At 39.9% G+C, this 133,861-nt stretch overlaps 1 protein-coding gene across 5 annotated transcripts; it reads right to left on the bottom strand.

The window, feature by feature from the left end:
* Positions 1-27,324: 27,324 nt before the first annotated feature.
* On the bottom strand, positions 27,325-72,073 carry MYSM1 (Myb like, SWIRM and MPN domains 1). 5 transcript variants are annotated; one of them, XM_054489826.2, is made up of 20 exons: positions 71,938-72,073; positions 67,015-67,093; positions 64,751-64,821; positions 62,815-62,892; positions 62,701-62,724; positions 61,513-61,591; positions 57,669-57,767; positions 54,321-55,084; positions 49,463-49,593; positions 48,018-48,121; positions 46,118-46,195; positions 44,418-44,506; positions 41,551-41,605; positions 41,197-41,247; positions 40,413-40,487; positions 39,603-39,791; positions 38,068-38,200; positions 33,937-34,042; positions 33,701-33,758; positions 27,325-32,692 (listed from the first exon to the last, which is right to left on the bottom strand). In XM_054489826.2, exons 1-20 carry the CDS (start codon positions 72,003-72,005, stop codon positions 32,534-32,536), a joined length of 2,490 nt encoding a protein of 829 aa, XP_054345801.1. In that variant the 5' UTR covers positions 72,006-72,073; the 3' UTR covers positions 27,325-32,533. The 5 variants fall into 5 exon arrangements, 4 of the variants coding, with proteins under 4 accessions (XP_054345801.1, XP_063511168.1, XP_054345817.1 ...); XM_063655098.1 differs by having other exon boundaries at positions 33,701-33,755; positions 71,938-72,050; XR_008502844.2 differs by lacking the exon at positions 27,325-32,692 and adding an exon at positions 36,020-36,092 and having other exon boundaries at positions 33,741-33,758; positions 71,938-72,050.
* Between the last annotated feature and the right edge of the window lie 61,788 nt (positions 72,074-133,861).

The raw sequence follows: 133,861 nt of genomic DNA, 5'->3' as shown, positions 1-133,861 counted from the left end.
ATCTTCTTTTTCTCATATAATCTTGTTGCAGGCCTACATTTTAAACTCCTCTCCTGGGATTCTTCCCCTTGCTCAACCTGTTTTAGTCACATTTGCCTTTGTTTGTTATTCCTAGAATACACCAAGGTTGTCAGGGCCTTGGGGTCTGCTTTTTTCTCTGTTAAAATGGTATTCTGCCTGGTCTTCCCCCTTATTTCATCAATTCATACTAGAATAGTCCCCCTCAAAGGCTTCTTGCCTGACCCCCCTTAAAAAAAAATGGAGCTCTCCTTCCAGGCCACTCTATTCCTTTACCCAACTTCATTTCTCTGAATAGCACTTTCTACTGCCTCAGATTATATTTCCTATGTGTTTGTTAGCCAGTTTTTTAGTCATCTCCCCCAACTACAACATAAGTTTTGTAAAAGCAGGGATGTTGTCTTGTTCACTGCCACATCCCCAGTCACTAGAAATATGCTTGGTGCAGAGGATACTTCATTAAATGAATTTCAGATTGATGAATGAATGAATGCGTGAATATATTAATGAATAAAAGGAGGTAGACCTCTTAGGATCTGAAGAAATAGTCCAGGTGAGAAATAGTGAAAGACTGAACTAGATGTCATGGTTAATTTAATGTGTCAACTTGGCTAGGCCACGGTGCCCAGACATTTGGTTAAACATTATTCTAGATGTTTCTGTAACAGGACTGTTGGATGAGATTTACATTTACATTGGTAGACTTTGAGTAAAGCAGATTCACCTCCATAATTTGGGTGAGCCTCATTTGATCAGTTGAAGGCCTGAGTAGAACCAAAGACTGACCTTCCCTGAGCAAGGGAGAATTCTCCAGCATGTAGCCTTTGGACTTGAACTGATATATTAGCATTTCTCTGTGTCTCCAGCATACTGGCCCACTCTAGATTTGGGCTTGCCAGCCACTGTAATCATAAATCGTTTCCTTAAATAAATCTCTCTGTATATACACATCCTATTGGTTTTGTTTCTCTAGAGAACCCCAACTAGTACACTAGGCCAGGTAGATGGGATGGAGAAGTGAAGTAAGATATGGGAAATTAAGAAGACCTGGGAGGAATCATCAAGTTAAGGTATTTGGCTTGGGAGACTGGGAACCTGTAGAAGCCATGCACCAACACAGAAAAGGCAAAAAACAGGTATCCCCAGCAATAATCTTGCAAGTAGTTGGGTTAATTCATTTGTTTGTATGGAGGAATCATCAAATTAAGGTATCCTAATTATCTTAGTCTCTCCTAGGCCTCAGAGACTAAGAACTTGTGGGTGCCATACACCAAGACAAAAAACAAGTATCCCCAGCAATGGTCTTGCAAGCAATTGTGTTAATTCATTTACTTGTTTATATATTCATCTGGTCCAAGTACCTGCTCCACATGTAAGGTTCCTAAAAGCCAGGGAGATTACAGGATTTTCACAGATTGCACAACAAGTTTCTTTGGTTTGAGAGTTCTTTTTATTATTATTATTATTACATCTCTGATAGGGAGTCCAGTTTTCTTGATTTTGCGATTGCCCATAATAATTGAGAGAGTTTTATAATGATTCAGCATGGGAAAATCAGAGTTAAGAACCTGCCCAGAGGTTCCCTGCAATTCCTGGTTGTGGCCTTTCATTGTTACTGTTCAGAGACTCAATCCTTGTCATCCTGCTGGAAGTGAGGCCACCCCTTCTACCTCAGGGTTTGCTGCTGCCGCCTGAGCTGTTTCCTCCCTAGCAGCCAATGGGCTAGTGAGGCTGTGGGTATGGTATGATGCAGATCTAAGTAATGATGGCCCAGAACTTTAAAAAAGCAAAAAGCTCAGTGAATTATTATTATTAGTCCTTCTTCAGAAGTACAGGGAAAGGGATCCTATCGCATTGGAGAAGTGTGGGCTGCACCAGTTAGATTGTCAGAAATGATAAGGCAAGCCCTATATGGAAGAGATCATTAATGAATAAAAATTCTAACATTTCTTTACTATGAAGTTTATGAAATGTTTTAAGATGTATAGTGCATTGGAGCTTCACAGCTATCCTTTGAAGCAGATATTTTTATTACTCCAAATTTCCAAAAATCGAAACTATCAGAGATATTAAATGACTTTCTAAAATTCCATACTTAGTAATTTACAAAGTAGAATTCAAGCCCATGTCTTTTGGTTTCCAATCTTCGGAATTTTTCTGGAGGTTAGCTGGTTTTAGGCATCAGAGATGGGCTAACTAAATTGGAATGAATCACTTGTGCAGTTTGTTAAAAATGCAGATTTCTGGGCTCCACCCCCAAAAAGTTCTGATTCAATAGGTTTTGAAGCCCCCAGATCTATATATTTATAAAATGCACTATAAAAATCTCCTGTGCAGCCAGGATGTTAACTAAGCTCCTGCTATGCTTAGTAAAATATGCTCAATATAAAAGCTCTAACAAATGACAAAATAATAGTTTTTATTTTATCGTTCAACAAAATTGACATAGTTTCTATCCTTATAGAAATTTTAGTCTCTTAGTTGAGATAAACATATACAATGATCATACAAATAAATAGATATTTTGAAATAGATAAACAGAGAAGGAGTAAGAGGGGATGACTTGAAATTTAAAATATCTGATTTAGATAGGGGCAACAGGGAAACCTAAGCAGAGACCTGAAAGAATGAGATGGGCTAGCTAGACCAAGCGGGAGGCTGGGGTTGCTCAAGGCAGAGAGAAGAGCATGCACCCATGGCCTGAGGTAGGAAGAACTTAGTGTGTTCCAGAAATTGAGGAAGGCCCATGTCACTGAAGGCTGATGAGCAAAGAGGATAAAACAAGGCAATTATGATGGGTGGTGGCCCGGTGATCCGGGGCCTGTGGACCATGGTAAGAGATTTAGATTTTAAGTACAACAGGAATCCTCTTTCATTAAAGAGGAATTCATGAAAAAAAAAAAAAAAAGTCAATGAGATTTGCATTTTTTTAAAGATTTGGATGAAGAACCAGAAAGGGATGAAGAGTAATAGGGGATTCAGGGAGGCTTCTCAGGTGGTTATAGCACAAATCGAGGTGAGAGATGATGGTTTAGACCAGTGTGGTTAAAGTAGAGGTAGAAGGAAGTGCATAAAATTAAGAAGTATTTTGATGGGAGAATGAATGTGGTTTGGGCAAGAAATGAGGAGGAATTCTCAAAAATGGCCCTAAGTTTCTGTCGTAAGTAATTGCAGTGCCTGAGTGAAATAAGAGACATTTGTTGATCTGAGTCAGTGTCGAGAAGGAATTTATTTAGGGACATAAAAAGATTAAGAGTTTATTTGCTGACATACTAACTTTGAGATGTCCATTAGACATTCAAGTAGATGTGTCAGATCTTGGCTGGAGATAAAATTTTTGGGATTTTCAGCATAGCCACAGAAGTGGATGAGATTCCTTGAGGAGAGCATGCATGTTGATAACAGGAGCGCTATGAGAGAGCCCTGAGGAATGGGACTGATGCATGAGGTCAATAAGTGGCTCCTCAGATTGGGGTGCATTACTTCTTGATCTATAAGGAGGTCACTGTAAAGAGAAGAGCACTTGTCACCCTGCAGTTAGGTATCTGCTTATTTGTCTTAATTGCTCAATAGGTTGTAAGTCCTTCAAAGGTGAAGGATAAGAGTGTAGCTCAATTATCCTGAAAACCACAACACCTAACACACTGGGCATCTAAATGAATCATGCACACTGTTAAAAGCTTTACATTTATCACATAATATAGTGCTCCAAAATTATATTATTCTCATTTTACAGAAGAGGAAACCTAAATTCAGAGATGTTAAATTCTTTGACCAAGGTCACATATTTAGTAAATGGCAAGGTTACTTTTAGAATCCAAGTCTATCAGATTGACAAATATGGCTTTCAAATTCCAGTGGATGAGAAATTTTAGACGATATCCTATGATAGATAAGTGTTGCTATGGTTTGAATGTGTTCCCTTGAAAGTTCATCTGTTGGAAACTTAATCCCTAAAGCCATAGTGGTGTGTGCATGTGTGCTGGGATGGCGGGGTGGGGGCACTACTAAAAGGTGATTGAGTCATGAGGGCAGAGCCTTCTTGAGTGGATTAATTTTGTTACTGTGGGAGTGGCTTAGTTATCATGAGCAAGTTGTTATAAAGCAAGTCCTAACCCTTGTGCCTCTCTTTCGGTCTTGTGTTCTCACTTCCACCTTTGTCCTTCTCACCATGTGATGACCCTTGCCAAATGTTGGTGCTATGCTCTTGGACTTCCCAGCCTCGAGAACCATGAGCTAAATAAATTTCTGTTCATTATAAATTACTCTGTCTCAGTTATCCTTTTGTAGCAACACACAATGAATCAAGAGAGGCAATGTGTACCAAGCAGGGGGGTTGTTGCTATAAAAATATCTGAAACTGTGAAAGCAGCTTGGTACTGGGTAATTGGTAGAGGCTGGAAGAATTTGGAAGAGCAGGTTAGTAAAAGCTTGTATTGCTATAAACAGAGCATTAAGGGTGATTCTGGTGAGGGCTCAGAAGAGCTGACTTGGGAAAGTCTGAATCTTCTTAGAGATTACTTAAGTAGTTGTGACCAAAATGTTGATGCAACTATGGACAGTAAAGGCCATTCTGATGAGGTCTCCAATGGAACTGAGGAACAAGGTATTGGAAGATAGATCAAAGGCCATCCTTGTTATACAGTAGCAAAGAACTTGCCTGAACTGTGTCCATGCGCAAGGGCTTTATGGAAGGTGGCATTTAAGAACAATGAATTACATCATTTGGCAGAAGAAATATCTAAACAGCAAAGCACTCAGGCTACTGCCCAGCTACTTTTAACTACTTATAGTAAGATACTACAAGAAAGGAATGGTTTAAAGACAGAATTTATCATTAAAAGGGAAGGAGAGCAGAAAGATTTGGAAAATTTGGAGCCTGGTCATGTAAAGAACAAAAAAAGTGTGCAAGGGTGAAATCAAACAACCTTTTGCTAAACAGATTAGCATGGATAGAAGGAAGACAGCTCTGTTCATCAAGACAACGGTGGAAAGACCCAGGAGGCATTTTAGAAATCTTCAAGGGTTCCTCTCCCATCACAAGCCAAGAGCTCTAGGAAGGCAGAATGGTTCTGGCGGATGGGCCTAGGGTTCCCTTCATGGACTCACCACCCATGGCTGCCTTGGGTCTCTGCTTCCTGCATCTTGCTTGGGCAGTGCTCTTGGCTGCCCCAACTATGGCTCAAACAACTACAGGCGTGGCTTGGCCCACTGTTCTGGAAAGTAGAAGTGGCAAATCTTGGCAATGTCCACATACTGCTAGGTCTGCAGGCACGCAGAATGCAAGAGTGGTGGGGGCATGGCTTCCTACACCAAGATTTTAAAGTATATCACAGAGAACTGGGGGCCCAGGCAGGGACTTGTCACAGTGATGGAGCTACTGTAGAAGAGCCCCCACTAGGACAAGCCGAATGGAGCCCTGGAAGCAAAGCCACTGCAGAGTCACCACTAGGATAATGCTTAGTGAAGCCATGGGTGCAGGACTACCTGAGAACTGTAGAGCTACCAGTGTAAGCCCAGAAATGCCATGGGGCTAGGGTTGCCATAGGTCTTGGGGGTTTAACCCCTACTCTAGTGTGCCTGGGATGCAGGACATGAAATCAAAGGAGAGTATTCTCCATCTTTAAGCCTTAATATTATTTCAGGTTGGGTTTTGGACTTACTTGGGGACTTCTGCTTTTTTGTTCTGGCCTATTTTACCCTTTTAGAATGGGAATATCTGTTCTATGCCTGTCTCATCATTATAGTTTGGAAACAGATAATTTGTTTAATTTCACAGGCAAACAGCTAGAAGGAATTAACCTCAGGGTGAATCGTGCCTTGAGTTTCACCCATATCTGATTTAGATGAGACTTTGGACTTTTGAGTTGATGCTGGAATGAATTAAGGCTTTTGAGATCATGGGGATGGAATAAATGTATTTTTCATTCTGAGAATATAAATTTGTGTTGGGGGGGAGGGGTGGAATGCTATGGTTTGATGTATCCCCTAAAAGTTCATATGTTAGAAAAAATCCATAATGCCACAGTGCTGGGAGGTGGGACCTAATAAGAGGTGATTGGGTCATAAATGGTTTAATGTTGTCATCGTGGGAGCAAGTTAGTTATCATGAGACTGGGTTGTTATAAAGAGAGTCTGGCCCCTGGTGCCTCTTTCTCTGTCCTTTGTGCTCACTTGTACCTTCTGCCCTTCTACCATGGGATGACCCTTGCCAGATGCTGGCACTATGCTCTTGGACTTCCCAGCCTCCCAAACTGTGAGCTAAATAAATTTTTGTTCATTAAAAATTACCCAGTGTCAGGTATTCTGTTACAGTAACAGACAATGGACTAAGACAAGTATCTTTGGTGTCTTGTACCAAATTTTGCATTTGATAGTTTTATTTTATCCATCTTTATGATTTATGCATTATGTCCTATTTTAGTAATCTTTTCCTACTCTAATCTCATAAATATATTGTCTTCAAAAAGTTTTATAGGTAATTTTCTTTACTCTATTTGGAATTTATTTTTACAAATGAGGTAAAGTGGATAATTAATTTTGTTTATTTACTTATATGTGTATGAATAATACACTGTCCTAGGACCATTTATTAATGTTTTTCCCCCACTGATTTATAATACCACATCTGACCTTCATTCATTCAATAACTGTGTATTAAAGAGCCAACTATATGCCAGGCTTGGTTCAAGTCACTGGAGAAAGTATTGACACTCAGAAGGTTAGGAAGATCTAGGCACAGTTGCTGGCCCTGAAAAGATTTTCTTACATGATAAGCATTTTGCAACATATCTTAGATTCATGTTGTAACAAGATAATATATAAATAAATAAGCAGTTTCATTCTTTAGTCCCAACTTAGGCCGTCACAATTCTAGGAAGTCTTCTATGAGCTCCTCAAGCTGAGTTAAGTCCTTTTCTTTGTGCTCTTTCATTATCTTATAAAGTTTTCACTATAATATTGACCACATTATATCATTGCCTGTTTACATATTTTTTTCCCAGCAACAGCAAAAATTTTGAGAACCAGAGACTCTCCCTTATTTATTTCAGAATCTTGTACAGGGCCTTGGTTCCAATCATATTTGATAAATAAATAAATTACTATGTAACACTTTGGTTATAACTGTTTGACTTCAGGAGTGTGAAGTACATTACCAAGAAGAAAGCAATGTTGCTATTGGCCAATTGCAAACATATATGAAATCCAGAGGATAATGCAAACAGAAAACACACACACAATGATATGGTTTGGCTCTGTGTCCCCACCCAAATCTCATCTGGAATTGTACTCCCATAATTCCCATGTGTTGTGTGAGGGACTGGTGGGAGATAATTTGAATCATGGGGGCAGTTTCCCCCATACTGTTCTCCTGGTAGTGAATAATTCTCACAAGATCTGATGGTTTTATCAAGAGTTGCCACTTTTGCATCCTTCTCATTTTCTCTTGCCTTCACCACGTAAGAAGTGTCTTTTGCCTCCCGCCATGATTCTGAGGCCTCCCCAGCCATGTGGAACTGTAAGTCCAATTAAACCTCTTTGTCTTCCCAGTCTCGGGCATGTCTTTATCAGCAGCATGAAAATGGACTAATACAGTAAATTGGTACTGGTAGAGTGGGGCATTGTTGAAAAGATACCCAAAAATGTGGAAGTGACTTTGGAACTGGGTAACAGGCAGAGATTAGAACAGTTTGAAGGGCTCAGAAGAATACAGGAAAGTGTGGGAAAGTTTGGAACTTCCTAGAGACTTGTTAAGTGGCTTTGCCCAAAATGCTGATAGCAATATGAACAAGAAGGTCCAGGCTGAGGTGGTCTCAGATGGAGATGAGGAACCAGTTGGGAAGGTGACTCTTGTTATGTTTTAGCAAAGAGACTGGCGGCATTTTGCCCCTGCCCTAGAGATTTGTGGAACTTCGAACTTGAGAGAGATGATTCAGAGTATCTGGTGGAAGAAATTTCTAAGCATCAAAGCATTCAAGAGGTGACTTGGGTGCTGTTAAAGGCATTTAGTTTTATAAGGGAAGCAGAGCATAAAAGTTTGGTGCAGCCTGACTATGCGATAGAAAAGAAAACCCCATTCTCTGGGGAGAAATACAAGTCAGCTACAGAAACTTGCGTAAGTAGCAAGGAGACTAATGTTAATCCCCAAGACCATGGGGAAAATGTCTCCAGGCCATGTCAGAGACCTTCACAGCAGCCCCTCCCGTCACAGGTCTGTAGGCCCAGGAGGAAAAAGTGGTTTTGTGGGCCGGGCCCAGGATCCCCCTGCTGTGTGCAGTCTAAGGGCTTGGTGCCCTGTGTCCTAGATGCTCCAGCCATGGCTGAAAGGGGCAAATATACAGCTCAGGCTATGACTTCAGAGGGTGCAAGCCACAAACCTTGGCAGCTTCCACATGGTGTTGAGCCTGAGAGTGCACAGAAGTCAAAAATTGAGGTTTGGGAACCTCTGCCTAGATACCAGAAGATGTGTGGAACTGCCTGGATGTCCAGGCAAAAGTTTGCTGCAGGGGTGAGGCCCTCATGGAGAAAATCTGCTAGGGCAGTGCTGAAGGGAAATATGTGGTCAGAGCCCCACACAGAGTCCCTACTGGGGCACTGCCTAGTAGAGTTGTGAGAAGAGGATCACCGTCCTCCAGACCCTAGAAAGGTAGATCCACCGACAGCTTGCACCGTGCACCTGGGAAAGCCACAGACACTCAATGCCAGCCCATGAAAGCAGCCAGAAGGGGGCTATACCCTGCAAAGCCACAGGGGTGGAACTGCCCCAAGACTATGGGAACCTACCTCTTGCATCAGCGTGACCTGGATGTGAGACATGGAATCAAAGGAGATCATTTTGGAGCTTTAAAATTTGACTGCCCCTCTGAATTTCGGACTTGCATGGGCCCTATGACCCCTTTGTTTTGGCCAATTTCTCCCTTTGGAATGGCTGTATTTACCTAATACCTGTACCCCATTGTATCTAGGAAGTAACTAGCTTGCTTTTGATTTTACAGGCTCATAGGCAGAAGGGACTTGCCTTGTCTCAGATGAGGCTTTGGACTGTGGACTTGTGGGTTAAGACTTTGGGGGGCTGTTTGGAAGGTATGATTGGTTTTGAAATGTGAGGACATGAGATTTGGAGGGGCCAGGGGTGGAGTGATATGGTTTGGCTCTCTGTCCCCACCCAAATCTCATCTTAAATTGTACTCCCATAATTCCCATGTGTTGTGGGAGGGACCCAGTGGGAGATAATTTGAATCCTGATGGTGGTTTACTCCATACTATTCTCGTGGTAGTGAATAAGTCTCACGAGATCTGATGGTTTTTATCAGGGGTTTCCACTTTTGCATCCTTCTCATTTTCTCTTGCCACCACCATGTAAGAAGTGCCTGTTGCCTCCTGCCATGATTCTGATGCCTCCCCAGCCATGTGGAACTGTAAGTCCGATTAAACCTCTTTGTCTTCCCAGTCTTGGGGATGTATTTATCAGCAGTATGAAAAAGGACTAACACACACTCCCATCTTCTTTTTAAAGGGTATACTCCAGCAAAACTAGGGAAAGAAAAAGACATGAAATCCAGGCAATAGAGGATGCTACCCAGGAGGGTAATAAAGAGAATTCCCCAAATGGCAGCTGTGCAATAGGCATAGAGAGCAGCCTGCCTAGTCTATGGCAGGCGGACAGAGCTCCTGAGAGATGTCTCCACGTTGAAACAAAAAGAGAAGGTAATGAGACAAATTCAGAGTCTGATATGAGAGTTTTGGAAAACAATAATCGAAGCATAGGTAGATGGCAGATCTGATGAGCAGTCTGAGCAAAAATGAATAACTATATTTACATAGTCATTATAATATAAACCCTAATTTCCAATTAAATTTAACAAATGATATGGGGCAAGTGGGGGATGGGAGATTGTGTAAGAATGCTAAAGGCATGGATCATCACAGAAATATAATAGATGACATCTAATTTTGACAAAATAGGAAATATTAAAAGAAGCACATTTGTTTAGAAATATGAGATAACTAGTGAGATAGCTCAAGGAGTGAACTGAGGTTTCCTTTAGAGTGTGAAACTGGGTTTCATTATAAGTCTCATGACATTTTTTTTAAACTATGTGCATGTATAAATTGATGAAGAAAAATTTTTAACTTTTAAGTTCAGGGGTACTAATGCAGGTTTTGTGTCATGGGGGTTTGTTGTAAAGATTATTTCATCATCCAGGTATTAAGCCTTGTGCCAATTGGTTATTTTTCCTGATCCTTGCCCTTCTCCCACTCCTTGGAAGGCCCCAATGTGTGTTGTTCCCCTGTATGTGTCCATGTGTTCTCATCATTTAGCTTCCACTTATAAGTAAGAACATGTGGTATTTGGTTTTCTGTTCCTGTGTTAATTTGCTATGGATAATGGCCCCCAGTTCCATCCATGTCCCTGCAAAGAACATGATCTCATTCTTTTTTTATGGCTGCATAGTATTCCATCATGTATATATACATTTTCTTTATCCAGTCTATCACTGATGGGCATTTAGGTTGATCTATATCCTTCCTATTGTGAATAGTGCTGCAATGAACATATGTGTGCATGTGTCTAAAATAGAATGATTTATATTCCTTTGGATATATATCCAGTAATGGGATTGCTTGGTCGAATGGTTCTGTCTTTAGGTCTTTGAGTAACTGCCACACTGTCTTCCACCATGGCTGAACAAATTTATACTCTCATCAACAGTGTATTAACTGTTCTTTTTCCCTGCAACCTTGCCAGCATCTGTTATTTTTTGACTTTTTGTAATGAAAAATGTAAAAAAACTAAGTGAACCACTGTTTTACCCGGAGTTCTAGGTGAATCGACTGCTCCTCTATCTATGTGGAAGCATACAGAAATCTTGCTCATTTGGAGAGTTGATTCATCCTGGAGTGTTTATGTTGAGCCAGGGAAGCTGTTCTTCTGACTCCTTGCTCCTTGTTGAGATGGGGAAGAAATGCCAAGTGGCCCCTTAGGGCTAATGACAGTGTCCCCTGTGAACATGTGTCAGAAGCAATCATATCTAATCTTGACAGCAGGTCTTTAAAGTGAGTATTATCATGCCCCATTTAAAAGATAAAGAAACTGAGATTCAGAGACATTGACTTGCCCAAGCTGCTCCACTAAATGGAGCTATTATATATTTAGTGGTGGAGCAGGATTTGAACTCAGGTATGCTGACTCCAGAACACAAGCAAGCCTGGATAGCAAATTATCTCTAAAGTCCTGCCCAAACTTGTTTTCTGTACTGCCATGCACTGCTCACATCAGCTGCAACCCCTTCTATGCCCATCTTCTCCCATCTGACAAGCCTAGCTCCAACCCTACCTCTACTCTAGCTCTGCCTGCCTCTCTCAGCCCCCCAGCTAACTCCTGCACCCATAGTCAACACTGGTTTATGTCTTTCCATTTATCTTTTTATATAGATACAAATAGATCTCTTCTAAAGATAAATGCCATCATAGGATACATTGTGTTGTATTCCTCGTTTTTCTCATATGTCTTGTGTTTCCACATCAGTTCAGGTTGTTCAAGATCATTTTTTTCCATACATGATCTGTACTATTCTGCGGTATATATTTCCTTAATTCATTTATCTCATTTATTTTTCTCTAGGGTCGTTTGTCAACATTTTATCATTGTGACCCTCCTAGCAACCCTTTTGACAGAGGTATTATTATTCTAGCATGTAAAGATGGAGAGTGGAGGCTTAGACAGTTAATTCTTTGGCACAAGCTAACAACTCTACAATAAAGGCTTGACAGGGACTATCCACCATCTAGAAACAACTTTAAAGACTTCAAAACGTGTTCCTTACTGGGCACTGTCTTTGGCCAGAGGAAGCTGTCTCACTCTCCCAACAACGGCGAGGGATCACCACCTGGCTGATGCCTGGATATAAAGTCCCTGCCATTTCTGCCTCAATTTGGACAGCTCTGAAGGATCCTCTCAACTGCCGGGCCCACTGTAGGATGGGCTGAGGGCTCAGTTGCAATTACATTGCAGTTCAGCTTCTCCTTCTGTCCAATCCTGCTCTCTTCACTTCCTTGGCGTTAAATATCCTGAGAGCACCTCCCAATAAATCTGCATGCAATCTCAGGCTCAGAGCGTGTCTCCAAAGAACCTAGTCTGAGATATTTAGTTATATAGCTATATATCTATTCTTTTTTTTTCTTTTTTTTGAGCTGGAGTCTCACTTTGTCACCCAGGCTGGAGTGCAGTGGCGTGATCTCGGCTCACTGCAACCTCCGCCTCCCAGGTTCAAGCAATTCTCCTGCCCCAGCCTCCAGAGTAGCTGGGATTACAGGCATGCACCACCAGGCCCGGCTAATCTTTGTATTTTTGGTAGACACAGGGTTTCACCATGTTGGCCAGGCTGGTCTCGAACTCCTGACATGATCTGCCTGCCTTGACCTCCCAAAATGCTGGGATTACAGGCATGAGCCACTGCACCCGGCCTGTATATCTATTCTTTAAATAGCGCTCTCTGTCATACTCTCTACCTTTGTTCATAGCACTTTCCAGTACCTGATACATGATATATTTATTGGTTTATTCGTTATCTGTTTTCCTGTCTTCAGAATGTATGCTCCGTGCAAACAGGGACTTTATTTTATTCTGTATTGTATCCCCAGCACCTAAAATAGTGCCTGACACTAACAATAAGAAAATTGTTAAATTGATTGAATAAATGAATCTTTTGAAAATTGTGGAGGCAGCATAGACAAGTGGATAAAATCATGCTCCTCGATAGCAGACAGGCCTGAGATAGAGTTCTAGTTCAGCCTCATTCCCAGGGGAGAGCAAGTTTCTTAATCCATTTGAGCCTCAGTATCCTCACCTATAGAATAAGGTAAATAATAGGACCTACCTCATGGGGGTTTTGTGATAACTAAAGGAGATAATGCATACAAAGCCTTCAGAATAGAGCATACCCATTGTAAGCTCTCAAAACTGTTAGATGATGATGATGATAATTCTGAACAGATCCCTTGAAAAAGGTGATTAGAAAAATTACATTTCAAAATTATTTTTCTAAACCATTGGGTTAAAATACTGGGGAAAATACAATTAGATGGTGATTATCTCTTCAACCTGCTGCAGGAATATTTTCTCTAATTGCAATGAAGATTTCATTAGCTGGGTCTGCAACATGCAGTCCAGGACACAAAAAGCCTACTTGACAAATTACCTCCTGTACTCACTGGGCACGGAGCTTTCCATCTGAGCAACTGGGGCTTTAGGGCATGTAGCTATTACCTGTAGCAGCCTGCAATGGCAGGTGTAATTTGGTAAACTAGGGAAGTTGGAGAACTGATTTTAAAGCTAGATGATACAGAATTAAGAATATGGAAAGAAGGCTTGCCTTTGGGTCCTTGTCACTCCATCTGCTGGCCATGGCATCCTAAACAGATCACCCATCAATCCATCCATGTATCCATCCATCCATCCACCCATCCATCCATCCATCCATCCATCCATATATCCATTCATTCATGTATCCATCCATCCATCCATCCATCCATCCATCCATCCATCCATCCATCCAATGTTTACTATGCATTTACTATATGACAGATGCTGTGCTAGACCCTGGAGATAGAGATGAGCCATTTCAGCCCTCAAGGAGCATCCCCTTTTGTGAAAAAGAGAGAAAACAACAATTTCATATTTAAGAAGTAAGCAGTGGTGACAAGTCCAATGTTGCTGGGGCTTAGTCCTGTGTTGGCAAATGAGAAGTCAGGGGAAACTTGTTGGAGAAGGTGATGCTAACTGAGTCAGTCAGGAAGACAGAGAAGGGATAAAATGCCAGGCAGAGCAAACAACACATAAATAGAGATGTAGTCTTGAGTGCCATGCTTTTTGTATTTTTATGATTTCTGTTGATTTTGCTGTTTAAAGTGACCCCCAAACAGAGGCTGAAGTGCTGTCTAGTGTTCCTAAATACAAGAAGGCTGTGATGTGCCTTATGGAAAAAATATGTTTAATATGTTAAATATGTTAAACATATTTAAGTGTTAAATATGTTTTGTGAAAGCATGAGTTATATTGCTGTTGACCATGAGTTTAATATTAATGAATTAACAATATATATTAAATAAGGTGCCTTTAAACAAAAACACACATAAGATTAGGTTATGGATTGATAGACTGAGAAAAATTTTGCTACTAGAGGCTCAAAGGAGCCTAATTCTGTATATCCTGTAGGAGCAAATTTTCGTAATTCCATGTTCATAGTGATTTTATAGAATGGAAGTACTGTGAATAATGAGAATCACCTATATCTGTTATCTTCCACAAGACATAAACCAAGTCTCTTTCCTCAATTTCTTTCCCTAGAGAGAAGCTCTCACATGTGAGGGAGTGTATAAGTGGGTAGTGATGTTTTCCCAGATTCCCTGAAGGTCTAAGTGAACCAAAACACATATGTATTTCTTGCCTTTTAAATCTGGGCCTCATCCTTATTTCTCTAAGCCTCCCTCTGTGTTGCCCCCCTTGTCTACTTCCCACTAGACAAGGTTTATAGTGTTTTGCACAAGTATTGAGACTCTGTGACACCAGGGAGTTTTGCCTCCTAAGATTGCCACCTCCACATCCCTACTCTCCATTCCTGATCTACTTTGCTGCATGCTCCAAGTAAGTTAGAATGAGAGGTTCTCAACATATGTGTGGGAGCACGTGCCTGTCCTCTGCTTCACAAGGCCCATCTACATTAGAGTATGTACTTGAATGTCCTCCTATGGACATTAGGCTCATTTTATAAAGCACCTCCATTCCCTTTGCCCCATTCCCCTTAGGGGATGCCTAGCTGGTTCTTCCTGATGTCTAGCTGCTTCTCTACTGGCTGAGTCTGGTGGCTTTATAGGCACAGGATGGGAGCTGGGCAGTCTGTAGGTAGTTTTGGAAAAGGCAACATTTGATTGGTAAGAGGACATTATTCAGAAAGAACAAATCAGGAGAGAGTGGGCACACAGGGATGGAAGTTCTCACTTTGGGGCTGCAGGTTTCAGGTGAAACTTGTCAAGCTGATTCTAAAATTAACATGATTTATTAGAGGGCCAAGGTTAGCAAAGGCAATTTTGAAAAAAAGAAAAAAGGAGGAGAACTTGCTGCATCACCTATCAGGACTTATCATAAAGCTCTAGAAACTAAAGTGGTAAGAAATTGTCACAGAAATTGACAGACTAAGGGAACAGAATAGTGAACTCCAAACAGCCAGGCATCTATTGGAATTTGATACTTGCTAGAGGTGGCATTAAAAATCAGTGAAAAAAGGATAGGCTATTCAACAAATGAAATGAGACAATTAGTACACACATTGGGGAAAAATAATACATAAAAATAACATTTTGGCCCTAGTATAGGAAATTAGACCTTCCCACCTAAAATCCCATATGTCATAATGTAAATAATAAAAATATTTTCAGCTCATTGAAAATTTAAAATTTATATATGTGAAATGAAGTCTAAGAAAATTAACAGAGAAGCTGCAGACAGGGAGATAATTTTGCAATGCATATGAACAACAAAAGATATCTAACTCAAATATAAAAAACTGCTGCAAATCTATGAGAAAAGCCAAACAACCTAATATAATGAGCAAGAAAAATGAACAAGTAATTTCCAGGAGAGGAATATGCTATCACCCTCCACAAAAATGAAAAGATGCCCAAGCTCCCCAATCACCAAAGAAGTTAGAATTAAAACAATAATCTAATACCATTTCCTTCCCATCAGACTGGCAAGCATTTAAAAGTTCAGCGATACCAAGTGACACTCTGATGCAGGGGTAACAGGAGTGTCTATGGATAATACAATTTCAAAGAGAAATTTGGCAACCTCGGTAAACTTGGAGTTGCAGATACCTTTTGGCTTTGCAATTCCATCTCTAGGTATACCTCTCAGAGAAACTCACACATGCTCATAGAGTGATGCAAAAAGGTATTAACAACAGCACAGTTTGTGACATCACAAATAATCAGAAATGACCTACGTTTTCATCAAAAGGGAAGAATAACTAAACTGTAGTATGTTTATACAATGGGATGCCATTAAGATGAATGAAACAAATTGACACATATCACTATGGAAAAAAACTATAAACCATCAACAGTAGAGTTTCATAGTTCAGGTTCCCAGACAGACTCTGATACTCTGGTGAGATCTGCATGCAAGAGTTTTATTGGGAAGTACTCTTGGCAACAACACTTGCTTGAGGTGAGGGAGGCAGGATTGTTTGGACACAGGAAAAGCTGAACAGATGCCATCGCCAATCCCATGAGCATCTCTGGAGCTGGCATGTCTCTACTGAGTTGTCCTATTGAGGCAAGGACTCCAGGTATTTGTACTCCTATAGTTACCAGTCATTGGATAACTAGTCATTGGATACCAGCTTCTTTCCGTAGAGGTACAACACTCAGCTGTCTTGGCAGCTGGAGAGACTGGCCCCCTCACCCTGAAGGGCAATCTGGCCATGCACCTCAGTATACACCACAGAGAGAAAATCAGGCAATGCATCAAGAAGATACGTTACTAAGAGGGTTAAGATATTAACAGAGGGTTTCCAGGTAGGCTAGAAGGGAAATGCTCTTTTGACAGAAGATAGAGCACGTACAACATACCAGTCTATGGAAAAGCATGTAGGTGACCTGCTGCCATTGAATGTTTCAATCTTGTTGTCTTTAAGGGGCTCTTTATATATTATGGATTTTAATTGTTAATTTTTTTCACCAGGAAGGGAAAAATATTTTTCCCTTGTGGCTTCTGATTTTTGTGCGTTGCTTGAAAAGCGAGTATTATAAGAATATTCTCCAGTATATTCTTAAGTGATATATTTCTACTCACAACATAGGCCCAACTTCATGGTGAAGGGCAAGACAGCTATTAGAGCCCCCTCTCTGTTCTAAGAGACCCTTCCCTTCCTCAGAGAACCTAAATCAGGAACGATTCCTCGTTCAGGTACTCTACTGTCCTCTGTCTATAGAGGGTACACCTTCCACCTAGCAGGACCTTCACATGCAGCTGCCTCCTTTGGACTGTGTGGATCGACTCTCCACCTGTATTCCAGTTCCTTCCTTTAGCTGGAATGGTTAGAAAACTAACCATTTCAAGTCCCAGAATATCAGAGTTCTGCATGCTGATTGAGTTCTGCCATTTAGATGTTCAGGAGATGTAAAAGGGCAGCGAGGGGGACGTTAGCAAGTGGGACCGTGGAGATGTGAGTTTTCTGGAGAACTGCTTTGTAGGGCCCCTTCATTCACTGGTGACAAGGGCTGCTTGCTTGGCTTCCTGATCCCTGGGTGGTCATAGCCACAGCTTCCCGGTGTTCAGAGGCAGCAGAAATAGTAGTGGTCACTGCAGCAGTGGTAAATTCTTAATTCCAGCAGGCCCTAATGGTGCCCTCAGAGGTTCTAGTTCCCTCAGTTGGACAGCAAGAATCATCTGGTGGTCATTTCTGGCAGCCTTCAGTAGAACCCAGAGCTGTACCCCTTTCCAACGGTTTTATAAGCATCCAATTTTCTGTGTTAAATCCCCTCTTGCATAAAATATTTACATGGTTTCTATTTCCCACACTGAAACTTTGCTGATATGATATCCAAATAAGAAGAGTGGCCGGGCGCGGTGGCTCACGCCTGTAATCCCAGCACTTTGGGAGGCCAAGGCAGGCAGATCACTTGAGGTCAGGAGTTCGAGACCAGCCTGGCCAACATGGCAAAACCCTGAATCTACTAAAAATACAAAAATTAGCCAGGCATGGTGGCACGGGCCTGTAATTCCAGCTACTTGGAAGGCTGAGGCATGAGAATTGCTTGAATCCAGGAGGCAGAGGTTGCAGTGAACCGAGATCACGCCACTGCACTCCAGCCTGGGTGACAGAGTAAGACTCTATCTCTAAAAAATAATAAATAAATAAATATATAAATAAGAATATAAACAACACCACTAGTAATAATAATAATAAATGGAACACTAATAGTAGCTAACATTTATTGAGTACTTGCTCCATTCCAGGCACTGTTCTATATATTTCCATGTATGAACTCATTTAATCCTTGCAACAACCTTGCAAGTTAGGTACTATTAGTGACCCCGTATACATGTGAAGTAACTGAGAAACAGAAAGATTTCCCAAGGTCACACACCTAGCAGTCGCAGAGGTGGATTAAACCTGGGCAATCCTGACGTAAATACCATAAGAATAACAATGGCCAGGAAGGTGTCTTTCTTACATGTCTTCTCTGTTTCTCCCACTAGACTCAGGACTCCCTAGACCCTCATCACTTTAACATTATAAAAGTGCTCTATTAATTACTCATACAGAACCAATATAGGTGGGGCATGGTGGCTCACATCTGTAATCCCAGCACTCTGAGAGGCCGAGACAGGAAGATCGCTTCAGCCCAGGAGTTCGAGACCAGCCTGGGCAACATGGCAAAACCCCATCTCTACAGAAAGTGCAAAAATTAGCCAGGCATGGTGGCATATGCCTGTAGTCTCAGCTACTTGGGGGGCTAAGGCAGGAGGATCACTTGAGCCCAGGAGGTTGAGACTGCAGTGAGCCGTGATTGTGCCACTGTACTCCAGCCTGAGTGACAGAGGGAGACCCTGTCTCAAAAAACAAAACAAAACAAATCTGATTAGAGAAAATGCAATCTTATTTATTATAGCTGATATTCAATCTCTTCTCAGAATCTACATTGCAAAACCAGCTCAGCAAGCTCTAGACTATGCCTTCCCTAAATCAGATCCAAATCAGTGACAGAAAACTGTATCTATTGACATAAGGAAGAAATCATCAGGCTTTTACGTGCTCCAGAGAGCTCCAGAAAGACAGGTCAGATCTGGGCTTAACCTTGGGGTTGAAATTCATTTAGGAGTAATTCTGGAACAGTCGTCTCCAGTAAGAAATGTTTCCTTCTCTTACCCCTGTGTCATCAGCTCAGGTCTTCCAGGGTGAAGTGAAGATGATGTTGGCTATTCTAACTGCCTTTATTGATCATGAATCTGCCTGGATAAAGCAGGACTTTGGCTCTGGATGCGCAGGGCTCTGGAGAAACTTGACAAGGACTGTTAGAGAGGATTGGCAACAGGTCACAGGGAAGAGCTTGGGTTCTGGCTTAGATTTCAGGTCCTGGTGGGAGGCCCCAGGGGCAGGAAACAACATGTGGACTTAGAGATGTGTCTGGTAGACAGGTGCTAGAATTGGGGTTTAGGTGGGGCCTTATCCACCAGATGGTTATTAGGATTGGGGTGGGAGTTCTAGAACAGTCCCCAACCTTTTTGGCACTAAGGACTGGTTTCATGGAAGATAATTTTTCCATGGACCGGGGATTAGGGGACGGTTTTGGGTTGAAACTGTTCTACCTTAGATCATCAGGCATTAGATTCGCATTAGATTCTCATAAGGAGCGCACAACCTTGCATGCACACTTCACAATGTGCTCCTGAGAATCTGATGCCACCACTGATGTGAGAGGTGGAACTCAGGCGGTAATGCTCACCGCTGCTCACTTCCTGCTGTGTGGCCCAGCTCCTAACAGGCCACGGACTGGTACCGGTCCACAGCCTGGGGTTTGGGAGAACCCGTTTTAGAGGAGTCTGTGGCTGGGATGACTAGATACTAAAGACTCCAGAGCCCAAGATGTTCTATGTCTCACTCCTTCCCTACTAAAGTCAAAATGGATCCCAGAATATCCAGAAGGGCTGAGTCTGAGTAGGAGGGTGAAAGGTGCCAAGTGGTTCCAGCTTTCAAGGCCAGTGGGCATTTGGTCATTGGGTCAGGCCCTCAGTTATACTGCATGCCCACTTGGACACTCTGGAAAGTTGGTCTTTCCCCACGTGCCCTGTGGTCATGGCTTGAAGACGAATCCCTTCCCCCAAGAGCAGAGAAACTTCCATTCTGGCTGATCACCATCTGGCCTGTTTCTAGAATCTGACTCCACATCTCTGTTAACGGCACCTCGTCTCCCATCTCTCTTAGTCTTGTCAATTCCTGCCTGGCTGTCGCTCCTGCTTGCAGGCAGGATCCAGGGTCTTTCCAATCCACCTCCAAAATTTCCATCTGTCTCCCTCTCATTGCTTTTTCTTTTCTGATTATAAAAATAATGTGGCCAGGCACAGTGGCTGATGCCTATAATCTCAACATTTTGGGAGGCTGAGGCAAGACGATCACTTTAGGAATTCAAGACCAGTCTGGGCCACATAGTGACACCCTGTCCTACAAAAAAATTAAAAGTTAGCCAGGAATGGTGGTGCATGCCTTTAGTCACTGCTACTTGGGAGGCTGAGGTGGGAGGACCGCTTGAGCCCAGGAGTTCAAGCCTGTGGTGAACTATGGTAACACCACTGCACTGCAGCCTGGGCAACAGAGTGAGACCCTGTCTCTTTAAAAATAATAATAATACATGCTAATCAAAGGGAATGTAGAAAATATAGAAAAGCATGCTGGATTTGGGTTAATGGATTGGTCATGCACAATGAAATTCCATGCCCTCCTGAAACATCACTCAAGCACAGCAAGGTAGTAGGGGGGCTTTGTTTTGAGAGACGTGACAATAATGAATCAATGCATGGGGTCTGAATTAGCAGGTCTGGAGAGTGGGAGTAGCAGACCCTCGAGAAGTGACCTGATTTACCTTGTGGAACCCCTAAAGCTCAAGAATTTGTAGCACCAGGGACATCTGGAATTGGGGATGCCAGTGGGGCTAGAATGATGACAGCTGGTAGAAAGTGGGTTGTGGGTTTAAGGCCAGGCATGGTGGCTCACGCCTGTAATCCCAGCACTTTGGGAGGCTGCGGGGGGAGGATCACTTGAGGTCAGGAGTTGGAGACCAGCCTGGCCAACATGGTGAAACCCCATCTCTACTAAAAATACAAAAATTAGCCAGGCGTGGTGGTGAATGCCTGTAATCCCAGCTACTCAGGAGGCTGAGGCAGGAGAATCACTTGAACTTGGGAGGCGGAGGTTGCAGTGAGCCGAAATCACACCACTGCACTCCAGCCTGGGTGGCACACTGAGACTCTGTCTCAAACACACACACATACACACGCACACACACACACACACACACACAGAAAGTGGGTTTAAGATGTAGTTATCCCTTAGTGGCTTCCTGCTTCCTTAACAGGCTACTGACCATCCCACCCCCAAGAGGGTGGTCGCTGCCTGGTCAGTCTCTGGAGAAAGTGAAGCAGAACCTTTCTGGAGTGGGGGAAAATGGGAGGATTAGGTGAAAGTTTACATGCTCAATTTTGAGGTGTCTATATCTTTTCTCCTACTTGGCTCCCCAGGGATCTGGAAGCCAAGCTTAAAACTTGGGTGAGAGATTGGGCAGACATTGGAAATGAACAGGGCCAGCCATAAGGGCCACTGTACTTCCCAGTGCCTCCTCCCTTCAGCCAAATCGGCTCTGCTTGGTTCCTTCCTTCCTTCCCTCTCTTCCTCCGTCTCTCTCTCTCTCTTTCTAGGTGTAATTCATAGATCATCAAGTTCACCATTTTTAAGTGTGGTTTTTAGTATCTGGAGTGGTTTTTGGTATATTCACAAGGTTGTACAACCGTCACCATCACCACTAATTCCAGAACATGTCATCACCCCAAAAAGACATCCTGTATCCATTAGCAGTCACTCCCCAATCCCTTCTTCCCACCTGAGACTCTGGCAACTTCTAATCTACTTTTTCTATCTATGATTTGCTTATTCTGGAAATTTTCTAGAAATGGAGTAATACAATATGTGGTCATTTATGTCTGACTTCTTCACTGAGCATAATGTTTTCAAGGCTCATTAATGTTGTAATATATGTCAGTGCTTTATTTCTCTTTGTGGCTGAATAATAATTCCATTGTATGGATAGACCACATTTAATTTATCCATTTATCAGTTGATATCCAGTTGGGTTTTTTCTATTTTTTGGTTATTACTTGTTTTATATGCTTGGTTTTAATGCAAGATTTGTTTTCAACAGCGATTTCTAGCTAAATAAAAGTCTGAATACTACTGGCTTAGAGAAACCTTTTCATTTTAGGATTTGAAGATGTTGGCTGTTGATTGCCTGAATCTCTTTCCATGAAGAACATGAATGCACCCCTCTTTAAAATAGCATTGGACACCCTGGGGGACCTGACCTCATGTCCACATCCCCTTCTGTGGCCCCCGACTCCTAGCCACACACGATGCACACCAGCCTCATGGAAATCTACACTTCTTGGCACTGTGCCACTGCTTCCGGGGCACCTTCTGCCTAGAGTGCCTTTTCTCTCTTCTCTTCCTGTCCAGATCTGGCTATTTCACCAAGAAAGCTTTTGACCAGAAATCCAGGGCTCCTATTGTACAGCCCTGCCTCTCTGCAAAACTAGAAGGAACTTCATGCCACATGGAGCCCTGTAGGTCCCACAGCTTGTCCCAGTTCCCTGGATCAGGAGGGAAGGCTCTTGAACGTGTAAACCCCAGGGGCATGGCAAAATCCTTTCCTTCTCCTTTTGCAGCAACAAAAGGCCCCCAAGCCCTCCAAATGTCTGCTTTTTAGCGTTGCTATTTTGGTTGTATTGTTGTTCTCCCTTCTAAGGAGGAGAGGGTAACTAACTGCATTCTGGGTCTGCCCAGAGTATGATATATCATCCTCCACTGGGCCCTGGGTAGAGAAGCTGGGCTGCATTGATTTCCTGGGTGAAACGGAAGTGCAATTCACAGGCATCTTTCAAAGTGGAGAAAGGCCCTGGGTGTGGGCTGGAGCTGGACTTGTCTCTCCTGGCTCCCCTCAGCCAGGGCTGTGGATGATGCACGTAGTCCTGTTTGCCTGACAGAAAAATCACTTGCCCAGAAAATGCAGAACCCATCCCACTGCTGGACCTCAAATCCAGCATGACTAAGGCACCTTAGTCATCTTTAAATGGATTCTACCCTTTTGCCTGTTTTGTTTTTCTGTTTTTTGGGGTTTTTTTTTCATTTTGTTTTTCATGTATAAACCCCACAGAAGAGAACACAAGGTGATGGATGAAAATGTTTGAGCAGTTGCTACCCCCCGCCACAACCCAGCTCATAGTGGTAAAAATACTCAGGATATAAAGTGGTAACACTGCTGATGCCTCATAATTACCCAAGTTATGTTGCACTTTTGATTAGAAAATGCAATTATGTTTATAGTGTTATAATCTCACCTGCCTTTGTGTTTTTGAGAAAATTGCAAGAGAATACCTCTCCTGGAGTAGGCTGCCCTTGCTAATCAGTTGATTCATGTCTCTTGAAGTGCTCATTGCACTTAAGCTAATGAAGAGATGCGGCTTCTCCGGGGCTCTCAGCTCCCACCTAGACTCTGGGGCTTGTTTTTCAGAACAAACAGCTTTGTCTCAGTTATTTTCTACTCCTCACAGGAAATCCAGCAACTGATTGTCATAGAACTGATTTTTTTCCCAAGAATCCGCCTTCCATTCTTTCTTTTTGCTTTCTTTCACTTATTCAATTATTTATCCATTTATCAAGCTGCCATCAATTAAGTGCCTTCCTAATCTATGCTAGGTATTATACTAGGCATTGGGGATATGAAGTGTGAGAAGGCAGGGTCCAAGCCCTTCAGAAGCTCCGTCTCATAGAAGTAGTAGGAAAGAAAAGAGACAAGCAGAAGGCAGTGTGACTGGGGCCGAGATAAGAACAGGGTGTGAGAGGGGCCCAGTCAACCCCATCTGGAGTGAATGAAGACTCAAGGCAGGCAGGCTTCCAGGTGGAAGTGATGTTTGAGCTGAATTTTGGAGAAAGTTGAGACCAGGAAGGTGTGTTGTTCAAGCATGGGGTAAGGGGTGAGCCTGCAGGGGTGAAGCTGCCCATTTTGGATTTGTCTAATTCAAGATGGGCAGTTGAAATGGGTTGAGTGGCTAGGGCAAAAAGCACAGGCAGGAGTGTGTGTGTGTGTGTGTGTGTGTGTGTGTGTGTGTATTTGAAGGCAGGAGTGGCAGGAGGTTAGGCTAGAGAGGGGTGTGTGTGTGTGTGTGTGTGTGTGTGTGTATTTGAAGGCAGGAGTGGCAGGAGGTTAGGCTAGAGAGGGGTGCATCGTAAGGGTCTTCTGTGCTTCCGTGTCAGGAGTGGTGCAGAAAGCTCGCCAAGCCGTTAAAAAGCTTTTAGCAGCTGGGCACAGTGGCTCACGCCTGTAATCCCAGCACTTTGGGAGTCCAAGGCGGGTGGATCACGAGGTCAGGGGTTCAAGACCAGCCTGGCCAACATGGTAAAACCCCATCTCTACTCAAAATACAAAAATTAACTGGGCATGGTGGCACACGGCTGTAATCCCCGCTACTCAGGAGGCTGAAGCAGAAGAATGGCTTGAACCTGGGAGGCGGAGGTTGCGGTGAGCCGAGATCACACTACTGCACTCCAGCCTGGGCAATAGAGTAAGACTCCATCTCAAAAAAAAAAAAAAAAAAAAAAAAAGCTTTAAGCACAGAAATGATGTGCTCAGATTTATGCTTCATAAAGAAAAAAAAAATCCCTCTGGCTTCAGTGTAGAGGATGGAGGGGGACCTGTTGGAAGCAGGAAGATTAATTACCTTTGACAATGCAAGAGGCTCTTATGAAATAGAGAATAGAGAACCATGTCAGAGCAAAATTTCTATCCATAAGGTCTATTCCTTCTGTTGTCTGGGTAACAGACAATCCCTTGGTATCATCTACCATGTTTGGGTAAAGCATGACACAGGACCTATGAGCACAGGATTTCTTTTGTTGTTCAGAGAAGGCAAGGATTGCCATGAGGGGTGACCCGAGATCACAGGGTAAGGAATACACACACTTTGACTTCCCAATCTGGCTTTGACTGGGTCTGTGACTCGGACTTGGGTATCAGTTCTCCCATCTCAAAGTGAGGAGACTAAACCAAATTGTTCCTAAGTTTCTTCCAGCTCTGAAATGAATAACGTAATAGCTTAATGAGCTGGCTTTAGAATTATATATGAATCTGAATTCTCTCTGCCACTTCTGGCTGCATGACGTTGGGCAAGTTACTTAAACACTCTCTATGGCTAAGTTTAAAAAGGGGTAGTAAGATTCTTCTTGCAAGGTTGTGAAAACTAAATGTGACACTGTATGTAAAGCATTTTTACACTGTATCTATGTATAATAGATGGCTGTTACTATTATAAACAAAAGTGAAGATAGTTTACCTGGAGATACTATGAAACAAGGAAACTCATCCCTAGATCATACAATGTCAAGGAACTAGAAAAGTGAATGTATTAGTGCTTACAAATTCAGCTACACGCGCAGTCTTTTCTGCCTCTTAGGTTAGCCAACAGTACTGGGCTGAGATGGTAGTGCTGATACACTGTGACAGAGCACCCTCTAGTGGCCGTAAACATTAACATTTTCATTACGATTATTGAAGAACATGGCTTTGTGGACATGCATGCAAACATCGAGGATGTGAGTTTGTTACTCTTAGATAATGCCAATAAAGCGAATAAAGTCTCACAAATTATACCACTTCTAATAGTAATTCCTTAGTCAACTGTTCCACAAAAATCATGTTCTGGGCATCGATAAGATCTTGCAGTTCTAAAAGAGACAATTACATTTTAAATTAACACATATTAACATTTGAATCACACATAAAATACTGAGTAGTTCTTTATGAGACTGAAAAATAATGTAACATCACTCAAAAGGACGGTGCAATAGCACTTGGGTTAGGTGGCAGAGCTGGGGTCTTTCTAGGGGCGATCTTGCTACAAACTTGGCTGTGACTTTCGGCAACTTGCTTCATTTTTGGGAACCTGTTTCCTATTAAAATATAGAACTGTAAGCCTAAACAATCCTTTTTCCAGCTTTAAAATTCTCTGAATTAAGGGGGATAAGTTATCCATTTTAATATAGAGCTCTGGTTTCAAAGAAATTTGATGTCAACTTTTATGAACATGGGGGTCTCAAGTACAGTAGTTTAAAGACCATGCAAAGACAAGTTTACACTATTTTAGAAAATCAATCCAAGCCATCTGTAGCAGAGATAGCTAGTCACTAACAAAGATTCATATTTCTTTTCCATAGCGTAGAAATTTGCAAAAGTACCTGTCCAATCAGGACTCCATTTAGCGGCTCCCTTTGTATTCAGGTGGGACCGTATGTTTAGTTCTTCCCAAAGGAATAGCAAAAACCATGTGTATTTCCAAGTACTTAAGTACCAGGTGCGTGACCCTCCACTCTTCCTCGTTCCCCTTGTCCTCCAATGGATAACACTAATGTGAAAGGAATCTATTGAAGATGAGCCGCCCGGGAGGGCCACCCAATCAGAAATACCTGCATTGGATTTACTATTTATTTCTTGTACTTTGCCACCTAAATTATTATCATTTAGGTGCCTGAGTTCAAACTGGTTCTATAACAAGACAGAATATGCCTGTACTACTCTAAGGAAAATTAGCTTATAGGAATAAAAATTTTTATGCAGATACTAACAAAATTTAAAGGGTGCATAGTTGATCTAGCAACTAAGGTTCTATGACTCTTCCGAGAAGTATTAACTGTGTAAAAGAAAAAAATATATTTTTAACAGAAAAATGGAAACAACCTGAAGTTCAACGGAAAACAGATCAAATAAATTAAGACAAATATATACTGCAGAATACTATGTACTTACTGTAAAGGATGAATAGACTTTAGGCACCAACATGCAAAGATGTCCTCAATGAGAATTATAGAAGTTAAAGATATACAGTATGATTCTGTTGGGTTTTTTAAAAAATTTATAGGTTTTGCATAAAGACTGGAAAGTTGAAGATGAATAAATGAGTGAATATTGCTTTTAAGGTAGATTTTCACTTCCTTTACACCTTCTACAGCCTTTATTTGACAGAATGTGTATTGCTTTCATAATGAATATCTTCATATACTCTACCCTTTAACCAAAACTCTCGCCATTCTACTCCTTACCCCCACAGCTATGCTAAACACTTCTCTCTGGAGCATCCTCCCACAAATGCTATTTAACCAAATCTGATTAGGCAGCTTCTCTTCCCCAGAAATTGATCTCACTGCTCATATTCCAGAGAATTTTCTATTTGTTTAACCATCCATCACCCTGGAAGTCTTTTTGCATCTCAGTGTCTTAGCTATTCATGTTGGGCTTTATCTGTTTTCCCACTTACTAGATAAGGCCTCTTGTGGGTAGAAATCAAGATTTCCTCATCTTTGCTTCCCCACAGTGTTCTATATAATAGATGCTCAACAAATCTTTGATAAATTAAAATGTGGCATTTTTTTTGCAATTCAATGTGTATATTGCTAATAATTTAGAAAGAATCCAAATGATCACTTTATTTTCAAAATTTTATTTTTATGGAATTTTCAGCATGTTTAAACTTAATTTTTAGAACAAAATCCAAAAGCTTAAAATCAGATGTTTTATAATGTGTCACAATTAAGTATGGAGAGTTCTGTCATTTTTGAGGATAATCTTTCATAATTCTTAAAATGCAGATATTTACAATATTTTTAAATACAGACATATACAACATGGCATATTTAAATGTACAAAACAGTTGAAATTATATTTTATTACAGAACATTCCAAAATTCAAACTAATTTTTAAAAGTCCACAAACACTGATAGCATTTGGAAAAAAATAGCAACAAGTTTATCAATAACCATGCAGTATGTTTAGTAACTAACTTACACACAACACATAATTTACATGTCAAATCCACAAATCTAAAGATATATGACTGATCTATTTAACTCACGCTAGAATCTAAATACTATTTTATAATTCATAGGTTTAAACACATGTTTTACAGTAATCTATGAAACAGGAATATAAACTATGAAAACATATTTAACTGACTTAAGAGACGAGGAAACGTCAAAAATAGCAAATCGGGCATTTTTTTCCCTGAAATTAAAGTTCTTATGAATACCTTCATAAACACCAAAGGAAGAAAATAAAAACAACTCAGATACTATAACTTAATTTTACCTTCTCAAACTTCTGTTTAGAGCTCTTGGCATAATCACAGCTCCCCTGGGATATTTTTATTTTTTCCTGATTTAGTGGAGACAACATATTTATTCCCTCCCTTGTTCCAGCAAAAATGTAAGGTGGCTTAAAAGACAGACTAAGAATATACTAGAAAGTATAATTATAGGTTAAATAAAAAAGAAAATAGAGAAAGCAGAACTTGGGGGAATAGCACATGAAGCCATTTAAGAAAAGGTCAGGAAATACATCCTAAAGTATATTACATTATTCTCCCACAGAGATTTTCTGGAAATATTGCAAAATACATTAATTTGTAAGAAAACTAATATTAAAGTACTGGTAAACTACAGATGCTGATCAAATTTGTTAAATTATTTATTTACCCTGACGAAGCAGATGATTATAAAAATGTGTGTGCTTTTCTTTGTGCTTGGATAAAAGAAGTTTTCCTAAATACCATATATTGGTAGTGTATAGGTGGAAAAAAAAAAAAAATTTGGGCACCCTTACTGAATTTCTACTGAGAATTCCATCAACTGCTGTCTGCTGATTTGCAACTGGATAGCTTCAACTCAGGTGCTCATGTGTGACACGGCTGTTTTGTGAGCACAAAACAGAGCAGCATCAATTCCAGGGCATCCTGACTATTGGTTCCTTCAGCTCACCTCATCAGGACCCAGCAAGAGAAATGGGAGGAAGGTAATGCAGAGGAGACCTGCTCAGGTTGGCATGTTGAGGCCACAGTCTCCTCTGTTGGATTGAGAGCTGCAGAGGCTCTGACTGTGCTTACGGTCTGCATGTCACAGACCTCAACCCCACTCCTAGGGGCAGGGAAGGAATGGTATGGACAGAAGACTGGGAGCAGCATTAAATAGCTTCATGGAAACATGCATGGTCTGTCCATCTCTATTCTACAGGCCTAGCTTTCAACAAATAATAGAAAGAAGGGTCTTGTATCTATATGCTGAGAAGTAAGAATGGAGGGAGTGACGATGAAGGAAAGGGTTTGTGGGAAATGGAGAGGAAAGAAAGGTAGTAGGATGTTTCCCTTTCAAGTGTGACACGAGTTTCAAAACTACAGATTAGGGACTGACCAGAACAAAAATATCTGAAGACTAAAACAAACCACTGCCTCCTATCTTTTTTGAGGATGAATGGTCCCAAGTAATCCTCGTGAGTTTTGGTTAGGTTGGGAAGGAAGGAAGTTCAAGTCTATAGATCTATAGTGCTCTTGGATGGAGTGGCAAAGGCTTCCCCCAAGGACTGTAGTGGTGGGAGAAGGGGACAGAATAATGACTGCTATTTTTCCAATGATGCCCTTCAGAATACAGGCAATGCCAACTTATCCATTAGGCACAGTACCTAAGGCCCACAGTTTTTTAGAAGCCCACAAAAATGTTTTAATTTTTTTTAGCCTCATAAGAAAAAACTGAACTTCTAAACAAAATGTTTTAATCTAAAATATTAATACATTCATTTCATACAAATACGATTGTAAAATATCACTTTTAATTTTGTATGGAAGAAGGGGTCTAAGATGGCAAAACTATCTAGGGTCCACAAGAATCATAATGCAGCTCTGAATACAGGGTCAAACAAATTGTAACTGAAGCAATATAACTTGAACTGGAAACTGAAGATAATTTAAAAGGATTAGAGAAGAATGGTCAAGGCTAAAATAACAGAGATGGAGAGTCTCAGCTTACTGATCCTGTTCCACTGTTTTTTCTTTTCTTGAATGTTACTTTGGAATTAGATTAAGTCTAATATTGGGGAAGCACTAGTGTCTATTTCCATTAGCCAAGCCAGAAAAAAAAAAAAAAAAGCTCATTATTTTATAGTCATTGTGCAATAAAAGACAGAATCAGGATGAAGACACCTGCATGTCTTTAAGTCCTTTAGTCCTTTCTCCACTTCTGTAAACATTATTAAAGGCAGGTGTTCCTTTGAGACCCTGCCTCCTGAACTTCCTGTATCATAGGCCCCCTTAGTTCTAGACTTCCTCTGTGCTTCTACAAGGCCCTGGCTCCATTATCCTCGATAGTAGCCCAAGGCTGGTAGTGCCAGCAATGTGGGTACCTGTGGTTGCAAAATTGTTTTAAGAATATGACAAAAGAAAAAGGAAGCAGAGAAAATGATGGAGGAAGAGAGAAAGAAGTAACCAATTTTAACATACTAAAATTATACTGTCAAAAAAATGGGGAAGGATTTATATACTAATTGTGTTTTTTTTTAAATAGTAGCACTGAGATATTTGTACTTCACACTTCTCTGTATTTTAAAATATACTTTACAAGACAAATGTACTCTATAGTCAGAAAATACTAAGTATTATTTTGAAAATTGTGCTCTCAAGGCCCCAAACTCTTGACAAGTATCAACCTTGAGATCCTCACAATATGGCTTAGATTAGCAAATATGGTTAAACATTGGCACACACGGCAGGGAGACTCAGATTTGAGAGCAGAACTTTTAACAATTTCCATTACTTCCCATCACCCAAATTCATCAGTATTATAGGGAAATGTCAATCAAGAAAGCTAGTATAAAACACTTTTTAGTATTTGTTCCCCAATATATCATGAGGAAACAGGTCAAAAGGAAGATGAGTACAAAGGAATCAATCACTGCCTTTCACAGAATCATGCAACTTCGGAGCGTGGAAGAGAATACTAAGCCACAAAATTCAGGCCCTTGATTTACCGGTGAGGAGCATGGGATCCAGGTTATGTGTTTTGATTAAGGTCACACTGCAAAGTTGGTAACAGAGTTAGGGTAAGAGCTCAGGTTTCCTGACTTTTGGTATAGTTCCTCTTACATTCTCAGCCCTCAAATTAATTGTTTTATAAGCTATACTTCATTGTTTATCCTAAGTGCACACAGAGAAATGGAAAAATACTACCCCCTTTTTTTTTAAATGTATGTTAATTTGGAAACTGTATTAACTAAAAATATAAACTTCACATGAGTAGTCCAACGATTAGAATGAACAATAAAATTTTAGTTCTGGAAGGACATTAAACTAGACTTCAGTTACACAAGAATTAAGGCTCAGGGAAAGTAAACTATATCTCCCCAAATGACAAAGTTGAGACAAGAACCAGGTCACCTAAAGCTGGCTCACTGCTTCTTCCAATACTCCCTATTCTTCATTGGCTATTGATTACAAACAAAGCAAAATATAGAATCAATCTCATTTAGATATAAGGAAACATAAGTAAGAATGTTTGGTGAATAGGTATAAATCAATTCTCTGACAACTAAGAAATAAACTAAAATCTACTGAATTTCAATAAATGAGGCAGCATGACTGCTTATTTTATTTTAAAATCGGCTTAAATGCAGATCATAATTCTGAGTTTTGGTGTCATTTGAAGATGATGTAAGGCTTAACAAATGTAAAACAAAATTCTAATGTTTAAAATTCTCTAGATCAGGGGTTGGAGAATAACAGCCAACAGCCTATGTTTTATGAGGCCTGTGAGTTAACAATGGTTTTTATCGTTTTAAAGGGCTGTAAAAAAAAACCACACACACACACAAAGAAGAATGTCTCGTAGACATCATATGTGGCCTGAAAAGCCAAAATTATTTACAAACTGGCCCTTTACATTAAAAAAGTTCACTGACCTCCATTATAGATTCAGAAAGCATATGAAACTGGGCTGAATATGTAATATGTCCTGAAAGGCTTGTTTTAAAAATTAAATCTCTGATTTATTCCAGCTTTATTATCATTTGCCTCTTTCTCCTAATAGTAGGCAGTAGAAAAAAACAGTTTGAGTTATGATTACCTATGTTCCAGTTAAATGAGGTTTTATCACACCTACTAATGTAAGTAGACACACAATTGAAGCTAATTATTTTATGTGTGTAAAATTAGTTAAAAATTTTCAGATAGCTGAGAAAATGGCGTATCTTATGATACTGTTGCTATACAACGAGATGGAAGCAAGTATCTATGATTAGAAACTGGTAATCTAGTTCTCTCCTTTGGGTTTTTCCTGTTTTTAAGATTTTCTTGTCATGCCTCTCCTGGCCTCCTGTTAGATTTATTAATCAGTAGTTCTAAACCATATTAATTATCTCAGTGACCACCCATCCATATCTCATTTATAGCCATAAACAAATCTCACCAGAACATATGTGAAGAATGGAAGTGCTTTTAAATGAAATATGAGATACCACAATGGAACATAAATGACTAGTTCAGGGAAGAAATGACTTAGAGACATAGTCCAAATCCCAAGCTGAACACAACAGTAAAGCCGACAAGGTTGCTAAGTTTCACAGCCTACAGCATTGCTCAGTAAAGGACTACAACACCGTGGTGGACCCTGGTTTGCAGAACACTTTGATAATCACTATATGAAAACAAATTTGTATCTCTTCCTTTTCACATGATTTACGTGGCAAAGTTTGGATTTTGTGAAATAGAGAAAAAATACCAAAGCTGTGCCAATGTTAACTACAATCGCTTCAAGGTTATAACTTTGAAAGTAAGATCTACTGTGTCAAGATTAAAATGTCTTAACTTTAAAATAATCACATTAACAATTCCTTTGTACAGTTCTCTTCGGTTACTCCATTCTCTTGGTTGCTTTTATAATTGGAAAGAAACAAATTTTCTATTTCAGTCAAGAATTCTTCAGCCATAAAGCAATTGGTCACTTTGCTCAGAGTCTTCCTCATACACTCCAAAAGCTAGTTGAAAAGAAAAGTTTTATATTTAAATACAGAAAAGTATGAAGGTTTGCGTTACTATCACTATTTTGTCCCTTTCCAGACCTCACATTTCCTAATGCTCAAATGAGAAACACTCTCCTTAAAAATGGTTGAAGATTAACTTGTGTTTAATAGTCACAGAGCTGGAATGTAGGAAATTGCTGCTGAGGAACACTCAGCTTAGTACTTTTATGATTTTACATAAGGAGACAAACCTGAGATTGTTTATGTGATGCTTTCTACTTTGGACGTATTTGTGACTTTTCTCCATTACACTTACAAAGCAAAATAATCCTGAGCATACACACACACAAAAATCTAGGTACATAAAAACATAGGATTCTGCATTTCAAAATGAGGATGCTAGCTAGAGTCTGTTTCCTTGGAAATGTGCATATACTTTTTCAACAACACACAAAAAAGTGGATATAACAGAAAGGAGTAAAAAATATTAAAAAGAAACTTAATGTTTAAATTTTCTATCCCCAATTGCTATTTAGAAAAAGACAAATGTTGCACACTTACTAGCCTTCAATCATTACAGATGTAAAACCTAGATGTGAACTGACAGAATTCAAAACTCTTATTTTCTACTAGAAAGTTAAATAAAATGACTATTTAAATTTAATCGTTAGATTTATACCATCGTTCTTAAAAATGACCAATTGTTAAGGCTAAAATGGAAACATGGCACTTTCAAATTTAATAAAATGAGAAAAATATTCTCCATTGTGTATAATAATAATCTGCTAAAATCAGCCGACACTGACAAATTTATTCTAAAATAGAATTTTTTCTATGTGCAAGCTTGGGCAACAAAACACGTTACTAATTATCTCCTAGAAATTAATTTTCCAAAGGAAAAAGTAATAAAAGAAATATACAGAAAATTATCCACAAAGTATTAGGCATCATGGGAAAACACATTGAGATGAATAGCTTCAGAATCTATGAACAATGGAACCAATTAAAATGAAGACAGCTTACTTTCTGCAAACAAGTCAGGTCAGAATCCCGGCGAAAGATTTTATCCATGGGGACGCTGCTGTAGGAAGAAATATGAAAACAAACTGGTGAAACGAATACTATAAACTAATCGGTTTCATAATAAACTATCACGGATGTCATACAACACAATTTTATATTTAACTTGGGTTTTCTCTGAAACATAATTTAATGAGCAACACTGCAGATGTGCAACCATCTCAAACCATAATACATACCTATGGGAGAGCCTGTATTTTTCTATTAACCATCTTGTCTTTTCAAATACTAATCCCCACTGAGGTTCTTCTAACATCTGCTGTACTTCAAATTTGTAAGGTAAGCCTAGAAAAGCATAAAGAAGCACATTTTCATCAACTATTTCTTAACTCTCCAATCTCCTTTTAATTATACTTAAAATTCCCTTCAGTGTTTTTACAACCATAGCTTTGCAGATCAGCTGAACAGCACTTTAAACATAGTGGGCATTCATTAAATATTTATGGCCTGATTGTACTTGGTTCACTAAGCATATTAATGCCAAGCTATTAATAATAATAGTAAAAGTGCCATTTACATGACAATTCTACGCATGGCACTATGATAGGATGATCACGTAATTTATCACCTAAACCAAGAGACTTTTTGAATGAAAGAAGGTACTATTAATAATTATGCCTGAACCACAGGTTTAAAGTGGGATTATCCTAGACAAACTAAGACATATTGCCATCCTAGTGATAATTAAAAATCTATATATATACAGGTTATTAAGTTTACAACAATGCCATAAGGTTTTTTTTTTGTTGTTTTTTTTTGTTTTTTTTTTACAGCTGAGAAAACTGAAGCTGAGATACATTAAAAAACATATTTAGGCTAGCAAAGTGGAAGGACATAGATGTTAAAACCCAGCAGGTTTGCCTGACTTCTGAGCCCAAACTCATTCTACCTCCCTAGAAGAGCTAATCTAAGACTAAACAAGAGGATAGGATGAACTCTGGGGAGGCAGCAACTGCTTTGAGTCAAAGTTGTTATACTAAACTCTGGAGGAAAGAAAGAAGCCCAAGGGGTGAACATCATATATTCAGCTAGAAAGGAAAAAATACCAAATGATGAGCTATCTTAGCAATTTTTCACATATCCTTCAAGACCCCCATGCAAACGCATCTATAGCATTCTTTTAAAAGCTCAGCTGATTCACTAGCAAAGGCTGATACCATCATAGTAACACTTATAATGCATACTACGTGCCACCTAAAACTTAACGTGAAATCACTTAAATGAAGTAGCTGCCATTATTCACCCCCCACCTTTTTTTTTTTTTTTTTTTTTGATGAGGACACTACGTCATAGAAAGGTTAACCTGCTCATGATCAGATATAAAAGGCATAGGCAGGATTTGAACCCAGGCAGTCAGGCTCGAGAGTTCTGCTGTTAACTTTTACATAATACTGCCTCTCAATTGGGTTTCTACCATGGTAAGGCTTTTCAAATAAATAAAATGTCAGCAAATCAGAAGGCATGTAAAAAAAAAAAGGGAAAAATACAATTATTTCCTCACAATGAAATAAAGCATAGCTTAACTGTCAATATGCTCTAAAAAGGCATTTTTTCAGGTGTTTGGAAGAAGGAAAGGGGACAGCAGGCCTGATGATGATGACTGATCTTTTTTATTTAATTGCTCAATTTTCCTCTTCTCCAAAAACTTAAGAAGAGTGACACATTATGTAGTACATGGGGTATTAAGCAAACTCCTTTTGGTGATAACAATCATTTACTTGACATGCTTTGATTACTCACTAAACATGGACACCATCTATATAATCATAACCACCCATTGAAAACCTATTATTTGCTAAACACTTTACCTATATTACTGACACACCTTACAACCATATACCTACTGTAAGCAAGGTAGTAATTTTTTCTCATTTTACAGATGTGGCAAAGGAGAATGAGAGAGTAGACTGCCCAAGGTAAAATAAGCAATAAATGTCAGAGCTGGGATCTGAATCCAGTAGAGTGACTCCTACTCTCAATGAAAGTTGAAGATGAAAATAAAGAGAGGTAAATAATGCATTTTCAATCTACGCTGATGCAAAAACATAAAAACATACACACAAATTATATACAGGTCTATTTGGTATTTTTAAGAATAATTTTTAAGTTAAAAAGGTACTTTTAAAGTCAATAAAAGTTTCCTTTTATAGAGAATATTTTTATCCACTAAAATATCAGAAGAAAACTGATCACTAAATATATTTCCTGCCTGTCACAAGTAAAGAAAACATTAAACCATTAGAGATATTGTAAAGATATGACCTGAGTTAAAAGTACTGTAGCACAAGGTATCCCATGGCTTCTAGAAAACCTTAATTCTTGCACCAGAGGATTTCTAAGGGCAAAGCAAAAGACCTAGGATTAAGATCCAATACGTGGTGTTAAGCACGGACAAGTCATTTACAACAGCTCTGTCCAATGGTAGCTCATGGGAGCATCATGGATAGTTCCCTCTAATGCTTTCAAGTGGTTCCTTCCCATCTGGGCTAGTTTATTCACATGCATGTGCTGATCTGTACTTTGCTAAATATTCCGGGGATACTCTTCTACAAATCTCCAGAGTTCACTCTCCATTCTGCTTTCTGTTCTCTTGGGGCTCTGTCTCACAAACTCAGCTGTCTTGGTCTCCTTATCTCCATCACCTTAATTGAGTCTGCCTGGCTCTGGGTGGGTTTCTCCTTCTTATGCCATATCTGAAAACCCTCTTAAGCAGTAAGCTAGGGTAATGTGGGGCTCTTTTGTTTCCCATCTCTTAGCAATCATAATCCTTTCTGCTCAATGTTGTGTTTAAATACCATTATTTTATATATTTTGTCCAGTTTTTTGGTAGTTTCAGACAAGTTCTTGTTACTTCATTTTGGCCAGAGTAGCATTCCATGAACTAAATTTTAAATTTCACGTAATTCTAATCAACTTACATTTAAAGTCACATGTACTGCTATTGTACTGGATAGCACCAGAATTGAGGTTCATTACCAAAACCTAGCAGTCTGTGAGATTATAAAATCAAGTCAGATGACGATTTAAAGATGGTTTAAAAATGATTTAAAGAGAGAACAAGTTAATTGCGATTCTTTTTATAAAACTGTACTGAGCTAAAGAATAATGTGTATTATGTGCTATGCTCAAAATGGACATTCCAGACTAAAAGCTAATACCAATATTATTAATTCAATAAAAACCCATAGCGTTGACCACCTCCTAGATGCAAAGCAATTTATTAGCTGCTACTTGAGAAAAAAGACAAATAAGACACAGTCCCTGCTCTTTGGGCATACAATTTATTAGGACTTGCTAAATAGATAAATTGCATTAAAAGACAAAGTGACCATGAAGGCAGGAATGAAGTGTTGCAGATACACAAAGTATAAAGCAACTAATAGTAAATAACATGGGGGCAGTGCTGGTAAATCTATATCAAATATAGGGCATCCAAGTGAAATCATTAAGAATGAAGAGAAATTAATTATTAAACAAATATTCATTTAGTATCTACTTTATGCCAGGCCTCATGCTAGAAACAGGATAGAAAAATGGGTACAATACAGTATTTATTCTCAAAGAGCTCATAATCTAATGCGGAAGAGTACAATATGGGGTAACTGTAGAGGCAGTGTCCAGGGGACCTGACCTACAGCAGTGGTAGTAATGACAGAATAAATATCCTAGAGTTATTTAGCCTATTGTTTCCTTTGATTATTTGCTTTCTAGCCACACTCCCTTCCTTTTCCTAGTCTGCTATACTAATTCCCTATCCACCCAGAAATGTTTGGATTACAGGTGGACATAAACCTCGGAGGCATCAAGTCAGATGATGGTCTATGCCAACCAAATTCTTTCCTGAGACAGAATGGGAACAAAGAGAGATACAAATTGAGTTAGTCATTGTTAACCCTAAACTGGGAGGTGACAGAGAGCTGGTGGTCATTTTTTTTTTTTTTCATTTGCATGCCATCACAGAGAAAGCCAGTCTGCATTTATAAAAAAAATTTTCATGAGAACAGAGACTGTTTTGTTTACTGCAACATCTCCAGTGCCTAGCATACACACTGCCTGGCCATAACTTTTCTCCATATTTCAATCCTTTTGCCCAGTGGCCATGGTAACAAAAGTGGGGACTTGAATATAGCAGGAGATTAAGAAAGGGAGAGAGGGTGGCTGCACTAGGGTGGCACCCAAATAATGATTCCCTAGTTGAGAGCACAAACTCTTGCATTAAATGATTTTGCACAGTTGCAAATCTTTTGATTTGTATGAGTCAAAGAAATAAGAGTAGAAATAGGATAAAGTTATTTTTATTGAAAACTTACGATAAGAGCCATCTGGGCTAATTTCCTCACTTATAACCAGGCAGGTAATCTGAGAATATGGTAAGGGATTATTTCGATTATAGGGACTAACAATCATTCCAATGAACTTTGCACCTCCTCTGGAGAAGTAACTCTACAATTACAAGAAAAATATAATTAGTTTCAACTATATAAATTCAAAAGCCAATATTTATCCATACTAACATTTTAAACATCTAATGGGGAAAAGCAGGAACAAAAAGGTGCATTAAAAAGTTCACATCTGGCCCGGCACAGTGGCCCACGCCTGTTAATCCCAGCACTTTGGGAGATTGAGGCAGGCGGATTGCTTGAGGTCAGGTCAGCCTGGTCAGGCTTGAGACCAGCCTGGCCAACATGGTGAAACCCCGTCTCTACCAAAAATACAAAAATTAGCCGGGTGTGGTGGCATGTGCCTGTAACCCCAGCAACTCAGGAGGCTGAGGCAGCAGAATCCCTTAAACCTGGGAGGCAGAGGTTGCAGTGAGTCGAGATCCCACCACTGCACTCTAGCCTGGGTCAGAGAGTGAGACTGTCTCTAAAAAAAAAAAAAAAAAGTTCACATCCAAACTGCAACTAAATCAAATGCCTTAGATATTCATCTCACACTGTACGTTTTTCAGGCAAAAATGTGTTCACCAAATTCGAAATGACCCTTAAAAATAAAAAATGGCCCACACAATCTGTATTTGCCATGAATATATTTACTAATTATATTCACCACCCTACATCTGTAATTCTTATCAATACAGTAATAATTTACAAATACCCTACAGCAAACCCAGTCACATATTAGTGTAAAATCCCAGAATAAAATAAAACTTTTTCTTCGGCTATAAAAAATACATTGTTTCTTATTATTTCAGTTGTATCTAGTCCCTGTCCTAGTTGTTCCCATCAATTTTTAAAGGCTCTGGGAGTATTTATCAGAGATACATTCATGGCTTGTCTGTACTTAATAAAATAACTGACTTTCTAAATGTTTACATAAACAATTATCAATCTCGCAATCAGAAAAAAAAAATGCATGTTCTTTTAAAACCCCCAGTATATGTATTTTTTTTCTTTTTTTTTTTTTTTGGCTGGGTGTGGTGGCTCACACCTATAATCCCAGCACTTTTGGAGGCCGAGGCGGGCCAATCACCTGAGGTCAGGAGTTTGAGACCAGCCTGGCTAACATGGTGAAACCCTGTTTCTACTAAAACTACAAAAAATTAGCTAGGCGTGGTGGTGCACGCCTGTAATCCCAGCTACTTGGGAGGCTGAGGCAGGAGAATCACTTGAACCTAAGAGGCAGAGGTTGCAGTGAGCCAAGATCGTGCCGTTGCACTCCAGCTTGGGCAACAAGAGCGAAACTGTCTCAAAAAAAAAAACAAAAAATAAAAATAAATAAACAAAACCCCCAGTATAAAGAATATTAGAAATGTAACACGAAAAATGTTTAAAGTTTATCTATTTAAAAGGGAGCATTGAGGGGGTATGCAACCATTTACAGAATATAAATATACATGTAATACCTGGTATTTAGCTTGTGTGTCAATATCTCGTAAGGAAGGATTAGGATCAAAAGCAGGATGAGAATGATACCATCCAATAACACTGAAGCCTCTAACAGCCAAGGTTTCTGAGGCCTGTGTTTGTGATACAGGATCCATCTCACACTGTAGTCCTGTACTCAGACTGTTACATGGTTCTGCTGCACAGACCTATAAACGATTGATCCTCAAATGATTATACTAAAATCCTGTTAATTCTATTACTCTAATGTTATAATTCTTTCAGAGATACGGAAACTTTTCAAGGCCAAGACTTTTATTTGACAATACCACAGGTGTCTTTAACTTGCAAATGACTATACTCCAAAAGTTTGATTATATGCTAGGAACTTAGCATGCATTTTTCTACTCAAACAAGGTCATAATAATGGTTAGTTTTCCAGGTCAGCCCACATAATACCTGTACAAAGGTATTCTTTCAATGACTCCTGTTACTTATAACAATAATTTCAATAGAATGATGCATACAAACTTTCAACTAAAGTGTTAGTACCTATTTCTGGCCTCTTAGAAGTTGTAGCTTTTTACTAATAAAGGTAATGAGGACCCAAGTCCTGGCAATGTTCTCTCTTGGTGGTAAAAAGAAACAGGTGCTAGGCATATGGAATGTTAAGTCACTTCTGGGAATATATAACTTGCTACATTTGCATATTCTCATATATATCATAGGTAAAGTCTGTATTTTAATTATATTCACTGAATTCTATAAAAATATTTGGTATGGTAGTAGGACTAAATAACTAAAACATTTTTTTAAAAGAGAGAACTTACTTCAACTACTTTATCAACTTCTGAGTATCTTCCTCCTAACAGACCAATCACTTCTGCCATAGAAACATGAGCATGCTAAAAGAAATACAAGACAGACTTAGCCCAAATGCACAAACCCACCTGACAAAGTAACAAAACTCACTTATCATAAGAAAGTCATTTGTAAGTATAGTCACCATGCTTTTATAAAATAAAGTAGCATAGGAGAGGAACTAGATGCTAGGATCAGTGCACAGAAACTAAGATTTCAGGTCTATCTTCACTGCTGGCTGAGCAGCTTTCAATCAAACACTTAAAAATTCTCAGACTCTACTTTTGCAATTACAAAATGAAGACACCATTTACTCTCCCTACTCAAGGGAGATGTTATGTAAGGATACAAAGTAAAAATCACTCTAAATCCTTCTACACAAAGACATCACAAACACAAAAACTGTTGGAGGTATTGGTAGTTTAGTAAAAACAAAAAAACCCTCCAAATTACAGGAGTTGTGCTTTGTTTCAGTGATCTAAAAGGTGGCAGACACATATATAGAAAATTAAAATAGGGTTAATGATGGTAAACAGTCTGCAAAAACTCACATTAATTTATTTTCTCTAAAATATGGAAACATGCAATTGTTTGGCTTTTCTCCAAAACAAAAGACTTATTTTTAGATTCCTTGTAAAAGAGGATAGTTAAGATCCAAAATACACGTCTTCCATACTCTGTCTTACGCCTGCAATAAAAATACACAAGAGTAGAAATCAGAATAACTAAGTAAACACAATAGATTATCCTTACCAAATCCATTATTAAAAGTGCTTCTGAAGCCACTTTCACCTGAAATGGCTCCTGAAATATAAAAAACAAAACAAAACGGGGGAGCATAAAAATAGAGATTTTTGTTCTCCCCACCTGGAATGCCCACCCTGTTCTCCTTTGTCCACCCCACCAAGTTCTCAGCACTAACCAAAGCTCAACACAAACTAGACTTTTAAAACATTATGATTTAAAATTCCAGCAGGAAGAAATTCTCTCTCATTTTCAGTCTTTTCATACATATGCCTTGCACATATGGAAAAAGGGTAAGCATTTCCTGTTTGACAGAGGGAAGCAGGGATTGTCTATTGTCATTCATTAATGCATAAACAGTACCTGCTTTTCTTCACTAAAAAAATTACAGGGTATCAGTTGGAAGGGATCAAACGAGCTGAAAAAGAAAAAAATATTTTCAATACAATCTCAACAAGATTAGGAAAATAACATTTATTTGCAAATCTGAAAGTGTATATCAATAATCTAAACCCAAATTCTGTCTAAATGAGAGAGTTTTGTAGGAGATTCCATAAACCCTTTCGAAAGAAGCACTGCTCTTTTAGCTTTAACAAGAACAAAAAAAACCCAGGAACTTTGAGATAAAGTTACTCTGTTGTCTTAATTTCTTTAACACTCAAAGAGGACACTATAAACTATCAGACATATGTCCCACACTAAAAGCAGATTTCAAAAAGTTCAATGAAAATATAATTAACTATCTGTCATGAGACCCAAAACAAGGTTCAAGAAAGATGGAAGTTTATCAAAAACACTTGTCAGTTCAATAATGTGCCCACTATAGAACAGGAACTTAAAACATTTTTTGAACGAATGAATAACAAACAGTTCTGGTAAAGATATTAATGTACTACTCTTATCATAAACTCTTAAAGTGAAAAAGTGGCCAGGTGCAGTGGCTCACATCTGTAATTCTAACACTTCAGGAGGCCGAGGTGGGCAGACCCCTTGAGCCTAGGAATTTGAGACCAGCCTGGATAACATGGTGAAACCCTACCTCTACAAAAAAATTTAAAAATTAGCTGAGCGTGGTGGCGTGTGCCTGTAGTCTCAGCCACTCGGGAGGCTGAGGTGGGAGGATCACTTAAGCCCAGGAGGTGGAGGCTGCAGTGAGCCATGATTTCACCACTCTACTACTCCACTCCAGCCTGGGTGGCAGGGTGAGACCCTGTCTCCAAAAAAAACAAAAAAGTGAAGAAGTAAAAAGAGGTGAAAAGGGAGAACCTAAGCAAGGTCAAAAGCACACATAAATCTAAGAAATGTCAGTAAAGAATTGAGGCTTGAGAACTACATTAAGAACAATAAAAAGGTTTTTTAGGCTATCTTCAGGGAAAGAAAAACACACAGGAATACATTCGCATTAACACAACTGGAAGAGAGCAGGGCAATTCCATTCCCATTCAACCACAGATGGTTAGCTTCAAGAGAACATTTTGTTTTGCTTAATAATGTATCCCAAGTGATCAGAACCGTCCCTGACATATACAGTAGACATTCAAAGATACTTGTTGAATAAAGAAAGACCTTTAAATTAGAAAGTGTTTAATCAACACAAAAAGAAACTGAAGGCCAAGATAGATGAGAAAATAGCACAGAAAGAACATCCTGGAGTACTTAAGAACCACGGATATGGAACCACTGTCAGTGTTTGTTGAGGAACTGCAGAGAATGGGAAAGTTACTGAAGGATTAGAAATAGACAATTATTGAGCTTGTTTCACAATACAAAAAAGCAGACTGCAGAAAAGGAGGAATTAGATGTTGAATAGTAGTAAAATTCTAGAAAAAATTATGAAACAGCTGATTTGTGATCCTTAACCAAGTGAAGAGGTGACTAAGTAAAATAATGAGTTCATGAAAAGTCACGATAAGTAGACCTTATTGTAGACACTATTGATAGGAATGATCTGTTAGAAACTAAACACTTAAATATATTTTATCTGAAATTAAACAAGACATCTGATATGATTATCCTTCTGTATAAGATGAAGATATATGGGTTAATTGTGGTAATCTATATAGCTGATTGAAGAATGAATGTCTTCGTTGTTTAAATATACACAATGAGGTTTACATTTCTCCACTTAAAACATTTCAATCAGTGAGTAATGGCAGGAAAGGCAAGCTTATTGAAATGTTAATGATACAGTGCTACAAAAGCTAAAATGAGAAAAGTGGATCTGGATTCAAAAAGATCCTGAAGACCTTGAACAATGACTTGAAAATCACAATAAATATAAGTCTCACATATACAGTCAGAAAATCAATTATCTGGATACTTGATGAGGAGTCCTAGCTTATGGAGGAGTATTTTTTACATAGTTCATCTAATTTAGTCTCATGACAACTGTGTAAGTTTTATTTTTACTTTAGGGAGGTAATATATAATGTAATGATTAGGGGTATCAATTCTTAAGCTTAACACTTGGGTTTAAAATCAACAGCTCCGCTACTTAAAAGCTTGAGCAAGTTATTAAACCTCTCTATGCCTCTCAGTTTCCTCATCTATAAAATGGGAGTGAGAATATTAACTAATGCACAGGGTTGTCATGAAGACTATATGAGCTAATAAATATAAAGTGCTTAAAATACAGCTAACAATGTTATTTAAATTATTGTTTTATAAATGAGAACCTAAGGTTTACCCAAGGACATTTATCAGGCAAAAATATGATCTCGTGGCATTCCTGGATATCTTCTTTTAAAAGGTACACTGACAAAACTACAGTCTATTCAATGGCACATCTGCAGGAAGAGGGAATAGAAAATCGGAACATTTAACTTATTTGGTGACCCTTAATTTTAAAAGGCTCAAATTTTAGATTACACATGCATTAGAAAACAACAACAAACCATGCAACAACTTGCTAACAATTAGTACCACCCAAAGAAAACCCAGTCATTTCATGAAGGTTCCTGTCCATAGTGTCTAGAGTTGAATGACCAACCTGTCCTAAACAGGGCCCCTTTACAACATATGTTGGATCATATGTTCAATAAATCTGAACAAATTTAAAACGTTTGTTCAAGGTCTTCCAAATTCATAATCAGTGAAACAAATCTAAAAAATTGTAGCAGTATATTTTAAACTTAATGTGAACAATATAATGCAGCTATTGAATATTTTTTCATACATTATCTAGCCATTTGTGATGAATGTTTAAAAACCACATTTATATAACACTACACCTTTTTGTTGGTCTTGGCACTTTTAAAGATTTAACAGGTCTGCCTTTTTCCTCTTCTCTTCTTTTTGCCAACTCCTCAGCAGAGAGATGCTAAAACAAAATGCCAATTGATTAAGGAGTCCATCATCTACTAAGAGGCAGAATAAAAACAGTCCTTTAAAATCAAATTGAAAGGCACGTGAAGACGAGAGACTAAATTGATATAGATGGGCTTCCTTTTTGCTACCAACATGTAGAAAGGCTGGACAGTATTTTTTAAAAATTGTTTCAAAAGATACGGCCATCCCAAACTGAAAATTTACTCCTTCTCTGGATTTGCCCATTTCAATCAATGGTACCAGTCACCCAGGTTCAAAAACCTCAGAATCACCTGAGTCTTTTATTTCCCATTTCTACTTACCATATTCTACTGCGTTGAGTTTTCTTTCACAACTGAGAGACAGTGCAGAGTAATGATTAAGAACAGATTCAGGATCTAGAATGTCTGGCCCAGTTATTTACTAGCTTGGTGACCGTAGGCAAATTCTAAAGCTTTCAATGCTTCAGTTACCTCATCTTTAAAAATGGGAACAATAAAAGTAATAATAAAAAGTAAACAATAATACCACTGTCATGGTATTATTGTGAAGACTGGGTTAATGTTTATAAAATACTGACATTGTCGGACACACAGTAAGCCCTTCATAAGTGTTTATAAAATAAAGTAAATCTCTATTCCATTTCTACGACCAACTTACACCCTAGTCCAAATGAACTATGCACCTTTTCCAGAATATATCTAGTATTTTCTTATGTCTCCAGCTTTGTTCCCTCAGCCTAAAGTGTATTCATCTCCATTTTGAGATTCTTTTGCAGATCCTTCAGATCAGATTATACCCCACATACTCTATGAAACCTGCCCTGATCACATCCTTTGGGAGAAACTTACAATTCTTGGGACCAACCTTATTGAACTTACCATAGGCTTTGTCTTTCCTATTAGAAATACAAGCCCCTTATGGGAAGGATGAATTACTAATTACTGTGCCTAGAATAGTACTCAGGTGAGAAGTTGAGGGCAGGGAATGCAGAGGAGGAAAGACAACTCAAGTTTGAGTACTTTGTGCACACAAGGCTTAATGAATACCTAGTACTAGCATTTTTATATAGTCTATCTCATTTCTTTCTTACAGCAATACTTTGAAGGAGGTATTATTATTATTCACAATTCGTAAGTTAAAAAAGCATGAGATTCTGTGAGATTAAGTAGTTGCTTAAAGTAACAAAGCCAGTACGTACACATTCACACATTCTGTCCATTCTACTGCACTAGCTGTTACAGAAAATATATATATTTAGAACACGTGTGTCTAATGTCTAATGCTTAGAACAATATTTTAATTGGTATATCAGAACCTCTTCCAATAAATGTTTAATGAAACGAATTAGGCATACCAACTTTTTGACACCCTTATCTTGAGTTAGAGACAAGAATACAGAGACAGAGAACCCAAGTTCTGAAATGAGTTAAACTCCTAGTTAACTGCACCACCAATGCCTTCTACTTTGGTGTTTACTGGTGACTTCCAGACAAATTAACATGGGAATGAACACATACATGTTAATGTATGGAACAAGTACAATACATATGACATTAAGATGTACAAATATATATTTAAAAACCAGTTTTCATGGATGAGCCATTTGAAAGGTCAAAGTTACCTCAAACGTTTGTCCTTCTAAGTCCTTTGCATCACACCAGTTTCCCCATGGGTCTCGGACCCTACGTCTCCTTGTACGCTGCAATGAGATTAAAGAAAAGCAAAAGGCAGCAAGATTAATATGGAGAAATCATAGCACATTAATACACAAAATGAAAACAATAATTATCTAAAAGTCAATTAATCTATCAATTTAAATAGTATAATCTCTGGCAATGACTGACTAAATTTTATTAATTTATGTTCAATAGTTAGCACTCTAGTTACAAATATAATAAATCAGTAATGGCGAGGTAAGAGCAAGAGCACCAGTAGCAGGTGGGCAGGGTGTGGGCTGGGTGTTGGCACCAGAGGGCTGTTTAAAAAATAAGATCAGTAATGATTTTCTGTATTTTGCTAGCATTTCTTCTTAGCTTTTATATTTCCTTTCATCATGTAGGAGCTAAAACACTGACAAAATTTTGGGTTTTTTTTGAGACGGAGTCTCACTGTGTCGCCCAGGCTGGAGTGCAGTGGCGCGATCTTGGCTTACTGCAACCTCCACCTCCTGGTTCGAGTGATTCTCCTGCCTCAGACTCCTGAGTAGGAACAAAAATATTTTTAAGATCAAAAAGAACCACCAAGAAAATGGCTTCCTTTTCAACCACTTGTGGTAGAAAATCTGCAAGAACACACAGCAAGAGGTGTAATATTGAAAACTAGAAGCAAAATAATTATTATCTCCAGCTTTAGAAAGGAGGTAGCCTAGTTGATCAGATAATGAAAAATTACAAAGTTGGTTGACTACATTATTAAAATCCAGTTTTGTAAACCTCAATAGTGAGGCCTTTAAAATGGACCAGTTGCCAAAGGATAGTGTATGACTAGCACCATATCCAGGAACTCTAATTGATAACATCTTTTAAGATAGTAAATCTAGATAGAAATGGTTTATAGCCTAAATACTCTGAGAAAAACAGCTATTTTAGCACCTATACTTTCTTTTTCATATCTTATTTATTACTAATTTAATCCATTAGTAAAACTAACAGGATCATATTATGACTCTGCCTTATAAAGAGTGTTGGATCGGCTGCACATGGTGGCTCACGCTGTAATCCTAGCACTTCGGGAGGCTGAGGCGGGCGGATCATGAGGTCAGGAGATCGAGACCATCCTGGCTAACACGGTGAAACCCTGTCTCTACTAAAAATACAAAAAAAATTAGCTTGGTGTGATGGCGGGCGCCTGTAGTCCCAGCTACTCGGGAGGCTGAGGCATGAGAATGGTGTGAACCCGGGAGACGGAGGTTGCAGTGAGCTGAGATGGCGCCACTACACTCTAGCCTGGGCAACACAGTGAGACTCCATCTCAGAAAAAAAAGAAAAAAAAAAAGAGTGTTGGATCACATTTTTATTTGTTTTTTCTCCCCCCAAGATGTTTCTTTTTCTCCTAGTAAGTCACTTTATTTTTAAAGTATGATTTACGAATTTTAAAATATTATAAAACTGACTCCAAGAATTAAAAAAAAAAAAAGTCTAGTTATTCCAAAAAGGTGATTCTTAAGGTTAAGAATTTTAAAAGAAAAATAAATGAGAGAAAAAAAACTGAACTATATACTTTTAAAAGACATATTAGATTTATAAATTAAAACGAAGCATCCCAAGACCACTTTAGGAAAACATTATGCTTCTGCATCAAGTTTGCTAGTACATTTTAAGGGTTTTTAGGTTTGTTTTTGCCTTAGAAAGCAACGTGAAATTGAATGAAACCCAGACAAGCGAACTGCTAAGGTGAAATACAAGAGGAAACATGTTTTCCTACTAAATGGTCATTTATTAAACAGCTCAAGAGAAGTAGGTAAACCGCACTAAACAGAGTAAGCAGCAATGTGGAGAGATCACTGAGAGATGACTGCTTACCATAGACTGCAGACGCTGGGCAAGTTGGTATGCTTCTACTGCATCTTTTCTGTCTCTGATTCGTACTTTGTCAACTGTTTGTGGCCTATTATACACAGCCTGTTCTATTGGAATTCAGGAAAGATAAAACCATCTATTATTTTGTGAAACTCATTTGTTAAACAGCAAGACACATGTACACTGACTATAGTGGAACTTCTATGACTCTTATTTCACGATCATACATTTGATGTGCTACTGAGCACCCCTCATATTAAAAGTAATGCTGTTATTATAAGAAAATCTTAATAAATGGAATATTTAGAAAATGGGTAGTTTGCTAACTTTGGCACTCTAATACAGAAAACATGATTTAATTTTTCTTTTGGTGGCTGAGGAAGCAAAAATCCTTTAGTTTTCCTGAGAAGACAGTCTCAATACTCAAGGCTTTGGGAAAACAAAGACACTGAAATGAAGGACAGATTCCCGGGCAAACTAAACTCAATCTAGCTCAATATAAAAGAAAATCATATCTGACAGAAAATCTTCTTGTTAGTTGTCTCCCTTTCATAGACAAACACAGAATATACTCTTCTTAAACCATGGGTTACAAGGTTTTATGTACCTTATCACTTTGTAGCTATGAATGGTTGTGTCATTTTAATTCAATAAAAGAGTAGAGGTCAGGAGCGGTGGCTCACGCCTGTAATCCCAGCACTTTGGGAGGCTGAGGCGGGCAAATCACGAGGTCAAGAGTTTGAGACCAGCCTGGCCAATATAGTGAAACCCCATCTCTACTAATCATACAAAAATTAGCCAGGTGTGGTGGCACACGCCTGTAGTCCCAGCTACTCTGGAGACCGAAGCAAAAGAATTGCTTGAACCCGGGAGGCGGAAGTTGCAGTGAGCAGAGATCGCACCACTGCACTCCAGCCTGGGCAACAGAGTGAGAAAAAAAAAAAAAAGAGTAGAATATATTTTAAAATATGTATATTCATTAACTTTAAATTTGAAAAAAACTAAGGTACAATTGTCTTCCATGAAAAATATTTTGACGCTTTTATGACATTTAAGTGTAGAGGCTCACAAATTATTTCCTTTATTTAAACATTGCTAGGCAGTATTTCTAGCATGAATACAGTATTTGCAAATTAAATGGGCTATTATTAGACTTTTCATAAAATAATTTTACTTTTATCTGCTAAAGAACTGTATTCTTAAATTATTTCTATTACTTAGATTGAATATTTTACCTTTAAAGTTACACTCTCAATTTTCAGTGTAGGTCAAATGAAAACACAGTTTAACCAACAGTAAAATCCTAATAAAACATGTATTAAATAATGTTACTGCACCTCTGAATTCTATATACCTATAACTACTTGAATTCTAACCATCATAGAAATGAATAAGTGCTTGTAAGAATAAAAAATGTCGAGTAAAAGATGTTGGGTTTTTATTTTTACCACATCCAAAATTGATTGCTCCTATCAATTCGAGGTATGTATGAATCCGTCCAATACAATTAACATCTCCACAGTTCTTCAGGCCAGGACGTACTGAGGTCTTATTTAAGTATTTCGGTTTGCATATCTCCCTAATTAAGAGATAGAAGTACAATTATTCTGGATAAATAAAAACATGAAAAAAGATTTCTGGGGAAAACTTTCAATATGTTAAGTATCTTTAAATTTTAACCCCTTTCAATGTATAAATGTGTAATAAATACAATACTAATACATAATACCCATGTACTTTTTTTCTGAAATAAAATATCCTTAAATGATACAATAACTTATTAGCATAATTTTTTACAAGCAATATTTCTTCTCCAATGTTAAATTCATAGATTCCAGTTATCCCACGACCTTGACGTTAGAAATTTATTTATGTACAGACACAAACTGAATCTTTAAATACAAAGAGCACTTTGATAATATATAGAAAAGATTTATTAGATGTTTCCAATTTGTAATACTTAGATTCATCTACTCTTATTTTGCTTAACAGTGTCTTTCAATTATCAGCTATCTTATAAATGCTTAAACATTTTATATTTGTTTTTAATTATGATGACAACAAATATTAAGTGCTTACTCTCAATGGAAAACAGAAACAGACATTGTAAGGGATTCCAAAGGGGAATCAAGACACTCCCAAGATTATGAAAGAAATAAGAGGTTTATATAATAAAACATGTATTTATTGAATATACTTAATGTACCTTGCTAGATGGTACAACATAAAATTCGAGTAATAAAGAACTTAGTAGAAACTAATTACTGAGTGCTTAAGCCAGATTATTGTGCTGAGTTACACATCCTTAATCTTTACAACTATACAAGGTAGATTTTATTAATATTATTCTCATTTTGGAAATGAGCAAGGGGGTCAGAGTAAAGCACTTACCTAAGGAAGTGACATAATCAGGATTCAAGTATAGATATTATAAATTTAGGTATTCAGATCTCATAAAACATGGGTATTTCTCATTTGATCATTATTTTATTCCATGAATATATTGTTCTAAGCACTAGAGATACACAGATAATGTAAAATTTCTAACCTTACAGATCTTACATTCTAATGGGAGGGACTGTCAATAATCAATGAACAATATATATTACACTTTCAGGTAGCAATAGTGCTAAGAAAGAAGGTCAAGGGGATAGAGTGGGACAAACAGGCATAGACTACTTTAGATAGATAGGGTGCTTAGGGTAGGCCTCACTAAGCAGAATAGAGGGTAAAAATAATTTGTGATGTGGGAGGGTACCACGACTTCGATAGAAACGTTGAGATTTCAGTGTGTCTTGCAAGAAAATGAAACAAAATTGTACAAATGAAGGCAATAAAGCAGGCAAGAGTATGGCTACCAAGAAACCAAAGGAGTCTGAAAAAACTAGACTGAGCTAACTGAAGACTACTCAAAGTACAAGGCTTTAAACAGAACTCAGTAATCTAGCACAGTGCTGAACAAATGGTAAGGACTCTAAAAATATCTGTTCATGGAATAATGATTCATGTTCAATCTTTTCCCCCTAACAAATAAGAGTACCTTCTATATTCTGAGCATTGTTTAAGAACTAGATTCAACAACAAACAAAACATAAAAATCTGCCCTCATGTTGCCTGCATTATCATGGGGGTTGAGGGGAGAAGAGACAGTACACAAATAAAAATGTAATTATTTGTGGTAGTAATAAGTTCTGTAAAGAAAATAAAACACAGGGCAAGAGAATGAAAGGGAGGAGATATGTGAGATATTTTAGATAAGCCTCTAATTTCCCTTGACCAGATTTCAATGAGACAAGAAAGCAACACTTGCCAAAATACGGGGGAAGAACATCCAAAGCAGAGTGAGGTCAGGGTCAAGGCCATGAGTTCAAAGTGTGAAAATAATGAGTCAAGACTGCAGACTCCAATATCTACCCTTTACCTAGTGTGACCTGGAAAAGTTTTTTATCCTCTGTGAACCTCATTTTTCTTATCTATAAAGTGAGAACGAGGTTGTCAAAAGGATTGGAGATGATTTAAATACAGTACATGGTATTCGGGAGGCATTCAGTAATGGTACTGGTTACTATTTTAATAAAAATATTCCCTAACCAGGGAATCAACTGCATCTGCTTTTATGAAAAGGATCTTTATCTATAAACAAATCTGGCAGGCTTCTTTTTATTTCAAAACTTTAACTCTTCTATTTTTTTTTAACACCACCTCCAGTGCCTAACCACTCACTCTCTTCTATTTCTGAACAAATGTGAGTTCCTGTTCAAAACATTTTTTTGCTTTCACAATGTTCTGCTAAATCACCATAAAGAAACAGCAATACCTAACCAGTTTCATGAACCAAGGCAAATGACTTAGGAAACTATTGCCATGTAATTTATAGTACCTATATAAATTAATCTGCCTCATTTGGAATTCAAAATTCAAAGTAACAAATATAGAACTTGATTAAAGTAACAAAAATATAGTGATCATTCATATGGACATTTTTAAGAGACAGGATCTTGCTCTGTTGCCCAGGCTAGCGTACAGTGGCATGATCCCAGCTCACTGCAGCCTCGAACTCCTGGACTCAAGTGATTCTCCTGCTTCAGTCTCCTGAGTAGCTACGACTACAGGCACACAACACCGCACCTAAGTTTAAAAAAATTTTTTTGTAGAGATGGGGTCTTGCTGTGTTGCCCAAACTGTCTCAAACTCCTGGCCTCAAGTAATCCTCTTGTCTCAGCCTCCGAAAGCACGGGGATGAAAGTTGGGAGCCAGCCGGGCGTGGTGGCTCACACCTGTAATCCCAGCACTTTGGGTGGCCAAGGTGAGTGGATTACCTGAGGTCAGGAGTTCTAGACCAGCCTGGCCAATGTGGTGAAACCCAGTCTCTACTAAAAATACAAAAATTAGCTGGGCGTGGTGGCACGCACCTGTAGTCCCAGCTGCATGGGAGGCTAAGGCAGAAGAATCACTTGAACCTGGGAGACAGAGGTTGCAGTGAGCTGAGATCATGCCAAGGCACTCCAGCCTGGGAGAAAGAGTGAGACTCTGTCTAAAAAAAAAAAAAAAAAGGTTGTGAGCCACTACTCCTGACCAATATGGACATTTTTGAGTTAGTTATGATTTCAAGGTCCTTAAATTTTGGGCATTCACCCTCCTATTTCCAAAAACAAAAGTAGATACCAATAGAAATCTAATTTAACTAGTCTTTGTCATTAGTGTGAATTAGGCCATGTAGAATAAAAGAGTGATTCACAGACACATGAAGACTGAAGTCCTTCATGTGTCAGAGACTGGTTGTATAATCAAAGGCAGGTCCCTAAACCTCTCCTGATCTCAGAATCATTCTCTATCAAATAAACATAATACCATCTGCATTATTTTACAGGATTGTTTTAAAAAATCAAGTAAGATGATATAGGAAAGCTCTTTAAAAACTATAAAGCACTATGTAAAGTCAGGAGTTGTTCCTTACGAGTATTCTTTACTATGATGCCACCCTGACCCACGTTATACTTTCAGCACCTCCACCATCTGTTAAGATAACTAAGAGTCAAGAAAAAGAACAAACCTCCTCCTTTTAGAATACAGCCATCTTTAAAAACCAAAGACTTACATTGTGTGGGTAAAATGAAGGTTACCGATTTATCATAGCAAGTTGTTTTCCTTTGGTAACCCTTCTAGGTTATAGCAGAAAGTTACTGCAATAGGACAGGAAGGCTTTTGATACAAGAGAACAAAGGACAAAGCAAACCCCTGCTCAAGGAACTAGGAAGCTCTCTGTAAAGATGGCCCTATACAATTTGATAGCTTCTGAAACAGTATTAGCAATTATGATTTTTTTTTAAATTTTTTATTTTATTATTTTTTTTTTTTTTGAGATGAAGTCTCGCTCTGTCGCCCAGGCTGGAGTGCAGTGGCACGATCTCGGCTCACTGCAACCTCTGCCTCCCAGGTTCAAGAGATTCTCCTGCCTCAGCATCCCAAGTAGCTGGGATTACAGGCACCTGCCACAATGCCAGGCTAATATATATATATAGTTATTTTTAGAAGGGACAGGGTTTCACCATGTGGGCCAGGCTGGTCTCAAACTCCTGACCTCAAATGATCTGCCTGCCTCGGCCTCCCAAAGTGCTGGGATTACAGGCATGAGCCACCGTGCCCAGCCAGCAATTATAAATGTTTAATGATGGTTTAATTAAGCTGTTTTAAAAAATTCAAATTAGGCTAGTAAGGTGGGAAATTTTGGGGTTTGTTCCCTAACCTTCATTAAATAATTCAAATTGTACTGACAATCTAGAGAATAAGCTTCATCTATCAGAAAACTATATCCTGATACAGCTGGATGAAGAAATTAATAGCACATTATTGCCACAAGTTCAAAGTTAAAAGCATTTAAGATCACTATTTAGGAGAAGTGTTTCTGCAATCTGGCCACATTTAATACTATTGCTGTCATCAAATTTTTCTCTTTGTACTCAAAGTATAGGATAAACCAGAAAGAATTATTTCCCTTTTCCCGTGCAGTGGTGTTCTCTCTATATCTTCCTAATGCTGTCCTAGGAGACTGCTTCATAAAGCAATGTCTATCCCTTTTATTCCAGGCCCACAATCTAATGAATAGGCAAAAAGATGGGTTATGAGAGTTACAGGTGATAATGTTTACCAAAGCTTTTTTATCATTACAAGAAATCTTAAATCTTAAATATTCCCTGTAGTGATCTCCAGATTCACTAGCAAAATTCCAAATTCTGTATAGGCCTAATTAAAATACTTCAGAATATCAGGTTTTAAAACAACATCTATAATGTAATTCTTTCTTACCATTGATCCAAAATATAATTTCTAATTTTCAAATAGCGTTCTGGTGTTTTAGCTTGGCGCCCCTCAAAAAACTCAGGAATTGCTTGTTTTTCTTCTTCTTGAATGATATTTCTATCTATTTCTATTTCCTGTTCTGGTGGCTTAAGCTCTTCTTCCTCATGGCTTTCCTCTACCATTTGGCAAGAAGAATGAAAAAGCATTTCGTTATCATTCAAATTTTTCTGAATTTCACAAGGCTCTGGAGAAGGCAACTGCCTGGCATCAACTATTATTCCCCTTCCATCATGCTTGTTGCAGTTTTTAATCAATTCATTAAATTTCTGGTCATTTAATTCAATTGATTTTTTGTCACCGTTGCTGTGTTTCTCAGTCCACAGTGTAATTTCTGAGCTTGAAAGTGTTTCATCTTGCTTTTCATTTTGAAGACAGTCCCTGGAAGACTTAGAAAAGACAGCTTCCTGGCTGTCAGAAGCAATGAATTCTCCTTGATTGGTTTCATGTATTTTACTATTAGGAAAGTCTAACAAGAGATCACTGCTAGAATTCTTTAGGGGTGTTTGAGAAGACAACTCGTCTACCTCATCTGTGATGTCTACTTCTTCATCATCAGATAACTTTTCAATTTTTACAGCATTCAAGTTGGGATCAGCACGTCCCCTTAAACATGATGGTGTCCATGCCTTTGTCCCTTTATCTTCATTTTTAACTTGAAGATTATGGCCAGTCTTCTGATTTGGTGTTTCTTTATCTAGACCGCATTTGACCTTATTAAAAATCAAAATAAAATCCCCAAAATATTAAGACTTAAAAATTTAATCACTGGTACACACAAAAAAGGATAAATACAGTGTTATTAAACTGAGTACATGTAAATGGTACATTATACCTCTAATGCGCTTTTCTTTTTTTTCTTTTTTTTTTGAGACAGAGTCTCGCTCTGTCACCCAGGCTGGAGTGCAGTGGCGCAATCGCAGCTCACTGCAAGCTCCGCCTCCTGGGTTCACGCCATTCTCCTGCCTCAGCCTCCCGAGTAGGTGGGACTACAGGCGCCTGCCACCACGCCCGGCTAATTTTTTGTATTTTTAGTAGAGACGGGGTTTCACCGTGTTAGCCAGGATGGTCTTGATCTCCTGACCTCGTGATCCACCCGCCTCGGCCTCCCAAAGTGCTGGGATTACAGGCAATGCGTTTTTCTTTAAAGGGTTTATAACTGCATTTTAGACAAGATCGGGCACGTTCATGGTGGTAGGACCACAGACTACAACTGCATTTCAAATGTAAAGGATCACCATTTAAGATTTCTATAAATATATAACTAATTCATGGGTCTGGTGATTTTTATTAATCAAATAATCATGACCTATATTTACTACTTATTTTTCAATATTAAGTTGAAAACAGCAGCCTGGCTCAGATCAACTGTATGGAATAAACCAATAACTATCATACTAATGTATTGTACAATATATTGAAATATTTTTAAAGGCTTCTCAGAATATCTGATACCGTAGCTGATTGTTTCTTATAATGCTAAAATAATCCTTAATCTATCTGACATCTTCACTGAGTACATTAAAACTACCTTTCATTTAAATAAGGGATAACAGAAACAAACTGTCTTTTGCAGGCTTATTTAATGAGCTTATATTATAGAGATTATATTTTAATGTGATACTTGAAAAAAAAGAGACATTATATTTTAAGCCATAAAAGTATCTCCCATACCTGCTATTACAGACATAAATATCTGGTAATGTAACAACAAAAAAAAAAGATAATGAAAGTGAATGAGCAAATATAACATGAAATAAAATCCTTACCTACAAGGTTTTTGAAAAGTCTTATAAATGACTAACATACATAAGGGATATGACAGCTCTCAGAAACAGGTTATTTATAGATCCTGTATCGCACAGAATTCCAGGATTAAATATTTGAGGTTAACTGGCTTACTATGTAGAGAATAAAAGGGTAGCAGGAGGGAAAGAGATTTGGACATATTGCCTGAAACAGCTTTTAACATCCCTGCTATTTATTTTAAGTATCCTTTCTATAATTTTAAAAATTCAGAGGAAATTTTGCATTGATTTCATAATATACTAGTCTCTGTTACAATATGAAAAATGTATCCTTCTACCCCAGGTCTTTGAGTAAAACTGGCACTCCAAGATACATAGCATGTATCTTGGAAGCCTAAGAGTAAGAATAACCAAGTTAAGCTTTATTCTGTTCTGAGGTATTAACTAAACCCTGGTGAGCTGCCTTGAAAATGCTTCTGTTTGGTTGAAAGATGGAGCATACAATCGATGTATGATGAATCCATTCCATTAGTTACCACCTATGTCTAGATAACACCTATGTCTAGATTACATACAGGGTAGAACTCATTATCTACATGAAGAGATAATAACAAATTTCACTCAAGACACTTACCAATTTTATATAATTATGTTCCTAGGCTTCAAAGAGGATATATTAAAAAGTTCTAGGCTGGGCAAGGTGGCTCACGCCTGTAATCCCAGCACTTTGGGAGGCCGAGGCGGGTGGATCACGAGATCAGGAGATCCAGACTATCCTGGCTAACACAGTGAAACCCCGTCTCTACTAAAAATACAAAAAATTGGCCAGGTGTGTTGGCGGGCGCCTGTAGTCCCAGCTACTCAGGAGGCTGAGGCAGGAGAATGGCGTGAACCTGGGAGGCGGAGCTTGCAGTGAGCCGAGATCGCACCACTGCACTCTAGCCTGGGCGACAGAGCAAAAAAAGAAAAAAAAAAAAAGAAAAAAAAAATTCTAAATATCAAAACGACATGGTTGCATATAGCACAAATTACTTGAAAGATTAAGGAACCAGATCACAATTAACCCTTTCTTAACACTGCAGTTTATTAAAGTTTCAGACAATTTTTCGTAACAATTGTAAAAATTTCATAGCTATTTTACAGATTTTAGAGTCAGGATAGCATTTACCTCCTGTAAGCGCTAATAATTCTTAAAAGTTTCTACAACACAAATATTTTAAAAGGAAAAGTTATTTTCTAGAGGAAACAATAAGATAAGATCTCTAAGGTTTTCTCTTTGAAATACAATTTGCTTTATAGTATATTTTTAAGCAATTACTATTTTGTCCATTTAACTTTATAAAATTAAATAGAGTAACATGATACCTATTTAATGGCAATACTCAAAACACTGAAGATATGCTCTGAGGTTTTGTATAGTACTATGTGGGTATAAAATACTTCAAAAACTTTTAACAGTAAGACTTTAATGCCTGAATTAAAGAAATACTTCTGCTTAGTTTTTTCTAAATATTATCATTATTAACTAGGATACTGATATTCTGCTTACCTTATTTTTACAATACTGTCTTGCATAACTCTTCACTTGTAAAACAGTGCGGCTTCCAATTAGCTTTGAAATTTTGGTCCATCTTCGGCCAAATTTAGCCTGCATTATTAAAATGGGAAAAAAATTGCTTTTTATGAATGAATAGTCCAAGCAACTACCACATCTAAAAAAAAAAAAATACATCTTTATTTTCTGCAGCACACAATAAAGTCTTCTATATAGACTATGCTCTTAAAATCAAAGCCTACATTCTTCTTTTGGAATCTGAACTACTGAAAACTGATGGAAATGATTTAGAAACTCTTTTTTAAAAAGAATAGCTATCTAAATGAAGATATTGCCTAACTGTATGAATTCATATTGTAAGTTATAATGTTCCAAATCTAAAATAACTTTTTAAAATAAATAAGTGCCTGAAAGGGGTACAGGTTACATTTTCCATTTATACGATCAACTGAACGTGTTCTGTGCTAATTTCAACACTTTTTTTTAACTCAGATTCCCTATTTTGCAATATCCATTAGGTGTCTCGCAGCAGAGACTTTTACTCTATCAGATATCACAGTGAACTGACCTAAAAGATTAAATCGATTAAATCACAAATGAGGAAGTCCTGCAACAAATGTCTTCTTTGTTAAGATGCTATAAACCCCAAGTTCTAACTACCCGTTTCATTACTCATCAGAGTTTCTCTTGCATATGTATACGCTGCACACATCAATAAACTCTGGTTTTCTCCTGTTAATGTCGTTGTCAGTTTTTATTTCATTTTTGAGACAGGGTCTCACTCTGTTGCCCAGGCTGAGTATAGTGGTGTGATCACGGCTCATGCAGCCTCAACCTCCTGGGCTTAAGCAATCCTCCCACCTCAGCCTTCCCAGTAGCTGGGACTACAGGTACGCACCACTTTGCCTGGCTAATTTTTTATTTTTTGTAGAGACGGGGTCTCACTATGTTGCCTACCCTCCAACTAATGCCTTCTGACACCTCCCACATCACAGTGTCAAAGGCTGTGCACCTCATAACACTGAAGCTGTGGAGGGAAAAAAAAAATGAGAACTTGAGGGAACTCCTGTGTGTTCTCAAGTACAGAAAGGAACACATAATTTGACAGCTAAAAGGGATTGTTAGGTATCAAGTCTAACTATAATTTAATACGTAAATCCTCTTTGCAACATCCCCAACATAAGATATTCTCTACTTCCTAAGGTAGCTCAATAATTCTAAATTTTTAGAATTCTTAAAACTATGAAAAACAAAAAACTAGCCACAACTTAGGAAAAGTTGTGGTCAGATTTATAGGCCAGGCAGTCATGCCTTACGGTAGCAAATCATTTTCAAAGATCTCGCCCAAGTGATAAACCTTAATTTAAGTAAATTTCTGATATTCATTAGAAAATATGACATATGGACAATTTCTTAAACTCAAAGTGCTTCTGAAAACTATTAGTAAATATAAATTAATTATTTAAGACTGCTCTTAACACCTAGCTGAGATCAACTTACTGAAAAACTACTTATCTTTACTGTGGGATGAAGACAAATAGATAACATTGGTAGGTAGCATGGAGCATTTGTGGAGATAGGACAGATCTGGATTAAGGTATGATTAGTAGAAGAGTAGGGACTTGGGCGCTAGAAAAATTGGGGAAAGAACACGAACAAGAGGAGCAAAGAAGCCAGGCACAGTGGCACATGTCTGTGGTCCTAGCTACTCAGGAGACTGAGGCAAGGGGATCACCTGAACTCAGGAGTTCAAAGCCTGGACAGCATAACGAGACCTTGTTTCTTAAAAAAAAAAAAGAAGATAAAAAAAAGAGCAAAGAAAATATTCACCAGTTTCAAAATAGAGCAAAGGGAGAGTCCCATGCCCAAAAAAGGGAAGGAAAAAAGCCTTTCTTCATCATTCACTACCACCCAATTCCCTACTCCCAAGCCTGAGAGAATTCAGTCCATAAGCAAACTTTATCAATGGGTAAAAAAAGCTGAAAATACAACTAATAATTCCATGCTTGTTGTGCAGGAAAACATTCCAAGTTTAAAATCTCCCTTAATGTAAATAGACAGAGGTCTACATATCTCTATATAAATAAATACATATTTACTTATATATGGACAAATATCTCTGGAAGAAAACACAAAGATGACACTGGTTACCCCAGGCAAAGCAAACTGAAGGCTAAGATGAGAGTGAGAAGACTTAATACCCTATAACTTTAGGAACCTTTTGAATTTTAAACCATGCAAATGTAGTCCCCACCAACATAAAAAATAACAACCCAAAAATGAACCTTAAATTCAATCTATTTGCATATATATGTATATATGTGTTAGTACAAACTGCACCATGTTATAAGCTCCCTGCTATTTTGCAGACCTTTGTCAAAGTGAAACATTTCACAGGGGTTCAGACCATGAGAAGTATCCTGCCTAACCACCTGACTACAAGACAAACAAAGGCCCAACTAAAGAAATGTCCCTATCCTATCTTGCTTGACAAAGGTCCAAAAAACACCCGAACACCACGACGACATCCCGCCGAAACAACGGCCAGAACTGCCTCATCATGGGAACATCTTAACAATATCCTGCTGGGCAGCAAGCCATACTGCCCAGACCTCTTCTCCCCATACCTATAAATTGCCCCAGGCTATAAGCAGCAGCGGGCTCTGGCATTAGGTTGGTCCCCCACTTCTGTAGGTTTTATGCTGGACATAAAGCCTGCATTTGCTGCTGAGCTGCCCTCCTTCTGTGTGTGTGTCTTTCTTTAACCCTCCCCTTCTTTTTAAGACCTAATATTATGTATCTGGTCTTTGATAAGGGGCAAAACACCAAAGTTGTTAGGAATCTTAAATAAATGATTAATCAAAGTTAGATCATATAAATGATAATCATACAACACACTGAAATATCAATATAAAAAAAAATCACCAGTATAGGAAAAAGTCTTGAAGAGATAAAAACCTCAAGATCATTTATATATTTATATAAGAATATCATACAGTATATAGATGTCATGGTGTTGACTAAAATACAAACACAAACATTTTATTCTCATCATCTGTAGAAATGTTAATGATACTTCAATTAGCATACATAAATTTTATATATACAAATATTCTATACATGTAATGTATACATATACATAATTTCAAAATTACTTAGAACATTACTAGGTATCATGCACCTTAAAGGAAAAGATATGAACTAATCTTGATAGTAAAAAAATTAAAAAAAAAAATCCTAAGTATTTTTTTTTAAAGTTTCTTCATATTAAGGGGTATTTTCAGAATTAGAAATCAGAATACGTATCTTTTCCATTATGCAACTTGTGAACATTTAAATAGATTTCAGTGTAATAGACATTCACGCAAAAAAAAAGTTTCTGGTCTTCATTTACAGTCGCTGAAATATTTAGACAGTGTATACAACGCCAAATTATCTGAATAAAAACTCAGCTGATCACCCCAACAGTTTCAAATATACAAGTTTTTGTTTTGTTTCAAAAAAAAAAAAAAGAGACTACTAAATAATTTTGCCTTTTAATCCAGGTAGTTGGTGTCATGTATACAGATATACCTCAATTTCTTGGATTTTGATAATACCACAAGAATGTGAAAACTACAGATCTAAATCTATTTTAGTATTTTAGTACCTTAGATCTAAGTTAAAAGGAATTCTCTTGCACTACACTATAAACATCATTAACTACAGAAGAACTAAAGGTGTTAAAACTGTAATTAAAAAGAAAATTCAGGTCTCTATAAATTAATTTAACCTTATAACTTTACCAATATTTGCTTCTAGAATTATTTTACTAAAAATTTAAAATTGCTCTATTTACCAGCCCTTGTTCAAACAGCTCTTTTTCTTCTATCGTCCACTTTACTGAGTAACTGGCTGGTTTTGTAGGAGAGTGTACCCTGAGGGGAAAAAAAGGAATTGCAAAAAAAATTTCTGAAATGGAACATTCCATATTTATGTAACTAAAGGTTATAGATAGCCATGGGCTAAATTCAATACTTGAGTCTAGGAATTAAAAATAAACAAACAAACAAAACAAGAAGGCTACAGCCTCTACCTGGGGGCAGAGATTTACCCTGTCACGTGTCTCTAGCTCAGGATGATGGGAGCCCCAAAAGACATAATCCTTGGGTCTGAGTGAGGGTAACACTAAAAGACATCAAAGGAAGTCAATGTGATAACAAACAAATAGGCTCCCTTAGACTGGATACAAAGCAGCAGGTGTTAATACATTCCCAAATCCTGAAAGGCATGTAAGAGTTTAAATTGGTTCCGCAAATACTATCTCTTTAGTTCTCTCATGTAAATCCATGTAAATATTTAGAAAAGAAGTCAAAAACTACAGCATTGTATTTATTGCTTTTAAAATTCATTATCTCAAGGAATTAAAAATAAAACTGATGAAGCTCACTAATTTAAGCAACCCATTAATCCTTTTGTTAACTTCATTTCATTGTTTATTCAGCAAAATACTAAAGCAGAAGGCTGCTCAGTACTCAACCTCTTGGGCAACTGCAAATATGCAAACCACCCTTTAAAGGACCATAAACTTCCAAATTCATAAATGCTAAATAACGTTTTTTCAATTATGGGGAAAGGATATTTTTAAAATAGTTAATTTCTCCAGATAATTTTTGAAAGCCACAAATCCAAATGAAAATTTTGTTGAAAATAAGTGAAAATTAACTGACAGAGTAAAAGAAATCAAGTCAATTCCAATATATTACATAACAGCTTCTCAAAATTTCCCCATAAACCCCTGGACAACCATATTTTTCACAATCTGATAGAATTGCCTACATAGGGCCATGAAAGAAATTCTGGCAAGTAAATAACATCATAAAATTGTACTTGTACCATTCCAACATCTTTATTAAAAAAACTGTTTTTATATCTACTTTAAGGTCAAGAGGGCTTTTCCACAGGCCAACTATAATTAAAAAAAAAATTCTTCCATAATTTTTAACTAATGAAAACAGATTTAGAAATATAAAATGTAAGTACATACATGAGTTTTGCTGTTTTCTGCAGACTGCATCACATGAAAAAAGAAAATAAGGAAGCATGTGAGGTTTCTAAAAATACAATCCAGACTTTTAGAAATACTATAAATTGATTTTACCTCTTCATGTATTTTTTATCATCTTCCGTTTGATCAAGCCAGACTTTTTCCGGTAGTGATTTTTTAGATAAATAATATCTGTGTAATTATTAAGGAAACTTTTTAAACAATATTAGTCATGTAATTTTTACATTACTTATACAAAAGGTGTGCTATATAAATGTTATTAATAGTTCCCTTGTCTTCCCAATTAGAAGTGACTACAAGAAACAGCCTCCATGTTTAAATCAAGCTTGTCCAATCCTCTGCCTGCAGGCTACATGTGGCCCAGGACGGCTTCAAATGTGGCCCAACACAAATTCGTAAACTTTCTTAAAACATTATGAGATTATTTTGTGATTTTTTTTTTTTTTTTTTAGCTCATCAGCTATCGTTAGTGTATTTTATGTGGGGCCCAAGAAAATTCTTCTTCCAGTGTGGCCCAGGGAACCCAAAAGATTGGACACCCTGGTTTAAATACTTTCTTCCAAAACATATGGAGAATGTAATAGGTAAACTTGGTTGGTTGTCCAAGGCAATTTGGGAATAATTTTCCACATTTCTAAAGCCAACAGAGAAGAATCCAAGGATCTTCTCTATCTTGATAAAAATTGCGAACATTTAGATCAAATCTACCAGAGAACTTCCCTCTTAAAGTTATCAGAACTAGCCTGATGAGGCCAGGCGCGATGGCTCACGCCTGTAATCCCAGCACTTTGGGAGGCTGAGGCAGGTGGATCCCGAGGTCAGGAGATCAAGACCAGCCTGGCCAACATGGTGAAACCCCATCTCTACTAAAGATACAAAAAAATTAGCCGGGCGTGGTGGTGTGCGCCCGTAGTCCCAGCTACTCAGGAGGTTGAGTGAGGCAGGAGAATCGCTTGAACCAGGGAGGCAGAGGTTGCAGTGAGCCAAGATCGCGCCATTGCACTCCAGCCTGGGTGACACGGCGAGATTACATCTCAAAAAACAAACAAAACAAAACACAGTGGATTTCAAAGACAGTACAAAAATGTAAAACTATCTCATTAATGTTTTTATCTTGATTAAATGTTAAAATGAGAATATTTTAAATATTTTAGGTTATATAATATACATTGCTAAAATTAATTTCCTTTGTGTTAAATGAGGATATCGGAAAATTTTAAATTATATGTGACTTTCTCTGAATAGCAACAATCTAGGCTACAACTGCAATGTCTGGGGAGAATTAGAGAATAAGAAAGCCTAAATGGGGTTAACCTATGATAATTAAAGGTACAGAGACACTCTAAAATCAACATGGCAATAAGTGGAAATAGTGGGAACAGAGAATTTCTGGCTTAGTGAGGAGAAATCCATAAAATGAAGATGAAAGAGGTTAATAAACCACTACTTATTAGACTATGACTAGCTATCTTTATAAATCATAAAATCAGAAATCATTTTGTTCAATCCTCTCCTTTTATATGTACGAAAACTGAGCTATAAATAAGGACTCACAAATGTAGGGAAAACATCTTCATTCTATAGTATTTGTTTTGTGCTTTTTATTTAGATTCCTCCCACATAACACCTGTAAATTATGAAGTGAGAAGAACTTTTACACGTTCCAATTCTGTGTCCTTGGAAAATTAACATCTCTGGGTTTCAGCTTATATAACTTAAAAATGCAAGCTTGGACTTAAGGTTCAAAATGACTTAAATATTCTATCATTTCTACTCAATATTCAGATATCATAAACAGTTGGCTAGTGACAGAAACTCAAAATATGCAATCAGATCTCAGATGTTACAATAAAACAGAACCTGAGGAATAAAATGCTGCTTTTTGCATACATAGGTAACATGAAATTATATAACAGCAGTCTGGGGCTGTATAAAATCCATCTAGTCAACAGTGGCCTCTTGTAAATTTTGCATTTATAGATTTTTTCACCCTGAAACCTGTACTTTCCTCATAATCATTAAAGGATACTCTTCTTCCAACAACATTTTCTCAATAACAGCTCTGTTCTCTTCACTGATGGTGTTATCCAAGGTCCAAGGCTATTAAAAAAGAATATATTTGCCTTTTTATTTATTGCTTTTTGAAATTATCTTCTGTTTTAGTAAAGAAAAATACATGTTATAATGATTACAAATGACAGTCACCATTTACTGAGCACACAGACATATTTTTGATTACCACAGTAACACTGAGATAGGCATTAATACTTTAAAGCAACCATAGCACTACTAGCATTTTAAGTGGAAGAGCAGAGACTTCACACCTGAGTCTGTTGGATTCCTAGGCTCATGCTCCTGCCCAGGATGAGGTAATAATCGCCATCCAAAAAAGGAATCATTTGTTAGGCATCAGACACTCTGTTAGACACTTAACCTCTTTCCAAAACTCACCACTAACTCTCCTTTTTCCTCACTTACAATCTCCATGATCCTACTCATTTTCAATGCTCCAAGTTAAGTATTTTCAGCTCATATCTCTTCTTCAAGCTCTAGTCCATAATACCCAACAGCCCATCCAAGATTTCTACTTGGATATCTAATTGGCTTCTAGAACTTAACATATCTAAAACAGAACTCACCATCACTTATCTCCACCTGCTTCTCCCTCTGCATTCCCAACTCTACAAAAGGCACTATTACTCACTAAGTTATTCCACGTAGAAATTCAGGAATCATTGTGGAGTCTTTCCTTTTCCTTTGATGCCCACATCCAATCTATCAACCAGTTCTACCTCCAAAATATAATTCAAATCTATCTATTCTATCTCTTCTGCTACTAACTCAGGCCAAGTCCCAATTATCAAATCTTGCTTCAATTACCGTGAATGTTTCCTAACTGGTCCCTTTAACTCCACTCTTACTTCCCTCCAATCTTTACCAAGTACCCAAAATTAATTTTATAAAAATAAATTTGCTAATCTCTATTAAATCTATATGAAATGTTTCAATGATGTCCCAGTTCCTTTAAAACAAAATGTAAACCCTTTAGCATAATCTGACTCATAAGTCCTGCATGACAGAACTCTAGCCTGCCTCTCCAACCTTGCCACATGCTGCCACTCCTCTCCCACCATATTCTAGACACTGGCCTTCAACCAGAGCTTCTGTAGTTGCTGTTCCTTCTGCCTATAATTTTTTTATTTTAACTGTTCACATATCTACCCTTTTTCCCATCATTTTCAACTTAAATCTCACCTCCTCTGAGATTCCCTCACCGACAATTTAATCTAAACTAGGTTTCCCACTCTGGTACTCTCATTCAGCATCTTGCTTATTTCCTTCAAAATCTATTATTAGTTTGTCTACCTGTTTATTATCTAACTCCCTCTTAGAAAATAAACTTCTTGAGAGCAGGAACATGTCTGTCTTCATTATAGTCGTATTCTCCAAGCCTGACCTACTGACTGGCACAGAGTAAGTACTCAATAAGTAACTACTACATGGCCGGGCGCGGTGGCTCACGCCTGTAATCCCACCACTTTGGGAGGCTGAGGCGGGTGGATCATGAGGTCAAGAGATCAAGGCCAGCTTGGCCAACATGGTGAAACCCCGTCTCTATGAAAAATCCAAAAACTAGCTGGGCGTGGTGGCACACGCCTGTAGTCCCAGCTACTAGGGAGGCTAAGGCAGGAGATTCACTTGAATGTGAGAGGCAGAGGTTGCAGTGAGCTGAGATCGTGCCACTGCAGTCCAGCCTGGCGACAAAGAGCCTCCATCTCAAAAAAAAAAAAAAAGTAACTACTACATGAAGAAATAAGCCCTGTGATAATCCCTTTTTTTTTTTCTCTTTGAGACCGGGTCTCATTCTGTTGCCCAGGTTGGAGAGCAGTGGCACTATCAGAGCTCACTGCAATCTCAAACTCCTGGGCTCAAGGAATTCTCCTGCCTTGGCTTCTCAAAGCACTGGGGTTATACGCAGGAGCCACCTTGCCCACCTACCACTTTTTTAGGTGTAAAGAAACTGAAGTTCACAAATTTGAGAAGTGGTAGAGCAAAGATCTGTACCTAAATCTAGCTGGCTCCAAACCTGTTTCTCAACAGGCCATTTTTCAATGTCAAAAGGAAGAAGTTTCTATTTTTAAAGTAAAAAGAATTCGAAATTTCTAAAAAAGAAAAATATTACATCTGTGATAGTTGAGAACTAGCACTAAGTTTAAAAAAAAAAAAGAAGCAGCAGCACTCTAGGCAATAAATAACAGCTTAATGCCCCTGATATTTTTATAAAATACTTACAATAAGGCCATTCTCTGTTCTCCAAGATGAATCAAGATAGTGATCTTTTTGTAAAACTGATGCTGTATTTTCACCACTTCTGTAATAATTAAGAAAATGAGTATATAAGTGAAAATCATACTAGTTAATGAATGTAACTTACACAGCAGAGAAGCCAGTAGGTAGTAAGGGAACTAAGTATCTGCTTAGTTCCCTTCTCCCCTTAACAAAGAGATTTAACATTATGGAAATGCCTGCTCTACCTCTTTGGCCTGTGAAATACATGGTAGTGCTAAGCTACCCCAACTCAATTGTGAAACATCAAGTCTGACTGCTCACTTCTTTTGGTTCTCAAGAATAAACAATCTCATGAGGAAAACAATACCCCAAAGCAGCAATCACAACATGCTCTGTGACTTGAACCAACAATGCAGTTTCAGCTGATTAGTACCAGTACCCATGTGTATACAGGAATTCAACTTTGTGATTAAATCTTTTAGCTGTATCTAAATTATAAAAACCACCATCAATAGCACCACCTATAAAATGAAAGGAAAAAAAAAAAAACTAGATGAGAGAACCAAAACAGAAAATACTCAAAGAAGGACAGTACAGTGAATAGATAAGAAAAATGTGGTTTTAATAAGAACTCATATAATTTAAAAAATTAATTTGATTTGGAGGCTTTTCAATGTCCATGGGAGATCAAACTTTGTAAATTATCTCACTCTTTTCATTAAGCTCATAAGAGCTCTTTAAAGTTACATTGTTTACCCCATATTTGAAAAGGCTGAGTAAGTTTTGGGGAGCTCAATCCATGATATAAATTTAATATTTTGCTTAGTTATTGACTTTTTCTAGACCTTGTCTAGTGATAAGAATTTTCCATCTCTAAGACTGCAAAAACCTTTCAACAGGCTTATAAATCTGAATCTTTAATTAGGCAGTAGTAATAATAAATTGTGGGGCTAATGAACTATTCTCTAAAAGCAATCATTTCTCTCAACTGTTGATGGTAAATAGGTTTAATCTTAAATGTCAACTATGATCTGGAAGAGGCTACCAAGAAGGCTAAAGGATTCTGAGACTTGTATCAGCTCAAAGAAACCTTTGCTCAAATAACTAGGTCTGCCAAGAGTTCAGAAAATAGAACCACTATCATTTCAAGTTCACTGTAGAAATCTTTTTATTCCTCAATAAGAAGAATCAGCAACACTCATACTCTGGTAGCTACTTCCGGATCTCTACCTGAATCTCCACAGGCACCACATATTAGCATGTTTAAAGCTTGAAATCACCTGTCCTCCCAAATATGCTACTCTTCCATTGTTCACCATCTCACTCAGTGGCACCACCATCTCCCTAGTTATCCAAGCCAGAAATCCAAGCCTGCCCATTTTCTTCACAACCCCCATTTAATCTGCCCCAATTCTGTTGTTTCTCCCATTCTCCAAATCCAGTCCTTCCAGTATTTTCATACTACCTCTGTATGGTAGGTCCTGTAGTTTCCAATCTTATATAATTTTCCTGGATAAATGTAAAAGATAAAGCTGACAAACCATTCACCTCCCCTCCTTTATCTTTCTCCACCCATCTCCATCTGACATATATATAGGATTGCTGTCTATGTCATCTAACAAGAATGTTCTATGAGAGCACAGACTTGGTTTTGATACACTGTGATATATCAGTGCATGGCATGTAGAAGGTACTCAATCAAAATTTGTTGGACTAAATGAACAAGGTAGGTGGGGCATGGATCACTCAGATCTCTGGTAGTTAAAGAATGAGGATTTTATCAAAAAACCAACTGGGGAGTGAAGAGAATAACATGATCAGATTTGGATATAAGAAAGATTACTCTGACTTCAGAATAGAACAGAATGGGGCCAAGGAGACAAGGAGCAGTTAAGAGGGAGAGATTTTAAAAATACTAGAGAAAGGCGACAATAACTTATAGCTACGGGACAATGTGAACAGGAAGAAGTGAATACAGTTGAGAAGATATTTAGACAGAATCAACAGCCCTAAATAACTGATAGGGTAGAGGAGTAGAAGGAGGGAGGTAAGGAATGATGAAGTTTAGGTCTGTGCTTTGGGTGACTGGGTGTGTGTAGGTGCCATTTACTAAACTAGGGTATAGTGAAGAGGCAGATCTGGTGGGGAAAATTTATAAGGTGAAACTGAGGTGCTTGTGGGACATCCAAGTACAGATACATTCAGAGAACTGGATAAATGGATCTGTCACTTAAGAGAGAGATCTGGGTTGGTAACAGCTTTGGGAAACATCAGCTGGCAGGTGAAAAATGGTTTAACACTGGTAAAATTTCATATGGTTCAACCTAACAAAGAGAAGTTGAAGTCTTAAGAGGGACAGTGTGGTCAGTGAATAAAAGTCCAGTGAGAAAACTCCTTGCAACACTAGGAGTAAAGAACATAAGAAAAGGAGAATGAGAAAGAATGGTAGAAGTAGAAGAGAAACCAAAATTTTTTTTTTTTTTTTTTGAGATGGAGTTTTGCTCTTGTTGCCCAGGCTGGAGGGCAATGGCGCGATCTCAGCTCACTGCAACCTCCACCTCCCAGGTTCAAGCAATTCTCCTGCCTCAGCCCTCCTAGTAGCTGCGATTACAGGCATGTGCCACCACGCCTGGCTAATTTTGTATTTTTAGTAGAGACGGGGTTTCTCCACGTTGGTCAGGCTGGTCTCGAACTCCCGACCTCAGGTGATCCACCCGCCTTGGCCTCCCAAAGTGCTGGGATTACAGGCATGAGCCACTGGGCCCAGCCAACCCAAAAGTTTCAATGCCATCTTCTAACTTTGACATCTAGCACTTATCAAGTGCTTAAAAGTGTCTATTAAATAATCCTCAAGGGTTTCACAGATGCTATATCATCAACTGTAACTACATACTTCAGAGAGTACCATCACACTAAATTCCATATGGCTGGAGCTCCAACACCACTGGACACTATTTATCAGACTATATATATATATATATATATATATATATATTTTTTTTTTTTTTTTTTTTTTTTTTTTGAGACAGTCGCTCTGTCGCTCAGGCTGGAGTGCGGTGGCACAATCTCCACTCACTGCAAGCTCCGCCTCCCGGGTTCACGCCATTCTCCTGCCTCAGCCTCCTGAGTACCTGGGACTACAGGCACCCACCACCACGCCCAGCTAATTTTTTGTATTTTTAGTAGAGACAGGGTTTCACCGTGTTAGCCAGGATGGTCTCGATCTCCTGACCTCGTGATCTGCCCGCCTCGCTCTCCCAAAGTGCTGGGATTACAGGCGTGAGCCACCACGCCTGGCCCAGAATATAATATTAATGATACTCCTTGGGGTTGTATAAGACAATGATTGTGACCATCATCAGGAACCAATAACCTTTGTAATCCCGCTTGTTACCACAAGTGCCACCAGTAGACCTAGGCCTCAACTAAAACAGGAAGAGAAAAGGGGGAAAAATTAAACACAATCAGAAAAATTAAGATAAATCTATGGAAGAAGCATACAATCAGAAAAATTAAGATAAATCTATGGAAGAAGCACACAGCCAATGCCCTCAAGTGACCAATCTTTAGTGTTTCCAAGGCCAGCTCATTTCTTTCTAGACTGCAGATAAGTATCCCTGCCAACCTATTTCATTAACTTGTTGTGAAAAGTAAATTAAATCAAGCATGCAAAAGCACTTGGTCAAGATTTAAACACTATATGAATGTCAACAAGTATTGTTATTAAGGGCTCCCTACTCATCTGCAAAGCTTTGAGGGACAATGACCATGAGTTTAATTACCCCTCACGTCTTTATAGGGCTTTAGAGTTCATGATAAACTTCTAAACACACTATCTTAGTGCCTCAAGCGCTGGGTTAGTACTTCTCCCCAGTTCACAGAGGCCCTAATATTAGGCTGAACTACATGAAATTGCCACTTTATAGAACAAAAATGGTCTAAATATTGGCAATTTCACATGGTTTAAGCTAATACAGTTCTAAGGAAATTGTACATAAACAACATAGCTGGCTGACTTTAGAACTCAGGCTTTCTGATTCCTGGCTAGTCTAGGACTCTTAATGACTAAGAGAGACTCATTTTTCATTCAGAAAGCAAGGAGTCAAAAGAGGTTCTGTGTCAAATCACACTGGGCTGTTTGTTCTGCTGGAACAGGTATTTTTAAAAATGTGATCCCTCACTGGATTCTCACAGTACTGTCCCCGAGAGTAACAGGATGGTAAAGAATAAATTCAGAGGGCACCTACCGTATGCTAAAGCATATCTCATAATCATTTCATTTGATCCTCACAATTTCATGAAGTACATATCATGACTCTCAGTTTAAATATGAGCAGTCTGAGGCTCAGACAAGTTAAGTGTCTTGCCCAAGGTCACATTGCTATTAACTGGTAGGGTGAGCAAATGCAGAAGGAAAACCCAGAACTGTCCAACTCTAAAACCTGGCCCCTTTAAGTCAAGCTGCCTCTCAGGAAGTTTTACAACTATCCCCATGTGGAAGAAGGGATGAAACGACTCGCCCAAGGTCACACGGCTAGCGAGCCACAGAACAAGAGTCCCTGAGCTCAGGTCTCGTCCGTAGCCGCTCTTGTTCTAGTTACTGTCGAGGAGATCCTGAAAAGGAGGGAACAGAAGAAGGTATCGAAATGTAAATCAAACGCAATGTGGTAGGCGAAATCGGAGCCCTCACAGCACCCGGCAAAAGGTGAAAGCGACACAGGAGTACCTGAGCTCCAGGTAACCGCCCTGCCCGCTGGGCTTGGGACAAGCCGGCGAGCGCGGCGCCTCCTAGGCCAACAGGAGACTCTGGCCCAGGGGACAGTCTTCTGTTCCCTTTTCCCTTGCCGGACCTGCAGCTTTCCCAGGGCCCTCTCCTTCAATCCACTCCCCTCTCCGCCCCAGAGAGACCCGGTCTCTAAGCCTCACCCTGGCTGTGCCCCCGCCGCCGCTACCACGTCCCCTTCGATATCCACATCCGCCTCTTCAGCCGCCATGATGGGACCTGACCCCGTCCGTCCTCCCGAGAGATCCCGCGAGACGAAGATGGCCCGGGGGCAGGGCCTAACGCGTCACGGGGCGGGGTTGAAGCGTCGTCCGGCCCCTCCCGCGCCGGGAGGCGGGGTTTCCAGAGCAAAGGCGCCCCCAGAGGCCTAGGGCTTGGTCCTTTCTAACTTGTTGACATGTAGAGACCTTGGGAAGTGGCCCACGCCTGAGCTTTTTTTTTTTTTTTTTTTTTTTGAGACGGAGTTTCACTCTTGTTGCCCAGGCTTGGGTGCAGTGGCGCGATCTCGGCTCACAGCAACCTCCACCTCCCGGATTCAAGCGATTCTCCTGCCTCAGCCTCCCGAGTAGCTGGGATTACAGGCATGCGCCACCACGCCCGGCTAATTTTTGTATTTTTGGTAGATACGGGGTTTCACCATGTTGCCCAGCTGGTCTGGAACTCCCGACCTCAGGTGATCCGCCCGCCTCGGCCTCCCAAAGCTCTGAAATTACAGGCGTGAGCCACCGCGCCCGGGCCCGCCTGAGCTTTTAAGAGCTTCTGTTCTTGCACAAATTCTTTGGGACCTCACTGTTCTCATTGATAAAATAGAGATAACAGCAATATCTTTCTGGACTGATGAAAAAGTCAAGCTAGACTCGCTTTGTGAACTGAAGGTTGCATACCTGCTGGTTATTTAAGCCTCTCTGTCTTTGTTTTTTAAAGAAAAGGGTCGTGCAGCACTTATGCGAAGTCGTTCAGCATTTCATCTAAGTGCTGAACAACTTTTATTTTAAAATTCAACAAATATTTAAGATTATAACTTATGCTTGTGTGATTTATTTTGTAGACGTCTTTGCAATTTAAAAATCACGCTCATGACCATTAATCCTTACAGTATCCCAGTGAGGTAGGCAGAGCTAATATCACCAGTTATACTTTACAGGTGAGGTAACTGAGTCCTGGAGAGCTGAAATGACTGCCCAAGGACGGGTAGCTTCAAAGACAGAGCCAGGAATAGAATCCAGGCTTTGTTGACTCTACTGAGTGCTCACCATGTAGCAATCACGTTGTTAGAAATTGGAGGATAAACACCACTTCTGTCTAGTTTATAGTTTCTCAAGAAATTAGATACAGCCAGATGCGGCGCCTCATGCCTGTAATCCCAGCACTTTGGGAGGCCAGGGAGGGTGGATCACAAGGTCAGCAGTTCGAGACCAGCCTGACCAACATGGTGAAACCCCGTTTCTACTAAAAATACAAAAATTAGCTGGTCGTAGTGGTGGGCACCTGTAGTCCCAGCTACTCAGGAGGCTGAGGCACAAGAATCACTTGAACCCAGGAGGCAGAGGTTGCAGTGTGCCGAGATCATGCCATTGCATTCCAGCCTGGGTGACAGAGTGGGACTCCGTCTCAAAAAAAAAGAAAAAAAACCCTTCTGCATTCGCCTGCCTTAGCATCTATCACTCACACCTTATAATTTTTCATCCGTCTGCCTTCTGCACTGGACCATGAATTCCTTAAGGACAAAGACCACGTCTGCTAGTCCTTACACTACCAATATTCAGCATAGTGTATGACACATAGCAGGTGCTCAATAAATATTGAACAGAGGAATGAATGAATTAATTAATTAAATGACCTCACTTCTCACACTATTCCCAATTTGTCCCATCTCACCTTTGTTCTCAGGCTGCATTCTGAATATGATGGCAAAAGATGGAGAGAAAGAATTGTAAAGAGGGAGAGCCCAGTTCAGAAACCAAACACTGCTAGGGCCCACTCTCAGGCCACCATGGGAGTGCTGCTTCTGTTGTCAGTGGGCTTATCCAGTAACCAGTCCCACTGGTAACACCATGCCTGGAACAGAGTAGGCACTTGAAGATGTCTGATGAATTTAATTTAGAGCAAGATTAGGGTTTCTTAAAAAGATGTAATGGGCTGGCCGGTCGCATTGGCTCACACCTGTAATCCCAGCACTTTGGGAGGCCAAGGCGGGTGGATGACCAGGTCAGGAGATCGAGACCATCCTGGCTAACACGGTGAAACCCCGTCTGTACTAAAAATACAAAAAATTAGCTGGGCATGTTGGTGGGCGCCTGTAGTTCCAGGTACTCAGGAGGCTGAGGCAGGAGAATGGCGTGAACCGAGGAAGTGGAGCTTGCAGTGAGCGGAGATCGCGCCACCACACTCCAGCCTGGGTGACAGAGCCAGACTCCATCTCAAAAAAAAAAAAAAAAGATGTAATGGGCTAAATCATCAAAACAAATGCAAAATGGTATGCTTTTCACTGATTTTACATAGCAGGCAGGGATGGGGACCCTGGCAGGGCTGTCTGGATATACATGATATCAAATGAGAATGGTGCTTTCTAGAGCGTAATGCAGAATACCATGTGAACAGCATCTCTGGCAATGCAGAAGCAAAAATGTTTCTGGTCCAGTGCCAGATATCAGTAGGCATTAAAATATATGTGGAAGGAAAGGCCTGTACAGAATTCAGATTTGCCCAATTCGTCTCAAAACACCCCTGAACAGAGACAGTAGCATAAAGCTTTCCCGCACACACCCCACACCCTGCACTGGGTCCACTGGCTTTATGTGAAACTGGATTGTAAGGGTCTAGGTCTAACTCCTTCCAACAGGATAGAGCTATGAGCTCACATGCAGATGAACTCCAGAGGCCTAGTCTACTATTTAAAATTCCCTCTAATCCTGCAACCCTAGGATTTGTTGAAAGACTCATTTCTCACCAAGTAGTTTGAAAGCAGAATGAATAATTCAGAATTAGTGTTCATAAAACTTGTAGCATTCCTACTGTGCTTGGTACTGATGCATTGAATGAGATTGACTCAGTGTCTGCCCTCATAAAGTCAATCAAATGTGCAATTTCAGGCCAGGCACTGTGGCTTATTCCTACAATCTCAACACTCTGGAAGGCTGAGGTGGGAGTATTGCTTGAGCCCAGGAGTTTAAGACCAGCCTGAGCAGCATAGTGAGACCCTGTTTCTACAAAAAAATGAAATGAAACAATTAGCCGGGTGCAGTGGTGCATGCTAGTAGTCCCAGCTACTCAGGTTGGGGTGTGGGAAGGCTGAGGTAGGAAGATCACTTGAGCCTGAGAAGTAAAGCTCTCTAGCACAGGCAAGAGTGAGAACCTGTCTTAAAAAAAAAAAAAAAAAAAAGGCAGGGCGCGGTGGCTCACGCCTGTAACCCCAGCACTTTGGGAGGCCGAGGTGGGCAGATCACGAGGTCAAGAGATCGAGACCATCCTGGCCAACACGGTGAAACCCTGTCTCTATTAAAAGTATAAAAATTAGCTGGGCATGGTGGTGGGTGCCTGTAGTCCCAGCTACTCGGGATGCTGAGGCAGGAGAATCGCTTGAACCCGGGAGGCGGAGGTTGCAGTGAGCCAAGATCACGCCATTGCACTCTAGCCTGGGTGACAGAGCGAGACGCCATCTTGAAAAAAAAAAAAAAAAAAGCAATTTCACAACAATGTAACAAGCTCCATGTCCATGTCTGCATGTCTACATGTCCATGTAGCTCCACGTCTGCTACAGATGTGTGCTAAAAGAGTAATAATCATAATAATAAGCTTCATGATGGAGAACCTACAAACTGCTGTGGGATCTCGGAAGAGGGGCACTTAGCCCAGGATGAACTCTCTCCTTTACTGTACTTCTGAGGAAAACGTGGGTCAGTCAAAATTTGAAAGTACTGTCAGGCCTCTGAGCCCAAGCTAAGCTATCATATCCCCTGTGACCTGCACACATACATCCAGATGGCCTGAAGCAACTGAAGAGCCACAAAAGAAGTGAAAATAGCCTTAACTGATGACATTCCACCATTGTGATTTATTTCTACCCCAACTGATCAACATACTTTGTAATCTCCCCCACTGTTAAGAAGGTTCTTTATAATCTCCGCCACCCTTAAGAAGGTTCTTTGTAATTCTCCCCACCCTTGAGAATGTACTTTGTGAGATCCAACCCCTACCCCCAAAACATTGCTCTTAACTCCACCACCTATCCCAAAACCTAAAAGAACTAATGATATTCCCACCACCCTTTGCTGACTCTCTTTTCGGACTCAGCCCGCCTGCACCCAGGTGAAATAAACAGCCTGTTGCTCACACAAAGTCTGTTTGGTGGTCTCTTTACACGGATGCGTGAGACAAGTACCACTTTAGACCGTGGGGAATACAAAATAAAAACCCCTGTTTCTAACTTAAAGAAAGAAGTAATGGAAAAATACTAGAGGGCATAGTGCAACGCTGGGCACTCTCACAGAGCCAGGAATAGTGTCTGCTCCCACTGGCCAGACTGAAAAACCTCATGATTCAGGTAGACAATCTGAAGGATGTGAAAGGAAAATAAACCTCGGGACCCCAAAATCACTAAGCCCAGGAAAAAGTCAAGCTGGGAACTATGTCAGGCAAACCTGCCTCCCACTTTATTCCTAAATAAGATAGCTGCAAAGATTTAAAAAAAAAAAAAGCTACATATCTCCTTCACAATTTGCCCACAAGGAAATTCCTTGTGGACCTCAAGATCTTTACCCAAAACAGTTCTGTTGAATTTCACCCTGGCAATGCAAATTGATAGCTCATCTTCACAGGTGGAACAGAAAGTCACCCTCTGCTCACCTGAGACAAAGGCAAATCTGATTGCTTCCTCTGCCCTATTGTTAATGTAAAAATGCAGATTCACTGAGCCAGTCTATGTAAAAATGCAGATTCACTGAGCCAGTCTAAATTGTGTATTCAGTGAAAGGCTGAGCTCATTTAAAAGTGGGAATTGAGCTCGTTCAAAAGAATGCACCTTTTGTTTCTTATCTACCTAAGACCTGGAAGACCCCTCCCCCACCATGGCTGTCCCAACTTCCAGACACATATTGATTGATGTCTCATGTCTCCCTAAATGTATAAAAGCAAGCTGTACCCCAACCACCTTGGGCACGTGTTGTCAGGACATCCTGAGGCTGTGTCATGGGTGTGTCCTTAAACTCAGCAATACAAATTTTCTAAATTGATTGAGACAGATATGTTGGGTTCACAAAGGTATTGCCCAAGTAGTGGAGAATGCTTAGCTCTGGGTGAAGCACTGTTCTGCCACTGCCTAACAAATCTTAAGGACAAGACCTAAAAGGATCAAATTGTTTCCTGGTAACTTCACTGCATACCCCTTTTCTCCTAAAAGTACAAGGATATTTATAGGGATACAAAAATAGCTAGCACTAAACAAGGTAAAATTCACAATGCCTGGCATCCCATTACCAGGCATGCAAAGAAGTAGAAAATATGACCCATAATGAGGGGAAAAAAAATCCACTGAAACCCACCCAGTAGTGGCACAGATGTTAGAATTACTACACTGGGCCATTAAGACAGTTTTTTTTTTTTTTAGATGGAGTCTCACTCTGTCACCCAGGCTGGAGTGCGGTGGCATGATCTTGGCTCACTGCAACCTCTGATTCCGAGGTTCAAGCGATTCTCCTACCTCAGCCTCCCGAGTAACTGGGATTATAGGTGCCCACCACCATGCCCAGCTAAGTTTTATATTTTTAGTAGAGATGGGGTTTCACTGTGTTGGCCAGGCTGGTCTTGAACTCCTGACCTCAAGTGATCTGCCCACCTCAGACTCCCAAAGTGCTGGGATTACAGGCATAAGCCACCTTGCCCGGCCTAAAATACTTATGGTAACTGTGTTCTATATGTTCAAAAGGTTAAATAGAGACATGGAAAATACAAAAAGAATGAAATTGTTCTTCTAGAGATGAAAACTACAATGCCTGAGTTGAAAATACACTGGATGGGACTAATGGCAGATTAGACGTTGTGGAAGAAAGGATTCGTGAACTTGAACACATAACAAAATTAACAATCCAAAATTAAACACATGGAGAAATAAATAATATTAAAAATAAACAGAGAATCACTGAGCTATAGGATAAATTCAGGCTTCCTAGTATATATGCAATTGGAATCTCTGAAAAGCAGAGGGTGAGGAGGTCAGGAAAAATGTTTAAAGAAATGACTGAAAAAATTTTCAAATTTGAGGAAAACTACAAACTCACAGATCCTGAAAACTCAAGGAACCCCGAGCAGGAAAAAATAAAAATGAAGAAAGAAAACCATACTATGGCCTATCATAATCAAATTCTCAAAACCAGTAACAAAGAGAAAACCTTACCAGAGAAAAAAAGGTAGCCAGGCGCAGTGGCTCACGCCTGTAATCCCAGCACTTTGGGAGGCCGAGGAGGGCGGATCACGAGGTCAAGAGATCGAGACCATCCTGGCCAACATGGTGAAACTCTGTCTCTACTGAAAATACAAAAATTAGCTGGGCGTGGTGGTGCGTGCCTGTAGTCCCAGCTACTCAGGAGGCTGAGGCAGGAGAATGGCGTGAACCTAGGAGGTGGAGGTTGCAGTGAGCCGAGATCGCGCCACTGCACTCCAGCCTGGGCAACAGAGCCAGACTCCATCTCGAAAGAAAAAAAGAAAAAAAGGGCACAATACCTATAGAGGGAAAAAGATAAGAGTGACAGTAAATTTCATGTTGAGAAGAATGGAAGCAAGAAGGGGGTAAAGCAACATCTTTAAAGTACTGAAAGGAAAAAAAAAATCAGCCACTGAGAATTCTATACCTCATTAAAAATATCTTTCAAAAATGAAGACAAAGTAAGGGCTTTTTAAAGATATGCAACATCTGAAAGAATTCGTTCTCAATCTACCTATACTACAAGAAATGTTGAAGGACACCTTTCAGGCAGAAGGAAATGTTATAAGATGGAAATCTAGACTTACATAAAAGAAAGAAGAGAATAGGGAATTAGGTAACCACATGAGTACATATGTAAGATTTTTTTCCTAATATTTAAATCTCTTTAAAAGAGAATTGACTGTTTAAACAAAAATAACATAGTGTGAGATTTATAACATATATATGTTATAAATTATATATGTTATATATATACTTATATGGACTGTTCATACTGATGTGAGCTTTGTGGCAGTTAAGATTCTAAAAGCAAGGAACAATATGACTATATGCATATAGTATATAGCAATTTGACTGTATCCAACAGTAATGTAAGGTCCAGGAAGGAAGAGATTGCAAGGAAGAAATTACAATGCTATATTGTAAAGTTCATATACTATACAAGTAGTGATATAATATCACTTTAATGTGCTATTACTGTGATATGTTAAAAATATGTAGTATAGCCGGATGCGGTGGCTCACCCCTGTAATCTCAGCACTTTGGGAGGCCGAGACGGGTGGATCACAAAGTCAGGAGATCCAGACCATCCTGGCTAACCCGGTGAAACCCTGTCTTTACTAAAAATACAAAAAATTAGCCAAGTGTGGTGGCTGGCGCCTGTAGTCCCAGCTACTTGGGAGGCTGAGGCAGGAGAATAGCGTGAACCTGGGAGGCGGAGCTTGCAGTGAGTGGAGATCGTGCCACTGCACTCCAGCCTGGGCGACAGAGCGAGACTCCATCTCAAAAAAAAAAAAAAAAAAAGTTGTATAAACCCTAATACAATCAGTAAAATAAAACAAAGTTTGAATGTTAAACATAAAAACATATTAATATATTACTTCTATTATTTTTTTTTAAAGCAATAAAAAGGGGTTGCTAACTTGCTAAAGAACATAGAACTAGGAATTAATGGAGCAGGAATTCAAACCAAAGCCATTTTCAAAGCTAATGTTATTTTTTCCCACACCAGACTGTCGTGTGTGTGTGTGTGTGTGTGCGTGTGTGTGTGTATAAACAATTTTTCGGCTCTTAGGTCTGTAGAGAGTTGACCCTCAGAACTTGTGAATACAAAACAACAGATTGTCTTCAGAGTTAAAAGGTGAGATCACCTCATCAGAGCAGAGCTATCCAAGTAAACAAATAAATGGAAAGACATTCAGGCCCAAATGAATTCGCACGTCTAAGTTCACAGTGGTAAATGCTGTCAGTGCACTTCCAAGCAATGTCCAAGGAGTAGGAAGCTGTATTGTTACAAATTTCTGGTTCTAGTGTGGAGGAAGATTCTAATATTTTCCATCCCATTAGCCAGACCACCTATACTACAAGATAAACTCTGTGAAACGATGGACTTTGTTTTGTTTATTTCTTCATTCCTACGGCCCACAGCAGTGCTGGCTGTATAGTGGGCACTCAATAAATATTCGTTGAATAAATGGTTCCAGAAGACCATGACTAATAGCATGAATCCATTACACTGGAAATATACATTATTGTAAACTATAGCTACCTACTCTGATATTGAACATTAGAGTTTATTCCCTCTGTCTAACTGGATGTTTGTACCTATTGACCAACCTCTCTTCATCTCCCTGCCCCACATACCTGTCTATAGGCTTTTTAAGTATGCTCCAGGCAACCTTCCCACTTTACACCTAGTCACATCACTTTTTACTAATTTTGTACACAGAACGAAGGGCAAAATGCCAAATCCAAGTGAGGTATCTCCACAGTTTAACATTATGTTAAAAGGAACGTTTTCAGATGATCATACATTTTTCTCATCAAGATGAACTTTTTATTCCTAGTCCCCTTAAAAAGAGAATTGTATATTTAAAAATACATAACACTTACATAGGAAAGAACATTTTTATGCTTTATGGTACTCTGCTTTCCTGCAAACTGAATTAATGTCAGAATAATTTTAGATTGGAAGAGGAGGAAGAAGAGTTATAAACAGAAAGGGAGGGTCAGGGTTAATATGATCACCTGTCATATCCCAGATATTGTGTAAGGCAGAATCTTCCTTGGACCTCCCAGGAATCCTGCCAAGTAAGTAGTATTGCCCCCATTTTAGAGGTGAGGATAACAAAATTCAGAGAGTTACCACAGCTGGTAACTATCAGAGCTGGGACTCCTACCCAAGTCTTTCTGACACTACATTTATTGTATTATATTGTCATACTACAACGGAAAGAATATGGTATTTTGCAATATTATGTGAGCTGGTATTTTCTCATTTTGTTTAAGAATAAATTATAAGTGGACAATTTTCTGATTTATTCAAGGTGCTTCATTTAGAAATAAGTAGAAAGTATATTTTAAAGGTTGCAACTTCGTCTTCAGTTTTACAAGTTCCTTTTCTGCCACCATCAATACATTCTATTTCCTTTGTTGATCCTAAAACAAAATTAACAGGAGATGTCATACCTGTAAATCCTCATGGATGTTGTTAGAGGAACATTCAGTCAATAAAGGGTCCGTCTCATATTTCTACTACATTATGTTTGAATCCATTGGGAAGGCCGCTTGTTTATTTCTTGTTTTCTCCCATTTTGAGTTAAAAAAAAAAAGATCACTGTATTTTTATTGAAAAAGCAAAGTATAATTGCAATATTAATCCATAAAAAACTGGCATGTTAGCATTCATGCTAATTAGCTCAGATTTGTAACATGCTTTCAAAGCAGGAAGTGTCATACAACTGCTCTTAATGTTATTATTATGATCCAAACTGTCAGCTAAATGATTGCCAGGGATTCAAAAGAGTTTCCATTTTAAAAATACAATAGCTAGTGGGCAGGGAGGAAAACCACTTTATCTATATAGAGGTGAGATAATAGATGGATGCAGACATAAACTTATGGGTTACACTTGGCAGGCATTGGGTATGGCTTGAATTGTTCCAGGAAAGCAAGCTGCATTTTATTTTCTTTTCCCTCCCCAATTCCCTGAAATCACATAAGGTAGCTACTGAAAAAGCTGTTCTCAATATGTTGTAAGGAAAGTCTGCCAATGCACTTCTTACATTTTAATTACAGTAATGCTATATCCATCTGACATTATCTGAAAGGGAAAGAAAGAATGCCAGCATTAATGAGCTCCTACTGTGTGCCAGGCATTTTACATACATTATTTCTTTCCAGCCAGACAACAGCCCTTTGAAGTAGGTATTGTTATTTCCATTTACAGATGTGGTAACTGAGGCTCAGAATAGTTAAGCAATTTACCCAAGGTAATGTAACTTATCATCTTTTCAATTACATCATGCAGTCTTAGGTTAGGTACCAACAGCATCATTCAGACTTACGTCTTTTCTTCTCAGCAACCCCCATGGAAAAATTATACCTCTTTCCCAATAGCTCCAGGTGGATGGGTATGGTTGACCAGGCCTGGATCTCATGCCATTCCTGATGCCAGATGGACTCAGTTCCACGAGGACCACATGAAAAAAGAAGGAATGTAGCTCCCTAAGCAAAATAAGAGGGCTATTTTCAGAGAGGAGAAAAGGATGTCAGGCAGGCAGAATGACAGATGCCCACTATACTGTTCTGTGTTGTATAATTCCCCTGTGTTCCCCCAAGCCTTTAGCACAACCTATTAACCACTGCAGACTCATGTTAGTGTTACATCGGGCAAATTACTCAACCTCTTTAGACTTCTGATGTTTAAATGACCTATAAAATTATCTCTTCCAGGAGTAAAATTCTTTGATCATGTTTTTATTCATTTCACAGACATTTATTGAACATTGGTATACGCAAAACAGAAGAATGGGTGTGTTGGAATGCACATGAGTTTATATACGGTTGGCTGGTTAGTTAAGCATGAACCACCATCAAAATATACCCTCTGCCTGACATCCCTACCACTTCCCCTACTCGCAGCCCATCCCCATTCACGGGGCTTCCTCCCTCCTGCTAAAAGTGCTGGTTCTGACTCAGCTCTGGCCTACTGTTGCCATTCTGGAATTCTGGCTCAGAGTTGCTGGATCTTCTGAGTTTTTTAAGAGAAGTCAGAAATAAAGATTAATTTGTGAAAACCAGTTTAAATTTTTTAAAGACACTGTTGAAGCAAACAAACACTTAAATGGGCTACATCTGACCTGCAGTTTGTGCCGATTGGTCTGTGTCCTTCTCTCGTTCCACAGGTAATGCTTCAGTGTTCTTATTTTCTGATAGATCTGTTGGGCCCATAGTTACCAGCTGCTTCTTTTTTTTTTTTTTTTTTTTTTGAGACAGAGTCTCACTGTGTCACTCAGGCTGGAATGCAGTGGTGTAATCTTGACTCAGTGCAACCTCCACCTCCCATGTTCAAGTGATTCTCCTGTCTCGGCCTCCCAAGTAGGTGGGATTACAGGTGTCTGCCACCAAGCCCAGCTAATTTTTGTATTTTTAGTAGAGACAGAGTTTTGCCATGTTGGTCAGGCTGGTCTCGAACTCCTGACCTCCGGTGATCCACCTGCCTCGGCCTCTCAAAGTGTTGGGATTACAGGCGTGAGCCACCACACCCAGCCATGAGCTTCTTAAGGGCACAGAACACTCCTCTGTTCATTGTATCCACAGCACCTAGCACGACACACAGTAGGCACTTAGTAATTGTTTGTTGAATGAGTGAAGGAATCAACTGGAAAGAATAAGGCCAGGATTTTAAAAATTAAAAACAGAAACCTTACTTTATAAACACACAATCAATGGATACTTCAAATGAGAAAAACTATGGATAGATAAGATTTTAAAAGCAACTGACAGCTTACACCCATTAGAATGGCTACTCTCAAAAAAACAAAAAAATAACAAGTGTTGGATAGACTGTGAAGAGATTACAATTTTTGTGCATTAGTGGCAATATAAAATAATGCAGCTACTATGGAAAATAGTATCGTGGTTCCTCAAAAAAATTAAAAATAGAATTACCATATAATCCAGCAATTCCACTTCTGGGTATATGTCCAAAAAATTGAAAGCAAGAACTTAAAGAGATATTTGTGCACCAGTGTTCACAGCAGCATTATTCACAATAGCCAAAAGGTGGAAGCAATCCAATTATCTCTTAATGGATGAAGGGATAAACAAAATGTGTCATACACATACAATGGAATATTATTTAGTCTTAAAAGGAAAGGGAATTCCGACATATGCTTCAATGTGAATAAACCCTGAGAACATTGTGCTAAGTGAAACAGCACAGGCACAAAAGGACAAGTAATGTGTGGTTCCACTTATATAAGGTACCTAGTGTTGTCAAACTCCTAGAGACAGAAAATAGAATTATGGTTCAGGGGCAGGAGTAGAGAGAAATGGGGAGTTAGTTTTAATGGTTACAGAGCTTCAGTTTTGTAAGATGAAAAGAATCCTGTGGATGGTGGTGATGGTAGCATAACAATGTGAATGTGCTTAATGCCGCTGAACTGTATACTTAAAATGGATAAAGCTGATACATTTTATGTTATGACTATTTTATCATAATTAAAAACAAAATAAAATAAAGACAAGAAATTGGAGCATGCTTTTGATAAAAATACAAAACCTCACAGAGAAGGAGAAAATTGTTAACATAAATAGAGTCCCAAAGCCCCGTCCCATTAATGAGGGAGAGATCTATGAAGTTCCAGTGCCTATTTAGAGTCTCTACTTTTGGGGGAAAAGAAGGGAGACAGAAGGCAAATAACTAAGTTTAGGAAAACAGCTCATTCTGTATTGATTCTAAAGGACTTCTGAAGAATATAAACCTGTGCTGTCTCCCATTTCTATAGCTCATACATGGTAGTATATACGCATATACACACACAAAAAGAATGCATGAGCACAAAACCTAGTCTAGCCCTTCTCTTTATTGTCTAGGTAGTTCTCTTTCTGCAAGGAAAGTCAGCTTTAGAGTAGTCTCCTCACTTAATATCTTTCTAATGAGCCACACCCTCCCTCCTCTGTGACCCTACAGCCACTGTGCATGCTTGTGTTAGAGTGCTCATCGCTCTGAAAATCGTCTGTGGCCCTGCCTGAATCCACACTTGCCTAGGAGCTCCTTGAAAACAAAGACTATATCTAAGTTATTCATGTTGGCCCTTTGTAGGTGCCCAATCAGTGTTTGGGGAATGGATGACTGACACACTGTCTACATTATGAAGCACATTGTTACCTCCAGAGCATCAAGATACTCAATTCAATTTTGTAAGTGTTTATTGAGCACCCACTATGTGTCAGACACTGTTCTGGATGTTTGGGATACACCAATGAATAAAAATGACAAAGTTTCCTACCCTGGTGGAGCTCACATTCCTAGCAGAGGGGAAAGGAAATAAAAAAGAGACATAATAATTTAATTATACATTTATTAGAGGTGATTGAGTGCCAGGAAAAAAAAAAAAAGAAAGAAAAGGAACAGGCTAAGGAGAGAAGGAGTTTGTAGTGGTTGAGGGCTATAGGTTCTAAATAGGGAATTCAGGGTAGGCCTTATTGGAAAAGGTGACATAAGGTCAGCCTTGAAAAGGTAAAGGAGTGGCCGGGCACAGTGGCTCTTGTCTGTAATCACAGCACTTTGGGAGGCCGAGGCGGGTGGATCACCTGAGGTCAGGAGTTTGTGACCAACCTGGCCAACATGATGAAACCTTATGTCTACTAAAAATACAAAAATTAGCTGGGTGTGGTGGCACGTACCTGCAGTCCCATCTACTCGGGAGGCTGAGGCAGGAGAATTGCTTGAACCCAGGAGGCGGAGGTTGCGGTGAGCCGAGATTGCACCACTGCACTCCAGCCTGGACAACCGAGTGAGACTCTGTCACAAAGAAGAAAAGAAAAGGTGAAGGAGTTTGCCAAGCCAATGGAGTGAGACTGTCTCAAAAAAAAAAAAAAAACAAAAAACAAAAAACAAAAAAAAAAAAGAAAGAAAGAAAAGAAAAGAAAAGAAAAAAGGTGAAGGAGTTTGCCAAGCTGATAATGGAAGAAAGAGCTCCAAGTGAAAAAAAAAACAGCCAGTGCAAAGATTCCAAGCTGGAATGTGCCTGGTGGAGGCCAGGGAGGTGGAGAGAAGTGTGCAACAGTGGGGGCAGTAGGAGAGGAAGACAGACAGGCAACAGGGTCATATGTGGTGGAGTTTTACTGTCATTGTAAGGACATTAGCTTTTGTTCTGAGTGAATCGGGGAGTTATTGTAGGGATCTAGTGAGATTATAGATTTTAGCAATGTGAGTTCACTGAAATTTACTTTGGATTGCTGTATGTATGGAGAGGTCAGTAATATGATATATGTGATTTTGGGAGGAGGTCTGATTTTTTAAGAAAAAAATCCCACCAACTACAACTGATAATTTTATTAAAATAATTCCTCTACCCCATGATCATGAATGATCACATCTTTATCAATGTCAACTGTTTTCAGCTGCCTGACTTATTTTCCTTTTATTTATACTGCATTTCTTTCCATTATAAGGTTTCATTTGAACGGTCAATCAACTGCTTGAGAAATAGACTCACTGCTATAACATTACCCATTCATTTAAAACTTGAATTTTCACTCCATTGAGAAATCCTAAGACTATAGCTGTGTGCTAGTTACTATGCTGGATAGCCACTGAGGTGAACAAGACCCTGTCATCACTGCTAAGGAGTTCATGCTCAATATATAAACTATTTATCATCAATGCAACAAGACAAATGCTGTGTGAGAGAGGACGGTACTTGGCAGCGTGGAGGTCTTATGGGGCACAGTTAACTCTGTGCATGTTAGGAAAGTGATCTCTTGTGCACTGCCTCTCATCATCTCAGCACACCTTTACTCTAGCTATTGCCATGGCAACAAGCTTCACACAAGTGCAAACTGACAGCACTGTGCATCTCTCCCTTACTGCACCAGGGCTCCTCAGGCTCATGCACAACCTGGAGAAACGAAGATGTTAATGTTCCATGAGGCAAGTGATGACCAATGGGGAGCAGGAGCTGATGAGTGAATGTTACCTTCATCCATCCTGCAGGTAACAGTTCTGAAGTCCATCCTTTGCAGATCCTCAAGTGGTCCATGTTGGGTGGAGCTCCAGTGGCCCACAGAAAGGAACAACTCAGTATTTATTTTATATTGACTCTCTCCCCTTCACTGTTTCACTCTTTTCCGGTCCTCCTCCAAAAGCCTTGCGATCACTTCCTAAAAAAATCATGATCTTCAAGCCCTATCTCAGGTTCTGCTTTCCTGGGGAAGTCCCAAACTAAGACAGTAATGTTTGACCTGGGTTTTGAAAGTTGAGCATGAGTTTTTTAAGTGGAGAAATAGAGCTAGAGAAAGAACATTCCAGGCAAAGGGAGAAACATGAGCAAAGGTCAGTGGGCATGAACGGTACAGAATGTGTTTAGGGATTAGCAGCAATATACTGTGGCTGAAGCATGGGGTATACAGAGAGTCTGAGGAGGAGATTACTGGTGGGGAGGTTTGTTGGTTGAGAAACACCTATCAGATATACTGAGCTAAGAATACTGGAAAAATGTTCACCCAAAATTATGTTTGCTGTTTTTTTTCCTCTCGAGCTTCTACATTGTTCTTCATCTCTGGGAAATCAGTGACCCATGGACTGGACAATAACTTTGAGCCATGCTGTCAAAATAAAATGGAATATTTAAGTGAAAGATCAGGTTCTGGAAAATAAAACTGCTCGTAGCTGCATATTATCTACCGGTGAGTAAAACGAATTTACTACCACCATCTTAGTGTGACTAAAAGAGGGGGATCCTAAAAAGTTTCAAGGAAATAAAGAAAAGTAAATGGAAATGGATTGTGTAATATTCATTACTATTGATTAAATTTATAAAATGGCTGTGCATTTTTATTGTTTTATTATTGCGAACAAAAAAATTTATAAGAGCTTTTGTATAATCATTCCTTACTTCACTACCTTATTTACTCTTAAGGACTTAACTACAAATACTCTCGCAAGGAGGGTAGTGCTTTTGGGTTTGAAAGGGAATTTCAAACCTCTTTATTTTAGCATTGTCTGTCTCTTGTCTTATGTAATAACCGCCATATTTAATCAAACCTAAATTCCATTGTAATGGATAGTAAGTGACTCCATTATTTTATGTGCCTCTAAAAGAGAAAAAAGCTCTGCCAATTACATTTTGACATGGTGTCAATTGTAAAATGCATCCTGGTTCCAGAGATGTGAGAAAATATGTAGCTTAAAGTTATTTCTCCCATCTGATTATGGGTTCTGAAGGCAGGGATCCGACTTGTTCAACTTTGGCTCTTTCTAACACTTGGTACAATTCTTCATACATATATGATTCATATGTGTTCAACAAACATTTATTGAATTAAGCTGAACAGGTCTGTATTAGTCTGCTCTTGCGTTGTAATAAAGAGCTACCTGAGACTGGATAATTTATGAAGAAAAGTGGTTTAATTGGCTCACATTTCCTCAGGCAGTATAGGAAGCATGGATTAGGAGGCCTCAGGAAACTTACAATCATGGCGGAAAGTGAAATGGAAGCAGGCACGTCTTACATGGCTGTAGTAGGAGGAAGGTAGGAGTGGGAAGGTGCTGCACACTTTTAAACAACCAGATCTCTTGATAATTCAGTCGACAGCCTGAGAACAGCACCCGGGAGGGGGGGATGGCATTAAACCATTAGAAACTGCCCCTATGATCCAATCACCTCCCACCAGGCCCCACCTCCAACACTGAGGATTACAATTGAACATGAGATTTGGGTGGGGACACAGACCTCATCCAAGCCACATCAAGGTCTCTATCTTTACCTATTTTGACACAGCTCCTAATATCTTACCTCAGACATAGGACATTTCATAGGATGAGAATTTCATCATCTATTTTAGAACTCTGCATAATATAATAAAATAGACCTACTAAGAGCATCAACAAAAATCTCATATTGCCATCTTTTTGTTTATTCTGACTTGAGGACTTAAAGTGTAGAAGATCTTCCATGATGTGTTTTATGTATAAACTCCATGCCACGGGTTGTTTTCTATCACATTTATGAGAAAGCCAAGAACTCTTTTTAGAAAGTCATTGTTTAGGTAAATATGATAGTAAAAATAATTTTGAAAGTACAGATATTGTGTTAATTATTTACATATGAGGGTGTGTTTTGAAGGCCACATGCTGTCCCTAACTGTTTCAACCCTTTGAGGGATTTACTTTGGAAGAAAAAACTGGATATCAAGGAATTATTCATATACATTTTCTGTGGTTTTCATTTAAGATGGGAAGGAATTTTTCAAGGTTTTCCACGCTTTTATGTGATTTAATTTCATGCTCACTGAAGCCCATTTCCATCACAGTCACCAACACCTTGAACTTGCTGTGATTTTCCCCTGTTAAGCAGCCCAGATGAGATTCAGTAGGATTCTTGGCTTCTAAGCCCCATGTCTTGGAAACAGACCTCACTGCATCAGCGAAGATTCCAGGGCATTCTTCTTACTGATCCGACTAAGCCTTTGAAAATATAATATGACCACTAGGATTTTTCAGCATTAGCTTGAATCTGGCATAAAAGGAGGCAGAGATGTTGGAAGGCTCTGTCACCTGGGGGTGCAATGGTTACACCTCATTAGCCCCAGAGCAAGGGCCCCTTTCCCCTTTTCCCTTGGGCCTCTGTATCTTCCCATCCTGGCCTGGGGCTGAGACTGCCTGGGCCTGGGGGAGGCAGCACAGAGTCATCTGAGGCCCTTCCCAGGAAAGGCTGTAGACCCACACCCACCCTTACACTCTACAGCAGGGATTTCATCTTTATTTCAATTTTGTCTGATCACGGCTTGTTCTAATTTAAGAACTTAGGTGGATTCTCAGAAAGAAAAAGGTGATGTTCACTGGCGTGAACAGTGAATGGTGGAGTGGAAAGTGAACAGGCTGGAGCTCTGGCTGTGCCATTTATTAACCATGTGCCTTTAGAAGGTCCTCATCTTCCCCAGCCTCAGTTTCACCATCTGTAATGATAGGTAAGAACCTCTACTTCAGAAAGCTGTTGGAAAGATGAAATGGTATGAGACAAAATGAAATAATGATATCCTAAGTGGAAAGGGCTCTCCTGGGATCTGGTGCATGGTAGGCACTCAACAAATGTCACTGCCTCGGGTAACAGTCTTTCTCAGCAGTGCTGCATACAAACCTCCTCTGGCTTTGACCTTAACAGCCATTGTAGGTCAGTGTTCATAGCAGCCCCCACTCAAGTGAGGGTCCAGCTCTGCAATGAGTTGTGCCTAAGAAGGTCACAGGGGACCAGCCCATGCTGTGTAGCCCAGGGAGGAGGGCTCTGTCATTTCTGGCCATCATGGTCCTTTGCAGTCAGCCTCAGCCTGAGATAAATATCACACTCTTGCGTCTCATTTTATATCTGAGATCATCTGGCCCTGCCCACATCCTCCTCTGCTAAATGAGTAGAACAGACGGACTCTAAAGCTGCAGAATGATTTTAAAAATAAATAAAACCAAATAACAACTTGAGTCTAATGATTTTCCTTCAGGTTGTGCAAGCAGGAAAGTTTAAAATCACATAAGAATGACTTGAGGGAGAAAAACACCCCTTTCTGCTCCCGATAAACACAATCAGCTTTGCTGGTCTGGGTTTCTTAAATGATCTGCATTTACAGAAGTATCCATGACCCAGAGAGAGTATCAGTGTCAAGAATCTGCCAGTGGGAAAGTGATTTGAAGCAGCTCTGGAGTTCAAATGGCCACGGGTGCGAGTGCCTGCTCTGGTGTGCTTTGCCTCTGGAAAGAGGCCAAGTCTTTGAGAATCTTTGCTGCATCAGCCATGCTACATCCTGAGGACTTGGAGGTGAGGAAATCCTGTGTGCACTTGTTTCCTTCCCTTCAAATGATATATCCCAGAAAAATGGCCAGCTCTCTGCTTACTAACTCTTTTCTTTTTCTTTATTTCCCTTTAGCTTTCTCTCTCCTTTCTTCCATCTTTCTCTTGCCTCCTTTCATTTTTGGTAAAATCCAAAGTTAAGTGTCAACTCAGAGGACATAGCTGTTTGTCTTCATCACTTACAAACTGTATTTCCTGGATCAAGCCGCTTAACTCCATTGAACTGTTTTTAGCATCCTGAAAATGGGGAACCATACTTTCCACTTATCCAAGCATTTGCTCACTCATTTATTAATAATGTAACACCCTTGAATGCCAGGCCCAGAACTGAAGATATGGTCCTGACCGACTGGGTGGTCACAGGAGAGTGGAGAATAATGCTTCTTTCGCTATGTTGCTTCAAGAATTACATAAAATAAGGCAGTTGAAAATATTTTGTGAACCAAATAGTACATTATGAAAAGATATTAACACTTCTTACTTTCTTATAGCAATTTCTAAATGATTTAATTTCTGCCATCAAAATATCCCCCTTGTGTTGATCTAGACCATCAGATTGCAAGTTAAAACCCTGATGTAACTGATGAGATGAAGAACACTATATGGCCATTATTTTAGGTATGATAAACATTTGACTTCTCTTACAGAGACCTAAGGAAAATGACTTAAATAGGGTAGAAATGTCTTTCTCATGTAACAAGCCATGCATTAGCAGACCAGGGCTAGTGTGACAGTTCCTCCATGGGTCACTGGGTGGCTCATTAAGGTGTTGCTCTCCTTGGCATGATCCACGATGGCTGCCGGTGTAACAGCTGAATGTCAACCAGCAAGACAGAGGTGAGGGGTGGGGAGGAGGGCATGCCTCTTCCCTCTGAGAAATTGCCCACCTACTTCTGTTTATGTCCCATGAGCCAAAATTTAGAATTAGGTGTCTCCACCAAGCTTCAGGGAGGCTTGGGAACTGAAGTCTTTATCCTGGGCATTCTAGCATACCCCACATCCAATCTGTCAAAGATGCATTTAGAATCCAGCCCCTTCTCACCACCTTTACTTCTTTCATGGTGGTCCAAGCCACCTTCACTGGATGACAGCAGTAGCCACCTAACTGGCTTCTCTGCTTCTTCTCTTGCCCTCCACTGAAATCTTTGCTCAGCGCAGCTTGAATAATGACTCTTTTAGGATGTAAGCCAGATTTTTCAACTCCTCTGCTCAAACCACTGCAATGGCTTGCTAGGCCCTGTGGGATTGGGCATTTGCTACCTGTCCCTTCCTTCCATCCTCCCTCCTCCTTTGCTCACTCCACTCCAGCCACACCTGCTCCCCTCCTGGCCTCAGGAAGGCAGACATGCTCTTGGGTAGGGCTTTTCACTGGTTGTTCCTTCAGCCTAAAGATTGTCCATTTCAGATATTCACTGGGCTCATTCCCTTGCCTCCTTCAAATCTTTCCTCAAATGTCACCGTCTCATAGAGGTCTATCATGACTTCTCTGCTTAAAATGGCAAGACCTGCTTCTCAACTTTTGGCACTCCCAATCTGCCTTATCTTGTTCTTTTTTTTTTTTTTTTTTTTTCACAGCAGGGACATTTTCTAATATAGGTTTATACTTTACTTATTTACTATCTTTAGTGTGTGTGTGTGTGTGTGTGTGTGTGTGTGTGTGTGTGTGTGTGCCTCTTCCCTTGCTAGAATGACAGCTCCCTGAAGGCAAGGATTTTTTTTTTCTTCCCTGATGTATCCCCAGTACCTAAAAGAGTGCCTGGTATATAATAGATAATAAATATTTCTTGAATATAAGCTTGCATGAAGAGATGGAGCCAAATCCAGTTCTGATGACATCATTTGAGCTCTGGGTCCATGTGTCTAAAGCAAGAATTCTACACTTTTCAGTTCCATGGGTCAATAAATTTCCTTTTGTTTATTTATTTAATTAGAAGACTATTATTTAACTAAATCAATTAGAGTTGGGTTTCTGATATCTGCAAGAGAAGAGCCCTGGCCTTCACAGGGAGCTAATATAAAGTCATAGAAGACCTCTCTGAGGAAGAAACATTTAAGCTGATGCCTGGAGGAGGAATGGGAACTAGTCATAGCAGGATTGTGGGGGTGGGTGGCAAGATAGGACAGTGCAGGGAGAATATTCCAGGATAGTATCGTGGGAGCCCCAAGGCAGGCAGACATTGAAAGCTGGCCACCAAGGCTAAAATACAATGAATGAGCTGGAGAGTGGTGTGAGATGAAGCCAGGAGGTAGGCTGAGGCCAGATCACAGGGGCCCTAGGAATCACCAGGGAGGATTTTTAATGATATTCTTGGTGCAATGGAAAGCTATTTATGGGGCTTTAAGCAGAAAAGTGGCATGTCTAGTGTACTTTTCTCAGAGATCACTTTGGGTATTGGATGGCGAATAGACTTTGGTGTGTGTGTGTGTGTGTGTGTGTGTTTTGGGGAGACTATTGTGAAAGTGGGGAGAGCAAGGGTCCAGATGGGAAACAACAGTGTTTGGACATGGGTAGTGGCAATGGAGAGAACTAGATGAAATTGAGATATATTTTGGAGGTATAATCAACAGGCTTTGGTGGCAGATTGGCTGTGGGGGTGAGGAAGAGGGAGGCAACAGGAATAACTCCTAGGTTTTCAGCTTGAGCAGTGCGAGGGATGCAGGTGCCGTCTGCTGAGATAAGGAAGATTGGAGCAGGAGGAATGTGGGGAAGAAGCCCCTGGTCAGAGGCAGCCTGGCCTGGCACAAGGTGCTTCTTGGCAGAGCATCGGTGACACTTCCTGCCATAGTTAGACACTGACTTATCTTGAATGTGTTGGACAAGCAACTTGTTGCAGCACATTAAAATTCCTTTTCCATGAGGGAAAAGTAAGGACAACACTCTATTTGCTCTATTTTTCTCTGCAGATAATTTGATGGTAGTAAATTCTCTCAAAGTGAGAACACAGATGCAGCCAAGAGCTGGGCCATGCTGGGATCATGGTGTTGAGGGCAGCTTTTGCTCATGAAGCTGTATTTGAGTAATCGTTAGGGTGTTCCTTGATGAGGGGGGTGGGGTTTCAGGATGCACCATCACATTGGGAACTGGGCTTGATGGCTTTTGAGTTCTTACCAGCCTTGGGGTTCTGTGATTCCACAGTTCAACCATGGAGAAGGTTTCCTTTTTTTTTTTGAGGCCAAGTCTTGCTCTGTCGGTCAGGCTGGAGAGCAATGGTGGGATCTAGGCTCACTGCAACCTCTGCCTCCCGGGTTCAAGCAGTTCTCCTGCCTCAGTCTCCTGAGTAGCTGGGATTACAGGCACCAGCCACCATGCCCAGCTAATTTTTGTATTTTTAGTAGAGACGGGGTTTCACCAGGTTGGCCAGGCTGATCTTGAACTCCTGACCTCTGGTGATCCACCCGCCTCAGCCTCCCAAAGTGCTGGGATTACAGGCATGAGCCACTGCACCCGGCCGAGAAGGTGTTTTTAAAATAAACAAAAGGTTGATGATTGTGGGTTAGCAGAACTTACTAACATTAATATCACTAAAGTTGGTATACAGCCCCCATCCACTGCTAAATTTGGCTGGCTTTTAAAAGAAAAATAAAATAAAATAAACAAAAGCTGGAAAGGATGAAGGAGACCCTTGGATGAAACAAGTTACTAAGTGGGCTTTAATAATTCACTCATGTTCTCAAAGTGGCAATTTACTCTTTCAGGCCAGCCTAAGCTTTTGAGCCACCCCAGTAGGCTTATTCTCCTCCCTTCAGTATCAAAATGTGAATACACAAATAACGGTTAAGATTTTACAGTAGCATAACATGTTTGGAGTGTAAATTTGGGGTGAGGGAAAGGAAGAATATAAAGTTTGTTGCTGTTGGCACTTAAAAAAAGTGCAAGTTGTAGAGTCAGACAGACTGAAGTCTGAATATATACTCTGTCATGTGTAGCTGCGCGATCTTTAACAAATTACCTAGCCTCTCAGGGTCTCACTTTTCCCTTATGTAAAATACAGGCATGTAGAGTTCCTGCCTCATAGGATAGTTGTGAGGACCAACTGAGATCCTGGTGTGGAGGAAGAGGCCAGTCAACGTGAGCTACTATTCGGTGTTTTACAGGCACTTTAAAAACAGAAGTTGAAAAAAAAGTATTTTGATCACTTAGAGAGAACAGTGTTAACACTTTGAGCCTTTTTTAGATGTATTTTTCGTCCTGTACATTTGTATTACATAGTTATGGTTACACTGAATTTTGTATCCTGCTGTTAGAGTCAGCTCAGGCTGCTATGACAAGATACCACAGACTGGGTGGCTTAAACAACAGACTTACTTCTCACAGTTCTGAAGGCTGGAATGTCCGAGATCAAGGTGCTGGCAGATTCACTGTCTGGTGAGAGCCTGCTTCCTGGCTCATAGATGGTGCCTGCTTGTGGTGTCCTCACATGGCCTTTCCTCGGTGTGTGCTTGTGCAGAGAGAGGTGTCACTTTCTTGCTCTTCTTATAAGGGCACTAATCCCATCATGAGGGGCCCAGTCTCATGACTTAATTTAAACTCAATCACCTTCCAAAGGCCCCATCTCCTAATACTATCACACTGGGGGACTTCAACATAGGAATGTTGGGAGGATGCAAACATTCAGTTCACAACACCTATTTTTTGTATTTTAATATTATTAGGCCATCAACATTCTTCCTATTTTTTCAGTTATGTCCCAAATAAAGGTCTTATTTTTTCATCACAACTTTATTAATATATAATTCATATACCATAACTTTCACCCTTTAAGGCATACAAATCAACTTAAAAAAAATCATATTCACAGAGTTGTGTAACCATCACCATCATCTAATTTTAGAACATCAGTTTCACCCCAAAAAGAAACCTCATCAGCTGTCACTCCTTTCCTTCTTCTCAACCTCTGGCAACCACTAGTCAACTTTCTGTCTTCCCAGATTTTCCTATTCTAGATAGTTCATGTAAATGGAATCATATAATATGTAGTGCTTTGTAACTTCTTTCACTTAGCATCATGTTTTCGAGGTTCATCCATGTTGAGTACTTCATTCCTTTTTGTTGCCAAATAATACTCAATTGTATTACATTTTGTTTACCCATTCTTCAGTTGATGGACATTTGGGTTGTTTTCATTTTTTGGCTAGTAAGAATAATGCTGCTATTATTTTAAATTCTGCATTCAAAATTTACTGAGTGGATGAATAAATTAAGGAAACACAATTATTATACAAAATAGGCAGAAAATGCCATATCTGTAACCTTAACAGAATTTTCATTCTTTTTTTATTCCTGAACAGCAAGAATAATTGGAAGCAGCACAGCGGTAACTGAAAGAAATAATAAAGGCCCAACAGAATTCAATAAAGCAGATGCACATTGTCGGCTTCAGGCTGACCAAGGAAATCAGAAGTTGTGTTTGAGTTTTGTACAGGATATGATGGTGGTCTCTGGGGCTTTGTTTACCAACTTGGCTTTGGCGGAAAGTTTTTGTCTTACTCTTTGTAATGTACGTAATATAAACCATTCATCAAAAGTGTCAAGAGAAACCAGCAAACTTACTAACCATGACTCTAATTCTTTTAGGTCATTTGTAAATTTGAGGAAATTAAACACATTATTAGCAATATGGGCAAGGATTGCATATAAGCAAGGGCATAAGGCAAGTTAGGAATTGGCCTAACACTTGACCATTTACTTTGCTGTATGTCAGAGCTGGAAGCTTGGGGGTCTCCCTGAGGTGCCAGTCTCAATACTCCCCACTGGTTCTGAACCAGTTGAGTCAAAGAGAAGATAAACATACCAGATTTAGACTGACGAAAGTAGCCTCACCCTGAAGCAAAATTGGCTTCTTCATACTTAGCCACCTAGACACAGGTAGGATCAGCTGGGCAAGCAGCCCTCCCCCAAGAAACAACCAACTGCTTCACAGAGCAGAAGGAAGAGAAAGCTCACAGGTTACAAAATGGGAAGGAAGGGTGGGCCATGTGGGAGCACCAGTCTGAATACCTTAACCCTAGCCGATATGGGATTGTAGACTAATGGAGGCTAAACTATCGCCAAACCATCCATCACTAATTAGTTAGCAAGAGGCAGGAGGACCAAAAATTTTACTCTAGCAGAATGCCCTGGCTTTCTACTGCTGCTTTACAAACCATTCCTAAACCAGTGGTTACCTAGACAGAGTACAATTTTCTCTCACAGTTCTGTTTAGCTGGGTGGTTCTCACTCAGGGTCTTTCATACAATTATAGTCAGAGATGGTGGCTGGCTCTGGAGTCTTCTGAATACTTCTTCACTTGTGCCTGGCATGTGGGCTGGGATGGCTGGTGTGCCTCGGCGTCTCTTCTCCCATTGGTCTCCCTACTTTTCTAGCTTGGGCTTCTTCACAGCATGAAAGACTTAGACTAATTAGATTTTTTTTTTAATGTGGCAGCTGACTTCCCCCATAGCTAATTTTTCTAGAGGCCCAGATGAAAGCTACAAGGTTTCTTATAAGCTGGCTTTGTAAGTCCCAGAACATGATTTCTACTACATTCTGTTGGTCAAGCAAGTCACTAACATTAGCTCAGACTCAAGGGGTGGAGAATTAGACTCCACTAGTCAGTGACAGGAATAGCAAAAAAATTACAGCCGTCTTTACTTTACAGAAATGCCTTCATGAAAACATAAGGACAGGGGATAGCAGCTAACAGTGATTGAAATACTATATGTCAGCGACACATTGCATTATCATGTTCATTCTCACAAAAGCCCACAAGGTGAAGTGTCATTTTCCACATTTTACAGGTGAGGAATCTGAATTATGTCTGATTCCAAAGCCTTTGGTATTTCTGCTATACCACACTATTATTCATCTATTATAAATCTCTCATTATACAGAAGAGACAATTGCACCCCCTTAAATGCTTTTGAACTACCAGACTTGGAAAACAGTAACTTTTATGACAGTTTCACTGGTTAAATATTTGCTCTGGTCCAATATTTCATAAGTTAATTTTGAGCAAAATCCATACTCTACGATATGGAGTTCTCTATTAGGTAGGAAAGGATGCTTTCATCCAGGATCTCATCAAGGGAGCTTTCCCGGAACCCAGAAGGAGATCCTATCACCTATCAGATTGCTGGAGGATGAAATTTCTTAGAAGCCCCTCTCACATCATGCTCCCAGGTTTTCCACTTAGAACACTATAGAACTCTTGCTGCATCCTAGAATCAAATCCAAGCCCTTACATTAAATAAAACTCTTCATTAGGGCTTGTCAACTCTATAACACCCACTTGTAGTAATACACATTATATGTATCTCCTTTAAAAATCCTGAAATAGGCCAGGCGTGGTGGCTTATCCCTGTAATCCCAGCACTTTGGGAGGCTGAGGTGGGTGGATCACAAAGTCAGGAGATCGAGACCATCCTGGCCAACATGATCAAACCCGATCTCTCCTAAAAATTCAAAAATTAGCTGGATGTGGTGGTGCTTGCCTGTAATCCCAGCTGCTCAGGAGGCTGAGGCACGAGAATTGCTCAAACCCAGGAGGCAGAGGTTGCAGTGAGCCGAGATCGTGCCACTGCACTCCAGCCTGGCGACAGAGCAAGACTCCATCTCAAAAAAGAAAAGAAAAAAAAATCCAGAAATAGAAATCATACTACTGACGCACCAAGCTCAAAGACAACCATGAAGGAGAAATCATGAAGAAGAAGCAAGAGGAGGGTATTTATAATAAAACAATATACATTTTAATAAGCAGATGCTGGAACACATCTATATTAGAAGAGATACATTACTAGTGGGTTTCAAATCATGATGAAGAACTAGTTAAAAAATTGTTTTATGATCTATACTGTCCAATATATTTGTAAAATATAATGAAACTACTGTGGTAAAATGCAATGGCTACAAAGGTTACTCTTACTTCCTGTAAGAGTACTTGTCATCAAGTAAAAATTCAGGAGCAAGGCCATCAACCCACTGAAATCCCCCCAAGATTCCAAAATCCCCCTCCAGGCAGCTTTTCAAGAATTCTCTCATTTTACCTCAGTATGAATGCACAAATCTTTGAAACATCCAAATCTCCAGCTCTTCCTCTGACTCTCGGTGAGCCCAAGTTTGAAAAGGCCTGGGGTTTGGGAGAAATGATGCTAGTCATTCTCAAGTTTAGCATCTTTTTGAGAAAGAGTTGTGCCCTTTGTGAAGGAGTGTGGAGGGGATATGAGAAATTAATTGGCACATCTGTTCTCATGTCTGTTCATGAGCAGCCTGTGATCATAAACAACTCATTTAAGGGCATCGTCAGTCTCTCCCCAAGAGGTACCACCCCCACAACATTTGTGGACTGCACACTCTGGCATGTGAATCACCTTTTAGAATGAGTGACTGTTGACTCACCCTTCGGAGAGCTTCCTATTGAGCCAGTATTTGCCCTAAAGCCTTGGAAAGAGAATAAAACAACTTTTGAAGGAAATGAATACCATTCCTTTGTCAACTGTGAGACTGTTACAGCCAAAAATGGGCTTCACTTCCCGTGAACAACAGCACCCAAGTTTCTGCAGGCTGCTGAGGCTTCGACCTACCACGCTGGATAGGCAGCTTCCTGAATCTTTCCAGTAGTGCCACTCAGGGGACATTTATTGAGCACTTACTATATGCTAGGCACTACACAAAATAATTTCATATACTATTTCATTTTATTCTGAAAGCAAATATAATATGAGGTAGATGTTATCATGATTTCCATTTTATAATTGATTTAAACTGAGGCACATAGTGGTTAAGAACTTGTCAAAAGTCAGAGAGCTGGAAGGTGGAAGAGCCAAAGTATTTGACTCCAAAGTTCTTGCTCACAAATGCCGAGCCTTAGTGAACATTAGACTCCAGGAAGGGGCCTCAAGAATCCAAGGGAGAGTCGGGCGCAGTGGCTCATGCCTGTAATCCCAGCACTTTGGGAGGCCGAGGTGGGCGGATCACGAGGTCAGGAGATCGAGACCATCCTGGCTAACACGGTGAAACCCCGTCTCTACTAAAAATACAATATATACTATATATATATGTATATATACTATATAATGTATTACATGTAATGTGTATATATACTATATATTATATATTATCTGTTATATATGCAATAGATAAATAAAATTGCATATATAATACATATTATTGTATCTATACTATATAGTATATATCATACATATATACATATCATATAATATAAATGTATAATATATACATATCATATATAATATAAATGTATAATATATATACATTTGTATATACCTGTATATACAAATGTATATATACATGTATAATATAAATGTATACATATATTTATATGTATATATTATATATACATATATTTGTACATATATGTGCCTATATATATGTATATATTTATTGGAGTCAAATACTTTGGCTCTTCCACCTTCCAACTCTCTGAGTTTTAACAAGTTCTTAACCACTATGTGCCTCAGTTTAAATCAATTGTAAAATGGAAATATATATTGTATATGTATACATATATTATATGTATATATAATATATAGTATATATGATTATATATTATATATGCAATATATAATATGTGTATGTTATACACATTTACATATTATATGTAATATATAATATATGATATATAGTATAGATACATATTATATGTGTGATATATACTATATAGTATATATACAAGATGTATACTATATAGTATTATACAATATGATATATATGTAATTTTACACAATATATTATTACATATATAATATACAATTATGTAATATATATTTTTACATATATATGTTACAATGTATCATATATTGTAATATATAATATAAAGTAGTATATATTATATTATCTTATGTATAATATAATATTACAATTGTATAATTACATTATATAATAATTATATATCAATAATCATATTATCATTACATATCAATTATATAATAATACTTATATATTGTATTATAACATATACAATGATGTTATTATAAAATATAATAATGTTATATAATATATAATAAATTATATATGTAAGATATATTATGTATTATACATTAATCCACATATATTGTACATATGTAGTGTATATGTGGTATATATGAACAATATGTTATATATTAATATTATATATAACATATAACATTATGTATTAACAGCATATAATATTATATATTAATTTTATATATTATCATAACATATAACATACATGTAATATTACATATTATCATAACATATGTTATTATATATGGTATATTACATATAGAATAATGTGTAATATATAATATATGTAATAATGTATATTTTATGAGTAATAATATATACACTATGCATAATATATTACATATATATTATATAAATCATACATCATATATTACATATATTATTATATATCATATAGATTATATCACATATATTAATATATGTAATAATCTTTATGATATATAACATATGAAATAATCTATTACAAATAATGTATTATATAATCTACTATATATATTAATATACTCTTTTAAATTCTCAGCATGGGTATTATTCTTCACACGTGATACCAAAGAAACTGAAACAGAGAGTTTAGGAAACTTGCCTAAGGAATGAAACCTAGTATGTCTCAAAAATTACCTTTCAGTTAAAGGGTGGTCTTGTTTATGTTGAATGTGCAATGTGGTAGCTGAATTGTATAAAAATAGGTTTGGTATTACCTTGAAGTTTGTTTCAAAACGCCTATAATTTCATGCCCTTTAGGTACGTTTTTATTTTATCTAGACCTCTTGATATATAATGACAAAAGTAGAATTCAGGTATTTCTGTGTTGCTTCTGGAAAACAGGCTTGAGAGAGAAGGTGACAGCTGAGCATATCTGTGAATTCAACGGCCAAGGTGTTGACGATGGATGAAATGCATCATGAACCTGGTGTGTCAACAAGGTGGATTAGGGTGCAAGCTGAAAATGTATGTTTAGTGGAAGGATGAGGGGCTCCACCCTTCCAGTTGGTCTCCCACAGTCTTGCCGTGAATGCCTCACTGAACTTGCCCAGTTTTGGTCAACCCCAAACTTAAAGTATGGATGCCTCCAGCACAGCAATGCCCAAGCTTAGTCAACATGTTTGACCTGGTTGAAATCCAGAAATTGAATGAAGTGAAAATTCTGGTGCATCCAGTTATAGCTGAGATTTTAATACCATCAGATACGTTTGCTATTCAACTCATGGCCATGTTTCTACTTGGCAGCAGTTTAAGACATTCAGCAAAGCCAAATATGAGGCTTGGTTTATTACTAGGTTGGACTGCCTGCAGAAATATGATTCACAGCCATGGAAAATGATGACTGGATCTGGTAAAACAGTTTTTTCTTGTTTTCCTTATCACTTAATAAACCAAAAGTTAACAGAAAGAACTCTTGGGACAGCTTCCCATTGTATGTGTGAGGGCCTGGATGTGAACCTAGGTCTTTGCAACTCTAATGCCTATGTTCATTTTACATAGTTACACTGTTCTCTAACAATATATGTCAGAACTGAGTTATGACAAGTGAGTAGACATTTTCCAGATGAGTTACGAGACAAAGGGCATTTTAAGCAGAGACAGCAGCTAAGCACAAGGCCTTGCATTATGGCAGAAGGGCCAAGATGAGGTCAAGTTGCACAGATAATGTAAGGGAAGACTTTCCGTAAGAAGTTTTGAATGCATTGAAATACATAACTCGTCATTCATTACTTTGGTAATTCAACAGTTATTTATCGAGTGCCTTTACATGTCAGGTAACATGTTACAAAACTGGAATTGGAAATTACTCAAATCTTATGTCAAAATATCACTGCATAGGCTGGGCTCAGTGGCTTGTGCCTGTAATCCCAGCACGTTGGGAGGCCAAGGCAGGCAGAACACTTGAGGTCAGGAGTTCGAAACTAGTCTGGCCAACATGGTGAAACCCCGTCTCTCCTAAAAATACAAAAATTAGCCAGGTGCAGTGGCACATGCCTGTAATTCCAGCTACTTGGGAGGCAGGATAATCGCTTGGACCTGGGAGGCGGAGGTTGCAGTGAGCCGAGATTGTGCCACTGTACTCCAGCCTGGGTAACAGAGTGAGACACCGTCTCAAAAAAAAGAAAAAAAAATTCTGCTTATATCTAGAACTTCCTCCCCTCCTTTAAAACAAACAAGTCTGTACAATTTTGTCTCATTGGCAAAACTGGCAGCTAAAGTCCTTTAGCTGGCTTTTGAGTGAAATAAACTATGAATACTTATAATAGATTAAGAGGCAAGCATAAGGGAAAGTAAAGATAAGCAGAGAAAAATGACAATATCTTTGGGCTGGGGAGGACCTTGTCTGTCATATGGTTCAATCTGTTTATTCTGCTGAGTTCTGGAGTGAAGGGACTTGCCCAAGCTCTCTTCATTCCCTGTATTGGTTCCTTTCTTCTCATATTCCCTGCCAGGGTCTGCCTTCAGTGTCTCATCATGTTTCGCTTGGATTGTTATAGTGGCCTTCAAACAAATCTCCCTGCTTTTACACAGCAGCTCAGAGATAATTCAGAAAAGCAACTTCTGGATTTTACTTTGTTCCTCAAAGCCGTTCAATATCTTCATGTTGTCTCAGGTTGTGCTTCCCAAACTGTGGTATGTGACCAGGTCCCAGATGGTACCCAAGCCATAAGCTAAACATAATATCACTTTAAAGTGCTAATTTTACATGATGGCTAGTAACTAAAAACATCATTTTACATGAAAGCAAATGAATACATTATAGCCAAGATGAAAAAGCTGGATGGGCTGAAATATTTCAAAGAGTTTTTTTTATTTCTAGCAAGTGGTATCAGGACCCTTGTGTATTAGTCCATACTCATATTGCTATAAAGAAATGCCTGAGACTGGGTAACTTACAAGAAAAGAGGTTTAATTGGCTCACAGTTCTGCAGGCTGTACTGGACGCATGGTGGCATCTGCTTCCGGGGAGGCCTCAGGGAGATTTTCATCACGGCAGAAGGCAAAGAGGGAGCAGGCACTTCACATGGCGAAAGCAGGAGCAAGAGAGAGGGAGGGGAGAGGTGCCACACACTTTGAAACCACCAGATCTCATGAGAATTCACTCACTATCCTGAGGACAGTACCAAGGGGACAGTACTAAAACATTCATGAGAAATTGTCCCCATGATCAATCACCTCCCACCAGGCTCCACCTCCAACATTGGGGATCACAGCTCAACATGAGATTTGCAGGGGGAACACAGATCCAAACATATCACCTTAGCAGCACAAGTTTACTCTTTCCACCATAAGAGGTGTTTCAGTGGGAAAGTTTATAATGTCTTGGCTCATAGAATAATTGCCAAGTCATTAGTTCATATCCCAGTTTCTCCAAGATCTGTTCAGGCCTGCCTTGCCACCCTCTTCTCTTTAATAGATTCTTGGAGACTCCACTCATCAACCATCCCATACCACTTGTATTAGTTTGTTCTTGCATTGCTATAAAGAAATACCTGAGACTGGGTAATTTATAAAGGAAAGAGGGTTTAATTGGCTCATGGTTTCACAGGCTGTAAAGGAAGCATGATGCTGGCATCTGCTCAGTTTCCAGGGAGGCCTCAGGAAACTTTTAATCATGGTGGAAGGTGAAAGGGAAGCAGGGATGTCTTACATGGTCAGAGAAGGAGCAAGAGAGAGAGGGGAGAGGTGCTACACACCATTAAACAACCAGATCTCATGATAACTCACTGGCTCATTGCACAGTACCAAGGGAGGATGGTGCTAAACCATTCATGAGAATTTCAGCCCCATGATCCAACCACCTCCAACACTGGGGATTGCTATTCAACAAGAGATTTGAGCAGGAACAGAGATCCAAACCATATCACCACTTAAAATAATACCTACTGCCGGGCCTGGTGGCTCACACCTGTAATCCCAGCACTTTGGGAGGCCGAGGCAGGCGGATTACCTGAGGTCAGGAGTTCGAGACCAGCCTGACCAGCATGGAAAAACCCCATCTCTACTAAAAATACAAAATTAGTCGGGCATGGTGGCGCATGCCAGTAATCCTAGCTACTTGGGAGGCTGAGGCAGGAGAATTGCTTGAACCCGGGAGACAGAGGTTGTGGTGAGCTGAGATCGCACTATTGCACTCCAGCCTGGGCAACAAGAGCGAAACTCCATCTCAAAAAAAGAAAATAATAATAATGATAATAACTACTATAGTCTCCAAGGTTTAGTAAAAAACAAAAACCACTGTAGGTATCTCAAACAGGAATAAATTTTATATAGGAAATTAGAAGCTTACAAAGCCATTAGAAGAACCGGCAGAACAAAGGTTAGGCGAGCCAACTGCCAGTGTTCAGGAAGTCAGGAAGCGCAGCCATGGCAGGAAGCTGCCGCTAATTCTTTGGGCTGTCTGCAGCAGCTAAATGGGTTATGTTCAAGAGCATGGCTGGAAGGTGCAGCTCCAGAAAAACTTCACATCTGCCACCAGCTGAAAACCAAAATACTGGCTTTTGAGTCTCTTTTGCCTTTCAAATACTGCATGTATGGCTCTAAGCCCTGAAGCTTTGTGATATGGGCTGAATGGTGTCCCCTCAAGTTCACATGTTGAAGTTCATACCCCCCAGTACCTTAGAATGTGATTGTATTTGCAGATTTACCTTAATCTTTTTAAAAAGGGATTAAGGTAAAATGAGGTTATGTGGGTGGACCCTACTCTAAGATGACGGATGTCCTTATAAAAAGAGGAGTTTAGGACACAGATAAGCACAGAGAGAAGACCACATGAAGACATGGAGATGAGATGACCATCCACAAGTCAAGGAGAGACTTCAGAAACCACCGCTTTCAACACCTTGATCTTGGATTTTCAGCCTACAGGACTGTGAGACAATAAATTTCTGTTGTTTAAGCCACCCAGTTTGTGGCACTTTGTTATGGCAGCCCTAGCAAACTAACATATTCTGGGAATAGGGATTTTGCAAGACTTAGTTATTAGGTTTCTAAGGGCAAAAATGGTACTGAGTTGCAAGAGACAATCTTGCACAGCTGCCCTATGCTAGGCTTATGCTGAAGCCCAGTCACAACACAAAGCACTTCACACATGTTATCTTGTTTAATTTAAGCCTCATATCATCCATCAGTAGTGGGAACCTAGGTCAGATCTAGAAGCAGATCTCTTTGTGCTCTATCTGGTTGCACATGCACTTTCTTCTTTGGTCCACTCAGGGAACATCTATTGATCTTCAAATCGATGTCAATTCTTCTCGCTCTTCACCCAATGCCAATCTTCTCCCTCCCCACAGAGCCATTTCCTCCTTTATTTTCCCAAAACCATAACCCATATGGATTTCTATAATAGTACCTGTGCACATTCTATGCATTTTTACATCTATGCATTTGCCTTCTCCACTAAACTCTAGGTTTCTTAAGAGCAGAGACCACATCTTGTTTGCTTTTGCACTTCCAGAGCCCAACTTTGTGTCCGATACATGGTTTTTCTTCAGGGTGTGTTGGAAGAAAGTGGGAGGAAGGATTCAAACCGGGAAAAGAGCCATGGCTCCTTTCACCACACTGCAGTGTCAGCATCTCATAAGAACACACCCAGTTAATCCAGAATAGACAGGAAGGAAGAATGCTTTTGCACACACACATGCATACAAATGTGAGAGACTTCTCTAGCCTGATGCTAGACGACTTCCCTTATAGAAATTGGCCAGCAGTGTGACAGTTAATTAACTTTCTAAGTAGCTAACCAAATATCTCATTTACTCAGTCAACAGAGTGGTAAGAGAGAAGTGTGATGGAACAGAGAAAAGGGACCTTAGGGAGCTATGAAGGAGGCTTTGCAAAGCAGATGACATTTGAGCTTGATCTTAAAGAATGAGTAAGTATGTTATGAAGGGTAGTGGGTCGTGGGTATTCTAGAAAAGGGAACAGCATGGGCCATGTCTGGAGACTTGGGCTTGTTTAGCAAAGAGCAAGTAGTTAGGGGTGTATGTACGTTTGTTACGTGCGGAGGGTGGGGAAGAGGAGAGACAAATGAAAAACCACAACAAATGTCTTTGTACACAAATATTTCTTCACATTTCAGATAGTCACAGAATGTCTTAGATCTGGGCATGGTTTATAATATCATAAATTGGAAATGGCCAATGATAGGACAATGGATAAGTAAACTATGGTGTATTAACTCAAAACAATATTGTATAATAACATAATTACATAATTTATTAAAAGTATTAGCAAATACTTTACATAAATGCATATTAAATAAATGACTATTAAATGAATAAGTATTAAAAGTAATGGCAAAGATCACAATTCCTTTTGCACCAACCTAATTATGTAAGATTTGTAATGAAGAACTTATCACTTTGCAGAAAGATTTTGTTTGAATAATCCCAAGTGAAACAGGATTTGATGTGGTCATATGCACTTAAAAAATAAAATAGGCTGGGCACAGTGGCTCACGCCTGTAATCCCAGCACTTTGGGAGGCTGAAGCAGGAGGATCATGAGATCAGGAGTTTGAGACCAGCCTGGCTAACACGGTGAAACCCCATCTCTACTAAAAATACAAAAATAAGCCTGGCGTGGGGGCGTGCCTGTAATCCCAGCTACTTGTGGGGCTGAGGCAGGAGAATTGCTTGAATCTGGGAGGCGGAGGTTGCAGTGAGCTAACATCATGCCACTGCACTCCAGCCTGGGTGGCAGAGCGATGAGACTCTGTCTCAAAAATAAATAAATAAATAAATAAATAACAATAAAATCCTAAACAGAAGGAAAAAAATGGAAGGAAATATTGTGGGCAGTTGTTATCTTTAGGTGATTTTTCCCCTCTCATTCCTATTGATTAATTTTGCACCTAATTTATTGATAATGAAGATGAATTTATTTTTTATGTATTTTTGAAAAATCCATGTCCTGTCCTAAAGATTTTTGCTGCCAATTCCTTTATGTTCTGTGGTTAAGGGACACTTTAGCTGTGACCAGAAGAGAAAAGGCCACAGTATCACCAAACCACCAAGAAGACAAAGGCTTAAGAAAGGAAGCCAAAGACCAAGGGGCATTAGGTCCCTGTGATTCCCGTCTCAGAGTGAAAGCACAAGTTGCAGCTTCAGAGGGCTTCCCAGAGCAGAGTGGGCAAAGCTGATGCATCCACAGTGTCTAGGCTCTGAGGAAACTAAGACGGCCAAATCCCACCCACTCCACCCCACCTTGAATCCCTTCTAAAGCTTCCATAGGTTCCTAGACTCGTCTTGCATGCTCTCAGCAATAAGTAGTCCTCACACTTGAGCCAGACTCCTCCAGCCAGTTTAAAAGTTCTGCCCAAATCTACTTTTCAGATGGCCCCGGTCCGGCTATACGGACTCACACAGAACAAAGCTAACTTTCCACATGACACCCCCTACTACTCTGACCTCACTAGATTAGGTTTCATGAGACCAGCCCTTAGGTCTGTTTTGCTGTATCCTCAGCACTCAATATGGTGCCACGTACAGAGTAAGCACTTAGGACATGTAGGATGAATGAACAAGTGAAAGAGTGAGTGAATAAATGCACTCCCGAGTCTTCTCTTCTCCTGGCCAAATATCCCCAGTTCCTTCAACAGTTCTGATGTGGCTCCTAGACCTGTCAGCACTTGTTCTGGATATTCCCCAGCATGTCCGTGTTAAATGTTGATTTCAGGAATCTACGCAATAGTCCTTGTGTGGTGTGGGGTGCACAATTCACAGGAACCATAACTACCCTCGTTTAGAACAACCTATTTTAATGAGGCAACTCAAGATCTTAAGAGCTATTGTGGAAATCACTAATGGTTAAAAAATCTGGACTATATTTTTAGGCATTGGGGTCACTGCTATCAATCCCAGCAGCATGGTGTTCTTTCTTGACCATTCAAGACTCTGCCCAATGTTGTGGAAAAGGCAAGGGTAAGGAGTCAAAAGACCTGGATATGGGCATTGGGATGGTAGCAGTAGCTACTATGGAGTCCCAGGTTCACTCTAGGCTAAACATTGTGCTATGTGTCTCACAAATATGTTCTCAGTTAACCCTTGTTACAAGTAGAGTACTGTTTTTATCCATGCTTTACAAATAGAGAAATTACCTAAGCTTATTTCTGGCATTTCATTGTGCAGGAATCTCCAGCTGGTCACTCAAACTCTCTGGGCTTCATTTATTTTATCTGTCAAATGGAGATAATAATAATACCTGTCTTGGAGAGTCACTGGGAAGATTTATTAAAAGTATGCAGTGAAAGTAACTAATAAAGCCTATAAACTTGCAATACATTATTATAAAGGCTCCGATTTTCCAGAGCAAAGTCTGGAGACATAGATTTCAATTTCCTCTCTGTGTCTGTGTCTGCCATTCCAGATTGCTGTCAGTTGATATAACAAATGTTTTCTTCCTTTCTCTAATCTTGGACATTTTTTTAATAGATTAAGAGTAATTACTCCCAAATGGATACATGAAAGCCCAATTTCTGCCTAACATACATCAAACCATTCATAAATATGCATTTCTATTTTATTTATTATTCTTCATTAAATCTATTTCAAGTGAAAACAAACAAATCCACTCTTTCCAAGTATTAAATTAACTCAACGCCAAAGCTGTTTTCCTGCAACACTCTTCCAGCAGAGGGCACTATTTCTCTATAAAGAGGGTGCCTTAGTTTTCTAAACTGTGATCCTCAGATTTTGGGGTAATTTTTGCAGAGCCTCATAAATAAATTCAGACCCAAGTATTAAGAACTATTAATGAGAACAATGCTATTTGGGTTTACTTCATGAAAAGAATTTTCAGTTAGTGCAGAAGTGCTGATTTTTGCCCTCTTGCCATATGAGGTCAGGTATCTCCTTATTTAGAAATCACAGAATGTGAGAGTTAGGGCCTTATAGATCACTTAGCCCACAGATCACAAAGAAACTGCCTGCAGGCCAAATTCAGCCCACATTCATATTTTGTTTGCCTTGCAGAAGTTTATTATTATTGTTATCAGACTAACATTAACCAGGAGGTTGCACATAACATATAGATTTCTTAGCATATCTTTAAAAAATAAATCTGAAGCTCTCACAATGCTGAGCCAACATGCCTCTATGGTGACAACTGGCTGGGATTCAATAAATTTACACCCTTGTGGACAGGACATATGCATGCTAGTTCTCTAACAGCGACTCCTCATCCAGGCTGCCCCATTAGTATATATTAACCACCTGGACCTAAAAGCACTTGAGTTTATGACCTGTAGATTCTTGTCCAACTTCTTCATGTTACAGGCGAAGACACTGGAGGCCAGAAATAGGAAGGGCCTTGCTCAAGGTCACACTACAAGTGAGGCGCTGAGACCAGGTCTCACTCCTAGGCCTCCCAACTCACAGGGTCACAGTCCTTTCCCACCTCTGGGGTTTCTCAAGATAAAGAATTGATCCTGACTCCTGCCTGTGCCTTTTGTCAGAAAGCTTCAGTCCTTTCCTCCTTTATCCTAAGAGGCCAGTGTTCCCAGGCAGGTGGGAGGGCCACGAAGAGGTCCCAGACAGAGTAAGATGCAAGGAGAGGCTTTGGTGGTGGTGGTTGGGAGTGGGGGGTGGGGTCAGGGAACAGAAAGAGAGGGGAGGGGAGGGAAAAGAAGGGGAGAGGGGGCCCTCTACTAGTTCTTCTAGGGCCTTGTTCTTGGCTACTCCTGCTTTCCTAGGCCTAGTTTTGCTTCTCAGACCCTGATTTCTTGGGCTGATGGACAGAACTTGGAGAGCACAGTCAGAGAGACTTCCTTTCTTAAAATTTCTGGGCCGGCCGGGCGCGGTGGCTCACGCCTGTAATCCCAGCAACTTTGGGAGGCCGAGGAAGGCGGATCACGAAGTCAGGAGATCGCGACCATCCTAGCTAACATGGTGAAACCCCGTCTCTACTAAAAAAATACAAAAAAAATTAGCTGGGCGTGGTGGCAGGTGCCTGTAGTCCCAGCCACTCGGGAGGCTGAGGCAGGAGAATGGCGTGAACCCAGGAGGTGGAGCTTGCAGTGAGCGGAGATCGAGCCACTGCACTCCAGCCTGGGCGACTGAGCGAGACTCTGCCTCAAAAAAAAAAAAAAAAAAAAAAAAATTCTGGGCCTTGGTTTCCTCATCTGTAAAGTGGAAACAGTATTACTTTGTGGCGGTTGTGTAAAAATTTTCTATTCGATAAGAAAAGCATTTGTGATTCATTTGCTTATTGACTGCCTACTAGATGTAGAATGTTTGGGGGTTCAGCTATGCCTGAAACATGAGGATCCTAAATAAATGGCAGCAATTATTGGGGAGAAAAAGGAGACAGACTTCTTGTTATCCTGTGGAGACTCTGTGCCTTTGGCCCTGAGGCCTCCACATTCCAACAGCTCTCCACCTAAGCCTGTGCTGCATATCTCTGCTGCACATTAAAATATCCTGGGCAGCATTTAAAATCCTTGGTGCCCAGGCTCCCCCCAGACCAAGTAAATCAGAATCCCCAGGGGTGGGGTCTGGTCATTAGTGCAGCACAGCTGGGAACCACTGTCATAAATCCTCTTCCTACCCTGACACAACCTCAAGCCGCTTGCTTCCCTAGGAACCACCTTGGCCACAGGCTTCCTTTGCTGCAACCCCACTCCTGCCCTTTGACTCTGAACATATTAATGAAATTCCTCTGACCTTCTATTTCTTTATCAGGAAAATAGGGGTGTAGGGGAGACAGTTGGTAGCCTACCCGGCATCCGTTAGCGGATTTTTCCATCAAGCAGAAGGCACATTTTGGAAGCTGATCACCTCCGGGGGTGAATCTGATTGGCCCAGCAGTTATTCAATCAATCCTCTTTTGTCAGTGATTGGTTCAGGAATGAGACTGTGGACGGAACTCCGTTACATAAGATTTGAAAGGAGGCCTCTAGGAAAAGTTTTCTTGCTCTCGAAAGAGGAAGAAGGCCATTGTGTGGTGTTTTGATTTGACATGTGGAACTGCTGCCGCCATCTTGTGACCAGCCTGAGGATGAAGGCGACACCGGGGCACAACATGTAAAGATGAATGTTGGTTAACTGGAGTTTTTATTCAATAGAAGATTGAAGTGGCAAGCGTGATGAGTAGAAGAGAACTAGAATTTACTGAGTCCCTATTATGTGCCAGACCCTCTGTTAAGTTCGGTATAATATGTGCCAGCTCATGTAATTCTTACAACTGTGGTCCGGCATTAGAAAGTAATCAGTTAGACTCCTGATTTTTTTTTTTTTTTTTGAGATGGAGACTCTGTCTCCCAGGCTGGAATGCAAAGGCGCGATCTAGGCTCACTGCAACCTCCTCCTCTGGGGTTCAAGCGTTCTCTTGCCTCAGCCTCCTGAGTAGCTGGGATTACAGGTGACTGCTGCCACGCCCAGCTAATTTTTGTATTTTTAGTAGAGATGGGGTTTTACCATGTTGGCCAGGCTGGTCTTGAATTCTTGACCTCAGGTGATACACCCACCTTGGCCTACCAAAGTGTTGGGATTACAGATCTGAGCCACCGGGCCCGGCCGACTCTGTTGATTTTTCTTTTAGCTCTGACACTTAGGAAAATGTTTTCATCTCTCTAAACTTCAGTTTTCTCATCTATGAGATAGAAATGATAGAATATATGCATTATGTGGTTGTTAGAAGAATTAAATGAAATAAAGCTTGTGAATAATGCATGTAAATAATCTAGTAAATAATTAGGACCCAATGAAAACCAGGTGTTACATATTTTTTATCAACCTGTAAGGCAGGTTATTAGTTTTATTATTATTGTTATTGTACTTTTTACATATGAATAGAATAAGAATTACAAGACCCAAGTAGACTTGCCTAAGATCTCACAGTGTGTAAGTGGCAGAGCTGGGATTTAAACTCAAGAATTCTTTTTTTTTTTGAGATGGAGTCTCACTCTGTCGCCCAGGCTGGAGTGCAGTGGTGCGATCTCGGCTCACTGCAACCTCTGCCCCCAGCTTCAAGCAATTCTCCTGCCTCAGCCTCCCGAGTAGCTGGAATTACAGGTGTGCACCACCACGCCCAGTTAATTTTTTGTATTTTTAATAGAGATGGGGTTTCGCCATGTTGGCCAGGCTGGTCAAGAATTCTTACTACTAATCCACTGCTCATGCTTTTTCTCTCCTCTCCTGCTTGCTATATTCAGTTGAAGAAATTCCAATATTCTCCTGCAGTAAGTAGTCCATGGAGAATTCTTCCACAAACACAAGTTTTCAAGCAAATGAAATGAAAAGGAGAAGCTGAGTCTGAGGCATGGGTGTGACCCAGAGGCTGAGAAAAGCAAGGAACCCTCTTCAGCAGGACATACTTTAGGCTTGCAAAGAATAAAGGCTCATAGGATAATAGACTCTCAAGATCCAAAGAACCCTTAGAGATCATACAAGTATAACCCAACCCCATCCATGCTGAAATTCCTCTTTGCCTACCTTTTGAGATGGGGACTTCCAACTCTCCAGAGTGGGGCAACTCTGTTGAAAAGTTCTACCATTCCTTGAGATTACATTTGCATTTGCCTCCCTTGAACTTCCACCCATTGGTCCTAATTGTAGCCTCCAGGGAAAGAAAGAACAACCCTCACTCCTTTGCTACATGGCTGGCTGCCCTTTGGAAGCATGGTGATAAGAGCTCACTTCACCCTGAGTCTCCTTCTCACCTTCAAGCTACTCCCTCATGCAGCTTTCTCAACTGGTCCTCAAACAATACTGTTTCCAACTCCACCGCCATCCTGACCCTTCTTTTGCTATGGAGGGATAGAAATGGAATCAACACTTAATGGAAGGGTTTCCTAACAATCAGAGCAGTTCCCCAATAGACCAAGTGGTCAGTTTGAAACATTATTGTTTATATGTAAATTATACTTTTAAGAAGTTGCAGGGGGAAAACTATTACCTAATGTGGTGGGCATCTGTTTTTGTTTGTCCAACATCCATTTCATTTCTTTTGGGATTAAGATTAAAACTCCCTTGGGTGAACAACCAAAATCATTTGGATACAGTCTGGATGAGACATTTAGCAAGGTGCTCTACTGTCGCCTAGCCATGGGCAGAAATATGGTCCTCACTGCGCTGGCCAGATCTTCCTTCCCTAGTTGGGCAGGAATTAGGGTGGATGGTTTGAACTCATGGGTTGTCAAAAGGGCAACTGGATTAGCCTGCTCATAGTTCCCGTGGAACCCCTAGAGCCACTTCTGTCCTCCTCCCAGCTTCCTAAGCTTGGCTCCCAGCTTTCCTTTTGAACTTTTGAATTCCCCCATATATTCCCAACATGTTTCCTTTCTGGTATATATTCATCAGATGTAATTTCTGTTGCTTACAGCTAAAGACCCTTGATTTATTTGGTAATAGAATAAAGGGCAAATAACATGATGGAATTTTAATAAAGCAGACTCAAAAACATAGGAAAAAATAAATACAGAATTTACTTAATCTCTATTATATTTATCTTATGTTATAAATGTATGATGAATACTTTTATGTTAATAATATTTTTAAAAATTAACTTATTATAAAAGAGCATGTGCTCATTATAGAAAATTTGGAAAATATATAATAGAAAGTGATATATTACCTATATAAAATTATTACTTGACTGCCAAAAGTCTGAGTCTATGCCCAGGGCAGAATTTACGCCACTCCATACTAGCCTGGCTTTTTGGTTACCTTTTGGTCTGTTTTTATTTCACTGGGAATGTGGGCCAGTGCTTATTTTCACAGCCAAATTAATTAATGAGAAAATCCTCAGACTTTCCATTTATCACTTCCAAACACCCACTTTTGATGAGTCAGTTGCCATTTGAACAATATAGGATAATTTTCAAATTCATTACAACAGGACAACAATACAGCCCATTTCTTACTCATGTTATCTCCAAGGGATTCTGACTTCATTAATCTTTGGACCACCACTCTCAAACAGGAAAGGGACATTAATCACAGTTCTCCAGTGGGGGAGCAACAGGACCCGGAGAGAGCAAGTGGTTTGTCATTTATAGAGAAGTGCTGGAGTAATTGGAACTATATATCCAGCTTGGAGTCTTTCTCAAAAAAATTTTTTTTTGCTATTAGACAATCAATCAACCGTGTTTATATATTTAGTGGATACCTAATATATGCTATGAGTACTTAAATGTACACAAAATACAAACAACTGTGGGTTATAGCTCCTATCCCCTTACAGTCCAAGGAGCAAGGAAAGACAGATCTGTTAGAAAAAACACAGTAGCACAGATATGATACTGTGTTGTTCATTAAGTTTAAAGCAGCTGTTGTTTTGTTCTTTGAACACAGTATAAAATCAAATTCCTTGGCTTTTATATCTTTTCTCTGCTTATGCAAATACTTGTTAGTATCTGTCATACACAAGGCTCTTTAACACACATCTCTTCTTTACATGCTCACAACCACCGGGTGAAGGAGGCACTCCCATTTCATCCTACAGATGAGGGTGTGGCAGTGACAAAGCAGGTATGCCCTCTCCCTTCTCTCTCCCTGGGCTTTTCCTGGCTCCTCTTGGGCATCCCCATGGCCTTATTACCACTGCGTTCATGTGTCCCACATCTCTCTCAGCCTGGCTCTTTCTCCTTCTGCTGAATTGACAGTCATAACCAAGTAACACTAGACAACTCCACCTAGATTTCCTGCAGGCATATGAAACTCAATATGCCTTAGACCAAGGACATCTCTTTTCCTCCTCCATACCTATTGCTCTTGTTTTGTTTTTACTCCTGGAAAATACTGTCATCCGCTGACACTCTAGCCAGAATCCTGAGAATCAGCCCAGATGCCTCCCTCCCCAGTGGACTCCTTTTCCATTCAGTCAGCTATGATTGCTACTTCCTAAGTGTACCTCAAAACCACCTCCTTCTCTCCATGTCCACCAGAATGATCCTGGCCCAGGCTCTCACCCTTTATCTGCTGCTTGTTGCATCAGCCTTTCTCTTCTTGTCCACTATCCACCTCTCTGTAATTCATCCTCTATGCAACAGAGAAAGGGGTCTTCTATAAGAGATGCAAATATGATCATAGCAGTCACCTATGCAATGGCTCCCCAGTGCCCTGGGTACAAAGACCAAACTTTTAAGCATGACATATAAGTCCTTTAGGATTTATTTTCAGTCTACCTCTGAACCTCTCACCTTCTTACTTTTGCCTATTTTTTTTTTTCTGCCTGGAACTTTTTTCACTTTCTTCATCACCTAATGAACTCCCATTCATCTGTCAAGAGCCAGCTCAGGTGCCATCTCCTGTAGGAAGCCTTCCCTGACCTCCAAGATGGAAAAAATCTTGGGAGGCAGGAAAGAGAAGGCAGGGTTTGATTCCCCTGACATCTTTGTATGGTCATCCTGGTCTGGCTGTGACCCTCAACTGTCAGTCACTCTTCCTCTTATGCTGATCTTCTTGACACTACTCTTCCCTTCTAGGTTCCCGTAGCCAATTCCCTCTGTAATTCTTTTGAATGTTAGCACCACTGCTGCTAGCCCTGGGTTCCTGCACAGCCCTTATGAGTTACCTGCATCCCACCCACAACCTTGTAAACACTCCCTTTGTAATAAACTTTCTTGGAATTATCCTAATATGGGTGTTCCATAGGTTTCCTATCAGGACCCTGTCTGATCCACCATATTTTGCAACCAGAATCATATAGTCTTCTGTTAACATTTCAAAGCTACATCATCTTCATTTCTGATTGATCTTTCATTGGCTTTGGTTTGTAACGCTTTAACCTAAAAGTGAGAGCAAAATAGTTTTTCTATCCCATTTGCCAAGAGAATGAAAAAAGTATTAAAATACACTACCTTTATTTCCAGGACATAGATCTTATAACAAGAATCATGGCCAGGTACAGTGGCTTACACCTGTAATCCCAGCAGTCTGAGGTAGGAGGATTACTTGAGGTCAGGAATCAGAGACCAGCCTGGGCAACATAGCAAGACACTGTGTTTACAAGAAAATTATAAAAGAAAAAGAAAAAGAATCATAAAAAACTACTAACAGATCTATCTATTCATTAGACTGTGTGCACCATGAGGGCAGGAATTGGGTCTTTTTCACCATTTATTCCCAAAGCCCAGCCCTGGAATACAGTAGACACTCAGTAATAGTCAATTAATGAACAGATCACTAGTAAGCCTTTAAAATATTTGTAGAATAAATGGATGAATACCTGGATGGAGAAAGAGTTGATATCCCAAAAATGAAAGTCTTAGGGACTGTGGTTGTTAACAAGTGAGCTCCCTTTTTTATTTTGTCCCCATGCCAGGATACTGAAGTGTTACTTTGGTAGAATTGGCAATTTTCTGAAAGAAGTTGAAAATATCTTTCTTGGATTGAGCAAAGTGGCTCACAGTATAATCCAAACACTATGGGAGGCTGAGGCAGGAGGATCACTTGAGGCCAAGAATGGGTTGGGCAAAGTGGCTCACCCATATAATCCAAACACTATTGGAGGCTGAGGCAGGAGGATCACCTGAGGCCAAGAGTTGGAGAACAGCCTGGGAAATAGAGTGAGCCCCATCTCTACACAAATAAACTAGCCCCTGGCACCATAGCAGCCTGAGGGCGCCTGGGCCCGGTCCAGGAAGCTAAACAGGGTCGGGCCCAGTGGGAGCTTGGAAGGGGAGCTTGGAAGGGGAGCTGCCTGGGGAACCCAGGGGCTAGGGGCTTTTGCTGGGGGAGGTGTGAGCCACCTGTAATCCCAGCACTTTGGGAGGCAGGGGCGGGCAGATCACCTGAAGTCGGGAGTTCGAGACTAGCCTGACCAACATGGAGAAACCCCGTCTCTACTAAAAATACAAAATTAGCCTGGTGTGGTGGTGCATGCCTGTAATCCCAGCTACTCAGGAGGCTGAGGCAGGAGAATTGCTTGAACTAAAAATACAAAATTAGCCTGGTGTGGTGGTGCATGCCTGTAATCCCAGCTACTCAGGAGGCTGAGGCAGGAGAATCGCTTGAACCCGGGAGGCGGAAGGGAGGCGGAGCTTGCGATGACCCGAGATTGTGCCATTGCACTCCACCCTGGGCAACAAGAGCGAGACTCTGTCTCAAAAAAAAAAAATAAATAAATAAATAAAAAATAAAAAAAAAAATAAATAAATAAAAATAAACTAGCTGGGCATGGTGGTGGGTGCCTGTAGTCCCAGTTACTCCTGCTGAGGCAGGAGTATTGCTTGAGCCCAAAAGTTGGAGGGTGCAGTGAGCTATGATCACGCAACTGCACTCCAGCCTGGGCAATGGAGCAAGACCTTGTCTCTAAAAAGAAAAGAAAGAAAAAGAAAAGATGTATTCTACTCAAAGTGTCTCTAGAACACATACTTGGAGAAAGAACACTGCTGGAGTAGAACCACTAACCATGCTGTCACTCCCATCTTCTCCCTGACCCCCCTTGTCCCACCCCTTCAGATTTGACAACTCTGTAGGAAACCAATTTGCTGTTAATCACAAGGGAGTTTTATTTACTCTGCTGGAAGAATTGAAAAGCAGTCATTTTTATTAGCACCACAGCTGGTTCTTCCATCATGGAAGAAATACAATTATGCGTCTTCCTATGGCTGAATGCAGACAGCTACAACCTCATTATTCATTCTGGTAGGAAGCAGGCCTTTATAATGAGCAGAGGGAAAAATGTGCCCAACTCTCATTTGTAAAAGGAACAAATCTTAGTTTCTCGAATGACATTGCCACTGTCACCATAAAAAAAGGCTTTTTATTTGTTTGGTTACGTAATAGGGTGCTATCACTTTGGAGGCAGAACCAAAGGCAGTCATTATGATGTAGTGGAAAGAGGGTAGGCTCTGGCATCAGGCCAGCCTGGGTTCAAATTCTGGCCATGTTTCTTATCAGCTGTGAATAGGGAGCCCGTTAGTTCTTCTGAATCTCCATTTTCTTATTTGTAAATTGGAACCAGTAATAGAACAGCTTCGCAGGGTGGTGGCAAAGATTAGAGATTAAATTCCTACATGTGGCATCCAGCACCTGTGATAACATGATCTGCCTCTGCCTACCTCTCCAGCTTCATCTCCCACCTCTCAAAGCTGGCATTTCTGCTGCAGCCAAACCTGCCATACTTGCCCATGCTCCCCTGACTTTGCTCATGTTGCCACCTCTGCCTGAGTCACATGCCCTTTTCATTTCCCTTGTTCCTCTGGCAAACTTCTTTTCTTAAAAGAAGTCTTCCTCTTAGTCCCTCCCCTAGACAGGCACTGGCACCCCCTTTCTGTTTTTGTCACCCTTTGGACACACCTCACTATAGGAAGTGGCCATGCATTACAATGGACTTGTCTGCTTACATATCTATGCCAAGCATCAGTCTGTAAGCTGCTTAAGAAGTAAGAACTGTGTACCTGACTTACATGTCTACTGCTGACACTGTACCAGGCAGAACTGGTGGTCAGGAAATGATTTACCGAATGAACAAATAAATCAATGAAGACTTGGGTAAAGCACTTACTGCCCTGTGTGAATCCAGCAGGCACTGTTGATTGTTAAACCACTGTCAACTGATTCCCTTGAAAATTCTCACCAAACAGGTACCCCAGCTGGTTACAGAAGTGGAGAGCCTGGTTACCCAGTTTGGGGCAATGAGTCATTGGAGGGAGTCTATTGAGGAGGTACTTGAGTTTCTGTTACTTGTCCTCAGACATCCCAACTGGATCTTGGTATAGAATATTCAATTCTAAAGGTGAATTTACCTTTATCCATCCTCATCTCTTGATGCAATTAGCAAAGTTTGGCATCATTTGGGGTCAGACAAATGAGAGTTTGAACTTAATCTCCATTACCTTGTTTCCTACAACAAGAGATGACATGGCATGATGGTTAAGAGTACTGTCCTGGGAGCCAGACGGCCTGGGCTTGAGTGTTGTCTCCATTTTGAAGTTGTTGGACCTTGGGCAAATAATCTGTAAAATCAGAATCATAATTGTACCTGCCTCATAGGGTTAAACAGAATAATGAATATAAAGTACTTAAAATAAAGTCTGACACACAGTTAGGGCTGTATTAATGTCAGCACTATTTTTATTAATAATACCAGTTGTGTAACCATAGGCAATTTCATATGTTCTCTGAGATTTGGTTTGCACATCTAGAAAATGATGGTTAAAATGCCTCTGTAGCAGGATTGTGGTGAGGGTGTTAATTCATGTGTGTGGAGCATCGAGAACCGCACTGGCATGTGGCCACAGCTGGGCAAAGAGGGAAGAAAGACCGTGACAAACTTTGGGACTTGGATAAACTGTGCTCTCACCTTTGCTCCTTGTGTACCCCCCGTCTTGTCCTCCTGCTCAATGCCAATGGCAGCCCCTGAGGTCTGGACCCCTCCCCTCCTGCTTTCTCAGGGACCTTGTGCTATCAATTAAGCGCCTATCCCTTCAACCTTTTCCACTTGGCTTGCTTCTCCTCAAAAGCATTTAAATAGGCTCTGGTCTTTTCTAACTTAGAACACCACCTTCAAAAAAAATCAGCTCTTCCCCCACTGTCCCCTTCTTTCTCCCTCAATTTTTTCACAGCCAAATTCCTTGCAGTATTTGTCTACAGAACCTGTCTCTACTTCCTCACCTCCCATTCAATCCTCCTGATGGTGCAGCCTTTAAAAACCGTGTTGAATACTTGAAGTCTGGAAGAAGCAAGGTAAAGAGAGCAAAGGTTATTTTCACCCTGAAGAGACAGCCTTTAGAGAAGTACAGCTGGGGAGTGATCGAGTCCCCTAACAAAGACACTTTGGTGAACCAAGAATGGGATGCCCCTGACTAGAGTTGGTCTTCACTGCCAGATGTCCAATCTATCCTCACAGCATATTGGGCAGAACCCACAGTTCTCTCGTCTCATGACATACATGCATGCAGATCCCTCCTGAATTATGAGCCCTTTCCCTGGCAGCACCCGACTCCTGATCAAGCCTAGTCCAGCCAGAGCCAGTCTCTCTGTGCCCTTCCAATCAACAACCTTCTCTGCAATAAGGAGGGGACCCATGGCTTCAGTGAGGCCCAAGCAATACCAAGAAGAGAAGAAGGTTATGAAAGTAAAACATCTACAGAGTTGCAAGTTTCCAATTTTTTTTCTGTGTTTTTCTTTTCTTCTGCTTTATAATCATTTATAATGAGGAAAGTCCAGGATCAGATGCCATTAACTTCACTCTAATATTGTCCACCTGGGAGGTCACCCAGGAACACCTGAAATGCCATACCTAACAGCTCCAAAAGATGATAGGTAGTGTTTGAGAAGCAAATGCTACAGAGCTCTGCACATTCAAGAGCTCATTTGATTTTTTTTAACAAATATATGAGGTAAGGGCCCTTGCCCACCCCATTTACAAATAAAGAGATTGATGTTTAGGGTCAGCAGCATCTACCCTCTGCAGGGCCAACCATATGTCAGGTACTGACCTAGCTGAATACTTTGAAAACAATCCCCACAGCCACAGCTTTATAGACAAGTGTTATTGCCCCTTCTTTGCAGATGAAGAGCATAGGATTTGGTACCAGACAAGGCTGGGCCTAGTACTTACTAATTAGATGGGTGACCTTGGGTGACCTTCTTAAGTTCACCCAAATATATAAAGTTTACCATCTATAAAATATCAGGGCTAGGCCGGGCACGGTGGCTCATGCCTGTAATCCCAGCACTTTGGGAGGCCGAGGTGGGTGGATCACGTGGTCAGGAGTTGGAGACCAGCCTGGCCAACATGGTGGAACCCCATCTCTACTAAGAATATAAAAATTAGCCGGGCATAGTGGCATGTGCCTGTAATCCCAGCTACTTGGGAGGCTGGGGCAGAAGACTCGCCTGACCCAGGAGACAGAGGTTGCAGTGAGACGAGATTGTGCCACTGCATTCCAGCCTGGGCAACAGAGTGAGACTCCGTCTCAAAAAAAAAAAAAAAATCAGGGCTAAATTGAATGAACTGAAAGGTCCGTTCTGATGGAACTCTCTTCGACCTAATAATTGCTAAGTATCTCCTCATAACTCCCAAATGTTAGTGTCAGCTCTACATACTGGAGTCACAGAAAACAAGTTCTTTCAGTTTTAGGAGAGGAAATAAAGTGGGTGGAGAAAAAGAACTGGATGGTCTGTAGCTGCCATTCTATTTCCTTTTCACTAGGTTGTTCTTAGTGGACCTTTAACTTTCCAGATTCTTCTAATTTTTATTTTTATTTTGAGGCAGAGTCTCACTCTGTTACCCAGACTGGAGTGCAGTGCACAATCTCGGCGCACTGCATCCTCTGCCTCCAAAGTTCAAGCAATTCTCATGCCTCAGCCTTCCTAGTAGCTGGGATTACAGGCGTGCGCCACCAACGCATGGCTAATTTCTTTGTATTTTTAGTAGAGACGGGGTTTCACCATGTTGGCCAGGCTGGTCTCGAACTCGTGGCCTCATGTGATCCACCCACCTTGGCCTCCCAAAGTGCTGGGATTACTGGCATGAGTCATCACGCATGACCTAGATTCATCTAAATTTTAAAACATGGGATGTTGCAATCAGATAGAAGAGCCAGATCCAGTATTGGTGGCAGCTGTTACTGGTTTTGTGACCTGAAGAAGCTAATCAATGTTTCTAAGCCTCAATTCCCTCCTCTGTAAAAGTGGGTGCTCAGTGTTGTTGAGAAGATTAAGCAGGGAAGAGTGTGTGAAATTGCCTTACACATAGCAAGGGCTCAATAAATGGTAGTAACTGTTCTTCATTTAAAAAAATTTTTGCTTAATCCACTGCACAATAAAGTGACCCATGGAAGACCTTGGGAAATGTTTACAGGTTTCAAATTTGGTGTTTGCCAAGTATTGCAAAACATCTACCCCTCCTCACTACACACTTGTACTCCTGTTAAAATACATTACTGTGCTTGAAGGTGTCCAGTCTTCTATTGTCTTGCATAATAGCACAGGCGAGCTCGGTGAAGGTAGGTGGAATCAGGGTGTGTTTTCAGCAACAAGTGAGCAGAGGAGCTGAGCGGGTGGTTCTGAGCAAACGGCCCGAGAAGTGACAGCAGAGGGGGAGTGATGCCGAAACGATAATATTAGAGTACACAGAGTAATGCACAGCTGCCAGGTCACGCAATTTGAGAACTGCTTCAGAACAGTCAACTCTTCCACGCTGTTGCTAAGAGACAGGGGAGGTGGGGAGGCATTCATCCCTTGAACAAAAGGGAGGGGAAAAACATGAACAGACACAAACTCTAAGTTTTGGAAATGATTTCATGGACTCCTATCTTCTGAATGTTAGTGTCTTTGGAGACATTTTCATGTGTTGAGTTCCTACTGTGTGCTATGTGTGGCTCAAGGCACTGGGGAGAGAGCAGTGGACAAAGTCCCTGTTTTCATGGAGCTTCTATTGGATTTGGTCTTCTCCTTTGATGTTGAGGGGACTGACTGAGGTCCTCAGAAGGGAAGAACTTGCCTAAGATCTGAAGGCAACCTATTGGCAAAGCTGATCTTTGAATCCAGGCCTCCTAAATCCAAGATCAAGACTTTTTCCACATACTACATTTTACAAAAGAGATTCATCTGCAGCAGATTTTAATGTTAGCTAGGACTTAAGTACCTCAGCTAGGTCAAGGTCCATTCACTGGAGATTTCTGCAAATGAGTCCAAAAAAATGATGTTTCTTTAATTTCTAGTGTCCCACGGAGAAGTTTCATATTTATTCAGAGTCCTTGTCTTCCATTATTACACCTAGTTGAACGAAACTGTATAGTATGAAAGGAGGTAGGGAGAATCAAAACAGGGAAAAGATTTGGGTATCTTGTAACTGCTGAAAATTAGCAAGACGTGGAAGTCAAGAGATCTGGGTGCAGAACCAGTTTCTACTTTTTCCTACCTGTGACCTTCACCTCTCTATGCCTGTTTTCCCACCTATAACATGAGGGATTGCATTATAATAATCTCAGCATTCTTCTCCAGCTCTAAATTTATGATGAGTCACCCAACAGTGCCATGCAGTGAAAATAGCCCTAAGGCCCTAAGATGTAATTTCAGAGAGTGACTGTGGTTCAAAGATGAAAACCTGAGTGTTAATTGCCCCTTCTCCTGTGCTCCCATGGTCCTAGGGCAGGGTGCTGCTGTAGTGCACATTCTGCTGTGCATGGTGAGAAGCTGGTTCGGGGTCTGCACCAGCAGAAAGGTCTGTGCTTATGGAGGGTGAGCACTGTGTCCTGTGTACTGCCACGTGACTGTTTTTGCAGGTCTTTCTTCCCATCAGACCATGACTACTTTGATGGCAGGGACCATGTCTTATTTATCCTTCTGCCCTACTGCCTGCCACTGAGTAATCTGTAGATGTTTACAGAGTGAAGGAATCAATGAATAATGACTGAGTGAGAAAACTATACTTTTTCAGGGTCAATAAAGGAAATAACACAAAAGAATCTCCCCTGATAAACTCGTCAAAGTGATCCCAGAATTAAACATTGAGACTGGAGAGGTTATTAGTGACTTGCTTACGGCCACATTGTTTAAAAGCAGCAAAGCTAGGACTCCTTTTCTCTCTCCTTTTCTTTCTTTTATTCAGTACCCCAGAAGGGTGTTTGGCTCCAGCATTGAACACAGGTGACTTTGAATAACAATTTATCAGAACGAGATGAATTTTGAAGCAGATAGGAGGGTGGCCTTTGAGTCTGACAGATGTGGGTTCAAATCCCCTGGGGCCGCTGACTATCAGTGTGATCTATGGCAACTTAACCTCCCGGAAGCTCAGTTTCCTCGTGTGAAAAGTAGAAGTGATAACATCTCTACCATCTCCCTTGCAGGCTGCTTCTGTGGGGTCATTTGAAGGCTTATGGTTAACCCAGATAAGAGGTAGGATGGGAGTTTCTAACACAACAAGTCTCTTACTGTCCTGCACGATTTGTTGCTTCAGAGCAATGGGGTCTTCTCTATCTTTTTTGAAATGCCATTGTTGGCTTAGACAATGAGTAGCCTTCTGTGTATATGATGTACATTCTCCCCTAGACCTACTGTTATGTATTTTCCAGCCTACTGAGGTAGTCCAGGCCCATTCACTATACACATCAGTGTGTGCTGGCTTGTGTTTTTACCCTTTGTGCGGCTACAGCCTGAACTAAGGCTGGGTCCTTGCAGCTCTCCAACACATGATTGCTGCCTGCCAGAACCACAGACCTTTCTCGGGACTGGTACGAATTTCAGCCAACAGAGCCTGCACAGAAACACATGGAAAAGGCTTCCGGTGGAGCTTACTGTGAGTCACAGACAGCCATAGTTGCACTGGATAGAGAGCTGGCAGATACCATCAGCATATGCCCCTTAGAAACTCTGGTTGTTTTGTGGCATGGAGAAGAGCCCAGAATTATGGGGCCTAAGAGGCAGCACCTCTGCTTTCTGAAGAGGAAGCCGTAGTGCTGTGGACTTCACCACGTGCACAGTGGCTGCGTCCAGACCTGAATGCCCCTCTCATTACTCACTGGAAGTGAGCTTTGAACACTTCACGCAGGAAGATGACTCGCTCCTCCAACAAGATGCAGAAAGTCTTCCCAAGCAAATGACTTGAAGTGTTTAAATATTCTGTTTCTTAGTCTGCTTTTTTTCCTTTAAATCCTTCAGCTTGAATGAGCACCTTTATCTGCAAATTGATCCGGTTGTAGCATCCCTTGACCACCCAGGTGGATTTTTAATTTGTACTTAAAGCCAGTCACAATATGCCATCTGCAACTCTGCTCCCTTTATGCTCCTGTAGCACTGCTATAGAGAGGAAGGGTTTGTCATAGCAATGGGAAATAAAACAATGAGCATACAACTTTTACAATTGGAAATGAACAAGCATAAAAAAAATAACGGCTGATATTTGTTATCGGTCAGGTCTGAATATGAGAATTATGGGTCTCTAACATGCCTGAATAAGCAAGAGGACGAAATTGCAAGAAGGCAGGCTGGAGACCAACCTCTCGACCCCACTCAGCATTTTGGAGCATGGCAGCTTAACAGATCCAACACAGCAAACAAGGGAATGGGTTAGTCTGGTGCTCATTCTCAAAGGTAGATGTGTCTGAAGAGAGAACTTTCGTTTACATTCTCTGGAACCAAGTAGGGATCTGTCATCTTTTGGGAAGATCTGTCCTTCCTCAGCAGATGTCCCATCAGTAAGGACAAAATTTGGAACCCAGATTCCAGGGAAAGAAACTAAGAAGAGCTAGGCATGGATCCAGGCCACTCAACAATAGGCTAGGGACAACAGCAGGCTCTGAGCTCAGGGAAGGGACACTTGGGCAGAAACTAGTCTCACGGGATTGGGGAAGGTAGCATAGTATCACAGGGAGGGCATGTCTTTGGACTTGAAGAGACATAGATTATAATCCCAGTTTTGGTGCTTACTAGCTATGTGATTGAAGATAGGTCGGTTTCCTTCATGGGACTCATCTGCAAAATAATTCTTACAGAGGCATCATAATACCGAAGATCATAGTCAGATAAACTTGGAATAGAAACCCTGTCCCATCATTATGAACCATTAGTTCCTTAACTTTTGTTCTAACCTTCCTTAAGCCTCAGTTTCCCCATCTGTAAAAAGGAGATAAGATTACTTATCTTAGATTTAGTGTGAGTATTAATTGAAACATTGCAAGTACAACACTCAGCATAAGGCTCAGAACACAGAACACACTCCATAAATGGTGCTATTGATTGGTCCTGGGATGTTGGGTCCTGGTCTGGTTGGCAGTGAAGGCAAGGAAAATATGTGTGTGGGATATGCTGGCAGTTTAGGGGATGTCCTAGAGTTTCCCATAGTTGTCCCAGTCAGTTTGATCTTGGTATTATGCACTAGGCTGTGTACTCTTTGGCCCCAGTTAGATTCCAGGTCTGAGAACATCTTTGAAGCCCCTAGATGGATGGGCTGAGGTGATGAAAGAGGTAATTTTGATATGAACTATGCCTCAAGAAATGGGTTCTGCAAACTGGGGAAGGCAGGGCTGAAGCTGACAGCTTTATAGTTCAAAGAGTGTTTTCCCAAATATGATTTAATTTAATTTAATCCTTATAGCTTGCATTGCCAAAATTGTCCCCAAATGAAGAAACAAAGATCCTGAGGGGTTCCCTAAGTGGGAATCAGTGCTGGTACAGGGTCCTGAACTTGGCAAGACTGCAAAACCATGCTCCATCCGTGTTGCACCAAGGCTGTGGTGCCTGTCCCAACCCAGTAGTCAGTGAGGATCTGCTCTCTGCTCAGTCCTGTGGAGGAGGCTCATAGTGTTGACCCTGTTCCTGCCATATATATATATGTATAGTATAATAATAATAATTCTGGGGATGTAATATAGTTACTATTTGTTGAGCACTAACTGTTTAACATATGCCATCTTATTTTTTTTTTCACAGAAAAACCATAAATAGGATTTCAGATGTCCATTTTATAGATGAAGAAGGAAGGTTTAGCAAGGCCGTTCAAGGATACATAGCTAGAGGACGAGATGGAATTGAAGTCCCTTTGTCAGCATCCTTTTCATTCTTGATGCCATTTCATTTCCCCTCCTGGGATGTTTTGTTATGCAGTTAGCTTAGGCCTAATTTTATATAACCAATTATAAACTGTGAAATAGGATTCTGGTATGAATTTCCTATTCTTCTCCCACTAAGCAACTGATGAATCCCTTCGCGGTCAGATGTGACGAATGGGATTGTTTCTGTACTACTGTGATTTGAATTTCTACCTTGATAATTACACAAAAACACTATCAACTAAGGTGGACACCAGGTAAACACTGCTCCCTCCTAAATGCTTCTATGGCTGAGATCCATTCTCTCGCTCTTTTTCTCCTTTCTTCAAGAACAGATGTTCATATTCTTTGCCAATTTTTCTATTGAGTTATAAGAACACATTATATATTAAGAAAATTAGTCCTATTTATTTGTCTTATAGGTTAGAAATATTTACCTGTTGATCAATGGTCTATCATCTGAATATATAGTATTTTTTGGGGCCTATGTATAATAGTTCTGTATTATTTTTTAGGAAAGCCTTCCCACTCCAAGAGAAAAAGTAAGTTATTTATATATCCACATCTTGTGGGTTTTTGACTTTACTTTCTATTCTCTTCCACTGAATTGTCTATTTCCCAATTTCAAATTGTTACAATATTTATAGCTTTATAATTTGAGTTAATATCTGTCCTTTTAAAGCTTTTTTTCTGGTTTCTCTTGCATTTTTATGTCTTTATTTCTTTCAGCTATTGTACAAATGATACACCCTGCTATGGAAAAAAGAGAAATAACAGATAAGTATACAAAGAAAATACAAGAAAAACATGAACAGTAATAATCTTATCCAAATGTTACTGATATATTTTTGGAGTACTTAATTTCAATCTTTTTCCTATATGCAAACACACACAACTTTTCTCTAACAAAAATCAGATCATACTGTACTAGCAAACACCCTACTTGAAATCTGTATATCCATTGCCTATTGATTATGCCCGCTGCTTAACATACTATGTTTTATTTAATCATTATTTAATTGTTGAATATGCAAGTTATTTCTAAGTTTTCACTCAAGCTGTTTATGCTTATTTCTGCCTGGGTGTGAATGAATCTTTTGCACATTCCTCTAGCAAGTTGATCAACATCTGGTCTAAGATATTCTTCGGTGTTGGGTTTGTGCTGTCCACATCAGCTTAGCAATGTCTGCTCAAAGACTTCTTCCCCCTCAAAAGTGCCATTCAGACTTGCTGTGGGTATAAGGGGAACAATCTCATTGAGGAGAAAGTTTTCATTGTGGTTAAGTACATGAACTTTGGAATTGGATAGAGCTGTGTGAATTTGGTCTAAACTCCGAGTCTGCTTCCACATCTGTAAAATGTAGACACAAATAGTTACTCATAAGGTTCTGGTGGGGATTAAATGTGGTTATACCTGTAAAGTCCTTAGCATTATGCCCAGCACATAGTGAAGATGTTCGATAAATGATAACTAAACAAACATTGTGTCCCTTCCCATTACAACCACACTGCTCTCCCTCACCTTACAGACTTTGCTGCTTGACAGTCTTGGGATGGGGCTGCTGAAAACTGAATCCCAATTTAGGAAGTCATGTTGTCCCAGGACTAGGGGCATTGGCCTCACATAAGAATCTCCAAATCTGCAGAATCTCAGGCCCCACCCAAAAACTATTCAATCAGAAACTACATTTTCAAAAGATACGCTAGATGATTTGTACGCATAGTAAAGTTTGAGAAGGTTTTAGTCTAGGTATTCGGGAAGTGATGCTGGTTGTGTATGGAGGACGGGGGCCCAGGAACCGATGAAATCTCTAGTTTGGAATTCTCGATAGCATTTGCATTCTTTTTTTTATCTCAAATCCATCACTCAGGAGCAAAAGCTCCCTTGACTTTTACCACCATAGTGTTGTAGAAAAAGCTCTATCTTCCAAGTCAGACAGATCTGGGCTTCAATTCCAGCTTTGCTAACCAGAGGACTTATTATTAGCTGGGAGGACTTGGGACAAATCATGCCAACTTTCTGAGCCCAGTTTCCTTCCCTGTAAAACGTAGATAATACACCTTTCTTGAGGTGTTACTAGAGATAACCAATGATAAGGTGTTTAGGAAATCTGGCATATCATAGGGGTACAATGAGTAAGTGGTTTGACTCCAAAGACCTGAGTTTGGATCTCAGCTCCACAACTCACTTGGCTGATTGCTTTCTTTCCCTGGACTCAAGTTTCATCATCTGTACAATTGGCATTTCAACCAAATAACTTCTGAAGTCTCTCCCTCCTTTAAAACTTGATATTACAAGGGCAAATTTTAGTACAAATATCCAAATCCTAACGGTAACTCACAATTACAAAAGAGCTGAGTCTCTCATTCACCTGTCAAATTATCTAAACTGCTTCTCAGTCAGGAGATGTGAAAAGAAGGATGGATTTTCTGTGAATATTTTCAATTTGGTAGAAACAAGTGACTCAAGGAAAGTGTTGACTGTTATTGAGTTTCCATATAATAAGGGCATATAATAGGTGACAAATGACAGGTCCTGAGAGCTGCATTTTGAATATTTGGAGGATTTGGGGCACATATCTGGTATTGGAAGTTCTCTGAATTGGATTAGAATGCTGCAGTGGCTCACGCCTGTAATCCCAGCACTTTGGGAGGCCGGGGTGGGCAGATCACGAGGTCAGGAGATTGAGACCATCCTGGCTAACACAGTGAAACCCCGTCTCTACTAAAAATACACACACACAAAAAATTAGCCGGGCGTGGTTGCAGGCGCCTGTAGTCCCAGCTACTCGGGTGGCTGAGGCAGGAGAATGGCGTGAACCTGGGAGGCAGAGCTTGCAGTGAGCAGAGATCGCGCCACTGCACTCCAGCCTGGGTGACAGAGTGAGACTCCGTCTCCAAAAAAAAAAAAGAAAAGAAAGCTGTCAAGACCATCCGGACCTGAAAATACCTGATAGGGGGATGGGAAACAAGAACATGACTTCTCACAGTGGATCCTTAATTAGTGATTGAAAATTGGTTTAAAAGTGTCCTAACTAATCTTTTTTGAAGGGAAAGTCAGAAATACATTCAAACTCACAGTGTGTACCTCTGAGAGACAGTGGCTCATTTAAGTACCACTTAACATCCATTTGTGTCTTCATTCATTCACTCACTCCCCAAATCCTAACTGAGCACCTACTATAAAACAGACACTTGCCAGGTATTGGGGGATGGAAGGTCTGAGTAGGGAAAAAGATTAATTAGGTAATAAAATCCAGATTTATTTTAAAACCAATCAGAAAATCTCACAAGGCTGGGCCCACATTCTCACATAATAATGATCGCTGGCACTGAGTCACTGGGGACCTACTAGGTGAAGCAGGAATCCCTGAGTGCCTACAGCTCCCATCCCCAATGCTACATCATTACAGCATTCTTTCATGTTACCTATCTGTCATTACCTATGGACGTCTGAATTCATGAATCTGAGCTCACGAATTCTCATTGAGAGAAACTTTCCAATGAGATACCCATCGGATGCCCTTTGCTGAGAGCCCGGAGTAGAACCAGTGCTAAATTTCTAAGAGAGAGACAAATACCTAAATAACTCTATTGAAAAATAAAAGGTATTATCAGAAAGGGAAGGATGAAATGCTTTGAACATTTAGGGGACAGGGAAATTGTTTCTGGAGACTGGTACACATCAGAAATGGCTTCCTAGCAGATGTAGCACCGAATCTGGGACTTGGATGATTACATTTTATCCATCAATTCAACAAATATTTGCTAGAAGCCAGCTAGCCACAATGCTTTATAGAAGATGCACTCAGAGTTGGCTAGTTATGAGGGAGCTGTTTGTCAACTGCTAATTTTCTGTGGTTTGCTCTTCTTCCCTTTCCTTTTACATTCACAAATTGGGAAAGTTAAACTTGTAGATCACTTGGAGGATTGTCAAAGGGTGGCTTCTGCTAGATATTGGTTTCTCCAAGCCAGGCAAACCTGCATTCACTCAGTATATATTTTCAAGTCTGGACTATGTACCGTCCACTATGACAGGAGTCAGAAATACAGTGATGAGCACTGGCCCTGTCCCATGTAATTTACAGCCTTTTTGGAGAGAGAGGCAGTTTCAGCAACCTCACAAATACATGCAGGAGTTTAACTCTGATGAGTACTGCAAAGGGAAGAGGGCCCTTGTTGCTAAAGGACTTATAAGAGGAGTTGGCCATGTCAGAAGGATCAGGGAAGGCCTTACTGAGGCATAAGGCTTCCCGGTGTGAATAGCACTTAACAGGTGGAGGGAGACCAGGTTCTAGGTGGAGGAAATAGCATGTGTGTGGGCTCCTTTCCAGAAGAGCTGGAGAGAAGAGAGATGAAAAGAAGGCGATGCAGGATGAAGCTGGAGGAGTAAGAAGGGGTTTGCTGATATAGCAGGCCCAGTCAAAGAAGCTTGTCTTTATCCTAAGAGTCAAGAGAAGTTGCTGAGAATTTTTAAGCAGGAAAGGGTGATGATCATATTTATATTTTGGAAAGATCCTCCAACCTGCTCTCTGTGTTAAAACAGTTGAGTTCATATATCTTCTGGCTGCAATAATGGGAATGAACACAAGGCAGGACAGAGTACATGGTGGGAGGTCGGTTAGGAAGCTAGTGTTGAGTTCAGAAGGAAGATGATGTTCTTTTGACTAGGATGCTGGTGATGGAGGGCAATGAAAAAATCTGAGAGATAATTAGGAGGTAAATCAACAATATAAAGGGCTGAACATGGAGGAGAAAAAAAGAAAAGAGTCAAACATATCTTCTAGGTTCCTCTCTGCCATGCATAATTGCATGGATGGAATACCATTCACTGAAATGAATCACCACTTGGCTTTGTTCTAAGACTGCTGTGTACAGTTGTGTGAGTTGTGCACTATACCAGGGCATCTGGCTAATTAACAAAGGCAGAAGCTGAAAGTCAGCCCATTCTCTGCTTACCAAGACACATATCCCCATGTAGGGTCATGTCTACCCAGGTGGGAGGGGCAGCTTCTTATAATTTGCAAAAAATAGCTATCCATTTGGCTAGATAAAAAGTTACACCTTTTAACCAGCATTGCAGGCATCCAAGAAGGCCTAGATAGGGTGCTACGAGTGGGAGGGAGCACTAGAGGTGGTAAAGCCAGGGCCAGGATACCTAGATGGTAGAGACAAGGGCTGAAGAAGGTGATGAGAAAATGAGAAGGTGCAAAAAATATCAAGCTCAGTTTATTTATCCTGCAGTGGCAGTCTCTGGCCTTTCCTGGACTCCTGACCCACAGGGAGGGATCCTGCCTGTGGCTCACCCTTCCTGTTATTTTAATTCTTTTGTTGGATGCCTTTAATGAATGTAGACATGGACTCTCATACATCAGAGAACAGAAGTACTTTAAGAACCATGTAGCCCTACTCTTTCATTAAACGGATGAGAACACTGAGGTCCAGGGAAATGGAAAGCTTTGCTCTGTCTCCTGCTGGGACAAGATCCTTAATTGCCTGATTCCTCACATCATGCTGATCTTTCCTCTAACAAGAAATTGACTGAGCTTTCACAGACAATGAGGCAACACCTGAAAGAGCAAAGATACCGAGTCAGATTCATCTGAGTTTGGATCTCTGCTTGCCATTCTTTGTTGTGTGATTTTTGACAAGTTACTTAATCTCTCCAAGCTTCACTTTCCCCACCTGTAAAACGAAGATAAAAACACCTTGAAGGTGGGCTGTGAGGATTAATGTAAAGCCTTTGGGATAGGGTCTGATATTCACGAGCCAACATCTAGACCCCATTCTCTACTTATGTTGACTTCTCCAGCTCCTGTCTCTTCCCTACCCTTTCTCTATTCTCAAAGGGTTTGCAGGGATTCTGCAGAAAATTTATTTTTTGGAAATTCTTTGTGGAACTCAACACAAATTCAGCATATCAAATAAACAAAATATTAAGAAATGACTCTACCTTTTCCCCTGACCTTTCACTTAGGGTTCTGATCCCTAAGATGCAAATGGCAATTAACCCTGCACCCCACACTAGCCCTCTACCTCTCCCTATGATGACTCTGCACAGATCTCAGGAAGCTTTATGTGAAAATAACACCTTGGAACTAGAAGCAGAAGGAACTAGAGAGGTTTCTGCTGGAAGCATAACATAAAAGCCAGTTTTGAAGAAGGCGGGGGGCGGTGGGGGCTCAGAAAAATAAGCAATTACCAGAAGGATTTTTTTTTCTCCCAACATGATTTTTGATGGCTCATAGTTACTTTCATTTGTTCTGTGACTTTGAGAGGCTGACAAATAGCAGCCTCATTCTGAATGCCTATTGTTACTCCTGAGGTTTTATGTAGAGTAGAAAGATTGTTTTGAATGTTTCTCATGGACAAGTGGAAGCTGTACTCTTGCTACAAATGATTCATGTGGGAGAAATGATATATAAACAAGATTGCCTGCTTGGAGAGTGGATGAGAGGGTGATTTATTTCAGAAGGGCTCTTCACTCTCATGCCAGCAAATGATAAAAGCTAGCTCTCAGAATGGCAGGGGTGCTACGGAATGGAGGCTTCAGAAACTTTTTGACTCTTACATTTCATAGTCAACGTCAAAAAAAGGTATTATAAATTTCTGACTAAGTCCAGTTACTTTTTCATGGTGATGATGTAGCAATAGGTTGATTCAACCTTAGGTCTTGTTCTGTCAGTGTGTTGAGGCTGAAAGAGCCTGGTTTCTGGAAGCTGAGTCTCTGGGGTAAGGTAGGTGCCTAAGGGGCAAAATTTCAGGAGGCACCTACTTTCAGGGTCATATAGGCACAGAGTCAGCACTTGCACAATCCTGAAAGTGAGTGCCTCCTTAAATTTTGCCCTCTGGGTCACCCTCTTTTCTCACCCAAATCCAGGCCCTGG

The sequence above is a fragment of the Pongo pygmaeus genome, chromosome 1 (assembly GCF_028885625.2).
Source record: "Pongo pygmaeus isolate AG05252 chromosome 1, NHGRI_mPonPyg2-v2.0_pri, whole genome shotgun sequence".
NCBI classification, from domain to species: Eukaryota; Metazoa; Chordata; class Mammalia; order Primates; family Hominidae; genus Pongo; species Pongo pygmaeus.
The sequence above is the reverse complement of the archived record's forward strand: the minus strand, read 5'-3'. Positions and strand labels throughout refer to the sequence as shown.

Excerpts from the sequence above, each read along its gene's own strand:
- MYSM1 (XM_054489826.2), bottom strand. The coding sequence starts at position 72,005 with ATGGCGGCTGAAGAGGCGGATGTGGATATCGAAGGGGACGTGGTAGCG. Across the intron at positions 62,893-64,750 it reads AAAATGTTGTTGGAAGAAGA|ATATTATTTATCTAAAAAAT; the intron begins GTATCCTTTAAT and ends ATAATTACACAG. Across the intron at positions 61,592-62,700 it reads CAGAAAACAGCAAAACTCAT|GGTACACTCTCCTACAAAAC; the intron begins GTATGTACTTAC and ends TTTTCCCCTCAG.